At 42.1% G+C, this 110,129-nt stretch overlaps 11 protein-coding genes, 2 long non-coding RNA genes and 1 pseudogene across 25 annotated transcripts; 8 read left to right on the top strand and 6 right to left on the bottom strand.

Moving 5' to 3' along the window:
• The first annotated feature begins 10,644 nt into the window (after window positions 1–10,644).
• LOC4330568 (enhancer of mRNA-decapping protein 4) lies at window positions 10,645–20,377 on the top strand. The gene is made up of 13 exons (XM_015770682.3): window positions 10,645–11,449; window positions 11,995–12,044; window positions 12,290–12,446; window positions 12,524–12,742; window positions 13,511–13,639; window positions 14,655–15,228; window positions 15,332–16,218; window positions 18,094–18,453; window positions 18,525–18,644; window positions 18,955–19,125; window positions 19,265–19,423; window positions 19,647–19,772; window positions 19,855–20,377. The coding sequence occupies exons 1-13, from the start codon at window positions 10,691–10,693 to the stop codon at window positions 20,161–20,163; spliced, it is 4,020 nt and encodes a 1,339-aa protein (XP_015626168.1). The 5' UTR covers window positions 10,645–10,690; the 3' UTR covers window positions 20,164–20,377.
• A 522-nt stretch (window positions 20,378–20,899) lies between these two features.
• LOC4330567 (KH domain-containing protein At5g56140) lies at window positions 20,900–25,646 on the bottom strand. 3 transcript variants are annotated; one of them, XM_015771137.2, is made up of 7 exons: window positions 25,209–25,646; window positions 24,634–24,719; window positions 23,207–23,355; window positions 22,333–22,437; window positions 22,123–22,239; window positions 21,624–21,767; window positions 20,900–21,499 (listed from the first exon to the last, which is right to left on the bottom strand). In XM_015771137.2, the coding sequence occupies exons 1-7, from the start codon at window positions 25,316–25,318 to the stop codon at window positions 21,350–21,352; spliced, it is 861 nt and encodes a 286-aa protein (XP_015626623.1). In that variant the 5' UTR covers window positions 25,319–25,646; the 3' UTR covers window positions 20,900–21,349. The 3 variants fall into 3 exon arrangements, with proteins under 3 accessions (XP_015626623.1, XP_015626622.1, XP_066163254.1); XM_015771136.3 differs by having other exon boundaries at window positions 24,882–25,440; XM_066307157.1 differs by having other exon boundaries at window positions 25,032–25,419.
• A 1,544-nt stretch (window positions 25,647–27,190) lies between these two features.
• LOC107278234 (uncharacterized) lies at window positions 27,191–32,471 on the bottom strand. 4 transcript variants are annotated; one of them, XR_010739100.1, is made up of 6 exons: window positions 30,698–32,471; window positions 30,053–30,228; window positions 29,524–29,980; window positions 29,270–29,442; window positions 27,734–28,078; window positions 27,191–27,625 (listed from the first exon to the last, which is right to left on the bottom strand). It is a non-coding gene; the product is annotated as an uncharacterized lncRNA (long non-coding RNA). The 4 variants fall into 4 exon arrangements; XR_010739101.1 differs by having other exon boundaries at window positions 30,053–30,198; XR_001543020.3 differs by having other exon boundaries at window positions 30,053–32,471.
• A 1,233-nt stretch (window positions 32,472–33,704) lies between these two features.
• Window positions 33,705–38,230, top strand: LOC4330565 (ADP-ribosylation factor GTPase-activating protein AGD12). Its single transcript, XM_015771363.3, has 9 exons — window positions 33,705–33,915; window positions 35,056–35,158; window positions 35,454–35,538; window positions 35,717–35,792; window positions 35,989–36,152; window positions 36,351–36,480; window positions 36,641–36,757; window positions 36,846–36,941; window positions 37,709–38,230. Exons 2-9 carry the CDS (start codon window positions 35,107–35,109, stop codon window positions 37,985–37,987), a joined length of 999 nt encoding a protein of 332 aa, XP_015626849.1. The 5' UTR covers window positions 33,705–33,915; window positions 35,056–35,106; the 3' UTR covers window positions 37,988–38,230.
• A 224-nt stretch (window positions 38,231–38,454) lies between these two features.
• On the bottom strand, window positions 38,455–44,745 carry LOC4330564 (probable amino acid permease 7). Its single transcript, XM_026022869.2, has 7 exons — window positions 44,533–44,745; window positions 42,869–43,105; window positions 42,165–42,258; window positions 40,369–40,586; window positions 39,715–39,848; window positions 39,367–39,594; window positions 38,455–39,009 (listed from the first exon to the last, which is right to left on the bottom strand). Exons 1-7 carry the CDS (start codon window positions 44,621–44,623, stop codon window positions 38,602–38,604), a joined length of 1,410 nt encoding a protein of 469 aa, XP_025878654.1. The 5' UTR covers window positions 44,624–44,745; the 3' UTR covers window positions 38,455–38,601.
• A 4,151-nt stretch (window positions 44,746–48,896) lies between these two features.
• On the bottom strand, window positions 48,897–51,966 carry LOC4330563 (transmembrane 9 superfamily member 12). Its single transcript, XM_015771270.3, has 2 exons — window positions 51,818–51,966; window positions 48,897–51,234 (listed from the first exon to the last, which is right to left on the bottom strand). Exon 2 carries the CDS (start codon window positions 51,199–51,201, stop codon window positions 49,240–49,242), a length of 1,962 nt encoding a protein of 653 aa, XP_015626756.1. The 5' UTR covers window positions 51,202–51,234; window positions 51,818–51,966; the 3' UTR covers window positions 48,897–49,239.
• Window positions 51,967–53,220: 1,254 nt separating this feature from the next.
• On the bottom strand, window positions 53,221–57,162 carry LOC107276468 (uncharacterized). 2 transcript variants are annotated; one of them, XM_015769442.3, is made up of 9 exons: window positions 56,873–57,162; window positions 56,265–56,778; window positions 55,550–55,762; window positions 55,351–55,468; window positions 54,663–54,791; window positions 54,396–54,580; window positions 54,208–54,319; window positions 53,871–54,128; window positions 53,221–53,512 (listed from the first exon to the last, which is right to left on the bottom strand). In XM_015769442.3, the coding sequence occupies exons 1-7, from the start codon at window positions 56,972–56,974 to the stop codon at window positions 54,234–54,236; spliced, it is 1,347 nt and encodes a 448-aa protein (XP_015624928.1). In that variant the 5' UTR covers window positions 56,975–57,162; the 3' UTR covers window positions 53,221–53,512; window positions 53,871–54,128; window positions 54,208–54,233. The 2 variants fall into 2 exon arrangements, with proteins under 2 accessions (XP_015624928.1, XP_015624929.1); XM_015769443.3 differs by lacking the exon at window positions 56,873–57,162 and having other exon boundaries at window positions 56,265–56,867.
• Window positions 57,163–57,259: 97 nt separating this feature from the next.
• On the top strand, window positions 57,260–77,807 carry LOC4330562 (tyrosine--tRNA ligase 1, cytoplasmic). Of its 3 annotated transcripts, none has more exons than XM_015768471.3 (11): window positions 57,260–57,867; window positions 57,945–58,104; window positions 58,268–58,551; window positions 58,679–58,775; window positions 74,034–74,139; window positions 74,277–74,359; window positions 75,432–75,577; window positions 75,818–75,923; window positions 76,400–76,459; window positions 77,388–77,447; window positions 77,528–77,807. In XM_015768471.3, exons 1-11 carry the CDS (start codon window positions 57,830–57,832, stop codon window positions 77,528–77,530), a joined length of 1,143 nt encoding a protein of 380 aa, XP_015623957.1. In that variant the 5' UTR covers window positions 57,260–57,829; the 3' UTR covers window positions 77,531–77,807. The 3 variants fall into 3 exon arrangements, with proteins under 3 accessions (XP_015623957.1, XP_015623955.1, XP_015623958.1); XM_015768469.3 differs by having other exon boundaries at window positions 77,382–77,447; XM_015768472.3 differs by having other exon boundaries at window positions 57,305–57,496; window positions 77,382–77,447.
• LOC107279932 (uncharacterized) lies at window positions 62,033–63,494 on the top strand. The gene is made up of 4 exons (XR_010739757.1): window positions 62,033–62,361; window positions 62,438–62,497; window positions 62,561–62,677; window positions 62,756–63,494. It is a non-coding gene; the product is annotated as an uncharacterized lncRNA (long non-coding RNA).
• Window positions 77,808–79,785: 1,978 nt separating the features above from the next.
• On the top strand, window positions 79,786–85,884 carry LOC4330561 (phosphatidylinositol/phosphatidylcholine transfer protein SFH9). Of its 5 annotated transcripts, none has more exons than XM_066307307.1 (15): window positions 79,786–80,036; window positions 80,340–80,445; window positions 80,539–80,854; window positions 80,946–81,045; window positions 81,200–81,466; window positions 82,186–82,263; window positions 82,337–82,438; window positions 82,519–82,568; window positions 82,661–82,760; window positions 82,907–82,972; window positions 83,065–83,184; window positions 83,377–83,518; window positions 83,649–84,007; window positions 84,726–84,800; window positions 85,296–85,884. In XM_066307307.1, exons 2-15 carry the CDS (start codon window positions 80,439–80,441, stop codon window positions 85,314–85,316), a joined length of 1,803 nt encoding a protein of 600 aa, XP_066163404.1. In that variant the 5' UTR covers window positions 79,786–80,036; window positions 80,340–80,438; the 3' UTR covers window positions 85,317–85,884. The 5 variants fall into 5 exon arrangements, with proteins under 5 accessions (XP_066163404.1, XP_015627263.1, XP_015627262.1 ...); XM_015771777.3 differs by having other exon boundaries at window positions 83,646–84,007; XM_015771776.3 differs by having other exon boundaries at window positions 82,874–82,972.
• A 1,143-nt stretch (window positions 85,885–87,027) lies between these two features.
• On the top strand, window positions 87,028–89,379 carry LOC4330560 (GPI-anchored protein LLG1). The gene is made up of 3 exons (XM_015767435.2): window positions 87,028–87,399; window positions 87,498–87,557; window positions 88,764–89,379. Exons 1-3 carry the CDS (start codon window positions 87,315–87,317, stop codon window positions 89,120–89,122), a joined length of 504 nt encoding a protein of 167 aa, XP_015622921.1. The 5' UTR covers window positions 87,028–87,314; the 3' UTR covers window positions 89,123–89,379.
• A 5,569-nt stretch (window positions 89,380–94,948) lies between these two features.
• Window positions 94,949–102,111, top strand: LOC4330559 (uncharacterized WD repeat-containing protein C2A9.03). The gene is made up of 10 exons (XM_015771324.2): window positions 94,949–95,229; window positions 95,788–95,959; window positions 96,553–96,720; window positions 96,792–96,878; window positions 97,613–97,747; window positions 97,846–97,956; window positions 100,531–100,622; window positions 100,705–100,810; window positions 101,152–101,238; window positions 101,368–102,111. The coding sequence occupies exons 2-10, from the start codon at window positions 95,819–95,821 to the stop codon at window positions 101,779–101,781; spliced, it is 1,341 nt and encodes a 446-aa protein (XP_015626810.1). The 5' UTR covers window positions 94,949–95,229; window positions 95,788–95,818; the 3' UTR covers window positions 101,782–102,111.
• Window positions 102,112–102,531: 420 nt separating this feature from the next.
• On the top strand, window positions 102,532–104,175 carry LOC112937918 (uncharacterized). The gene is made up of 2 exons (XM_066307678.1): window positions 102,532–103,023; window positions 103,511–104,175. Exons 1-2 carry the CDS (start codon window positions 102,583–102,585, stop codon window positions 103,949–103,951), a joined length of 882 nt encoding a protein of 293 aa, XP_066163775.1. The 5' UTR covers window positions 102,532–102,582; the 3' UTR covers window positions 103,952–104,175.
• A 1,689-nt stretch (window positions 104,176–105,864) lies between these two features.
• On the bottom strand, window positions 105,865–109,111 carry LOC112937897 (uncharacterized; annotated as a pseudogene).
• Window positions 109,112–110,129: the final 1,018 nt, after the last annotated feature.

Raw genomic sequence — 110,129 nt, 5'->3', positions numbered from 1 at the left:
ATTGGCTCTTGGGGACGTACGTCATAGGGAGCCACAACAAGGAGCCTCTTCCTCAACACAAGTGGAGCCACCTGCATCAACCCAAGCCGACGATCCCTCTACCTCAAGCTTGGATCAAGGTGAAGAAGGCGAGCAAGTGCCACCCTCACCGATCAACTTAGCTCGCCCAAGAATCCACCAAAGCATCCAAAGAGATCATCTCACCGACAACATCTTAGGAGACATCAACAAGGGAGTATCCACTCGTTCTCGTATCGCAAATTTTTGTGAGCATTACTCGTTTGTGTCTTCTCTTGAACCTCTAAGGGTGGAAGAAGCTCTTAAATGATCTAGATTGGGTGATGGCGATGCAAGAGGAGTTGAACAATTTCACCTGGAATGAAGTGTGGATTTTGGTGGAGCGACCTCGGCAAAATGTAATTGGCACAAAGTGGATCTTCCGCAACAAGCAAGACGAGGCCGGGGTCGTAATAAGGAACAAGGCGAGGTTAGTGGCGCAATGGTTCACCCAAATTGAAGGATTAGATTTCGGTGAAACTTTTGCGCCGGTAGCTAGACTTGAGTCGATTCGCATATTGCTTGCTTTTGCTACTAACCTCAATTTTAAGCTGTATCAAATGGATGTCAAAAGCGCCTTCCTCAGCGGGCCGATCAACGAGTTGGTATTCGTGGAGCAACCACCGGGCTTCGAGGATCCGAAGTATCCCAACCACGTGTACAAGCTCCACAAGGCACTCTACAGGCTTAAGCAAGCCCTTAGAGCTTGGTATGAGTGCCTTCGCAATTTTCTTGTGAAAAACGGCTTTGAAATCGGGAAAGCCGATTCAACTCTTTTTACTAAAAGACATGATAATGATATTTTTGTGTGCTAAGTATATGTCGATGACATTATATTTGGTTTTACTAACAAGTCTTTTAGTGAAGAGTTTAGTAGGATGATGACCAAACGTTTTGAGATGTCCATGATGGGTGAATTGAAGTTCTTCCTCGGCCTTCAAATCAAGCAACTCAAGGAAGGAACTTTCATTTGCCAAACAAAGTATTTGAAGGACATGCTCAAGAAGTTTGGGATGGAGAACGCCAAGCCAATCCACACTCCCATGCCATCAAATGGCCACCTCGACCTCAACGAGCAAGGTAAAGACGTCGATCAAAAGGTATACCGTTCCATCGTTGGCTCACTTCTTTACCTTTGTGCATCTAGGCCCGATATTATGCTTAGTGTGTGCATGTGTGCAAGATTTCAAGCCGCTCCGAAGGAGTGTCACCTTATGGCCGTGAAGAGAATTCTTAGATATTTAGTGCACACACCTAACCTTGGTCTTTGGTATCCTAAGGGAGCGAGGTTTGATCTCATTGGCTATGCCGATGCGGATTATGCCGGGTGCAAAGTGGATAGGAAAAGCACATCGGGTACTTGCCAATTCTTGGGTAGGTCCCTTATTTCTTGGTCTTCCAAGAAGCAAAACTCCGTCGCCCTATCCACCGCCGAAGCGGAATATGTTTTGGCGGGGAGTTGTTGTGCTCAACTTCTTTGGATGAAACAAACCTTGAGAGACTATGGCCTCAATGTATCCAAAATCCCACTCCTATGTGACAATGAGAGCGCCATTAAGATAGCCAACAACCCAGTCCAACACTCCCGAACCAAACATATTAATATTCGCCACCATTTCTTGAGAGATTATTCCACAAGAGGCGACATAGACATCCAACATGTGAGAACCAACAAACAATTGGTGGATATCTTCACCAAGCCTTTAGATGAAGCTAGGTTTTGTGAGTTGAGAAGTGAACTAAATATCTTGGATTCTCGGAATGTGGCTTGATCTATTGCATGCATGTTTGCTTGGTAGAATAGGTTTGCATATCACTTTGTGACAAAATGGTCATTGAACTCATGGATGGACACTAGTCACTTTTGTGGAGATCTTGAATCTATGTGTATGAGGATCTCATTTTTCAATGAATTTTGGTCCTAGCACAACTTGAAATAGATTCACACATTCCCTCTCTCGAGGGTGAATTATCTTGTCTCATGGTAATTCCCTCTCTTTTGATCCCTCGGATCGTCCATTTGACTTGTGGATATTGTTTTGTGTGATTGATTGTGTGCTAGTCACAAGTTCAAATGGAGCCTCTAGTGCTCGACCATCCCTTCCTTCCTAAATCCTATCAAAAATCCTTGTGAAAATTGCTTTTGTCAAAATTTCTGGTGCTTGTCCCTTGCAAAATTCCTTTAAAATGTTTGAAAAGTAGTTTCATCAAAATTCCCGGCGAAATCTCATTGCAAAACTGTGTTTTCCAGGAATTTTCAGACTTTCCGAAAAATTTTCGGACATTCCGAAAATCTCTGTCCTGTCGCTCTTTCAATTGTTGCAATCCCAGGATTTTTCGGACTTTCCGAAAAATTTTCGGACATATCCGAAAAACATCAGAACCGTGCGCAACCCTTCTGGATCCTTTCGGACATATCCGAAAATTTTCGGAAATATCAGAAAATCTCGGAGTCCTTATATATCACCCCGTGGACTCCCTTCTCTCTCCTTTCCACTCTTTTTCCCCACGGATTGACTCCCTCCTCCCTCCCCACCGGCGACCCCCCGGCGACCACCTCTTCTCCGGCGACCTCCCGCGGCTCCCCTCCTCTCCAACCTCGTGGGAGCACGTTTGGGGCCCTCCTTGGGACCTACATTGTCGATCTTCACCGCGTTCTTCTAGTGTTCTTCACGTTCTTGAGGTATTCGCCCTAAAATCAAATCATTTGATTCCTCAAGTTTTATCTTGCGATTTCCCTTGGTGGAGATGTTCCCCTAGTGCCATAGGACCTGTAGATTCATTTTCACAAGTTTTTGTTGGCGGATTTGTGCGGCATCTGAGTTATAGGGTTCGACCGGAATTTTTCGGACTTGTCCGGAAATTTTCTGATATGTCCGAAAATCCCTGGCCGACCCCTATCACTTCGGATTTGCACGATTCTTGCCCTCACTCACTTGTTTCTTACTTCTTTGGCTTCCATACACTGATTCCTTGTATCTTTTTTGTTTAAAGGATGCCTCCCCGCAAGCAAACCTCCCACATGTCCAGGAGCCCGAGGGACCGCTCTCCCACTCCATCCTCTCATGATGATTCGGACAGTGATTGGACCGGTGGAGAGGATGCGATTCCTCAGGGTGCGCGGGTGGCTCGGGGCGGCAACCTCCCTCCTCGGCGATCCTCTCATGGTGGTGGTGGTGATGGTGAGGGCTCCTCTCGTCAACCGCAAACGCCGCCGCACCAACCCAATGTCCTCATTGGGCCTCTCCGCCTTCATACCCCCGAGAGGGATCCGGCGGTGATTCGCCAAGTGTATGATTGGAGGCGCAAGTCTGAGGTTGTTGCTCCTCGCCGGGATGAGGATCCGCGCTCCCTTCGCCGCAATGGATCAATGTTGTACTCTCTTTCAACAAGACTTTTATGAGTCTGTGATCAAGTCCACAGCTCATCCCACTGTTCCCATGCAATGGATCAATTGGGAGGAGCTGCAGGCGCACAATGATCCCGTGATAGACTCTGTGATTGCAAATTGTGATCTCATGGGTATTCGCTCCTTCATGACCTTGCAGCAAAATTGGTGCAACGAGATCATTGCTCAGTTTTATGCCACCGTCTACTTTGATCGTTATCGTGCCATGCACTGGATGACTCAGGGGTCCTGGTTTTCTGTTTCTTATCAACAGTTGGCTGAGATTTGGGGCTTTCGTCTTCGTTCTTTGCTCAACCTTGATAACCTTCATAATCTTCAAATTCCTGCCAACACAGAATTGCTCCCTCTTTACACTCCAAATGATCCTAATGTGGTGTTGGGCAAGGTCGACGGCCTCAAGCTGTACTTTGCCTACTTGAACTGGATGTTTCGCCGGTCCTTTGTGCTTAAGGATGGTGATGCTAGCAGCATTAACCACATCTCTAGGACCGTGCTTCTTAGGTTTGATCCCCCTCCTCATCGCTTTCATGTTTATCACTTTGTGTGGGAGGAGATCCGCATGGCTTCCATCCAGTACAAGAAGGGGTTGGTCTATGCCCCTCACATTATGCGGATGATCGAGACTGTGACTCAGCTCCAGTTTCGCCATGATGTGACTCATTCTCAGCTTCACTTGCGCCTTATTAAGGCCCCCCGCTCCTCAGCTGCTCGGGACATCCCCTCCTCTTCCACTCAGCCGCCTCCTGCTCCTGAGCGCCCTGCCTCTGTGGCTCGTCGTGAGCCATCTCCCTTATTCCGTATTTTGCGGAGTCTTTTTGGTCTTTGCTCTACGGAGGCCAAAAAGAACCGCCGATTGCGGAATTCGGTGAAGAAAACGGCTCGTGATGTCAAGTTCCTCAAGGCAAGGTATTATGAGGACCACCACATTGATATCCCTCCTTCTCCTCCGGGTTTCGAGGCCGAGCCCGATGAGCCAGAGGATGAAGAGATTGAGGATCCCTTTGCTGGGTTGCCTCCTGACTTTGACTTCTTTGGTTATGGCCCTGGCTATGGCTATCCTCCTCCACCACCTCCAGAGGATCCTCCTCAGGCGCCCTTCGCTTGAGTCGTCTCTTCGTCCTCTCTTTTTGGTGTCTTGATGCCAAAGGGGGAGACTATCTATCATGTTTTTAGATTATCTTTCATGTCCTTAGGGTCGAGCACATTTGCCTTTTATCTGTATGAGACTATGTGTGGTTTTTATGTTAAGTTTAATGCTTTGTAAGACTATTGTTTAATTATGAATGCTTGAGATGTAATGGATCTTATTATGTTTAATGTGGTGCAATGCCTTATCCTCTTTATATGGTGCTTGTGATGAGATGTAATTATTCTTTTGCATGTGATGTGTTGGATGTGATGAGCATATGTGATATATTTGTTCTCTTGTGAGCTTAAATGTGGATGCAAAGATTTAGGGGGAGCTTTCCACTTGCTTTTATGCACACTCTTAGGAGGAGCTTTCACTAAACCTTTGCACCAAAAACCTTAAATTATATTCTTTTTCTCTTGTGTTCTAAACGTATTGTCATCAATCACCAAAAATGGGGAGATTGAAAGTGCATCTAGGCCCCTAATGATATTGGTGATTAATTACAATGCAATTAGAGAGGACTAACATTTTTATTTAAACAAATGTGAAGGTTGTTATGTCCTCAATGAGTTAGCGTAATGCATATCCCGCCGAATACGTTGATGTGTGTGATGCGGCAAATGAGCAAATGGTATATTGTACCTTTTTCTTTTGTTTGAGTCAATAGGAATGCCGCACTATTAAGAGGGATGATGCATTGACATATGAGGAGTGATCAAAGTGCTCAAAATCAATTTTTTTTTAAAAAAAAGTGTTTCTCCTCAGTTTGGTGTGTTCTGGAAATTTTCGGAGTTTTCCGAAAGCCATTTTCGGACATTCCGAAAATGCACAGAACCAATTTTCGCTTCTGGGAATTTTTGAATGTGTCCGAAAAACATTTTTGGACTTTCCGAAAATGACTGTGAAGGCAAATGTGGTTCTGTTTATTTTCGGACTTTTTCGAAATTGATTTTCGGAGTTTCCGAAAAACTTTAGCAAAGTCAAAAATCACTTATGTATATTTTTGGACTTGTCCGAAAGCAATTTTCGGACTTTTCCGAAAACATCCAGAACTATGTTTTGTAGTACTGGAAATTCCGAAAAGTTTTCGGAATGTCCGAAAAATCTTTCGTTGACTTTGCTATTGGTGCTGAGCTGGAATTTTCGGACATGTCCGAAAATCTTTCGGAATATCCGAAAATCTCAATTATTGTGCCTAACGGGCAGAATCTGGGCTGTGGCTATAAATAGCCCCCTCCCCTCACTTGTGAGGGCTGCTGTTTCCATTCCAATCATTTGTGCCCTTGGCTTGCTCTCTCTCTCTAGCACTTTTGAGCCTTGCTTTCTTGTTTCCCCTCTCACCCGTGTTCGATTTGGTTTTGGTGTGTGTGTGAGAGTTGTGGATTCGAGTTTGTGTGAGTGCTTGTTGTTGACTTCGTGAAGATTTGTGAGCACTTGCATCATCTCCGGGAGTTCTTTGCTTCATTTGTTACTCTTGGAGGTTGAGGACTCCTAGGCGGCTAGGTGTCGCTCCCGAGCCACCGATCTACTTGTGGTTGGCCGAGAGAAGTTTGTGAAGGTCGGATCTCACCTCCGAAAGGGAAGAGATACCCTTAGTGGAAGGAGGAGTGCTTAGTGCAACCTCTTGAGGAAAGGGTTAGCTAAGACCCGGCTCTTAGTGAGCTCCTCAACGGAGAGTAGAATCCCCTCAAGGATTCGAACTTCGGGAACAACTTTGTGAGCTTCATTTTTGGTGACTTTACTTCCTCCCTCTCCACTAGCTTTGCTTGTTTGAGCCGCTATAGGTCTAGTTGCTGTTTGTGCTAGCATATTCTTGTTGTAGGCAACTAGATCTAGGTTTTACTTTGCTATTTGTGCTGACTCCGAAAATTTTCGAATATATCCGAAAATTTTGGAAATATCCGAAAATTACTGCTAATTTTTGAATTAGCCTATTCACCCCCCCTCTAGGCCTAATTGACACTTTCAATTGGTATTAGAGCCTAATCTCCTAATTAGGCTTAACCGCTTGGAGAGATCATGTCGGGCCAAGTGGGGGATGGGAACGATGGTGATAAGGGAGCTAAGATCCCTTATGACTATCCCCCTACATCTAGATCTTATGTGAGTACCTATAGCGGCAAAGCTCCGTACCTATAGCAGAAAAGATTGAAAGATCTTAGATTAAACAATTTGTGTAATTGTTGCTTTGATGATAGATGATAAACCGATGTTTATGGGATTAACCTCTCTTTTTCATAAGTTGTTAACTAGGTTATTTCCCGATGATGAGATGTGGTAGATATGCATTCTTTGGTGATTGACCTTAATCATGATAAGGATGAAATGCATGGAGATAAAACGATATGTACCACTTCTTATCTCCTACTTTTTGATAGGTTCATATATATGATTTCCATGTTATTGTTATATAAGTGTGAGACTAATGTTTACTCGAGTCGTATCTTATTTAGTCTCATTTATATTAAGAACATGGAGATCATGAATGTATATGTTTTATGTTGGTCTACATCATTACTACATATGCCTTCTCTATGTGTATAGGATAAACCCCCATTGGTCATTCTCTAATTATGCATACACTTGCATCTCTTGTATATTTATTTGTATGCATATATTTAGGGGGGGCAAATCCTATACATTTATTATGCATGTTCTAGATCCATGTTGTTCACCTATTATTTATATCGGATCTTTGCACTTAAGGTTGCATACGAGTATATGACACTTGTGATGTTAATGAATACTCAACAAACATATCCATATCTTTCATATGCAACCGGTTGGTCATCAAGTGAAGGATGACAACCGATTTGTTGAGACTAATGTTCTCCTTTGAGATGTGAAAAGGAATAGGTCCCACTATGATGAGGCTAATGGATGACACCATGGGTTAATGGTCACCAAGCCAAGGACATCGCCATGTTGGCAAGAATGAAATCAAGCTTGTGATGAGAAGAATGTCTTGGCAAATGATGGTAAATATCTTGGTATAAACATGGTTGAATCAAATGGTCACAAGTGTTGATCTCGACTCAAGCTTGACCCCAAGATGGATGGTGCAAGGCAAAGGTATAATGTAGCTAAGAATGTTTTCTTAGTCTTTTCCCGGTCTTAGTGTTTGGTGTAGACCGGATTTGCTAGATAGGCGTCGTACTATCAAGAGGGGTCTATGAAGCAAGCTTGTGGATGATCTTGTGCCATATTAGTTCATATGCATGTAGGTGTATTTGGTGGGCTTGTCTAGCCAAGTGTGGTGAGTTTTCTCAAGTCCTAAACAAAGAGAGATGTGGGCAAATCCTATAGATTTGGGTAGCCTCATGTGGTTATGTCCGGTGGAGTATCCTTTGGAGTGTGAGCCCTTTCTCCTTGAGAAAAGTTGTGTTTCTTGGATGGATTGTTCATGGGTTGGATAGCCCTTTGAATAAGCTTTCCATAAAGTCCAAGAACGCCAAATTCCGAGACCCGAGTCAAGAGATATCGTCGTTTTACTAACGGTCGGTTGAGCTGAAAAGTGACCTGCGGTCTGACCGTGGGCCTTACGCCGGTTTGACCGAGCCTGTTAGTTGGTCTGACCGGCGTGGTAAAGCCGGTTTGACCGGCCCCATTGGTCTGTTACACTGGTCTGGTTTTTGGTGGCGATACAGAGCCGCCAGAGCCACAACCGGTCAGACCGAGCCGACGGCGGTCTGACCGAGCCGTGGACGGTCTGACCGGCCACTACACTGCGGTCAGACCGACCAGGTTGAGTGGGCTCAATGATTGCCCTGTAACGGCTGTTACAAAGTAGTCCGGTCTGACCAGCCTCACAACAGCGGTCTGATCGGCAGAGCACAGAGTTGGGGATTTCGGTTCCAACGGCTAGTTTTGGTGGTTGGGGGTATATATACCCACTCCCCAGCAGCAAGGTTAAGGTTTTGGCACTCCATTGCATTATCTTGAACCCTTGCAAGAGCTCTCACACCCTTGTGCACTTAGTTTATCTAGTGAGGTGTTAGAGAGTGAGTTAAGCCAATCCAAGTGCATTGCTTCATTGTTATAGCTAGTGTAGCACTTGATCATTCTCGGCAAGCATCCTAGACTTGTTACTCTTGGAGGTTGCCGTCTCCTAGATGGCTTGTGTAGGTGTTGCCCGGTGACCTCTCCGAGGAGATTGTGGAGGAGGCCCGGCGCCGTTTGTGAGTGGTTTGGAGTTCACCACCTTCGGAGTGAAGGAAGAATTACCCCGAGTGATCGAGGCTTGGGTAGTCCTCTCCGTGGGCCAGCTCCCGCCTTGTCCACCCCTTGACGAAGGGGGCGTGCTGTGGCTTCGTGGTTGAGCGGTGGAGTTGGGCTCGCCTCAACGGGGATTAGGAAATCGGCGAATTTCCGAACCTCGGTGAAAAATTCCTCGTCTCTTGTCTCATTTATTTGTTGCATTTATATTTGTGCTATTTACATTCATAGTGACATATTTGAGCCCATATCACCTAGGTTTGCAAAACTTAACTTAGTTGCTTAGTTAACCTTCCACCTTACCTTGCCTAGCAACATAGGTTAGTTTTGTTTAAGTGCCATTAAGTTTTAAAACCGCCTATTCACCCCCCCTCTAGTCGGCCTCCTTGATCCTACACCTCTCCACTAGATTTGCTTGTTTGAGCCGCTATAGGTCTAGTTGCTGTTTGTGCTAGCATATTCTTGTTGTAGGCAACTAGATCTAGGTTTTACTTTGCTATTTGTGCTGACTCCGAAAATTACTGCTTCTGCTTTTAATTGATATTTTGAATTAGCCTATTTACCCTCCCTCTAGGCCTAATTGACACTTTCATGGGGAACAAATTAGATTTTGGGAAGATAGATGGATTGGTAACTTGGCTTTTAAGGGTAAATATCCATCTTTGTACGCAATTGTTCGGAGGAAAACATCTTCTATTGCCACTATTATGGGATCTGTTCCGCTTAATGTTTCTTTCAGAAGAGTTTTAGTTGGTCAGAATCTTGTTTGTTGGCATGAGTTGTGTGCCTCTATAGTACATATTCAGTTGAATGATTCGTCTGATAGTTTTAGATGGAATTTCCATCAGAATGGCTTGTTCTCGGTGAGGTCTATGTACCTAGCTTTAATTAATAATGGCTATATCGAGAGAAACAAGTGTATTTGGAAGCTTAAGTTGCCACTTAAGATTAAAATTTTCATGTGGTACCTGTTTAAAGGGGTTGTGTTAACTAAGGATAATTTGGCAAGGCGTAACTGGAATGGCAGTTTTAGATGTTCTTTTTGTTTGAAGAATGAGTCTATTCAACATCTCTTTATGGATTGTCATTTTGCGAAGTTTCTATAGAGAGCAGTTCAGTTCTCTTTTGGTTTTAATCTTCCAGTTATCATATCTCATATTTTTAATGGGTGGCTGTTGGGAGTTGATAAGAAAATGAGTAAACTGATACTTGTTGGAGCTTCTGCCATTTGTTGGGCAATATGGCTGAGCAGGAACGATATGGTTTTTGACAAATCACCATCATTTTCCTATATGCAGGTCATTTTCAGGGCAACTCATTGGGTCCGGTTTTGGGCACAACTACAAAGGTGTGATGAAGATGAAGAGTTTCTAAAAGTTGCATGCCGAAAGTTGGAGACCACGGTTATGCAACTATTTGCCAATTATGGTTGGAGATTTACAAATAGACTTCAATAATTGTGATCTCCTTACGTTAGTTTGGTTTCTTTGTTTTTCTCTTCGGTGTGTTCTATTCATTTAAATTTACACTATATTCATGAAAACTACTATGTAATAATTGGCTGTAGCTCTTTTAAATAAAGGCCAGGATATTATATTACATTATCTTAAAAAAAAACTAAACCCGGCCTCACTCAAACAATTTCAGCACAGTCCCTTGCAAGATGATATCATAGCAGCAATAAACATGCAAACCAATTAAAGGCTTAATTAACGCAAATGACGCGGCCTTAAAAAGTGAAAAAAAAAAACTAACACCACGTCCACGGTCCACCTCGACTTTCCACTTCGTCTCGCCTCCAACTCCGCCCCTCTCCTCCTCCATCAGATCTGCCACTCCACTCTCCTCCTCCCCCTCCCTCCCGAGCCGCGCCTCCCATGGCGACCCCGACCGGAAACCCTAATCCTAACCCCAACCCTAGCACTCCCTTCGAGGTCAGCATGCTGTTCAAGCCGCCCTCCAACGCCCCCGCGGCCGCCCCCATCTTCCCCGGCGGCCCCGCCGCGGGCCCGCCGCCGCCGTCCGCCGCGTACTCCTACCCGCCTGCGACTCCCCCCTTCCACCGCGCCCCGTTCCTCCACTATCCGCAGGACCCCATGGCGGCGCCGCACATGCCCCGCCCCGTCATCTCCTTCCCGATGCCGACCCCGAACCCGGCCGCTATCCCCAGCGCCGCCGCCGCCGCCGCCGCAGCCGCGGGGCCCAGCCAGAACCACGGCGCGCGCCTCATGCAGCTCCTGGGGAGCTCCGGGCCGGCCCACCTCGATTCCTCCGCCTCCATGCCCCCGCCGGCGTCGGAGTTCGCCGCCGCGCAGCCGCCGCAGCCGATCCCCGCGATGCCGTCGGCGCCGCCGGCGAGGATGCTGAGCAGCACGAGCAGCAAGATGCCGCGGGGGCGCCTTCTCGGCGGCGGGGACAGAGCGGTGCACGACGTTGACTCGAGGCTGCCGGGGGAGGCGCAGCCGCCGCAGCTGGAGGTGACGCCGATCACCAAGTACACATCGGATCCCGGGCTCGTGTTGGGCAGGCAGATCGCCGTGAACAGGACGTACATCGTGTATGGGCTTAAGCTCGGGAACATCCGCGTGCTAAACATCAACACCGCGCTCCGTTCGCTCCTTCGTGGCCACACACAGGTATTCACTGCATACTCCTTCACTGGTTAATGGACACTTGATGATGATGTGTATGATCCCGGTAATGTGGAAGGTATAGGTTGGTAAAATTCAAAGTGGGGCATATTGCTTTATGTATGAGGTGATCTGGTTGTTTCTACATTTATACAGTATGATTTGAATGTGGTATTTTTTAATGTACCCGTACTCAGATGGTCCTGTTGTATGCTACTTCTAAACATCTTGATTTTGGGTTCTTATACACTATTATTCGCTTCTGATAACATGGCGTTGATTGTTAAGTCTGTAGAATGATTGTAAAATGGCTTAGTTTAGTTATAATATGTTCGTCCAATGTGAATTCACATTTTATGGAGCAATGATCAAATAATATTTGTCTAGCTGGTGTAAAATGCCTATTGTAATTTAAGTGGTTAAGGAATTCATTGGGGATTTCAAGATGGTTATATACTCATTTCCATGTGGATTTGTGAATTTTGGTCAGTACATTAAAAAGTGCATTAGTATTTGATTTCTTGTGTTGGATATTTTTTATTTTGCTGCAGAGGGTGACAGATATGGCTTTCTTTGCTGAGGATGTTCATCGTTTAGCAAGGTACTGAGTACGTAGTGATAAAATATTACCTTGTTCATAAGGACCTTTAATTAGTACTGCAAAAGCTATGTGCATTCTAACCCTGAAGAACTCATATTCATTATTTTTTGAGTTTATGGCCTTTGTATAAAATAAATGTCAGATGGGTCTTAAGTCTTAAGTGTTAACTTGATTTCTTAAGGATGGTTCTTTTTTTTTGGATTTTTTGGGGGTCTTAAGTGTTAACTTGATTTCTTATTGTGCAGTGCAAGTGTAGATGGTCGGATATATGTTTGGAAGATTGATGAGGGTCCTGATGAGGACAGCAAACCACAAATTACAGGAAAGATTGAAATTGCCATCCAGATTGTTGGCGATGCTGAATCTTACCATCCAAGGATCTGTTGGCACTCTCATAAGCAGGTAAAGCATTATTTGTATCACATTTGCCGACTTTAAGCTCCTCAACTTATGAATGTACTTACACCTTTATCCTACAGGAGATTCTGTTTGTTGGCATTGGAAACTGTGTCTTAAGAATAGACACAACTAAAGTGCGACGGGGAAGGGACGTAAGTGCAGAGGAACCTATCAAGTGTCATCTTGACAAGCTCATTGATGGTGTGCGCTTAGTTGGTAAGCATGATGATGACGTTACAGATTTGTCCTTATCTCAATGGATGACTACCCGACTGGCTTCAGGATCAAAAGATGGCACGGTTTGTATCAAATACCCTTCCTGCTCATTTTGTACTTGCCCTGGCAACTTTGGCCAGAATGTTACTTTCAAAATTGTGTTTGATTGTCATTAAGCCTTCCCTTTTCTCTTTCAACGAATAAACAATAAGATCATTCATTGATTATAAGATATGCTATAAGTTCTAACTTAAAATTAAATAATAGGATTAAAGATATATATATATATATATATATATAATTTTAATTTTAATTTTTACATGCTGGGTTTGTCGTGGTGAAACTGCATCACTTCCTCTAGACAAAAGATTTCAAAATATGTCTTTTGGTTTTGGCAGAGGCTGACTGGTAAATCCGCACGAGGTACACTGGGTAAACGGATATAGTTTATCCAATAATAATCCCGATTTTGTCTGTGCCCTTCCTGATTTCATGGCTCTGACTGAATTTATTTAATTTCTTGTACATGATTGCAATATTTACTTTGCAAAACTACTCCGTGCCAAATAACAATGTAAACTATCCTTTGCCGTAGTACAAATAGTCAAATAGTGGAACTGCAAGTACTTTTCTGCCATGTGAAACCTAACGCTAGTGAGTTGTTGCTAGTTGCTCTCTGCCCAAGATTCTTCCATGCTGTAAAATAAAAAACAGCCTGGTGCAGTGCATAAGAAAGATAAACCCCTATTTCAGCCCCTATCCCACCTCCACCATCCCTAAATCCACAAACTCAATGTGATATAGAGAAATAATCGTTCTTTGTTAGCCCATTTTTAATGTATGTTTTGCAGGTAAAAATTTGGGATGATCGCAAGCCAGTGCCTCTATCGATTCTGAAGCCACATGATGGTCAAGCTGTTTATTCTGTTGCTTTTCTCACGGCACCTGAGCATCCAGACCATATAAACCTCGTTACAGCAGTATGTATTTTTTTAAAATGATACAGCAGTATACATTCTTTTGTTTTAGCCAATATTTTATTCAGTGTGCATAGCCTTTTTATGCATACTTTTTCTTGGGGGTATCTTGTTCTGTAAACTTCCGTAGACAAGCTATGCTAGCCAAAAGATTTGTCCAGTAGCTTGAATCCATTATGCTAACTGATGGATAAGTACACGTATCTCATTGTTGCGTACACTCCATATACTGGAATCACTTGATTGTACACTTTCTTTTTTTCTATTAATGAATTAACAAGATGTCTCATAGTGGTGCGTGCACAACTTGCATTTAATTGATAGTGAAACCAGTAACCATCATGACTGGGTGGAGGAACAGTGTTGTGGGTCACTGCAAATGTGGGTTTAAGAGGGTGGTATTTGATACTCTAGTCTTGGACATGGAGCGATTCCAATCAAGTCAGGTAGATGACTCGGATTAAAGTGATGTTTTCCCTTCAAAGTCTGACATAAGTATTAAGTCTAATCCAAGTCTAACTTTTCTTAGAGGAATCCAATCTAATTTAAGTGTTGCTGCAAAATAATATGAAGAAGGGAGTAGTCTGACCCCACCTCACCAAAAGCTATATTTGTCCATCTCACCTTGCTCTTGCTGTGCGTGGCTAAGACCAACCCTAGCACCACTTCCTCGTGCTGCTGCTTCTCCTCTCTTGCTCCCCCTTCCTCTCCCTCACTCTCTTTTGTCAAGTTACGAGTGACGGACTACCAATTAGGCTGTGAGCCAGAATTGTAGCCTAAGGTTGTCCTAGGTTGGATAAACTGTGAGATGCTAGATATATTTAGTGTTTCCGGATCTTTTGAATTCTATGTGTTCCATTTTCGTTTAGAACAATTAATTAACGTGAATGTTTTTGCACCTGCTGTGAAATTAAGCAATTCACTGTGCATAGCAGCTATTGTTTTTTTTTTTTTTGAGGAACATAGCAGCTATTGTTAGAGTTTACACATTACATTATTATGCTGTTAAATGATGTAGGGTCCTCTAAACCGAGAAGTTAAAATTTGGGCTTCTGCCAATGAAGGAGGTGTGTTGTTGCCAAGTGATTCCGAGACTTGGAATTGCACACAGACATTGGAACTTGTCAGCTCACTGGAACCCAGGGTAGAGGAGGCATTTTTCAACCAAGTTACCGTGCTGCCTCAAGCAAGTATTATTTTACTTGCAAATGCTAAGAAAAATGCTATTTATGCTGTGCATGTTGAGTATGGCACAGATCCTGCTTCAACTCGCTTGGATTATATAGCAGATTTTACAGTTGCAATGCCTATTTTAAGTCTCACTGGCACACATGAAAGCCAACCTGGCAATGACCAAGTTGTACAAGTTTATTGTGTTCAAACAATGGCTATCCAGCAGTATGGGCTGGATTTATCACTCTGTTCACCTCCTACAAGTGAAACTACTGGACTTGGAAGGGATCCATCTATTTCTCGTGTTCACGAGACACCTCTGGAAGTGGTAGGAGCAGAGTCATCCATGCCAACTAGCTTCACCGATTCTTATTCCGTCGGTTCTCCAAGTAAATCATCAACCGTTGATCAACAGTCTGGTTAGTTCAGTTAATTCAGAAATTGTTATTTTTTGTATCGGAAATTGTTATTTTTGTGTTGTAGTTAATTCAGGCTTTGTTATTTTTTTGTGGTTATCTGCAGAACTTGATCCTAAACCATCAGCTCCACCACTTACATACACAGAAGGTGATGGTTCTGTTCATCTTCCATCAGCCTCTCTTGCATCAAACATGGACCCTTCTGGATCAGGATCGTCACTAGGTAACCTTGAAATGGACCAACCAGCTTTTGATTATGCGATGAACAGAAATGTGGAGCCTAAAATTTTGACTAGGCAAGATACACCCATGCCTAAGGACAACTTTGGAAAGGATGATCCAAGAGATGGTCGCAATGATGTTACAATGCTTCCAAATCCTCATTTGATGTTTAAGGTAGGAGGGAACACTACACACTTGGTAACTCCATCTGAAATCATATCTGGCGCTCTATCTTCAGCTGAGAGCAACCATGTCCCTAAGTCTGATGGAGTGAAAATCCAGGACGGCACAAGTAGTGGTCATCAGATGGCAGAAGTAGAACCAAAACATACCAATGAGCACACATTTGATCAAAATTTGGACCTTGAAGTAGCACAGGTTGTTTGTGAGAATACAAAGCAAGCTGGTTCATCGGAGCAAACTGTTAAAATGATTAGTGAGCGCTCGGTAACAACTGATAAGTACAGTGTGGAAGAATCACAGACATCATGTGATCGATCCATTTCTGAGCATACTGGTGCTGCTGACGAAAGTGTTACAAAAAAACCTGTTGAAGTGCCTGAGAAAAGTGATTATTCCTCTGCTTCTGTGGAGCAATCATCTTCATATACCAAGAAGGAGAAAATTATGCATCCTCAAGCATCTGGGCAGTCATCTCCTTCTACAAGCGCATTCAACTCAACTGAGTCTTCACATGAACCTCCGAGTAGTGCATACCCTCCTATCAATTCATTTCCAGAAGTTACTACGCAAGGGATGCTTCAACAGGTGACCATATTCAACTAATTTATGTTGTGTGCACTGTGGCTACCTTGACTAGATGCTTCTGGCACTTACAGTTATATTTGTTTTGTTGAATGCATAGCAACAATTTAGTGAAGCATTTTCCCCATTCCAAGTCATTATCTGTTTGCATGTTTTTTATGTTACAATTATTGTGTACTGCTACTACTGCACTTCCAAATTTTAATGTTAGCTATATGTTGCTTAGCTATTTTGTTGTGAGATGATGTCCTTTACAAGTAGTGTGTCTGGCATGTTAACCAGAATCCTGATTTTATCAGTGTTATTAGTTTTTTTTGAGTAAAGTCCATCACTGGTCCCTAAACTCGCAAATCGACCGTTCAGGTCCTCAAACTTGTTCGACTGTCATCCCGGTCCCTAAACTTGCAGATCACTCGTTTAGGTCCTCCAACTTGTTCAGTTGTGTCACTCCGGTCCCTAAACAGGACGGTCTAAAAACTTTATATTAGAAAATAATTCATAACTTTTTCATGTAGCCCTCGACGCGACCTACAACTTTGTAGTTGAAAAGTTTTTGAATTAAAACTGTTTAGGGTCCCAAAATATTGTTGCATGTTTATAGATTTTGAAATTTTAATTTTAAAATTACATTTTGGGACAAAAAGTGACTTAAAATAAAAAAAGTTCAACTACAAAGTTGTAGATCGCGTCGAGGGCTACAAGTTTGATATAAAGTTTGTCTTCATTAGAGTTCACATGAAAAAGTTATGAATTATTTTTAAATATAAAGTCTTTAGACCGTCCTATTTGACCCAGATGATATTCAAATCCAAGTTTAGGGACCGGGGTGATACAACTGAACAAGTTGGAGGACCTAAACGAGTGATCTGCAAGTTTAGGGACCGGGATGACACAGTCGAACAAGTTTGAGGACATGAACGGTCGATTTGTAAGTTTAGGGACTGGGATGACACAACGGTACAAGTTTAGGGACCGGTGATGGACTTTACTCTTTTTTTTTTTTGTTTTACTACAAGGTGTGGATAGGCATTATATAGTTTTCTTAGGAAGACCAGTGAATCCTGGTTGGGTCTAGTTTGGTTATTAGCCTAGGCCAAATAGGTCCTACATGTTCTATACCATCTATTTGGGTAGGTGAGATCTAGCCTAGCTTTTAATGCCCACAACATTTTTCTGGTACTAATCTATGAGAGAGTTTTCCCAGTTGGATCTGTTTCCATTGTTTGAACCAGAAATCAAGTACCCTGAATAGGCTTTTAGAATCCAGAGGAATCCTCATTCTTATTAGCACTAAAAGTATTTCAGGGCTGCCTTTTGGAAAGCAAGCTGCTCAACTCCACTTGGATTGGATGGGCTGGAATCTGTTGATTCATTTAGAGGCCAAGTTTCACCTTCCATCTGGATGAGCTGAAATCATACCTGATTTTTGCTCTATCTGAATTGGGCCTTAGAGATCACAAACTATATCTCATTGCCCCCAATTTATCAGCATGTAAAACATATTTCAGAAGAATAGAGGAACCATAAAAAATCACATTTTTTTTCTTGGTTTCATATAAAACAAGCAACAATGCTTGCTTAATTGAATTCAGCTCTATGGAATTACAATAGTGTAATTCCATCTAGTATTACGCCATCCTGCGCAGTTCCATGATCTTGACATTACTGTCTATTGTTCATGTAAATTAAGTTTCCTTTTCGAGAATAAGCAAAAAAACATCACTTGTTATTTCACTTAGTTAATTTTGACTTGTTTATTGCATGATCAATGCTACTGAAGGACAATATTGTAGGTTAACTATATGCCTTTCAGCTGCAAGTTAGAAGGTATAATTGCAAGTTCTCAGATTATTTACTGTGCACGTTTGTGTCTTGCAGCTCATAGCAATGCATAAGGACTTGCAAAAGCAGCTGGGTACTATTGTTGTTGCACCTCTTGCAAAGGAAGGCAAAAGAATTGAGGCATCATTAGGGCGCACCATGGAGAAATCTATCAAGGCTAACCTTGATGCCTTGTGGGTTCGTATCCAGGAGGAGAATGCAAAACGAGAAAAGGCTGAAAGAGAGCGAATGCAGCAAATGATTACTCTTATCACTAATTCAATAAGCAAGGACCTTCCTGCTACTTTGGAGAAGTCACTGAAGAAAGAAATTTCTTCACTTGGACCTGTTATTGCACGGGCAATAACACCTATTATCGAGAAGTGTTCAGCCTCTGCAGTTGCTGATTCAATTCAGGTTCTGGCTAATTTCTTGTTGTGAATCTTGTTCTGCATGTTGTCATCACTCATCTGACGTTTTGCTTTCAGAAAGTGGTTGGTGACAGAGTGGTGAATCAGCTGGACAAGTCTGTTAGTGCAAAACTTGAAGCTACTGTTGCTAGACAAATCCAAATGCAGTTCCACACATCTGTAAAACAGACCCTTCAGGTATTTACTCTTTGTTCATTTATTTTTATAGATGGCTGTCAAGCAGCAGTTGAACATAATATAACATTGCCACTTGGTGGATTTCTCTGTCTTGATTGATTGTTTCATCTATTACTGTTGCCACTTGGTGGACTTTTGTGTTTTGGTATATATTTTCATCCATTCCGGAGATATAGTGCTTGCTGTTAAGGCCTGTTTCTTCATCTTCTCACTGTCTCACCGACAAATGCCTTGCTGCCTTCTGAAAAGGCGCTCAAATTGGTTTTAGCTTTCCTGCACGAATTGATTAGCCTTAAATGGTTTCTTGCAGGATGCTTTACGTGCTAGCCTGGAAGCTTTCCTTGTTCCAGCGTTTGAACAATCTTGCAAGACAATGTTTGAGCAAGTCGATAGCGCATTCCAGAAAGGAATGTCTGAACACACTGTTGCTATTCAGCAGCAAGTTGAGGCAACACATACCCCATTGGCGCAAACTTTAAAGGTAAAATTTCCCAACTATTAGTTGTACACTTGTATGTAAGATGTCAGGGCACAGGTAGGTTTAAGGTGCTAATGTCCTTTCCAGTTATGGTAATACCATAACAAACGACTAATATTCGTCTACTTGAGTTAATTTCCAGGATACCATCTCTTCTGCGTCTTCGATCACCCAGAATCTTACAGCAGAGTTGCTTGATGGCCATCGCAAACTATTGGCGCTGCTTGCATCGGGCAATGCAAAAGCACATAGTACAAACGTTTTGCAGCCCAACAATGTCCCTGTGACTGGTCCACCGGAGGTGCGAAATACTTGAAATATTTTTAATGCTCCAGATAATGAATTTTTGTTTTTTATTAAAAAAATCTGATGACTTGTCTAGTTTAATTTACTATTCATCTCTGACATGTCTATTTGGGTATGAGAATGATAGTTCTTCCTGACTCTAGTATAACCTGACGTATGAAAGAACAAGCTTATTTATATAATTCACATGTGCATTGCTTTTTTTGTTTTGTAAAAAGGTTGAGGCTCCATTAGATCCAATGAAGGAGTTGGGCAGACTGATATCTGAACGCAAATTTGACGAGGCATTTACAATGGCTCTTCAAAGAAGTGACGTGTCGATAGTGTCTTGGTTGTGCTCTCAGGTATCTTCCTCTTCCCTGAATTGTTCACCTTATGTGGAGCTACCAGCTATGTTTATTTTCTGATAATTATACTACTCAACAGGTTGATTTGCGCGCATTGTGCTCAATGGTCCCCGTCCCCCTTAACCAGGGGGTCCTCCTAGCCCTATTGCAGCAGCTAGCAGTTGACATTGCTACTGATACGCCGCGGAAGATTCAGTGGATGACAGATGTCGCTATGGCGATAAATCCAACCGATCCGGTGATCGCCATGCACGTGAAGCCTATTTTCGAGCAAGTCTACAATGCATTGCTCCACCTACGCTCGCTCCCCACCACCAGCCCATCAGACAGCACCAGCATCCGCTTATTCATGCATGTAATTAATTCTGTTCTGCTTAGCTACAAGTGATTCTAGGCATCTATTGAGGTTCTGGAACTGAGATGCATGGTCTACTACCGTTGTATAGAGAAATTTTGGTAAGCGAAGGAAACCCAATAGGGCATTCCATTGCCTATGAGGCTGTGACCGAGAACACTAGCAGGAGGGTGGAAGTGCCCCTTGCTGTAAACTAGGCTTGTAACAGTCTTAATTTGGAGTATTTCAATATCCAGTTTAGTGTCTACTAGTTCGCCCTCTTGAGCCAGTAATGCTCAATCAGGCACACAACTGTAGCCCCTGCAGCTTAAGATGGTAATTTGTAGCGGCCGCTTTACCGTGAGTGACAATTTCCACTCAAAATTTTGTAGTTCAAAAAGATAAATGTTTCCTTGGCAAGTTGTTTTGTCGCTCCGGCTTACAGTGTTCTTGTCCCATTTCCTGCAGCATTTGCGTTGCAGCTCTAGTGTACTCGTTAATTTTCCTGTTTGCAGAAAGTCACGGGCAGTCTGCATCAGATGCTTAGACTCGAGAAGGCCTCGAAGTATATGCATCAGATGAAGCATCCGGACTGCGATTGCACAAAAGGCAAAGTCTGCATCAGATGACCGAAAGCAAAAGGCCCGTGCAAACATTGATGCTGCTGCTGTGCACTATCCTGTTTTAAACTGTTCAATGCCCAGTGAAAATGGTTACCTGTAGGGTTCACCATACTTCAGACTAACAACTGAGGTGCCGCAAAATGCAATACATTTGTATGACAACGGAATACCGACATCAATTTTGCTCAACGATTAGTGTGCGATAAACAGTACAACCACAAAAATGTTACAAGTTACAAAGTCTCTTCAATCCGAGTTATCCCAATTATCATCCTTAGATCGAAGTCTTAAAAAAGTTCAAAAATACAAGCTCAGGGCCTTTATATCAAAACCCCAGATATCAGTTCATAGCAATACACAAACCACATAGCTACCACCAAACCATGCACAACCCAATATATAGCCCAACACCCTACGTTGCCATAACCAGACCCCTCGGTAGGCGGTAGCAGGAATACACAACTCCAGATATATGGTATTATCAAGTACGGGCCGCTCCGATGCTGGCGGTGCGAGACCGTTTTTGGGCCATCAGCCAGCAAGGCAACCCCATAGGCATACTTCAGCATCGGTCTCAGAATAGACGATTGGTCCTCCCATCATGAACACTTGCTCACTTACCCCCTTGTCTTCGCCCTCTTCATTCCAAGGCTGTTGTGGAAAGGGGAAGCTGAGCCAGATCTTTGCATCCCTTCTTCACGGAGGGTGCCATTGAGCATGGCGAGTTCCCGGAGCTGCTGCTTCTTGAAGAAGTCCTGAGACTCGTCCTGCAAAAGAAGGAAGTTACTTCTAAGGCATTCGTTCTGTAAAATGATTCGTGGGTTCTCAGATCGTATACAAGGTGGATCATTTTAAGAGTTCAAAGAACAGAAATGTTCAAAAGCACAATACCACAGGCTTCAGCAGATCTTCAAGGATATCACGGGCTTGGATCAGACGGGTATCAATAATTTCAACAGGCAGTTCTGCCTCAACCAATATGTGCAGGGGTTCATTCAGATGTTCATAACCTGGTTTCCCTCGCATCATGTCCTCCTACAAAACATTAGCATAAGTGCACTAGCAAAAGTGAACACCGAGCAGGTAAACTCTAATGAAAATACAAGAGATGCATCAGAAAGGAAAATAAGACCAACCAAAGTAATAGATGGTACCAGTTGGAAACATACAGGTTTTGGGGAAGCTGGAACAGGTTTTCTATGACATTAAATCAAGGAACTATTTGCTATGTTTCAAGAGAATATATATATATTTGTGATAATTCAATCTTTAGTCCACCATTCAACAAAAAAAACTTGCTTAAAATGCAATAATCAATACATAATTCTCCAAATTGTCCACTTTATCTAACGAGATAAAAAGCACGGTATATTAGTATCAGGAGTTGTACCCGAGCTGGATCTTTAATGCTTCCCCGACCTCTTATAAGCACACGGCAGTCGGTGGTTGCTTCCACTCGCTTCAAAGAATTTCCTCTAGGACCAAGGATGCGGCCAACGAAATTGAACTGAGAAAAATAAACACAGGTGCACATGAGGATGAAGCCATAAATGATATAGCTATTCACGACTATACCAACTACAAAAAATAGCACACTTACTGTGGGATATTTGTCTACTGGGATATCAACCTTCATGGTTTTCTTAACAATTAGTCCAGAGGAACTGCCTTGAGAACCTCCACGCCAGCTATAAGCTGGTGAACCCTGCAATGGTCACAGTTTGATTATTTAAAACTTGTTCAAATAGGAGCATTCGATACAGAGCAATGGAGTAGCTTTGCATTCAATGATAGAAAATGCAGAAATTTAAATCCAAATGTAAAAATAGATTAAACTACAGATGATTTAGGAGCATTCTGAAGAGTTATAGGACTAAACTTAAAAAGTGCAATATTGTGCCCAACTACTTCTGGGCGTATATATGGGTTCCATTGACAAGCTAGTTACCCCAAAAGATGACAAGATATTTATGATCTATAAGACAATAAGGATAGTTTTATGACAACTCATTTTATATCTATATTATAAAGATTGGTAAGGGAATCACTATTTTGCCAAATCAGATACTTACAAGCCTCATGAATAATTATCTGAAACTGATCTGAATTCTGAAGTGCAGCACAAAATATAAAATAACAAATAACATTGTTAGAGCAATTAGTTGACTCTGATGTTAGCATGGCAACTAACTAATTGGTTAGAATTTCTTCCTATGGACCAAATTAGTGGATTAGTGTCAGCATGTTATCCAAACTCCACTAGTTGCAATAAAGAGAAGGATTTAATGCCATCTTTTGAACCCACTGCCTGGAAGGGATAACAAAGTTAGCAAATTAGCACAAGGAAGAAGCAGTACCAAGCATGTAACCGGCTTCAGTAGTGTTAAAATCAGTTAGAAAAAACCTAACCTAAGCTTTAAAAATGGTAAATTAGGCATGAAGAGTAAGTTATGTTAAATGGTCAGTATCCATACTTCTGATTGAAATGCTGATGTCCACCCATTCATATCAGCTGCTGCTCCATTTGAATATAATCCTCCAGTTGTTAGTGGACTACCATGTTCAAGGCCACTTTGATTTAAAAGGGACGCGTTCTCCAATAGTGTGGAAACACGTAAAATTTCTGCTCCAACATTGCAATTTCAAGCACAAGATATAGAAAGTTAGCAGTTAGAATTAGTGATTAGTAAATGCATACATATACCTGATGGGTTAGTTTAATCATTTAACTCTCTCTCCTTTACACTAAAAAATTAACAGTTATAACAGTGTCAAACTGAATCCATGTATAGTTAGTTGTATAGCTACAAAAATTTTATCCTGAGAAGTTATGCCAATCAAACAAATGATTATCACGCACAATGTAAAAAAAAAAGAGTAGCAGAAGAGATACTAGAACAGATAAAATTTATGAAAACAAAACAAAAGATGTGTGTTCAAGCAGACAAATGGAAAAAATACCAAAAGGTATGTTCAACATATTATTTAAGAATTACGAATATGATTTGTAATTATTTGTCCGTTCACAGGTATAAATGCAAGAAAACTGGCTTTCATCCCACTAAGTTGGAGTTTGTCTAGTGGACATATCAAATTTATAATATACTCAAACCACAGATGGTACCCATCAGGAGAGATATGCCACTACAATTTTTAGTATTCCCACACCAAGCTCCAGCTTAGGGGTGTTTGGATAAGGTTAAAAGATAATAGACACAAAAATTACTATCATAGCATCCTAAATTCAACCAAAACAGGTCAGAATTTGAACCCTGCATTCAAAAATCACAAACTATACTCCATTCTAACCTCACATTGAACAATCCAGATCTAGATCTCTGAAACAGCATTTGGCATTATCTTCAAATGAGGCAGAATTCAGTTCTGTGAAACAGCATGCTCCTTGAACTATTCTGAATGAGCTCAAAAGGAACCATAATAGTCCAGAAAACCCTGGGCAAAGTTAGAGAAGGTATCTAGGGCCAAGCTAAAACAAGTAGGTTGTGTACAAGGTAAGCTTAAAGAATTGAGGCCAATGTGTGGCATGGTAGAGAGGAAGATTGATAAGAATCAAAATTTACAACAGAGAGGAAGAAAACATAAGTTAATTGTTGATTACCAAGTAGGGATTGCTTGGCAGTCTCAAAACCGATAGCTACTCATTTTTTACACAATATGAATTCATGGTAAATCTATTCTTAGGCAGTCTGGTAGAGTAAAGAAAATATTAACACAAACTACAGCATGAAGCAAACACAGATGTGCACAAGCCACAGGAGTCAAAGATTCCCACATCGCAACAGAATATTCCGCGTGTGGAAGAAATAGCAATCAACCAGTATTATCACTCATTAGTTCAGTTGTATCATGGCACAGATGGCATGGGTATATGAGGGCTCACCTTGATTCAGCAGCCGTACACTATTAGGGAGCACTGGGATGAACGGGCTCAGCTTGTGCCGCTCCGCTAGCAGCTCCGCGAGGTACCTACAAATGACCAGCACAAACTCATCATTCGTCATCCTTGTGATACAATACACGCCTACAACTAACTCAGCTTTGATCTCTGTAATACTAAGCAAAAACACTGAGACCTCCCCCCAAAAACAAACGAGATAAGCACCAAAAGTCAGTGCGATGATCACCGACCTCAGCAAACGCTGAATCGAGCATCCCACTTGTTCGACACAGTCAAAATGAAGTGGAGCTACCACAAACGGGAGATCTCGCCGCGGGGGAATCAGATCCGATGCTAAAAATTCCTTAAACCCGACATCAGATTCACGCCACAAAAAAAACCTTGGGGGGAATCTCACAGCACGTAGAATCCACGCTGGAACCGGCCGAATCTGCCACGATCGCAGCCGAGCCGCACGCCTTCCGAAGGCCGCCACGGCGGCGGCGGCGGAGGCTCGTCCCCCCATCCCCCGACAAGCGAAACGAAGCAGTGGAGGAAGGTGGCGTTGCTGAGCTTACTTCTCCTGGTCGGCGACGGCGGAGGAGGCGGCGCGGAGGCCGGGGATGCGCGGGGAGTGCGGGGTGGTGGAGGGCGAAGGCGAGTACGCCATGTACCGTCCCGACGCCATCCTCTTCCTCTTCCTCTTGCTACTCACTCACTCCCTCCTCCTCCGTCAACGGCGGGATCTCGCGGGGCAGCTCGACGCGATGGCGGCGGCGGCGGCGGGAGAGGAGGAGGAGGAAGAGGGGGGGGGGGGGGGGGGATGAACTGGAGGATGGGGGGGGGGGGGGGAGGCTTATATGGGGAGGAGGGGAGGAGCGCTTGGGTTGCCCTGCCCTGCCGCGCGTGATGGGCGTGCGGCGCGGCGGGTAAAAGGGAAGGGGGCAGTAGCGGCGCGCGGTAACAAACAAGTCAAGTGAATAGTAGCGGGGAGGGGGAGGCGACTCGGCGACTGTACAAGAGGGAGAGTGGCGGCGCTCGGTCTCCTGCTGCGGGTTGGTTCGGTGGCGGTAGGTAACTTTTTTTTCCTTTTTTTCCCGGGAGAAGGGGCGCTGGGTGGGGTGGGAAGGTGAGAAATTTAGGATGGGGGTTTGGGCTGAGAGACTGACAGTGGGGCCATGGTGTACCCTCAATCCAAATCTACACATTGTGGACCAGGGTTCACAAAACCGATTAACCCTTGATAGAAACCGGTGATACTTGATTTGTGAAAGCCGTCCGGTATTAGCCGATCTCCATACACATTAACACAAAGTTGTCGGTTTTTATATTTTTGGTTGTTTTTTTAAATTGGTGAGGAGCAGTTTTTACTTTGAAAAAAAAATAAACCCTGGTGTGGACATATTTTAAGGGTTTGGTAGTTTCTATCTTCAGCCTTCTCATGGTAGCCTTGTGAGTGTGCGAGTTTTTTTTTGTGTAGCTATATTTATGGCGCCATATTTTTCACCAAAAAATAGTCGGCATATATTTACATTGTAAGTTCCTAAATTACATATGTAATTTTAGTGCATTTACAATATAAATCTCAAAATTACATATGTAAGTCCTAAAATTACATATGTAAATTCGAAAATTACATACTAATTACATATGTAAGTGGGGTGTAACTACTATGTAAGTGGCTAAGAAAAATCATCTATAGCATATGCCATGAAGAGAAGTGAATCGGAGGGACGATATGGGCGTGGGAGAGATCTAGCTCAGCCGGCCGGCTATGCACGCGGACCACCATGGCACCATTGCGCGGCGAGGAGACAGCCAGCTCGATCATCTGGCGGTTGGTTTCAACCGACTGAAATCCATCATATTTTATGGCGACATATTTTTAGCAATCCCTTTTTTTTTGTCCTCGCAAAAAGAAGTTTCTAATTTCTTTATTTTTACTTTGCAAGCATGCAGTAACTACAGTCCATAGAAGCTACTAAATATTCAGATTTGTATTTTGATTTATTAGTGTAAGTCTGTACAACCAAATAAAAAATAGTTTCTTCTATTTTGAGTGTGTGTTATAGCTTAAAAACTACAAATAAAACATAGTTTTTTTTCTAAGTATAGTTTTTTCTTCTTATATATTTTTTTAGAAACACTACTAATGCATACGTTCACAACAAGTGTATACCTACTCCCATGAATACAGACACATACATCCTACTCCTATGAGCACAGCCAAAAGACTGAGCCGATATATCTTGAGAAGTTGAGATTGCTGAATTCATCAAGACGTCTCGTTTGTATTTTTCAGGGTTTGATTTTAAAATAGGTAAAAGCGTGATATTTTTATTAGTCTCGTCTCTCATGGTACTCTAAAGATAATTGCCTAATAATCACACTATTTTTACTTCTAATTATAGCTAAAGTTTAGTTTGAAAAACCATACCACCAAGTTAGGCTTTCCTAGCAGGATAAACTCACTATTATAGTCACTTGAATGTTAAAAAAATAATAATCTGAGTAGCTAATATATCAAACAAGCACGCAGTACGTGAATCCTTGTTCTTAAAGCACGTTGTATGAGATAGCTTATGCTTCATGTTTTCAAACCTTGAGCTTGAGAAGACACATATTTACTTCAGATGTGTTTAGATCTAAAGTTTGGATCCAAACTTCAATCATTTTCCATCACATCAACCTATCATACATACGTAACTTTACATAACTTTTCAGTTACATCATCTTCAATTTTAACTAAAATTCAAACTTTGCGCTGAACTAAACACAGCCTTCACCAGATGGGACAGGACCGTGGCAGCAGATTGAATTGACGAAAGTTCATTTTGCATTTCGCAGCTACTTCTGAGTTCTGAGTTCTGACCAGGTAAATAATAAGGGGAACGATTGCGACATATTATACTTAGGCATGCACAGTCTGCACAACATTCTTAATCTCCGTCTCTAGAATTGTACGCAGGGCTGTCAAATGCATCAACCTCCATCGCTACATAATAGCACGGTCTGATTATTCTTCAAATCAAAATAAATTTCTCCCTGTAATTAAGGAGAGAACAGAGAAAATCCACGTCACATCAGCAATTCAGCACAGTACCATTGCAGCGTATAAAATACATGTGGTGATTAGGTGTCTGATTGCCTCCTCTCCTAATCTCCTTGCATTTGCATAGGTGTTTCCAGTAATCACAGAAAGAAAATATATTAATATTTTTACAACAGACAGGGCACGCAGTACACACGTTTTCAACTGCTCAACATAATGGAAACACAAATGAACGAACCACCAGTATAGAACAATATATAAAATGTAACATCGACAAGAGACTTCAACGGATTACCGTAGAAAAAAAGAAAGCCTAAATACAGGGACAGCGCCGACGACTTCCATGCCTCATTGAACCATTCACGATTTCCAGTACATTAAGCAACTTCAAGATAACTATAGAAAAAAAAAACCCATTATATTGCAAAGAAACAATCACACGAAAAAGAATATAAACTTATCTTCTCTTAAGAAAAAAAAATGTAAAGTAATCCCGAATCACTGGCCACCCGTAGACGTCTGCCATTTGCCAAGAAATGTACCACACAAGCATGTAGGTTATGTGAGCTTGGAGTGACATCGATGGAGGGAGATGAGCAGATAACCACTACAGGCAAAGACAGGTTCAGAGGGATTACTCGACAAGGCAAGATGAATGGCGATAACCAAGCGGTCCGTCCCAATCAGCCAGGCTGTTCTTGGAAAAGGAAAAGGAGAGGGAGAGGAAAAAAAAAAAGATGAGAAAACGAAAGCGCTGTGATTTGATTGCTTCGCGAGAAAAGCGGGCAGAGAATCCGTCCCCCACAACATCTACTGATGGAAACGCCTGTGCTTAGTGTCCAGTACTCCAGTGCCAAGTTGGTCCTGGTTTCCAGAATCTGAATTTCTGAAGTTCATCAACCCTCAACTCTTTTTTCTTTTTACCATTTTATCTTCCCTCGACTCCTATTAAATATTGGTGCGATCAAGTTTAATCTGATTGATTTAAGGGTATTTTACTCACATATGATAAAAAACAAATCAGAAATTATTTGTTTTTTTATCATATTTCTGAATCTGATTCTGAATCAGAAATTATTTGATTGTTGGTCAAACAAGTCAGAATCTGAATTTCTGAAGTTCATCAACCCCAACTCTTTTTCTTTTTACCATTTTATCTTCCCTCGACTCCTATTAAATATTGGTGCGATCAAGTTTAATATGATTGATTTAAGGGTATTTTAGGATGCAAGTGGCTGTAGACGGAGGAAGAGCCAGTTTGCAGTTGTTGTTATGTGCTGCATTTTGTTTAATTTTTAGGGTCATCTAGAATCATGGTTATGAAAAATTAAAGTACAGTAATTTGTTTGATAGTTTCTGTTATCCAACTGTTTCTTCTGTGACATTTGTCCAATTTCTCAAAACACAACAATTTCTCTGTTTGCAACTTCGACTATTAAAACGGTTAGGCCAAAACACAACAAAAACATATATATAGAAACATTTGCACAAAATGGTATTATCATAATTCACTTCAATACAAACTTAACCAAAGTATTATGGAGCACCCCAACCTTAAGCTAGCAGAAAGTGAAGTTTAAACTTTACCTGTCTTCGCTCTGGCTGGCATGACAATGAAACTATATGTGCCTTATTTCCTCGCTGGTCTCATGACACAGCAAATGAAACTTCTCCCCATATGACAAGATGTCTCAGGTTAGTAGATCACGATAGAGCACCTTTCACTTCAGGGAGGTTCAGGCATCACAGATTGATCAGACCTGCATTAGTAAATCATTAGTTATATAGTTCAGTAGTTTCCACAACATGGGTAAAATTCAATCGTAGGGACTGAAAACGACCTGAATAAATGAGATCGATAGCTGCCCCAAAGGTTCAAGCAGAGGACACAAGTGGACATAATCATTCCTAAAGGTGTCCAGAAAAGTGCCAACTCAAAACAAAATGTTAGTTGCAACACTGGAATGCAGTGCAGGTATCCAATGCTACCAATTCTGGTTGGTAGTTATTATAGGTTTCAGCAAGGGCCCCTCCACATTGTAGGCTGTCACTTGCCTACCTGTACCTGAGTTTAGTGATTTGTTAAGAAACCCAGCATAAGAGCTGATACGGCGCAGATGCTGGAGAAATATATTATTGGTAGGTTGCTCTTGAAGAAAACAAATGTACATAAAATGGGGCCAGAGATGGATATAAATCATATATGCAGTAAGTGTACGTTTCACCAGATGATCCTGAAAATTAGTCTGCTGCAGTACTAATTACTCTTAGCCATGACACCTCCAATGGTGGCCTAACCTGACAAATTTCCACGTTAAATGAATGAGAGTTTTCGTTTTTCTAAAAAAAGAATGAGAGCAAACTACCAACAATGTATGTGCCTGTGAACATGCTTATGGTTTGTAGCCTTCTGGAGCAAGTTGATCGTCCCCTATGCATAGCTTCAGTTAATTTCTGGGTGTCACTGTCAGCTACTCTTGATGTAGTAATAGCACTGTATTTCTTCGGTTGGAAGCCTGAAGTATTCGGAACTGAACTTGTAAAATCTGGAAAAATGCATATTCTTTAGCTGCAAAATCACTCTGAAGATAAACAAGTGAGAGTTGCTTGGATCAATAGCAGAAGTTGGCAGGTTGCCTTCCCCATACTCCTTTCACGGTGATGCAAGTACATGTTGCAAAGGTACTTCCATAGTAAAATGTTGTAAAATGAATGACATAAAATAAGAGAATTATTTACAGATTGATTCAATAGATTTATATTATAACAATAGTGCGCAGAGAATCAGTAAGGAAACCATGCAATAAGATTTCTTTTGACAGAAAACCAGGTGCAAAGACCTCAACTTTTAACAGAAACCAGGAGTGGCGCTGAGAACTAGAGTACATAATGACAAAGTCACTTCCTAATGAACTCAAAGAGATGAATGGTATGCATTTTCTTAACATACCACTCAACTGATTTGGACTACTGAAGTTGGAACACGAAAAATAAAGGCAATGAAAGTAATCTTACCAAGTTCTGTAATGACGCCATAAACATGTGAATTACTAGAGAATAATTGAAGCTATGCATGTGGGGCAAGTGCTTTGTCCATCTAGCAGTCCAGCCATGACATCAAACAGTGCACATGGGACAAATGTCCACAGAGCAAACTAGTTTATCTGCGTATTTCCTCTCAACAGATAATGCAACTTGCATCAGTTATGCAAAAAAGAGGTTAGCAAAGCAAAACAACGAGCAATTTTATCATGAAACCAACAAACCAGTGCAATATTATGACAGCACTCTGGAATAGCATTAATCTGCTGTGGCATCTGGGAAAACTCTATAGCCATTCATTAACATCTATATGAATGTGGGCAAAGCTAGAAAGACTTACATTGTGAAACGGAGGAAGTACTATACTACTTTCTCTCCCATCAACCTTCCATGAACTTATCATTGACACCGAATATATATTTCATGAAAATTCATATTGCAGATTTTGCTAATATTGTCCAAACTCCAAAATGAGTATTGTTCAAAATTAAACCAAGTGAAAGGCTGTAAACAATATGAACTTAACTTGTTTGAGTTTCTATCAACATCAACTAAATAATGCAAACCAAAGCAATTAACTGAAGTGGGTCCGTGAGACTAGGAAAACTAAAAACTCATATGCGACAACAGAATTCAATGGATGAATGTGTCCTAGACTCATCGCATAACTTAGCCAATCTTATCATGATAGATTCCCAAGGTATGACTTCACATACCACTCATGTTCTTAAATTGGGGTCTATATGAAGCTTGGGCTCAGTAGCATGACAGATATCATAAAACTTCATCAGAAAGTGACCCATAAATATTTGAATATGGAAAAGAACATATCAACTAGTTAATGGAGGACATTAATTAAAATAAATTACAGCTAGTTTTTCTAGTAGGATATGATGGCAGCTGCAAAAGGATACGAGAACTTGAGCTAAACAAAATTCTACCTATCATGCATCTGAGCAGGTGCAGAATGGCACAATTCTTGACAAGGAGCCTCGAAAAAAAAAACTGAAAATATGATGCAATCGATGGCAAACATGAAGGCCATATCAATTCAGCAAACAGTGACATCTCAATAAATTTGCCCCTCTTCTAGACCAACCATTAACCAATGCAATGCCTCGATCAGACTTTCGAAGCGTCTCCTCCACCACGGCAAGCAACATGACTGAACAGTCCTGACGGAACCAATCAGAACTGAAGCCCAAATAGCCAATGCTAATCAAAAGAAACCACACCAAAGCTGATTGAACCATAGTAATCATCGACATGCTTAAAGGGTCGCACATTGTAGGTCGCATATTGGAGAATAATTTCTACTAGTACGAAATAGGTCGGAGAGCCGGGCCATCAATCCGAATATTGGCAAATTCCAAACACTAGCATCCCAAACACGAACCCTAGCTGCAAATTTCCTCCACTCTCTCCTCCATTCCAGATTCGAGAACACCAACACGGATGTACGCGAACGCGCCCCAACTGAGTGAGGAGACTACAAATCCACGCGCTCCAAGCCTAGAAAAAACGATTCGATCGAAGCGATTATACCACTTTAGTATGTGAACGCCGTATCCTGTCCACGTGTAGGCGAAGAAGATCGGCTCTTCCCTCGCCCAGTACCCGCCGCCGCCGCGCCTCGCCTCTCCCGCGCGGCCGCGCCATTGCCGCCGTCGGCTTGGGAGTTGGAGGCGGCTCCTCGTGTGCCACGCATGTGTTAAGAAAGAGAAAGTTTAGAACAAGGGATGTTAAGATAATATCTGACGTTAGATCGTAATGGGATGCTTCAGATTAAGACGAAATGAGTTCCAGGTTATGCAGCCCAAAGATTATTCTTTTCTTTTCTTTTTCATCGATGAATCACGAATACATGAAGTTTGAATACATGAATCATGAATACTCTCCATCTTGAAATATAACGAATTAGCACTAGTTGTGTCGAATCTATATACTCCATATTTTGAAATGAAAAAAAGTACTATATAGCAATCTAGTACTACTATGGTTGATATACTCCTTTCGTTTCATATTATAAATTGTTTTTCGTTTCATATTATAAATTATGTTGATGTTTTCAGGTCAAATTTAAACCAAATTTGTAAAAAAATATATTAGCATTTTCAACACAAAATAAACATATTATTAAATATATTCAATACTATACCAATAAAACTAATTTAGTGTTTTAAATGTTGCTAAATATTCCTAAAAATATTATTAAAATTAAAAGAGTTTGACTAAAAAAAGTCAAAATGACTTATAGCAGCTTGGCTATAGTTGTTTATGGCTTGAAAATTGGAGAAAGCTAGAGTTTTGAATTGCTGATAAAAAGAACTCATAGCTTCAAAAAAACAATCATTGCGTAATTGCATTGCTAAGGGAAACACCAATGATGTGATGGTGGAGTCGTGGGTGTATGACTCTACCTACCAGAGTTTAAATTCTAGTGTCAATGTATATTACATACATGTAGATAAACTTTTAATATAGTTTTTACTCCCTCCGTTTCGAAATGTTTGACGTCGTTGACTTTTTATCACATGTTTGACCGTTCGTATTATTAAAAAAATTAAGTAATTATTAATTTTTTTCCTATTATTTGATTCATTGGTAAATATATTTTTATGTAGGCATATAATTTTACATATCTCACAAAAGTTTTTGAATAAGACGAACGGTCAAACATGCGCTAAAAAATCAACGGTGTCAAACATTTCAAAATGGAGGGAGTATCTTTTAAAGTATGTATCAGGGGACATATTTGTGGGGGTGTATGTGCGTGCTCATATGCATTGCCAGAGTTGCGAGGGCTGTTTCCACCGAACGAAGCCGGAGAAGGAAGAAAAGAAACAGCAACGACGTCGTCAGGTCAAGCTGAAGCACCCAACGCGCCAATCCGCCATGGTGGCCCATGGGAAATTGGGCTTACAGAAATAGGAATAGGAGAATATCGTTACCATCCACCCCCCCCCCCCCCCCCCCCCCCAAAATACTAATTCCGCTCCGTCCTCACGTCGTCGTGCACTCGTGCTCCATTTCCGCGTCTCTCCGCGACCAGGCTCTGCCCCCCCAGCGCGACGAACTGCCCGGTGGGCGATCGCTCCACCGCCGCCGGCGACCTCACTCCCCCCCACCACCACCGCGAAGCCGCCGGCGGCACCCCTCCCCCCGCCCTCCCGCCCGCCGCGATCCATCCGGTTGGTCCTCCCCCTCACTCATTTCCTCCCCCCGCTTTGCTGTTCTTGATTTTGCTGATTTTGGAATCCCGGATGCGGTTAGCCTCCTATTGTCTTGATGTTGATTCGCGCGGGAAAAGGAATGTCGTATGCGTGGTTGATCCGGTTTGATTTGATGGCTTGACGCGTGATTGGTCCCCAACGAACACGGACACAACCCACCTCGGTGCTAGGGGGGGCCTTGATGTCTGAATTCTCAATTTGTTCTTCGACCATTTCGTTCCATTTCGGAGCTGGAATGCGACCATGGTGTCATTGCCTCGGAGATCGGGAGGTTGACACGATTGATGAAGATCTTAGCTTTGGATATGCGTGTGGAAACCTGGGAGGAATCTTGGGTAATGCCCATTTATTAGAGTTATATGCTGGAAGCGTACAATTTATGGACATCAACCAACCAGCTATTGAAATCCCCTGGCCTTTTGTATTCAAGCCTGTCATTCTGCCTGATCTAGGCCGATCTACATGCTGGCCTGAGAGATTGTGAGATACTGAGATCAGACAACGTCTGGATCCACATGGGACGTTGGGTTGGGCTGTTAGGGTGGTCGAGTGGAGACTACTGCAGCAGTGATTCTTGTTTTTCCCTTGTCGAACACGTCCTTGCAACTGTGACAACGATGTAGCATTGAAGAAATAGGACCGGAACAAACAATTGGTGATCACATTTACCCCCACAAGTGGCATATGCCGTTTGGTTCGGCATCTGGTCAAAATATTCCAGCCATCTCTGCTGGAGTGTTTCTTTTTCCTGAATTACATAAATGTATAAATCCCGACCAAATGTGATCAACTCTTTTGGGTATCCATGATTTCCAATTCTGTTCAAGCCCCAAAACCAGGCTGCTTATATGCTTCGAGACCAACAAAATGTTGATAACCAGACCCATGTACTGGACTGTGCCTCCTAAATTTGGCATCCATTGGTCCTTATTTGTGGTGAGGCGTGTCAGCTGAACACTTGTTTTTGTGCATTGTGAAATGTGGATTTGTGATGTTTCTTTTTTTAATTTAAGTTATATATCCTTGGAGAAATTCACATTAGCCTTCTTATTTTGTAAAGAACCTGGTCCTTGACTCTTTCTTTTATGCTTTCTGCAGGTACAAAGAGTTTATTTGCTGTTGTGAGCTATCCGAGGTTCCAAATCCAAAATGAGTACCACTAATCACTATCAACACATCAAGTCAAACAAGCCTGTTCTAGGTGCGGATATCTTACTAAATTATATACAGTATGTCATTATCTGCGAACCGTAGAATGTATGTATTTGTATTGATATACAACACATGGATAGTGAGGATAAACCTGCAAAATAGCAAAACTTCTGTGGTGGATTTCACTTTATTCATGACTAGGATAGGAAACGATGTATTTGCTGTAGCATGACACACCAAATTTAGTTTATTCAGTGCCCTAAATGATGCCAATGATGTTTATGTTCTTCTTGTTTTCCCTAACGTCTACAAGTTTTTAGCTATTTTTTTTTACTATATGGCAGGCAAAGCAAGAAAATTGAAGGATCTAATGTTAAAAAGTGACAACCGGATATGTGCTGATTGTGGTGCACCTGATCCCAAATGGGCGTAAGTGCCTCTGTTACAGTGATTAGGGCATCTTTTTTTGTATGAATACCTATTATGTTCTAATGTTTCCATACTAATGGAAAGACATTTGCATGTTATGCTGAAGACCTTTGTTTTGGACTTCCCATGTCGTCTATCTGAAATTTAGAGTGTAAACAATGTTTACTTTGCATTTCAGGTCTGCTAATATCGGAGTATTTCTTTGCTTAAAGTGTGGAGATGTACATAGAGCACTTGGACCAGACGTTTCAAAGGTTATTTGGACCACAGGAACTTTTCTTTGTCAGTTTTAGTTCTTACAAAATAAGAAAAAAAATCCTCCTGTTGTGCAACTGTATCTTCAAACTTTTCTCCCATTATTTCTTCTTAGAATTACTTACACAATCAGTATTCATGTTTGCAGCTTTCACTACTGATTTCATTCTTCCACCTGTTCTTTTTTTTTGTCAGGTTTTGTCAGTAACTCTGGATGATTGGTCTGATAGTGATATAGATTCCATGCTTGAGATTGGTGGAAACTCATATGCAAATTCCATTTATGAGTCTTTTCTTCCAAAAGATCACCCAAAACCCAAGATGGATTCAACTATGGAATATAGGACTAAATTTATAAGGTTTGATAGTTATCTATCCAATTATATGTAATTTCATCAGAGTTATTCATAATATTACTCCCTCAATTCCAAAATATAAACATTTCTGTGTGTTTCCCAAAATGTATCTGGATGGAGGATGTCTTGATACATTTTGAAGAACAAGCAGAAATGCTTATATTTAGAATGGAGAGTGATATATTATTTTTTGATACACAGAGCCAAGTATGAGACACAAGATTTTTTGAAGCCAAGTTTGCGCATTACATCAAAGGGTTCTTTTGATGCGACCAATGCTGTGAAGAGTGTAACTAGCAGTATCTCTAGCGCTTCAGGGAAGCATGTCGCTGTAAGCTGTTCTGCTGAAACATATATGATACAGCTGTGAAGATTTGTCTAACCATTTTATTTGTGGGTTCAAGTTAGCCATTGAAATGGAGCATATTTAATGATTGTTGCATGATTTTAGTGATCCAGACAATCAGCCTTAACCTTGCAAATGGTCACAGGACGATACAAGAGAATTTGTTGGAGAGCTGAACATTACAGTGGTAAGAGGTATTCAGTTGGCCGTCAGAGACATGCTAACGAGCGATCCATATGTTGTTCTAACACTTGGGGAGCAGGTATGCTTTTTCTTTTGAAATTCATAAACCATTTTGATTGCTATGCTAATTTGTTCCTTTAAACATTCAATTGTTGGCCTAATTGCAGAAAGCTCAAACCACTGTTAAACCGAGTGACTTGAACCCAGTATGGAATGAGGTGCTTAAGATATCAATTCCTCGAAATTATGGACCTCTTAAACTTGTAAGTTTGATCAAAGTTATTTCACTGAGTTCCATAAGCTGCTAATGGAAGAGTGTAGTACACTAATAAGTAGCAATATCATCACACAGTTTTCTTTCCTGAAATTAGTTGCAATAAGAAACATGATTAATCAACTACAAAGTCGGTTAAACACAACATGCATAATGCTAGAACCTAAAATAACGCTATACATAGTTGGCTAGATTACATTGATTATTACCATCTTGCAAGTGATGAATGTAGTTCTAACTAAGTGATGAAGATATTTCAATTTGAGTGTAGTAAAAGTTCTAGCTCACCAGTTCATAGGGAAATACTTATTTGCACCAATGGGCTGGTATGGAAATATACATAAATTATTCTACATAAAAATGCATGAGTTATATAATAAATAAAGATAATACTAATAAATTGAGCTTTGGTATTTCCTAATATCATACATCTCACTCCAATTTAGAATCACATTAATCGGTACAGGTTGCAAGGAAATTAAAAAAATGATGCTTGAAATTTGTAGGAGGGAATTAACAAGAAAAATCAGGTCTCCATGGCTCCATATCCGATTTTTTTTTAATCATAAGGTGTATATAAAATCCTATAAAATGAGGTGATATCGTGATACCATCCGTGGCATTCTTTTTGAATAAAAATAAATGACGGAGAGAGGGGAAGCATTTATGGAATGAAGTACCCTTATATAAAGCAGCCAATATGAAAAGCTGTCTTTTCACTGAATCCAAATAACATAATAATCTCTCTATTTTCAGGAAGTATACGACCATGATACGTTCTCTGCTGATGATATCATGGGGGAAGCGGAGATAGATCTTCAACCAATGATCACAGCCGTCATGGCCTTTGGAGATCCCTCGCGTGTTGGTGACATGCAAATTGGAAGGTGGTTCATGACCAAAGACAATGCCCTGGTGAAAGATAGCACTGTCAATGTTGTGTCGGGCAAGGTAAAACAGGAAGTGCACCTAAAGTTGCAGAATGTAGAATCAGGTGAGATGGAGTTAGAACTGGAATGGGTTCCAATACCCTAGATTAATAAAGCTCGATTGGTTCTCTGCCAAAAAAAATTACTCAAGAAGCGTCAGTTTTGTAATTTAAATGAATGGCTTCAAATCCCGTGTACTTACTGAATCTCTGTCTTCAACATTTTGGCCACCCGAACGAAATTCGTAAAAATGCCATTGTAAAATATCATGTTGTAATCCGTCGGCTGCACTCACGACCAATTATATTATTCTTTAGTGAAGTGTGCTTTCAACCCGTTGTCATAAAAATGGCTAATTCATTGTGGTGATATCAAGTACTAAATCATGTTGCAAATGCCATACCGGTGCTTCAACAGCTCCCTGTTTTTTTTGTTCCATTTTTCGAGTCAAAAGTCCTCTTTGGCTAAAGCCTGAAGATGCTGCTGCACTTCAGTTACAGGTATGTGTATCCTGTATGGCTGTATCCAGACCATTGAATTTTTTTAGAGGCAGATCAACATCACTATTGACCATTGATTTAAGTGCCATTTTGCGCATTTAATTTTACCGATCTGTACATAAATGCTCTCTCCATACAAGAACAAATTAACACTTCCTTTGATATTTACAGACCATCTTTCTTCGATTCATTTGCTGATCGAGCTGATGCATTTCAATTATTAGCTGGTCTTGGAGGAGAACACACCGACGGCGGAGCCGACGGAGGCGAAGGCGCCGGTGGCGAGGCAGGCGGCGCTGAAGGCGCGGACGGCGAGCCACCGCGGCGTCCACGGCGCCACCTTCTTCTGCACGAGGTACATCTCGACGGGGAAGTGGATGGACAGCGGCCAGAAGGTGAAGGCGCCGAGCAGCCCGACCACCTGGTTGAAGTAGGGGAACCACACGGCCAGCGCCGTCGTCGCCGCCACGTACGCCGTCCGGAAGCACAGCCTGTACACGTTCACGCGGCAGCCGCGCCGCCACCGCGACGGCCACGCCACCGCCGCCGGCACCGCCACCTCCACCACGCCCGCCCCCGCGCCGCCCATCCGCCGCTCCACCGCCGCGAACACTGGCTGCGAGTACACCTGCATGCGTACGTGTGAATTGTTCGTCTTTTCTCATCGGTTTAAGTTTTTGAATTGAATTGATCGGTGCATACAACTCAATATGGTATCAGAGTCAGGGGTCTCGAGGAGAGGACATGTGGAGTGGCACTTCTTGCCCAGGGTTTCAAATTTTGAAACTAGGGTTTCTGCTGGATGGGGGGGGGGGTCGGTTCTTCCGTACGGAATTTTTTGAATTTTTGACTGATTTTAAATGGATTTAAATAAAATTTGACTAAATTCATAAAAATTTGCAAAAAAATCAAAAGTTTCGGGTGAGATATGAGCATTTCGGTGGGGAGCGAAATTTCGAACCGAAATTTCAAACCCTGTTCTTGCCTGATAGCCGCCGAGGAGGTGGACGGCGACGCAGAGGTTGGCGAAGTCGATGAGCCAGTAGGGCTCGTAGAAGCCGAAGCCGGTGAGGAGGTTACCGGGCGTGGCGTCGCCGAAGGCCGCGTAGCCGAAGCACCCGCAGCAGAGGTAGAAGAAGGTGGTCACCGCGATGCTCGCCCTCGACGCCGTCCTCATCGTCTCGCTCTCCGGCGGCGGCGACCTCAGCGTGTCCTTTCACCACAAACACCCGCCATTGCTAGCTGCTCAGCTCATGCAATGCATGGCTCATCGCCGTTCGATCGCCTAGCTTGTCGCGCATTGCACATACGCATCATAGCATGCACGAATTACCTCGATTTCCAGCAGAACCGACGCGAAGGGGTAGGCGAACGCGATGTCCCCGATCGCCTGCGAGACTCGCCACACCTTCTGCGTCGCGGACACCATGGCGATCCCCCCGATTCCTCCCTTGATCACTCCATTAGCTGAACAAAAAAACGAATTAAGCCACATTCGATCGCGTTGTTAGCTGTACTGTACGTACGTTGGAGTAGTGCATTATCCGATATTTATCCCTTGAGGGGATATCTTTTCTTTTCGTGCATGCAACCTAAATAGTCACTAATTTTTTTTTTAAAAATGGTAACATAGATATTACTCCACAAATATATAAGTTTAAATTCAACTTCTACAAGTTATAACAAAAATATTAAATATAGCTGCGAATGTACGATAACTATTTTCAGTTTAATTTGTTCTTTTTGTTGCAACATGTACAAAGTTGAATTTGATCTTGTATGTTTGTGGGGTGATATATTTCATATTAATCTATATTATCAAATTTTTTAAAATTTTTTTAATAACTATTTAGATGACATGCAAACAATAAAGGGATATCCTGCCGAAGGATGAAAATCCACATTCCCAATATCGTACCATTTCGCATCAGTTGTAATGAAAGTGAGAGCTACTAGCATTAATGAATACTGTTAAATGCGTGTGTACTTATGACTTTGGCGACGCCGAGGCCGAAGCCGATGAGGGAGTAGGTGAAGGACATGGCCGCCGACAGGACGGAGAGCCACGCCATGTCATGGAAGCCCGGTATCTGCGAGAGCACCACCTGCGCGAGCCCGAACATGAGCATGTAGTAGCCGTCTCCGCCGACGGAGCACGGCGCGTCGTGCCCTTCCCGGTGGTAGCAGTTTGCCTTCTGAATCGCCCTGCAAAACCCATAGAAAATGTCCGAGTTCATTGCTAACTAGAATAGCGCATGTAGCCTAGTGGTTGCAGTGACCTGATTAGTACCTAAGGTTCTGAGTTCAAATCTCCATAGGAACAAATTTCAGATTGGGTTGTTTGCGGGGGTAAGTTCCCTATTTCAATGGCTGTATATATCCAGTTGGATGCAGAGGCCGGGTAAAAATACCCTTCTCTAAACAAAGATATCTATAGGAAAAAAAATCCTATAAAATTTTTATGTTTTTTCTTCAAATTAAAGGAGACCTTAGTTGTGTGTTCTGATTAAGAAAAGAAGGAAAAAAAAACTACAAATGCAACATTGCCCGTACTACAAATGCAACAAATGCGACGCGAGGTCCATTTGAAAAGGACCTTTATCTATGTTAGGTATCAGCACACTCCCTCACCATCAATTAAATAATCATTGATTGCGACTGTATATTACCACTGAACAGTGATCTAGCTACTATACCTTCTACCGAGATTATTAAAGGACAACGACAGCATCACCATTCAGTGCCTACTCCGTCTCAAACGTATTTGGACAGCTCCTTGTCCACATTCATTAAATTGAGATATATTTCATTCAGTTTTATATTGCTATATTTTAAAACGGCAGAAGGTAGTAGATAAAATAAACTTTATCTAATCATGTTAGTTAAAATCTTTTCCTCATCTTACGACTGCATTACAACTAATAAAGCCGTGGTTAGATGTTTGCCACGCAAGGCACAGAATGACAGAAAGCGAGAGAGATCATATGTACATTAGTGAAAAGGGGATATCAACATCCCACTAGAATGAGCCACATCAACAAATAAATATGAACCGTTGGATGCACGATTTAAATGAAGAGAACCGTTGGATCAAAATAGAGAAAAATCAGTCAAAAAAGCAAATAGTGTCAGGGGATGTTCTAGACCCTTCAAGCACATCCGATAAAATATGTGGTAACAAAGATATGAGAGTGAAAAATACCTTCAAAATTATCCTTTTAAAAAATCACCTATGAGTATTCAACAGTAATTCTATTATATCAACAATAACAAGTATCTGTGAAAATATGAATAGCTAAATAATCTAATACTATCAATTACTTCACCACATCTTAAATTAAAAAATCATGTGACATGGAGGACATAATATTTTTTTAAAGTTGATTTAAACCATATGATTATAAGATTTATGATAAAAACATGTATAGATACTTATCAACTGGTGATGATAGAATTGCAACACGTAACAGATGTGGCTATTTACATTATTACTACAAATGGCGCATTTAGATATTGTAGGAGGTAATGGCGGTGGTAATATATGATAAATTATTCGTTGTTACGATAATATTCTTAATGACAAATTAAGATATATAAATCCATTAATGTTATAATTAATGTTATAGTTGCACTACTTAAAAAATGTGTTAAAAACATATTTATTATTAATTGTTATTAAACATTTACGTCTATTAACATAAATAGCATATAAATATATTTAGTAGATAGAGAGGTAACAGTCGCGTGTTCAAGATGCTAGTTTCACATGAAAAATGAACTTGCCTCATGCTGGTGGCCGAGGTGAGTGTGTACACCACCCCACTCCCGAAAAAGTTGATGTTGAGGAAAAAGCCACAGAACCACTGGCTCTTCTCACCTGCAGCCACCGTTCGTGCCATCCACCGTCAGTAGTGACATTAATTAAGTCATTAGCATAAAATGGCACAATTTGATAATTTTAACTATTAATAAAGTACAGATCGGTCGATGAACCGTGTATCATCGATCAATTTCTTTTTCTGTTCGTCCTATCTACCCGTACGCACTTGTACATCGACTTCCCCTTGTGAGGCAAAGAGACAGCATTAATTTTATTGACAATAATCGCAACTTCTGACGATTGCATTTCTATTATTTTTCTCTAATGTTCTTTACTAAACACAATTGTTGTCAGTGTGCCATATAGTATACCACCTACTGTACTGTATGATATCAACCGATTCTACTTCATGTGCGTGCAAACAGTAAAACCATGGTCCTTTTTGAGATAGCGGAAATCAACGGATAATATCATCTTTACGATAGCCATTTGAGTATAACTAAACGAATCAATTAATCATTCCAAAGTTGAAAACTTGTTTATAGAAAAGTATTTCATGAAAAAAATTATATAGAAAATTAAAACATATCGTTTAGTAGCTTGAAAAACGTGCAAACAAAAATCTAGAATCTAGAATTTGGAAAAAAAAATTTGGGGAGATGATCACCTAGGTAAAACCTCACAGCGTCCACGTAGGACCTGTTCCTGACGACGCCGTTGTCCGGGTCATGAAAAATGTAGCAGTCGGCGAGCAGGGAGGACTGGACTAGGGTCACTCCGGCGAAGAGCACCATGGCCGCCGGTCCTCCGACCCAGCCGAGCTGCGCCACGCTCCACGCCAGCGACAGCACGCCGGAGCCGATCACCGCCGTTATGATGTGCGCCGTCGCCGTCCATGCCGTTCCTGCAAGCACCCGCCCATCAATTATAGCCTCTCGCATATGCAATTCATGACTCATGATGACTGGAGCTGGACCTCTTGTTCATATAGCGTGACCTGCTATTATATTTGGCACATATGGGTATATCTCTGCTGGATATGACTCTTTTTTTCTAGCTAAAAGTTTTCACTTTGTATGTATTGTTCGAGTACTCATGGTCCCTCACAGAGCGCACGCATGATCCAAGACGTCTTTACCTTCCAATTGATCAGTTTCTCGTGTCCTATGTGCAAGCATATGAGGTGTTGGGCGGCTGCTCATAACTTGATATGCTTGTTCATATATACATGGACTGGATTAGTGTTTTCTAAGAACTCAGACATTAATATGTAACACGGTAAGATAATTTGTTCGTGCAAAGATGAATGATCGGCGTTAAAAAAGGCCCAACGCGCAACTCTGATTGTGTATCTATAAAGTTAGAGTTAACCATATCAAAGCACACGTTAAGAATCAATCCATGGGGGAGTCCTTGTGTGGGGGCTAAGGTTTCGTAGCTTTTCTCGGCCGTTTTGGTTAAGGTTTTCTCTTCTTAGTAAAAAGTCTTGGGGACAGACATGTCCTTGCCGGTTAAGTTATTTTCTTTTTAAAATTTTCATACCAATGTAACTATCTGATAAGGCTCACAATTGAATTGTTTTCTTCATGTCGTAATTTGCTTCCATTATATTGAAAAAAAAAGTCGTATTTTGCTTTGAGCTATTTCCCGTTGTCATTTCAGATGTTTATGATATCCTAAAAAAATATTAACTATTAGATGCTAGAGGTTTTCTTGTTGATCTTGCAAACTTTTAAACAAATCTATCCCACGCAATTGCAGTCCATCGTAGTGGTTAATTGTTACGAGACAGTGACCTGACGGGCAATCACAGCAATGTGACTATGCACCTTAATTAATTTGTACGAGCCACGTTGAAACATAATCAGAAATTAATGTGTACAGTGATATGCCGTCTCTGTTGTTATCACCACAGTAACTGGGCCTTGTTATTTTTTCCGAGGACTGGCCATGTTTTTCTCTTTTTTTATATATATTGTTTTAGACAAGGTTTTTTTTTAACGAAGCATCTACATCTAACCGGATATATGCGACCTTGGCCGTGTTTTTCTAATGTAGGGATATATGTAATCCAGCAATATAGATCGATCAAACGGGGAAAAATTTACTAGCTAGCTGTAGCTGGTGCTAATTAAGATCAGCTACACAGGAAGATCATCACAACGCAGACAATTCAGAAGTCAGGAAGATCATCACAGCACAAACAGTTCAGAAGTCAGAGCTGGAAGATTGGAAACCTTGTGACGGATGATCTCGATGCAGGTATTTAAGCAAACAAAAAAAAAATGAAAGAGCAATCTTGCGAAGGATTAGCTGATGATTAGGCCTGACCTGTTCTCTTGTCAATCTCCGACGACGAGGAATTCGAGAGCTTCTCGAGGAGCGGTTCCGTCTGGCCGTCGCCTTCCCCTGCTCCTCCCATGGCGGTAGCTTGATTCGATCTTCGATCTTGCTTGTCACTCTCTTCTTCTCTGGGCAGTTCAGCCTAGTGTTAAGAGAGCTAATACTTTGTAGCTACATGCCCGTCCTTTATATAAAGAAAGCTTTCCTGATGACAAAATCATCCTTGATAAACCAGCACTCACTCTGCAGTGCAATCTGATGGCTATTGGATTGGTTGGTGGTCCGACTGGTACGCATGACGTCAGGTGGTTGCTCTGCTCTGCTGGTGGGGGCCGGCAGCTGTGGCCATCACCAATTCACCATCAGGAATTCTCACATCAGCTCGGATGCCACTGTTGGTACAGTAGTGGTACGCGGAAGAGAGTGCACTATCTGAAACGGTCCGGGACTCCGGAGATTCAGCTAGCTTAAGTATACGTGTGCTTGCTTGCTGAAAAAAAGAGAGAGAATTACTGAAAAAACTGTCATAAGTTGTTTGGTTAATATACTTTCAAATGTATAATATAGTTACACTACATGTAATTACACTATCTATCTCATCGTTTCGCATATGTTTATAAGCTAAAATTTAAAATTTAATTTTGGTGTTGATTTTATGGTTTTTCATCGTAGTTTATTTTACCGTATTTGCTTATCGATTGGCACGTATATAAAATATTTACTTGCAAATTATTATTTAAGTTAGTAATAAGCGCTTCGGTTATGCATATGCATAAGCCAACAGATGAAGCCGTATAGTTGCATTGTAGCTATAATGTTAGTTATAATAAAATTATATTACAAGAGTATATAGTTTATGTTTGAAAGTTTTCAACTTACGACAGCTTTAGTTACTTGGCAGTTGCAGCTGCTGAAGCTGCTGTGCTCCGCCGTCACCGTCGTGCGCCCGCTGGTGCCATGCGCGCGTCTGCCCCCCGCAAAGTCAGCAAGTCATAGCGGCGGAGACGGAGGGCGTCCCCGTACAGCCGAGAGAAGGACGCCGTCGCGCGGCACGCCGGACAGCCGGAGCAATCGGAGAATTGAGCCACCCGCTCGCGATCTGGCTCCGGCCATACGTGACGGGCGGCCGGTGAGGCGGCGGCGCGGTCGCTCTCCCTCGGGGGTGCGTGGCGAGTCCCTTGATGGGATGACGATACTGCGGAATACGAGCATGTACATCGGGTTTCATCCTGTCGCGGCGGGGCGGCGGTGGTCGCCGGAGGACGTACGCCCGCCGCCGGCCGGCGGAGAAGGGGAACCGTTCGATTCGTTCGATCCCGTCCCAGTGGCCCATCCACTGGAAAGGCCAGGATATGGGCTTTGCACGGCGTCGTCCCCTTCCTCCTCTCTGTTCTCCACGGCCCCAATCCGTCCATCCATCTCTTTCCCCTGTATCATCGTGCCTCCACTTTTCAAGGTCCGGCAAAAAAAAAAAAAAGTCGTGGGTAGTTGCCTCACCACGCAAATATAAAACCGGAGCAGATTACGGCTGTGTTCGGAATCATCCGTGCGCACCGAAAACGGAGCGGCTTATTAGGGCGTGATTAATTAAGTACTCCCTCCGTCCCATAATATAAGAATGGGACATTTCCTACGTGTATAGATTCGTAGTACTAGGAACTGTCCCATCCAATCTTAGGTTCTTATATTATGGGACGGTGAGAGTATCAACTATAATTTTTTTAAAAATGAATCAATATGATTTTTTAAGCAACTTTTGTATAAAAACTTTTTGTAAAAAACACACCGTTTAGCAGTTTGAAAAGCGTGCGCATGGAATACGATGGAGAGGGGTTGAGAACCTAAGATTGCAAGCACTCACCAAATCACCAATGCAGTTTGTTACAATTCCAGTTAAACTATGTTGCTACCTGTCAAGTTGTCATATACTGTGTTTTTTCAGGTGTCCGCCACTGTATGCATCTGATTTTGCTGATCACAAATGAACTTATAGTTCTTCCTATGGAGTTAATTGATATGATGGGTAATTCTAAACACCTTTTGCGGTTACATTTCCTAAGCATTTTCTTGCAATAACTTTATATATATAAACTGCTTAGAAACTTTTCTAAAACAAAATTTTCAACTTTATATTACTCGTAATTAATTTATTCATTTATACGCTGAAATATTATCGCAAAACAAATAATCCATCAGCCACTCAGCTCTTTCAAACTGGGTGACATAAACTTCTGCTTTATTCATCTAGCAAGTTGGGAGATCCGTGTGTCAAGGCCAGAGGTAGCAGTTTGATGTTTTACTCTAATTGATCCAATAATAAACAGAAAATGCAAATGTAGCACCAGGGAAGAAGATGCGAGCACAACATGCTGTAGATGTACATATTTCTCACAAAAGAATGCAACAGAAAGAGTGCAAGTATATCATCCACAAAATGGAGTGCAGACATCATGATATCATAAGCATACCATGAACAGGGAACAAGAATACATGCAGCCATATCTGAACGCTGCATAATTTCTTCAAGGAATAGGGGTTTGAAGCAGCGTATGGCTCTACTTTTACAGCTCACCAGAAACAGCGAACTATGTCACAGACGTCAGAACATGTGGCGACTAACAGAAAAACTGTGACCTGGTTATAACCTTCAGAATACAGAAAACGAGTATGCAGTTATGCACAGCGGATAGGTTGACAGCAACTTTTGAACTCATGTAGACACATGTTTATCAAGAAAATTGCTCAATGGCATTAATTCGTTACGATTGCAAGCTTCAGAGTAACAGAAGCAGCATAACAAGTAGCAGCCACCTAGCATTCAACAGTATGATATCAGGGGATAAAACATAAGGACTGTAATCGAATAGCTCTATAATATTGAATATCCGTCAAGTGTTCCAACAAAGGCTGCTCACAAATGCCCAGAGAAAACAAAACATAATAGTATTAAAAAGTCAGAAAACATAGCTGAAACATTGCAAACATGCCTACAAAATATAAACATGGACTTAAGAAAAAAAAAATCAGATGGATTGCATGAGCATGGAAAGGGACACGTTTCTTCAAGAAAACACTACCTGCATGTGTATACTACCTTTCAGTTTTGAATTAGCGCATATCGCAATTGTCAGAAAAGGCTAATGGTGTGCATCAGGAGCAAGATACAAAGCACATGCCAGTTTGCCATACAAGAATACTGTTTTGATATATGATAAACCACTCAAAGGTACAAACACCACAAGCAGTATGCAGTTTCCTCTTAAGTAGTAATGTTCTGAAGCTGCAGAGATCAAGTCTGTGTAGGTAGAGTAGAGCTGTAGAACAGTAGAAGATTATGTGGATGGGGGAGGTAAAGGCTGAATACTTAAAGCAACCCACATCGACATCAGCCTTTGCTGGTACATTTTGTATGCCATGACTGTTGTGACTGAGAATAACAGCCGAACACCAAGGGGAAGAATAATGAACAAAACCACAACAGCAAAGAATGAGACTTGCTTCCGGACCCCCCAAAGAAAAACAATCGACATCTTGTTATGTCATTAACCCAAGAAGACAACTGAGCACTGAATAAAGCACCATCTAAACTGAAGTTCCAACTGCCATAAGAGGAGTGGTCAGAAGTTCCTAATGATGAAAATGCTCAAGTTGCCTAACAACGCATTTCACCAGAGAATAGATACGTCAACATGGAACCATCAACCATACATGGATACTGGGTTCTGTGTGAAGTATTGTTCAAAGCTACCAAACAATGTAGCATTTGAAGGACTTGTTCACCTTGCATGATGCAGGCTAACAAGCAGAGCTTGCACCCTGTAATTTTCACAGGTAAGCAGAAACACACTCGCAACTAATGCCTTACAGCAACAATCAGAAGGACATATTCTGGATTTATGTGCAGAAATAGCTGTGGTACTGGTAATGCCTGTATATCAGTATATATATACCTCATGTTGCAAGTGTAGCTACATGCGTAGTACATTACTACATTACGTGACAGTGTAGTTAAGAAACCTCAAAATAATGGTGGCACATGTGAAGTTATCCAATAAAGCACGGTTCAAAGTATATGAACTATCTGTTACAGAATTCAGAAATTACAGAAATCGGATAAGGCACTGAACAGATATAAATCTAAAGAAGACTGAAATAAAAGACTAGAAACACATGTGCATATGCCGAAATAAAATGATTACAGCTCACTTCTGGCAATAAATGGTTCAGGTAAAAAATGTGTATGAAGTGAACTATCATACATTATAATCAAAGTAAAACTAGTAGTAGTGCTGTATGGAATCTTGCCAAAAGGAGGTAAGTTACAAGAAAAAACAAGCCAGGACAAGATGTTATACCTCAAGATAATAACTGGTTGATTGCAAAGTCAACTTACATAACAAAGCAATCACTCCATAATGTACCACTGATATGCTAAGTAAAATTCATGGTCTTTTCAGAAAGCATTTGCACAATCAACAAAATTTTAACAAATAAAAGATGATGAATGCAAGCTTAAAAGCATATATGCTGGTACATTACTATCACCATATTCATCGTGGTACAATAGTCCCGGTAATTAGCTACATAAGGAAGACATCACAATTGTGTAAAGGGCCTTCATGCCATGATCAAATCATTGCCGCTTTAGAGTGATTCAGTGTACAGTCATCCTTGGAGATTTGTAAGGTATGGTCTTCAATCAATCTTAACTGATGAGAAAAGGTAGTGGACGAAAGAGAATGATGTCAGGAACCCAACAGTCCCAGTAGCCAGCATAATTGCAAGAGAGACAACGAAAGCATATCCAATGTAGAGCGTAGCAGAAACTGGGCCACTCAAGCTTCTGAGATCAAACACCAAGTAGTTGATAGAGTACAGGAACACATAAAGCGCTACTGCTCCAGAGGCAAAGAAAGCTTTCCACCACCAACGCCAATCTTCCGCACAAAGATGCATGTAGGTAAGAACAACAGATACCTCAGCACAGACCACAACCAGCAAGAGGAGGACAACAAGGAGGAACCCAAACACATAGTAGAACCTTCCGAGCCAAATACTTGAAAGAATAAAGAACAACTCAATGAATAGTGTTCCAAAAGGCAGAGTCCCAGCACCAAGCACAAGGAGCCAAGAGTAATTTTTTGCAGGGATTTCTCTTGGTATTTGATTGGTTCGAACTGGGAATTCTATTGGCTCAGCCCTTGTGCCAAAGAAACCACCGAGGAGGGTAAGTGGCACAGAGATGCAGAACCACAAGGACAGAAGTGTGAAGAAGAGTGAGATGGGAAGAGCTCCTGTACTATTCCTTGACCACAGCATGAAATTTAACACAGTGAGGACAACAAAGACAATACCAGGGAAGAAACAGGCTGTTGACCAGGAGACAGATCTCCATCCCTCAGAAGTTCCTTTTAAAGTCCTCCAGAGCCTAACGGCAGCATATCCAGCCACAATTCCAAGCAACATATAAAGAAATATCATCCCTGTGAGAAGCATTCCTCTTGATGCAGGAGACATGAACCCAAAGGCAGCAAAGAAGATGGTAACAATTGCCATACCCAGAATTTGAACCCCATCACCAATCATGACGCAGAGAAGCTTTGATGATGTTGGTTCTCTGAAGACATCACCAACAACAAGCTTCCACCCGGAGAGCTCCTCATTCATCTGAGCTTGGGCCTCCTTATCCAATTCCTCATATCTAGTCAAGTCTCTCCTCACCGTCCGCAAGAATATGACAAACACAATTCCAGCCAAAAATAGTATTACCATCAATGAGTTCATGATTGAGAACCAGTGAATTTTAGCACCCTCCATCTTCAGGTATGCATCCCACCGTGATGGCCATCTGATATCACTGTTTACAAATTCAACCTCATACGTAAAAGTAATCTGCTCTTTTTCCCTAATCAATTGAGATTTCTCCATCTCCACAGGGCAGCTTGTAGGATCAACTTTTTCATACATCTTAAGCTTTGACATAGCTTCAAGATCACGCTTCATGCTGCATGGGACAACCTCAAATCCCACAATCTCATAGCCAGACTTGGCATCTGTCTCTGTCTCTGAGATCACTTCCATTCCTTCCCCAGTTCCAACTACCTTGACTTTACCTCCTTCGTACCTATGGACCAAGACCTTAAATTTCAGGTGATTAATGATGTAGACCTCATTGCTTCCTTCCGGGGTATAACCAACTGGATAGCCTGTCCACTGAATGGTCACTCCATTCTGTTCAGTAAATCTCCTCACAGGAAGATTGTCGAGAATCATGTTCACCTGGTAGAGGTCTCGGCTTCGCTGCTTGAGGAGCTTCACATCAGCCTCGTCAAGTGGGTTTGTGGTACACAGATACAGTGATTCATTGACATTCACACGAAACCGGTATGGGGAATTGTCAATCTGGTCACCCATCAGGAGCTCCCCTAGATTCTCAGCACTCTTCTTTATCCCACCTTGGGGATGGCAGTATGGGAGACTGTAGTAGCTGAATGGCAGTTCAGTCTCAATGGAAGTGAGTGAGTTCACCTTTGCCCATATTTCCTCGCCTTGCCGGTACGTGTGCATGTAACTGCCTGGCAAATAGAACGCCTCGCAGTGGGGAGCCAAAACTAGAAACACCATTAACAAGGCAGAGAATATCCTGCCTTTGGCCATGACTAGCAAATCCTGGGAAAGTTGACCTAAAATCTGGAGGGGGGAAAAAGATCATTCACATTTAAAATATATATAAAAAAGCAATGTGGCTACTAGATGATACATTGATACTTCTCTTTAAGAAGAATACTATACACAGAACAAACATTGAAATCATGGACAGGTTTCTTAATTAATTCACCGATAAGCATCCATATCTGGGTGAATCCAATGTACCAAATAGCTCGACTCTTACTTGTTAGTTAGGATTTTAGCATGCATATAGGACACGAAATTAGCAAACAAGCATATGGGATGTAATCATCCATCAGCTCAACTTGGTGCTAGAAGAAAACGAAACGAAATGCACCAGTGCTCACTGAAACATCGTGAATCAGGAAGGGAGCTACCCTGAACGCAGGGCATGGAGGTAGATTCAGGACCGGACCTAGCGTTTGGGGCATGGGGATTCAGTTGAACACCCAATTTTTTTTCTAGGAACAAACTGTTAATAGCACGTACTAGGTTAAGGCAAAGTGAAAAGCTTCCAGATCTAGAAGAGACGATGAGATTGGGGCAAAGAGAAGAGGTGTGGATAGAGAGGGAGGAGGTGGAGGATGTGCGTGTGGGTGCTCACCGGCGAGGATGCGGCGGAAGCAGCACGACGTCGGCACCCACTGCTCGCGAGATCGGCGCAGACGACGGGAGAACTCGCGAGAGACGGGGTCGCTTCGAGGCCGAGGGGACGACGAGATCGAGCGCAAATGAGTCAGAGGGCAGGGCACTAGCCTGTTACGCTGGCTTGGGTGACTGTATAGGTTTTTTTTTCTTTTTTTATTAAGGCTTTCTCTATACATAATTTTTTTTAAAAAAACACAATACATACAAATCCGAAATTATGTACCGACATATCTTAATATTTTCCCCGCAAAAAAATATCTTAATATTGAAGTCAATTGAAGTCACTATAGACGTCTCATTGTCCGGCATATCTTGATATTAATGAAGACACTATGGACACATCATTGTCGAGGGATACTTTACCACTGAAATAATAATTAGCTATAAATATGAACACTCACGTTAAATCTATGATTTAAATTTGGGTAGATTGGTTCCGTTACAAGGAACCTAACCAGTTCGGTTACGCTCACTTCGCTCTAGTGACAAATACTTACGAAACGTTTTTAAAAACAAAATTGTAAAGCATTATAGAAATACATGAATATAATCAACATAGATCTTACATATTTTCTATTCCCGTGTTTTACATCCTTTATTCGTCCAGCTACTGTCCATTCTTCTCCAATCGACCACGAGCCAGCAGCGTGAGATGAAGCGATTTGTGATGGTCTATGCAGCTATGCTCCAGCGGCCTGCAGGGCTGCAGCCGCCATGAGCTCGAGCTGTCAAAGGTCAGTGTCTCAGTGGCCATCCACCGCGAGCTCCAGCAGCCAGCGTACTCGCGTTGAGCTCCTCCTTTCCCCTGGTCTCTTCATCTGATCTTTTTTTTCCCCTTTTGAGACTGTTGTTGCTCTGATGGTCGCGTGGTTCCTTGATTGCCTCGATGATCTTATGGGAAAGAAACGGAAAAGGAGCTCGAGGCAGCTGGATTTTTTCACGTGAACAAATCGTTATCAAGGAAACTTTGGTTTGGTTTTCGTACGACCGGTTTCCTCGGTCCAAACGGCAGAAAGGAAAGAAAAAACGGGGTGAACAGGGTATTCCTCCAAAAATCCCATAAGCCTTGTTGACTCCACTACGAAGAGCTTCCTTGAGAAGTACTCCCTCCGTTTCAAAATGTTTAACACCATTGACTTTTTAGTACGTGTTTGACCATTCATCTTATTCAAAATATTTAAGTAATTATTTATTCTTTTCATATCATTTGATTCATTGTTAAATATACTTTCATGTACACATATAGTTTTACATATTTCATAAATTTTTTTAAATAAGACGAACGGTCAAACATGTGCTAAAAAGCCAACGGTGTCAAACATTTTGAAACGGAGGGAGTAACAGTACTAGTAACCAACAAGAGGAAATGATGTACTGCAATTCTGCAAAACTGACCTTTATGTATACTTACATTTGTTCCTTACCCAAATGACCAAATGAAAAACGGGAAGGACAGTGTGTAGTGCTAGAAAATTCGTAGAGAGGTACAGACATAGCAATGCTCTTCCTATAATATCCAGAGACTTTCGACGGCACCACTTCCTTTACAGTATATATCCACATGGTTGTATGCTATAATATCTACCATATTTGGTTATTTCTTCTTTTGAGAAGCTCTTCGCTACCCTTCCTTGTGGCTCGAAAAATGTTCCTGAGAAGATATAACAAAATTAAATGCTATACTTCCTCCGTTTGCATACATACACTCGACACTTCCACAAATACTTGTCACCACACTATTTTCAATGCAAAATTTCTCATCTTGCCCTTTGGTTGTCCAGTGAAGTATAGCATCTTGAGTAATGTTGGCTGCAATCAAAATTTCAACTGCTGTCTAGACTCTAGAGAAGAACCTAATGATTCAGTGGCTGCCAAATGTTGCACCAAGAACTTCTTTTAACAATATGTTGTTCTAAGGGGGTGTTTTGGTCATTCTTTTGTCAAAAAATGATTGCCTAAATATGTCTGCATTGGTCAAAATTGACGAGTAAATGCAAAGAAGTGAGTACCTTAATTTCTACCGCTGAAAGTCGCTCCCATGCATTTGGACTTGTCATTTTCTTTAGCAGGTTGTAATCGCCCTTCCAGTCCGTAAGCACGTCAGTTCCCTCCAGAGCACTATCCAAATCAAATTCTATATCAAGCTGATCGTATTCCTGCTTTTTCCTCCTGATTGTCTCACTAAGCTTGTTCAATTTTCTCTTCCTCTCTCTTTTAGCAGGCATGAGTAATTCAAAATATACCATTCCAATGGAGAAAATATCAACCTACAAGATTGATGCAACTTTCAAAATTAAAAACAACTCCGCATCCAATTAATACAATAATACAGTAAGGCTACACTACCTTTTCATTGTGACGATCGTAAGAGTTTACAAGCTCTGGGGCCCGGTAGGGCAGACTGCCATACCAACCCCCATGGAAGTCAATGATATATGGTGGCTGTTTTTTTTTTTGGCTAAAAGAGAAAACAGAATTATCAGCATCGGTAGTAACTTGAATGATATTAAACATATGGAGGTGATGGTTCATACCTATTCCAAAATCAGCCAATTTTACTGTAAAGTTTTCTTCTAAGAGGATGTTTCCCGGCTTCACATCTCGATGCACGATGCCATGCCGGTGCATGAAGATAAGGGAATCAATTAACTGTGCAAACATATTATGCTCATTCTGCAACCCGAGCTCTTGTCGTTTATTAAGGTATTCTGAAAGGGACCTGGTCAACAATGTAAACTATTATACTAAAACAACATTCATGACACAATTTGAGGAATTCCTTTCCAATTTCAGAATAGTACCTGGCGCATTCCTTCATACAAATATATATCACATTGGTCACAGAGCCAAAGGACTTCTTTTTCTCAATCCATGCCGAATAGAGATCTACAATATTTACATGATCCAGAAGTGCAAGAGTGCTGACATCACTGCATGTCACATATAAAAAGCATAATTAAAATGGCATTCTTTTAAGAGCAAACATTACAACTTGAGAAAGGAAATATTTCACATATTTGGCCGCAACAGCATATAGGAATAAGGTCATTCGGCCTCCTCTTGCTAAGAGTCTAGAATTCAACCTTGATAGGCATTTATTTCCAGACGTATATAAAAAGGTTATATTCTAAACTTAAAATTCAACCTTGAACAAGCGATCAAATTTTGTCCCAAAAATATAGCACTATTTTGCCTACCCTCTTATTGAGCCAATCACAACCATCCATCATTTAATTCCTCTATCTATTTTTCTCATCTTACTCAATCACAACCATCCCCATAAAACCTTCAAAAGTGTTTACATTTTAGGACGGATGAAGTATTTTTTTTAAATGAGAATTGCGCAAAAGGATTGCGTCAAATAAAAGCAAGATCAGGGAATATCAATAAAGCCTCCATGGATTGATTCATTGATACAAAATCTGCCGATCTATGTTGCTTGTTACAAACTAAATGAAACATAAAAATGAAGCAAGAGAAAGAAGGTACGTTGGTTCACAGTGTGTAGATGCCATCGTTAGCTCACTTGACTCAACTTCTTTAATAGCAAAACAATGAGGACTAAAACGTGAAGTGCATTTGTAGACCCTTCCTTCCGATCCTTTTCCTAGAATGTAGAAGTATTTTAGACATAAACTTTAACTATTAAAACTCATATATCAATAAGATGTGAATGTAACGGCATTACCTATTTGCTTTTCACAGCGGTAGTCCTTTTGGAATTTCATCATCAAAGGTGGCATGTGTATCTCCATAGATATCTGACCATGTAATTCAATCGGGTCTTTCCCCAAAGCATCCTCGGGAGAATCCAATTCAATTGGGTCTTCTCCCAAATCATCCTCAAGTGAATTCAAGGCCAAATAATAGATGCTAGTAGATACCCACTGTTTCTCTGAACCTACATAGGTAAAATAAAATACATGTTACTGATGCCAGTCGCCATATGCCCATTGCAATAACCAAAATCCTGTTCAGTTTGAATGACCATTAAATTAAAAAACACTAGGCAAAAAGACGATAACAGTGATTTGTACTAAACCCCAATGGATCCACCACCTCTCATCCGGTAGGAAATGATTTTTCTGAACATTTAAGAATGGCATAACAGAAAAAGTATTTTTTGCTGACGCATAACAGAAAAAAAATCTCAATCATGCTTAGACTATCATACCTCGGTTCTAGTCGCCCAATTTTGCATATGCCCATCGCAATAATCAAATTCAGGTTCAAATTGAATGACCACTAAATTCAAATACTAAGCAACAAGACAACAAGTCGACAACAGTGATTTGTTCTAAACCCCTATGGATCCACCACCTCTCATCCGGTAGGAAATGAATTTTCTGAACATTTAAGAATGACATAACAGAAATATCTCAATCATGCTTAGAATATCATACCTCGGTTCTGATAGTGTTTGAGGACACAGCGCCCTTCAACAGGATGGATGCTTATAGAGAAGTAAGAATTGGCATCGGGCAATGCTGTTCCTGGATCACTCAGTGCGATCGGCACCATGGGCAAGAGAGAGTATACGCAGTCATCGGCGCTCACCATCGTGATTACCATCTCCTGTACACAAACACTTGCGGGCTGTTGGGGTTGAGAGGATTCACCTGCATCAACATCGGTGGACGATGCCAGCTTCTCCACCTCCAACGTAGGCCCTTCCCATCCAGTGGGCTCGCCTTCATCGGCCGGCGATGGCCGGGAGGTTGTTGAAGTGGATGCCGCCACCACGCGCTCGGAAGAGGAAAACTCCCATGCTGGAAGGAGACGGTAATCCGAGGTGGTGGTGCCGTCGGCGAGGACGCCATGGATGTAGAGCTTGAGGAATTCCTCGGACCCGCCGGACTCCGCCATTGCTCGATTGGGGAATTGCGAAAACCCGGCCTGTTTGGGTGTAGGGAGTTGCTGATGGGGAATGAAAGTTCATGATATCAGACTTGGGAATTCGAGGGGGTTTGAGATGAGGAATTAAGAGGTCCAATTCCCACCAATTTCTTACCTGGGGGAGGCATGTTAATTCGTGAGACTTAAAGATAATTCGATGTGAAATCAAACAATGGATAGGGATTAAAAATATAACTCCTATGACCAATCTCACCATCAACTCTCTCGTTGAAACTCCTAGTCCTCCTCCCTTCTCTTGCCAAACAGGCTGTCACTATCCTAGCAGGTTGGATTTGAGGGAGGCGCGCGATGAGGATGAGAAAGGAGGAAGCATGGGTTTGGATTTCTTCGGGAGAACGAAATGCTAACCGGGAACGGGGAAGAGGCCGGAATTTGATTTTTTTGGAGGACACCGACAGGAGGGCTCCGCATTTTTTTTCTTGGACACGTCAGATTTTTATCCAACGGCTCCAAGTCGAGAAGCAGGGGCGGAAGCAGATACATGAGTCTCTGACAGGTGAGGCCCACGAGGAGCCTCGTCGGGACGGCGGGTGGGGGAAACTGGGGAGGCGGCCGTAGCGGGCCACGGAGGCGGCGGCGGCGGAGCAGATGCAGGGGAGGGGGAAGGAGGCGAGGCGGAGAGCGGCGGCGAGTAGGACGTATGGGGGGGGGGGGTCCCCGTCCGGGTCGTCGTGGTGGTTGAGCGATTCCGCATGATGCCCCGCCGCCGCCGCCGCTGGTATGCCGTCTCGTCGCACCTCCGTGTGTCCATTCCTACCTGCGCCGTTGCCGCCGCATTGGAGTAATAGGATCTTTTAATCCAACTATCTCTTGCTTGTTGAACGGTTGGATGCCGATCCGGGTCCCTCTCTTATAGCTATATATAGGATCTTATATGTACCCTTACCCTATATATATTTGGTAGTCCTCAATACACCGCCGCCGCAGCAGTACCATTAGCCCACCCACCTACGGCCGCCGGCGCTGATATTTGCCGATCTCTTGCCGCCGACCCCGCCGCAATAACCACACCAGCTTTATCTTCCACTTCTACAGCACTGCATCAACCACAATGGATAACTTAGATGATGTTGCCTTCGACATCAACGAGTAATCATATGTTCATATGGAATTTGTAACTTTATATCCGAAGAGTTTGTAGTAATGGCACGTCAGTTTTCTTGTAGGGATAACGTGGTGATTAATTCTGATGAGAAGTTTGCAGTACTGAGGAGCATAGGAGATGAATGCATCTATGAGGATGAACTCCTCGGCCTGCTGAAGAATAAGCCCAGTCCTACATGCTGTGTTTGGTTTGAGCCATCCACCAATATGGACATAGAGCAGGTACAGCACACACAAACAGTAAATACATGAATAAAGGGAATCTTGGAATTACTTAGGCCATTCTCTACCTAATGCATCAGTATAAACAGTTAATTGCTGATAGTTCATACTTTTAATATATTGTTTGCAAATGAATTGGATGTATCGATCTGTCATCATACAGGGGATTATGAAGACAATCTATGTCAACAGGATGGTCAAAGCTGGTTGTGCAGTCAAAATTGTGACGGCAGATTGGTTTTTGCAGCGTCATTATAAGATTGGCAACAACCTAAGTAAAATACGGAACATTGGCTATCTCAATATTGAGATGTGGAAAGCAGCTGGCATGGACCTTGACAGGGTAGAGCTTGTGTGGTTGTCAGATGAATTGAATCTCCATGCAGTTGATTACTGGCCAGTTGCCATGGATGTCTCCAGAAGATATACCATGACAAGAATTGCAAGGTATTATTTCCTTCTTTTGCATTTTTAGGTTCTCTTCACTTGCAAACCTTGAACTTGTTCATTGCATAACCAAATCAGTCTTTGTTCTTGTAAGAAACAAATCACATCATTACTGTTTGCCAACCAGGATCTTTTGGAGTAATGCAGAACATGGGCCACAAATACTTCCTGCTGCTGAGATAATTTATCCTTGCATGCAGGTTGCTTCTATATTATGCGAGAAGGTTGGTTTTTAGAAATTAGTCAATTAGAGGAATACAAATTATTGTAAGTGATTGAAGATGAACATAATGATATATACCATTCACAACATTGCACAGGATACTATATCATACATTATGTGAAGAGAAAGCCCTGTGAACAGACACATTAGGATTTTCATTCAAAATAATAACAAAAAAGCTTAAGGCTGACAAGCTATTGTGGAGTAGATTGGTAGGTCTGTCTGTTTATTAAGTTCCTCAAATAAGTTACTCAGTTTTCAATAGGTAGTTAGGTACGTGAAACCTTGAAAAACAGCGCACCATATTTCCCATTCTGAATGCCTGCAAATGATGCCGGGATGAAGCTTCTGTTGACAGAAAACACGAGGCCTGGGAGATCTGCTTAACTCCAGTGCAGGTCCAAAGCTCGCCTTCGAATGTATGAGCGTGCCAGTTGATTTGATCCTGTAATCAACAAGAAATAGAGACAAAGAATTCGTGGTTAAATCTATAAATGATAGCCGATCGGCTAGGTGCTGATGACATATCATTTATCTTTGAGCCAATGTCATATATGAATCGATCGGCGGTTATAAATAGATAGTAAGGAACTAAATCTATTCGATCGGCTGTAGATATTAACGATATATAGTTCTTATATTAATATATACTTAAATCAAGTGATTGGGATAGATCGGTCACCATGCCGAGACAGTATAAATCACTTAGATCGAAATATATATTAATAACAGGATTATATATGTTTATAGCATAGCCGATCAGATAGATCTAGCATGTATCGGCTAATACTCCGATACTACTTTATATAAAGATATCAAAATAAATATAATATACCAAACAAAAGCTTAATATACTTAAATGCAATAAGATCCTGACATAAAGGGCGGATTTAACATGTCATTGAAGCATATAGATCGAATATGGTTAAATCAGATAAGATCGGCTGAAACTCCGATACTACCCTAATCGGCAACCAGAGGACAGGCTAGAGATTGATATTCTAAGCACGACTTAATAGATCAAACTCAACTGATGCAGCATTAAGTATGAAAAAAAGAACAATATCTAGACAATCAAGCCGCTGGGTGTTTCATAAAGTGGTAGATATCTTATATGATCTAGGACAACGTCGCTATTTAACCTAATCGGCTGCCTTCTATTAACAGATGTTAGCCGATTGTAGATTAGATTACGATATTGCCAAGGATTATGTAAGATATATGATAACTTGACGAATTATATAGACAAGATTAGAGTGTCATAAAGATGGAAGCGCTAATCTCGAGAACACAAGTCGTCATAACAAGTTTTACCTCTTGTTGAAGATCGAAACCGATGCAGCTCAACCCGAAAGCAAGAACTCGTCGAAACAAAACTAAAGCAAAAAGGTGGTGATGCGCCGAAATTGTATTGAACGTGTGTGTTAAAAATTACATAGGGCTCGGGGTCTATTTATACCCGAGAATTACAAGATATGTCCATACCGGACACGACCACTATCTCTAACAAACTCTAAGATACCTCTTTGCGGCAGACTTTTGCCCAAACATTTCTCTAAGGAAGTTACATAAAACATCGTAATTAATAGATACAATTGTCTTCTCAGGACTCTATCCACGTGCGGCAATCATCTTGAAGCACCTCAATTCAACCCAATGTCATACACCAAATTATACTGTCAGAATCGGCTGCATCGGCTCACCTAGTCTGACTCAGACCCAGCCGATCTTAATCGTAGCCGATCCTAACTTGGGTCACTGGAAGAATACTTTCAAGTCTTGGCCATCTCTCGAAAAGCCTACCCTTGATAAGAGCTGGACCACCTGGTACCAACGCATATCGGCTAGTAAGAAAGCCTAGTGGGATGAGATTGGGATCGGCCAAGTGCTTGCTCTCACCATAGCCAATTCTGCTAAAAGGATGAACCTCTGATGGCTGCCGCCACCTATTTCTGGTCCAACACCATCAATGCCTTCTTATTTAACTAAGGGCCGATGACTCTAACTTTGATCGACATCATCATGATTACTGGATTAGATGTAACTTTATCGGCTAACCCTATGAGTATGAACACCAAGAACCAATTTGACTTCAAGACCAAAAGCATAGAAGGGTGGTCTGGTTATGTAGCAACATACATGGGCAAAGGGCCTGTCACTCCTCGGGAGCACGTAGCTTTCTTGCTAATGTGGCTAGAAAAGTTTCTCTTCTGTGGATCCAGCTGTGGTCCCACAACCAATTGGCAATTTGTAGCCGAAGCCTTAGGATCAAAGAAACAATTTCCCTTGGGCAAAATCCTTCTCGGCTATCTATACCAAATGTTGAACAATGTATCGGCTAAGATAGCCATCGGCTCAATAGTTGGAGCAGGTGGACCGTGGTGGCTACTGCAGACCTGGCTAAACCTGGTAGTCATGAAAGTTGTCAATCGGCCATCTATAACAGAAGCTGAATTCCCAAGGTTGGAGCCAATTGTAGAAGACGATGGAGAAGAATGCACCCATCGCAGATGCATGTCATATGGAGAATATGCATCCACACCAACCGATGCTGGGGCAAAACTATCGGCTGAGCTGCTCAAAGATTGGTTCTGCAGTTTTTATGAAGGCTTCCAGAAAGATGTCCGGCTTTGGTTTCTTTATGAAGACTCAGCAGACCTTGAGCTCTGATTAGACTTCAGATTTGAAGACATCAATCATGAAAGATATCAAACGTCCATGGAAGTCTTTACAGCTGCAATCAGCCCATGCATCCTACCTGTCGGTATTCACCAAGGAAGAAATATCCAAGTCTCCTACGAATTCTATCACCCTATAAGTTCAGCTAGACAACTTGGATTAGGCCAACTCCCAATCGGCTTATTCTTTGCTGACAAGATCCAATGCCGAGGAGAAATTTATTCAACTCTAATGAAGGATCGACTGCTTAACCTCCAAGGACCTCCCTTAGGCAGTATCGACAATATTGAGTTAGCAGGATTCAGGAGCAGGAACTTTGACAGATGGTGGGGTGAATGGAAGTTGCATCTATTTCATCAATCGGCCACAATGTGCATGACAGATCTATTCCCTGACGTCATACCCCAGGTAAACTTTGTCATCACTAAATTTCATAACGGTTAGCCGATTCATTACTTGACTAATCTTTTGTTCCTGTTTTGCAAACAACAGAGTCCTCCCCTCCACATCAGAGCAATAGTGGTAGGAACATTGAATATGCCCCAGGTCTGATTCCTAATGGAGGCGGATTGTCTCCCCCTGTCATCGGCTATCATGCCCCCAAGGTCTAAACCCTCCTCCAAGGCGCCATCAGGGAACCAACCGATGTAACCAAGAAAAGGAAAATTAGATCATAGGCTGTGAGCACCTTGACTCTAGCTCCAAAGAAAAAGGCCAAGTCTAAGAAAACCAAGCCAACCGACGACCTGCCTGCTTTGGATTCATCCATTGAACAAGCTCTGGATGAAGAAGATATTGAGGATGATGTTGATCAGGCTGCAGCCGAAGTAAGTGATACTGAAAAAACACCATCGGCTTCGCCTAAGCAGATACCTTCAACTCCTTCTGCCCCCACTCACTTCTTCAGAGTAAAACATCTTTCGTTGCAAACCTTTTTATAATCATTATTTTTCAGCCAACTACTCATAGGTTTTGTAGTTGCAGAAGAAGAAAACTGCTATAAAGAAGAAATCGGCAGCACCAATTCTCAAACCAGCTCCACCAGTAAGACACTCAATTTTACTAGTTGATTTCAGCCGATTTTGTCTAACACTTGTCTTTTTACAGCCTCCTCCTCCTCCTCCTTCTTCTCCTGTACAACAATCATCGAGTGACCGAACTCCATCGGCCGTGGGGAGTCATCATATTGTGGAAGAAGAACAACCGGCTGCTCCTGCTATCCCAGTAAGTTTTCCTTTGATGCAAGAATTTAGATCGACTATATTAACTTAGCTCTCAAACTTTCTAAACTTATACCTGCAGGTTCTAGCCGATCTTTTTTCTTTTGATATCAAAGATTATCTTGATGAGGCAAAAGAAGATATTTCAAGTAAAGCTCTAGCTCCCTTATCTGACGATGCAAAGAAAACACTTGAAGATATCTCGCGTCGGCTAGAGGCCTCCTCTGGATAGCTTAGTGGTCGACTGTGGATCGATTAGGACACGATTGCACGAAGTTCAAGCTCTAATTCCTGAAGAACTGGCCGATGTCCTAACTCCAGCCGCTTATCTTGAGCAACATCAATTTAAACTAGAAAAAGCCAAGCTAAGATTAGCCGAACGCCGTGAGCGCAAGGAGATTGAAGCCACAATCCAAGTCAATCGGCAGCTTGTGCATGAAGAAAAAGTCAAATTCGATCAGCTATCCGAAGGTCCGATCAAATCCAATATCGATCGGCTTGAAGCCCGCAAGATCGATCTCTTGGCACAGCTTGAAGAATGCAATGCTGAATTGGATATGGAGCACAAAAAGCTAGCCGATCTCCCAAAATCTGTCGAAGAGCAAAAAGCAAGGCTCAAATCGGCTATCAAGAATGTTGCTGACCTAACCAAGTCCCTGAAGATCATTTCTGGAACTGATGCTCAGGATGCTCAAGCCATTGAAGAAGTCGAACAAATTAGGCAAAGAGATATTTCGGCTATCCAGCAGTACTTGTCTCAATAACTTTTGTGTAATAGGACTTGGAAATTCTTGTAATCGGTTAAGATACCTTAATACCCTATTGTTTTAACAATCCTTTGTGCCGATTAACATAACTTCTAATTTTCACTTTCATTTTTTGTATATATGTGCCCCCCCAATTTTATAATGTCAACAGCATTGATAAAATTAGAAAAACAACTAAGGGCGAACAATATCGGCCGTTATATATCGGCAAACCATAACCGATTACAATTGGAAAAACAACTAAGGGTGATATAACAATATCGGCCATCTCAAGACGATGTAAAACACATCGGCTGTCATGCATCAGCAACACTAGCCGATCATGCGTCAACCCAAACACTTGGGTAATACTTCTTCAAGTATTTGCCATTGAGCGCTCGTCCATAAACCTCACCATCAAGCCCTTGCAACATATATGCTCCTTTAGACACAAGCTTATAGATTTGAAACGGTCATTCCCAATTCGGTGACCACTTGCCGAACTTGTTATCCCGAGTTCCAATCGGCAAAATCAACTTCCATACAAGTTCACCTTCCAAAAAATCCTTAGGCACTACTTTCTTGTTATAATGCCTAGCAACTCGTTCCTTATCTTTGTTAACCTTAGCAAGGGCTTGTAAACGCGATTGAACCAAGTCCTCCCTCTCATCGGCCATAAGGTTATAATACTCATCGGCTGTCAAACCGTCTTGCAATTCTATCCTTCTAGAGCCGATTCTAACTTCCCATGGCAAAACAGCCTCATGTCCATAAACAAGCTTATAAGGAGGAACTTGAATTGATCCATGACAAGCCATCCGATAAGACCACAATGCTTCGGCCAACCGGGTATGCCATTGCCGAGGATAATCAGAAATCTTCCGCTTAATTAATTTGATCAAGCTCTTGTTAGATGCCTTGGCCTGCCCATTAGCTTGTGCATAATATGGTGAAGAATTCAACAATTTGATACCCACGCTATCGGCAAACTGAACAAACTCATCGGACACGAAGATTGAACCTTGATCAGTTGTAATAGTTTGCGGAATACCAAATTGGTAGATTATATGTTCTTGAACAAATTGAATTGCATCCCCAGAATCAACTTTCTTCAAAGGAATGGCCTCCACCCACTTGGTGAAATAATCAGTCGCCACCAATATAAACTTATGCCCTTTACTTGATGGTGGGTTTATCATACCGATCATATCAATTCCCCAACCTCTAAATGGCCGACGCCGGCGCCGGCGCTCGTTGAAGGATTCATAGCCAACGCCGGCGCTCGTTGAAGGATTCATAAAGGATTCATAGCCGACGCCGGCGCTCGTTGAATTGCCCCAAACTTCTGACAATCTTGACACCCCTTATAATATCTGAAGCAATCCTCCAGCATTGTCGACCAAAAATACCCTGCATGCCGAAGTAACCACTTCATCTTATGGGCCGATTGGTGAGTGCCACAAATTCCTTCATGAACTTCGCCGATTGCAACTTTAGCCTGATCGGCACTCAAACACTTAAGTAACACTCCATCAATCGTCCGATAATAAAGCTCATCATCCAATAGAGTGTACTTCAACGCCTTATATCTTAATTTCCTAGAAGCCGATTGAGATGGATTATGTAAATATTGATGCACATCATACCTCCAATCATCGGCTGTTATTGCTGCAATTTCAACCTTAACATCTTTGATCATCGGCTTATACCCCGATGCCCCTTGGGCCAAATCATTAGCTTCAATATTTTGTTCTCGAGATACATGCTTTAAAGTAACCAGCCGAAATTCCTTCATCAGTTCTTGACACTTCTCATTATAAACTATTAACGTATTCTTACATTCATACTCCCCTGCCAATTGACTGATTACCAGCAAAAAATCTCCCATGATTTCAATAGCATCGGCTTTAACTTCCTTGAGCAATCGCAACCCTTTAAGCACTGCTTCATACTCAGCTTGATTATTAGTCGCATAAGGTTTAATAGTATAAGCAAACTCGAAACATGCCCCCCTAGGGGAAATTATAACTAGGTCGATACCACAACCATGAGTACACACCGATCCATCAAAGAATAAAGTCCATGGCACCATTTCAACCGAGCCGATTGAATCATCATGATGTTCCACAATAAAATCGGCTATAGCTTGTCCCTTAATCGCCTTCGGTGACTCATACCGAAGATCAAACTCAGTTAAGGAAAATATCCACTTTCCAACCCTTCCTTTCAATATTGGAGCCGTTAACATGTATCTAACAACGTCGGCCTTGCATATAATAGTACATTCATTGGACAGTAAATAATGCCTTAACCTCGTGCATGAAAAATATAAACATAAGCATAACTTCTCCACAGGAGAATATCGAGTCTCTGCATCCAAGAGCCGACGACTGAGATAAAATACAACTCGTTCTTTTTCATCCAACTCCTGAATCAAGACTGAGCCGATTGACTTCTCACCGGCCGACAGATACAATCTAAAAGGTATCCCTTTCTGTGGAGGAATCAAAACAGGAGGGGAACTCAGGTATCCTTTAATATTATCCAAAGCCTTTTGCTGCTCTGCCCCCCAAGTAAACTGCTGATCGGCCTTCAATCTCAACAATGGTGTAAAAGGTTCTAATTTTCCGGACAAATTAGAAATAAACCTTCGTACAAAATTAATCTTGCCGATCATCTCCTGCAATTCGGTCTTGTTTTCCAGGGGCTTAATCTTTTTGATCGCATTGATACTTCTCTGAGTTATCTCAATTCCCCTCTCATGGACAAGAAATCCCAAGAACTGGCCAGCCGATACACCAAAGGCACACTTTGTCGGATTCATCTTCAAGCCATATTTCCTGGTCCTCTCGAAAACTTTTCTTAAATCGACTATGTGGTCTTTTATTTCCTTAGATTTAACAACCACATCATCAATATAGACCTCAACCAGCCAGCTGATTAGATCATGATAAATATAATTCATGTCCCGTTGAAATGTAGCTCCAGCACTCTTCAAGCCGAAAGTCATAACAACCCATTCAAATAAACCGATTGCACTAAGACATCTAAAAGCTGTCTCATGGATATCTTCTTCAGCCATAAAAATTTGATTATACCCTGCGTTTCCATCCATAAAACTCAAAATTTTGTTCCCTGACGCAGCATCAACCAGCTGATCGGCTACTGGCATTGGATATTCATCTTTCGGTGTAGCTTTATTCAGATCTCTAAAATCAATGCATACCCTCACCTTGCCGTTCTTCTTGATGACATGAACTATGCTAGAAACCCACTCAACATATCGGCAAGGACGAATAAAACCAGCATCATATAAACGCTTAATCTCAGCTTTGACAGGTTCAAGCATATCAGCTTTGCATCTCCTCGGAGGCTGCTGGTGCGGCCTAACCCCTGGCTTGATAGGTAGCCGATGTTCTACAATTGATCGGTTGAGTCCAGGCATCTCATAATACTCCCAAGCGAAGCAATCTCTAAACTCTTTTAAGAGCTCTATCAGCTTGGTTCTAAATTCTGGAGACAAATTCTTACTAATAAATGTCGGCCTTGGCCGATCGCCTGGACCTATATCTATTTCTTCCAAATCATCGGCCGATATAAAACCCTAACCTTGCTTGCTATCGAGATCATCTACCGTATCCTTAGTGTAAACACTTGAACTCTCCACGACGCCCTCAAAATAATAGCTTGGGTTCTCCATCTTCAACTGGCTGTATATCAGAATCGGACACTTTTAGAAAATCTCCATTCCAAACTTTTCCAGATAAACAATCAAGGCCATCCATCTCCCAAAGAGCTAAATCAGCACTGGCAACATTAACTGACCTGTCGGCTGGTACGATATCTATTTTGTCGCCTTGCCACTGAATCAAGCATTGATGCATAGTTGAAGGAATACAACAATTGGCATGAATCCAATCCCTTCCAAGCAACAAGCTGTAAGAACCCTTACCATCGATGACAAAAAACGTGGTAGGAATAGTCTTACTGCCGACTGTCAGCTCCACATTTAGAACACCTTTGGTTTCCGATGGATTGCCACCAAAGTCCTTGAGCACCATATTTGTCTTGATGAGATCATCGGCATTTCTACCCAACTTCCTGAACGTGGCATAAGGCATCAAATTCACCGCGGCCCCACCATCAACCATCATTTTAGACATCGGCTACCCATTGACATAGCCATTTATATACAATGGTTTAAGATGCCGATTCTCTGTCCCCTCAGGCTTTTTGAACACCGCCTGTTCTGGTGATAGAACCAACTTAGCTAATTCCTCTTCCACCTCGTCGACATCGGCTTGATCGATGCCGAATTCGGCTGGCAAGGTAAAAACCATGTTAACTGGTGTTGTCACAACACTCTTTCCTTTTGCCAACCACTTTGCCTCATCAGCTGCAACATCGTCGGCTACAGGAGCCTGATTTTTAACACGCCACTCCTGCCTCGGTTTTGCTTTCTTCAGCCGATGATTAATTTCTTGCTCGACCTCCTGGAAGCGTTCCCTACTCCTCAATCTTTGAACCCTTCTTTTCTGATTCTTCGTAAAAATATCAGGAGGACACCATTGAGTCTTCTTATTTTCGTCACCTTCCGAGTCACCACGTTGGTTTACCGGGCCCAATCTCTGATGAATAGGCACTCTTGTCTGTTTTAGCCAATTGCCTCCATCGTACAATCGGCTTGAACCCCCTGCAACATCACTGCATCCAGGACAATCCTCGATAGATGGTAACCTCATACCTTCATTCCAACAGAACCCGAAGAAATAACAACCCAATGAGGATCAAAGCCACCATTATCTTCTTCATGGTGCCTTTCCTGTTTCTTGTCGTATTTCCTTTGATATTTGTTTATAATTCTAGCCGAACTTACTAGATAACCCCTCATGCGCCCCGTATCAGCTGTTCGGCCAGCTGTGTGTACCATGTTAACGGGAAATGGGTTACCATCGACCCTCATCGGCTTTTTGGAATCATCAAACTTAATCTTGCCTCCTTCAATGGCCACCTGAATCTGTTGTCTAAACACCTTGCAATCGTTAGTAGAATGGGACCCAGAATTATGCCATTTGCAATATCTCTTTTTGCCTAATTCCTCAGCCGATGGAATCGTATGACCAGCAGGGAGTTGAATTTGCTTCTCTCGGAGTAGCAGATCAAAAATCTTGTCAGCTTTAGTAATATTAAAATCATACTTCTCTTCCTTTCCAGAACTCTTTACCCATTGGCACGGTATGACCTTTTTACTCCTCACCCATTCGGCTGCAGCTATCTCAAAGTCATCCTCATCGTCATCCGACCCATACATGTAAGGACAAACATGATTAACCTTCTTAGAGCTTTTCCTAGCCTCCGCAGACCTATGCTCGTGCAAGGTTACCTTTTGTATCAGATGTGACAAGCTATCAAAGTCTTCAGACGAGAATTTCTCCCTAATCGGAGCAATCATACCCTGAAAGGCCAGATCGGCTAACTGAGCGTCAGTTAAACTCAAGCTGAAGCACTTGTTCCTCATCTCCCTGAATCTCTGAATATTCTCGTGCACAGGTTCATCATGCCGCTGCTTAATCGCCGTCAAGTCAGATAACTTCATCTCATGAACCCCACTGTAGAAATAGCTGTGGAATTGCTTCTCCAAATCGGCCCAACTATTGATCGACCCATACGGCAAAGAAGAAAACCAAGTAAAAGCCGATCCAGACAAAGATAACCGGAACAACCTAACCCTCAGAGCGTCCACAGCCGATGCTTCACCGCACTGAGCTAAAAATCGGCTAATGTGCTCATAGGTTGACACACCATCTTGTCCCGAAAATTTGGAGAAGTTCGGAACTTTGAACCGATTGGGGAGAGGAACTCTCTCAAACCACTCAGGGTAAGGCTGCCGATACAAGCTTCCAGTCTCTTTTGGTTTAAGCCCAAACTGTTTCCTCATTACATCAGCAATCACGTCGGCCCACGGTCGTTGCTGAGCTGCTCCCTGTGACTGTTGTTGCATGGGCTCGAACTGACCGTACTGAGACGCAAACTGAGGTTGAGCCAGTCCCCCTGGTTGATATTGGTCTTGCGGGGAAGGAGGCTGATATTGATAATTCAAGTTGCCCCCCTGGTAATTATGAAGGTTTGGCTGAATATTACGTGCCAAATGCTCGGGAACCACTTGAGGCATTACTGTGCCATCCGGCTGTACGTGGTGAACCAAGTGTTCTGGGACGACTTGATTTAAAAATTGTTGTACAGGCTGTCCACCAAGCGTCACAAACCCGGCCGATGCGCTCATTGAGCCTTGGTGCTGAATCGGCTGAACGATTTGCTGTCTTAACGGTGTTTGCTGAATCGGCCGCGGAGGCTGTTGCCTTGGTGGCGTTTGCTGGACTGGTTGCACAACTTGTTGCTAGATTGGTTGTACAACCTGCTGAATCGGGAGTGTCTGTTGAATCGGCTGCTGCTGTATTGGATCAACAGCAGGTTGAGGTGGCAGAAACATGGCAGCAACCTGATCTTGCGTCGACCGATTCACAACCTTCCCACTATGCTGTGGCTGCTCTCTCATTAACAACTGAGGGTTCACCAGCTGGCCTGGTGCCAATGCTGACGGAGCAGGTAAGGGAGTTGATGCCGGCGCCGTCGGCTGAGCTGATGGTGCGACGGGGGGAACTGCCTGAATAGATGGCTAGGCATCAGTGATCAAAGGCCGATAATTTGGAAAGACACCTCCTTGCAAATAAACTGGGCCTGCAGCCTGATGCTCAGCTATTGATCCATCGGCTATTGACTTCATCATGTTTGATAAGGTATTGACTAACACCCCAGACTGATTGATCAAAGCATGGTGCACAACATAGTCGACTCGGTCTTGGAAATTATTGAAAAAATCTTGTGCCGCATCACTATTCTGATTAAGATTTCCCCCTTGCAACCCCTGAGCACCATCACCTTGAACTCCATGCACTCTATCACCTCGAACTCCACGGACCCCTTGAGAGTTGTCACCTTGACTTCCTAGAGAACCGTTGGTAGCACCTTTATCACTCAGTTGAGCCGAGTGTTAACAGTGAATTTTGGTAAGCCCGGAGTAGTCATCGGCTGAGAGTCGGCATCGGCTTCAAAGTCCTGAGATTAGCCGATGAGAATTGTCAAGTCGTCAGTTGTCGGATTCTTGCTATATTCGGTTAAGGAAATTGATGTACTAAAGGAAGCTTATCCAGAAGAGACCGAGTTCAAAGAGAATGCGGCATGGCAAGTTATCTATTAATCAGGAATAGTTTGTTAGTTTCCTTTTATCTTTAGGAAAGTGTGTTTAGTGTCCGATAAGGACTTTATATTTTCCTTTTATCTTTAGGTTAGTTTCTTTCTTGTCCGACAAGGACTTGTATCAACCCATGGGTATAAATATGTACACCCGAGGTCTATGTAATCTATCCTCACGATCAATACAATTCGGCGCATCGCCACCTTTTACCTTTTCTACTTTATTTTATCGTCCGGCGGGACTTGGCACCTGACGCGGGGCTGCATCGGTGTTCGATCTCCAGCGAAGGGGTAAGTCCAATGTTCCGTCGGCCCAGGCAATTGTATCGTTTACATCGGCGTCGTTCAAGGCTGCATCAGTACATTCGACCTTTTGGATTGCTCTGGTTTGGATGATATATTTGCCTACCTATTTATCATGTCTCTGTTAATCTAGTCTTAGCATATCAATTTAGCTCTATCGGCTGTCTCTTGCTTTAGGGTTTCTGCCGGTATCGGCTAAATCGCGTTGCTAGATTAGATTAGCCTAGGCATCTACCACCCTGAAAATCAGTCAACGGCTTGATTGTCTAGATATTGTGTTTCTTTTCATACTTAGTGCTGCATCATTTAAGTTTGATCTACTATGTCGTGCTTAGAACCATAATCTCTAGTCTGCTTATTGATTGCCAATAAGGGTTTCATCGGGGTTTCAGCCGGTGAGTTATCTGGACGTTGCATCGGCTCATAAGGATTGCATATACATATAAGTTGGATTTAGCCGATGGCAACAAAGGTTTCATTGTTTAATCTAATCTTGTGGATTTCATGACATCGGACCTCCAGCCGTTGGGTGCTTTAACCTTCGGATCGATGCTTATTTATCATATCATTGCTAGCCGATTGGTTTATATTGGATTATATTGTTATTTTATTACATCATCATCAGCCGATTGCCTTTATATCAATATCTACATTGGACATATAGCCGATTGCTTAAACCCTATCGCTATCGGCTGGTATCGGTATCGGCTATTATCGGCTATCGGCTGGAACTACTCCATCGGCTTGTCAGCCGATTGGCTGTTTTGATCTACTATTTGCATATCTTGTCAGTTGCAGGATCAAACTGACTGGCACGCCCACATCTCATCATATTTGGACCTGCACTGGAGCTAAGCAGATCTCCCAGGCCGGTGTGTTTGATTTTTTCGTCAACACCGAGCCATCTGGAGCTTGTTTCCCGTCTTCACTTTTGGAAGAACTGGTCCCAGGATCATCGGCAACTACCTTTACTTTATACTTCTGAACCAATGTTCCCTTGCGGGTCTGCATGAATGAGTTCAAGAACTGATCCCGAGCTTGCTGCAACATTGCTTCAAAATCCTTCTTCTGCTCAGGTGTGAATTTCTCTGGATCGATGGGCACAACGTTTCCTTCATTGACGTCAGTCAACCCCAACTTCTGGATCTTTTCTTTAACAGTGCTTGGGCTAGCCGAGGATGGCGACAGTGGTGGCTTCTCGGCCATCAGGAAGAATTGCTTGCTGACTTCTAATCGGTCCCACTGGGCGTGCCAAAAGCGTGTTAACAGAAAACACGAGGCCTGGGAGATCTGCTTAACTCCAGTGAAGGTCCAAAGCTCGTCTTCGAATGTATGAGCGTGCCAATTGATTTGATCCTGTAATCAACAAGAAATAGAGACAAAGAATTCATGGTTAAATCTATAAATGATAGCCGATCGGCTAGGTGCCGATGACATATCATTTATCTTTGAGCCAATGTCATATATGAATCGATCGGCGGTAAGGAACTAAATCTATTCGATCGGCTGTAGATATTAACGATATATAGCTCTTATATTAATATATACTTAAATCAAGTGATTGGGATAGATCGGTCACCATGCCGAGACAGTATAAATCACTTAGATCGAAATATATATTAATAACAGGATTATATATGTTTATAGCATAGCCGATCAGATAGATCTAGCATGTATCGGCTAATACTCCGATACTACTTTATATAAAGATATCAAAACAAATATAATATACCAAACAAAAGCTTAATATACTTAAATGCAATAAGATCCTGACATAAAGGGCGGATTTAACATGTCATTGAAGCATATAGATCGAATATGGTTAAATCAGATAAGATCGGCTGAAACTCCGATACTACCCTAATCGGCAACCAGAGGATAGGCTAGAGATTGATATTCTAAGCACGACTTAATAGATCAAACTCAACTGATGCAGCATTAAGTATGAAAAGAAGAACAATATCTAGACAATCAAGCCGCTGGGTGTTTCATAAAGTGGTAGATATCTTATATGATCTTGGACAACGTCGCTATTTAATCTAATCGGCTGCCTTCTATTAACAGATGTTAGCCGATTGTAGATTAGATGACGATATTGCCAAGGATTATGTAAGATATATGATAACTTGACGAATTATATAGACAAGATTAGAGTGTCATAAGGATGGAAACGCTAATCTCGAGAACACAAGTCGTCATAACAAGTTTTACCTCTTGTTGAAGATCGAAACCGATGCAGCTCAACCCGAAAGCAAGAACTCGTCGAAACAAAACTAAAGCAAAAAGGTGGCGATGCGCCGAAATTGTATTGAACGTGTGTGTTAAAAATTACATAGGGCTCGGGGTCTATTTATACCCGAGAATTACAAGATATGTTCATACCGGACACGACCATTATCTCTAACAAACTCTAAGATACCTCTTTGCGGCAGACTTTTGCCCAAACATATCTCTAAGGAAGTTACATAAAACATCCTAATTAATAGATACAATTGTCTTCTCGGGACTCTATCCATGTGCGGCAATCATCTTGAAGCACCTCAATTCAACCCAATGTCATACACCAAATTATACTGTCAGAATCGGCTGCATCGGCTCACCTAGTCCGACTCAGACCCAGCCGATCTTAATCGTAGCCGATCTGGACTTCAGCCGATTCTTGCTCTGTTCTCGGATCAATCTCCACCTTTGACTCCACCTTGATCTAATCTCCTTTTCCGATGCTGATATTGCCAAATTTGGTCGGTAACAGCTTCCTAGCATTTTTTTTATATTCTTACTCTAAGAAGATCTTTGATATGAAGTGCCCTTCCTGTAGAATTGCTATCAGATATCACAATGTTAGCTCTCAAGTAATAGCCTTCCAGTTCTAGTTTAGGTCAACTATTGTAATGAACAGTTTTCTATATATATATATATATATATATATATATATATATATATATATATATATATATATATATATATATATATATATATATATATATATATATATTACTTATAGATTATCTTGGCCCTGCACGAAAATACTCACAGCCTTCCATTGTTGAACTGCAGACGAACATATGGCTATTCAGCATGGATCAACGAGATATTATCATGCTCACTAGAGATTATTGTGAAAACATAAACTGGGTGAACAAACCAACTATTTTGCTGCATGGTATGATTATCAGACCTATTTTTCTGTTAACCCCAGTTTGCTAATGATGGATGCATATGTTTGTACTTTTTTGCTGTTTTAGCGTTGATGTTGGCATTCTTTGAAATGTATCCTTAACTTGAAGAGTTCAATTGCAGATGCTCTACCTAATTTACTAGAAGATCCTGAATATGTGGACTTGCGAGATCGTGGACGAACTATCTTCATGCATGATGAGGAGGTATTTTGTGTGATAAACTGATAATTTTGCAATGGCTATCTAGCCTTTATTGCTAAGGCCAATATATCGATCTCCCTTTTGCATATTTTTAAGCTAAATATATGCACAATCTGGTTGAATTCAAGAGTTTTGGAGGGCATACACTCACAATTGCTGTGGAAAAATGGTAACTGATAGCAATATATAGGAGTAGGTGTATTGCAATAGTAATTAAGAAAAATGACAATATGAACAAATTACGTGATAGCTACATCATGAAATTTGTTGCATGTAATATTTACGCGAATGTATGTTGTTTTGCAAGAAAAAAATTGTTGTTTTCCTTAAGCAAAAGCATCAATAAGTGAGATACGGAGATGGACCATCTTTTCTGATGATACTAGTGTGTTTTCTTGATTTGACATTCCGTATAGCATCATTGATGTAAATAAATTGTGGCATTTTAATGATCGGATGGTATTCTTGGTTAGAAGCTTGAGGCTGTGTCTCGTGGAAAATGTAGGATTTTATTAGGTTTTGAGCTGGCTGGGTTAGCTAAATGAATTAAACATCCGTCTGCACTACTTATTCATCTAAAGGTTGAGTAATAGGGACAGTATGGCTTGCCCAAGGAAAGATATGGAAATACTAATAACTACACTTGGGGGATCAACTGTATTGCCTGTACAAGTTAAATAGATTAAAATGATGCAGACAATAAAATAACTTTATTGCCTCCTGATGCCATATTAAGAATATGTTATCCACTTAGCCCTATAGTTTTCATAGTTGAATCTCTCTCAGCCTATGTGGTAAAACCCCTTTTACACCTGAAACTTTTTTTTCTGTACAAGAGATTTATCTCAAATTGTTGTATTTTTGCTTCACTACTCAAGTCCTTCTAAATGCTGATCAAGTAGTTAATTTTGAACACTTGCGCCATTCTTGTAATTCTCCATGAGATATACAGTGCGCTGTATTATTAGGGGACAATCAGGTTTGTATTATGATCTATGGGCAATATTTAGCTCTCTTGTTCACTGTTTTTTTTAATGAATATGGTTATCTGAAAATGCCATTTCGTTCATTGCAGCACACTTTAAATTCAAAAATACAGAGGGCATTCTGTCCTCCAAAAGTAGTGGTACACAACCCATGTCTGGAGTATATCAAATATATCATCCTACCTTGGTTTGGGAACTTGGAGGTAGTCCAGAATGAATGGAATGGTAGTACCAAGTAAGGTTCTTTGATCTTTCGCTTATCTACTAAAAGTTACAAAGGTCAATTTTGTTATTCACCTATAGAATGTACACTGATCCATTCTATATCATGACAATCTATATTCAATAATCAGTCGATGCAGCTTAGTAAATACTAATTCACGAAATAAACAAATTTGCTATGCTGTAAATGTAAGTGCTATAGATTGATATCATACTCCAAACCCCATGATATGAGATTTTTACTTTTCTACAGGACATTTGTAAGCATGGAAGAACTTAGTGTTGATTATGAAAGAGGTTATCTCAATTCTGCTGATGTTAAGATGGCTCTTGAGAAAGCAATAAACAACATTCTAGAGGTAACTTATATATATTGCTCTCTTAAGAGCTACGGTCCAAATGGCTAGTCATGTGTTGATAGCTTCTACTAGGATCACTAGGCTATTTAGGTTAAAAACACCTTTTAATAAAGCTGTACATGGAATTATTTGTATACAAATGAAAGTTGAGTGTTTTTAAGGGGGACTTTTTGCATTATTATGGGTGTAAGGCTGGTCCAAGTCCACATTTCGATAAGATACCTAGCGACAAACAAGATTTTCTTTAACATAATTTTAGTAAATAAAGTTACACAATGAGCAGTGGGATTGCGGGATGATGGTCTGGTTCCAATCAGTATGTGAACTACTACAGGATATTGGATATGCAGGAGTTCAACCAAATCTGAGGGATGCTTGTAGATATTTTATCTTGCCATTATGTTCTTCCCCTTAATTTAACTACTCGTTATTCTCTGCTCTTAATTTGTTCTTACTGTAATTTTTTGTTCTTTAAGCCTGTCCGTGACTACTTCAGTGGTAACACTAAAGCCCAAGCTCTAATTATGGCCTGCCAGGTACAATTATTTCCTAAGCTTTGATAATGCTGTGGCAATTGTTGTTGGTAGAACACCTATGATTGACTCTGTGCCTGAAAATGACCAATAGGGTTTCAAGTTGAGAACTTTGGCATGAAAAATGTTGCCACTTCATTCTGAATTAATGTTCTTCCATGCCAACATCACCAATAAACTAGCAATGTTGTTTTTGTGTGGCTGTACGCTTTATCTAGTTTAACAAGCATCTTAGTGTGTTCTATATTACGCATCTTTATGTGTTAACATTAGTTTCTGGTAGGTCATCCTTTTAGTGTGTTCTCATGGACTAATTACCTTGGTTAAGTGAGCATTTCAATGTGTGTATATTCGTCGTGTATTGGTAGGTTAACAAATGCATCAATCTTTTTTTATGTGACTGGTTAAGGATCTTGATTTTCATTCTGTCCATTGTTAAAAAAATTATGTGCTTTTGATGACAACACTCTTGTAAGTTATAATCATGGGTATACTCAACTCTCGTATACTATGTATGGGAGCAGATTAATATTAATAATAACATAGGGGACGGGATAAACTGTTCTTTGAAGTATCAAACTAGATAAACTATCAACGGAGAGTCATGTATAGCTAGCACTATGCTCAAAACAACTGGCGTTTCGTTAATGAAATTGGAGAAAAAAAAAAGCTAGCACTATGCATGATTCTCAGAATGTGTATACAAGGTGGAAACAAATCCTTACAAACATGTGAATCAAAACCACATAGCAATCGTGCTAGATCAGACGTAAACTAGTAACATCTACTATGTACTTGCTGCTATCATAGTTGTAAGATATTAACATTTTGTAAATATATGGTTTGGTTAATATACATTTTGTGAAGTGGGGTTAGCAAACTTCAGCCGTATAAAGTGTGTGATGTTTACCATCTTCAACTTCAGTTGCAGAATGAAATTACTGGAGATGTCCTGAAGATTCAAATGCAGAACAAAGAGATGCGCCATCATGTAAGTTTTCTCGGCCTGAACTGTTTGGTCCGCTGGATACTCTACCACGACTCATATCAAATAAAATCTTTCTTTTTCAGTGATATTCCAGTGCTATACGAGGACGAGGAGCAAAGTGTTGTATATATCATCATATCAGACATTTACTTGTGCGTGAAATTTGTCTATGGAATATGATGTTGACTGATTCTGCTTTCTCTGTGTTTCGGCGAGAAAGTAATGTGCAATATTTAGCTATTTAAGATGGCGAGGCTGTTCCTTGGTTTTACACCCTACTCTCTCCTTTCTAAAATAAAGCAATCAGTACTGTGTATGTGTATGTGACACATTCAAATAATACGAGTGTGTTACATTCAGTAATTGAATTGTTTTATTTTTAAACAGAGGCAGTACGTTCTAAACTTCTAAATTCTAATGGCACTTCGGTGTGGCTATACCGTCCCAATTACTATACTCTTTGTATAATTGGTCTATGTTACAAACTGTGCAAGGTTAAAAAGGCACGTCTTTTAGCTAAAGTGCTAAGCAAATCCACATTTCACACCATGTGTAGTATCTTCTCATGCAAATATCATGTATCATTAAAATCTAAGGTATAAGTTTACAAAGACATTGTAATTCTTCCTTCATTCCAAATTCCAAGATATAGTGTATATTTTTTATTACGGCTTTGATTATTATTTTATTTTATATTATAATATTAATGACTAAATTAAGGGAATTAATTAACTATGAATCTGAATCACATGCATAATACTAAACAGATATTTTTAGTTTATTTAATCATTAGTCAACTTATAAATACCCTTTACTCCAAAAATAAGGATGTCTTATATTTTTGAAACGGTGTTGTGCGTACTATCTAACGCGACAAAGGAACCCTCAATCAATACCAACAAGGAGATAACGCATCCTACTCCACGGCACTACCATATAATCCGTTCTCTATAAAATCCTCCAATTTATATAACGAATGTATGTTTGAAAATCATCATCGCAACCTGCTACAAGATCTCACTCGCAAAGCACGAGCTCGATGCAGCGGGAAGCCGCGGACGGTCACAACTCCAGCAGTGTCGACGTAGCGCCGTCGTGAGGGAGTGGCGGCCTCGAGCATATTGGTTGGTGGGGCATGGGAGTGGGGTGAGAGGGAGCACGATGGTGAACGAACAGAGCCCAATCGAGGCGATAGGGGTGGCGCCACAAAAACAAACTGCGAGTATAGGGGAGTTGGAACTTCCCTTTTGACTATGTTTGGATAATGGGACAAAGAATTCTTATTTCATCTTATTGAAGGATAACCTTTAGACCTAGCCGTTAATTTTTCATATTCCGTTTCATCTTAAGTCTTCACTCATATCCTTACCTCAATCCCACTCCTCTTAACCCATGATCCAAACAAAGGCTCTGTTTGTCTGTGAGGGGAAAGGGGGTGTTGGTGATTACCAATAATTATTGGGGATAGAGGAAGGTACTAGGGGACTGTTGGAGCACGCAAATCTCCAAAAGTGATAATTTGTTTGGGATGTAGGGATATTGGGAACTATTGTATATGCTCTAAGCATCACTATCTAAGAGCAAAGTTTTATGGTCGAGGTGAGTTCGGTTCACCTCCCAAACAAAAAGGAGCGATCCATTAGCGCATGATTAATTAAACAATAGCTACAATAACAAAATGATTAGTACAATTTTTTTAAAACAACTTTCAATATAAAAATATATTTTTTTTAGTAGGAGTGTGCGCACGAAAAAAGAGAGAGCAGAAGTTAGGAAGAGGTGATAAATAACATTGCCTAATATCTATGTCAATTCACTAGTGTTTTCGAGAAAAATCACCTATGTCATACTCACCATGTCAAAAAAGAACTAAATCTAGAATAGAATATGATTTATCATATTAACTAGTCTGAATATTTTATTCAGATTTATTATACAATGATAAATCACATCCTATTATGTTTATTTTTTTTAGAGGGAGTATACTTGGCTGATTTGTATAAATACTTTTGTGTGAAGCCAGGAGACTCAGGGACTCAGGAGCCACCTCCTACCTCCTGCCGGTGGCTCTGCAGGACCCCACTTCACAGCGGGCCCCACGTGTCCCGGATACCGCGCACGTGAGCGTCGGCGCTCCCCTCCCGGGGCTTCGTAACGCAGTCACGCAACGCGGGCGCCGGGCGGAGCGCGCGCGCCAGGTCAATCTCGACGCGCGCGCGTTCACCCCCACTGACGCGTGGGCCCCACATCAAAAGCCCCTCGAAAAAGGAAACCCCCGTTACAGAGAGCACTAGAAGCACAGCACTACTAGTAGTATAGGAGTAGGCGGAAAAGGAAGGCCATGGAAGCGTAAGCGCGAGGAGAGAGCGGATCAAACAAACGAAACAAAACAAACGCTCGCACCGAACTCGAATTTCCTCCGCGTTGCCCTCGCCCTCGCCCTCGCCGCCTCGAATCCTCCCTCGCCGCCGGGGGTATCCCCCGTTGGCCCGCCTCTCCGATCCGAGCCTGATCGGAGGAGTCCCGCGCCGCCGCAGCTGGTGGATGCGTGCGTGCCGCTAGCTGCAGATCTCCTCCTCTCCCGGCGACGAGGTACGGATCGATTCGGATAAGGGCGCAGTTCGCCCGCGGATCGGGGGCGGTTGGATCTAGCTAGCTGCTTGCGGTCGCGTGATTCCCGAGGCGGTTGGGGGGGTTGGGTGCGGCTCCCGCTGGATCTCGCGGCGGGAGCATTTATTGCAGATTGAACGGATCACTTTTTTTTTGGGGGCTTTCTGGGGGGATCGGGTTTTAGCTGTTTCCATGGCTTATCGTTGAATGAATGTGCGGCGAGTTCGTTATTGTTCTAGTACAACTCTCTGAATTGAATTTTAATCTGTATTAAGTCTCTGGCAGCGTCTAGGCCCGTGTGGTTGTGACTAAGTATCGGATCAGCGATCTTTGAGAAAAATACAGAGTGAGAAGTCTGATCGTCTGAGGGTGCATTTGTGGAGAATGTCAGGTATGAAGTTGTAGATTATCGTGCTGGTATGTAGGTTTAGTGGATAATGGCCAATGCAGCTCATGCTCTCTGGATTGCGTTGCGTTGTTGCAGAGAGCAATGTCGACGGCATCGAAATATCAGCTAGTAACGATGAGAGGAGGGACAGAGGGGACGCTGAGATTTCGGAGGATGAGCCAAGGCAGACGAGGATACGGTCGTTGAAGAAGAAGGCGCTGCATGCATCTACGAGGCTGACGCATTCGCTGAAGAAGAGAGGGAAGAGGAAAGTGGGCTGCAGAGTGCCGAAGATCACGATAGAGGATGTCAGGGACGCGGAGGAGGAGCAGGCTGTCAGCTCTTTTCGAGAGGTTTTGTTTGCCAGGGACATGCTGCCTGAGAGGCATGACGATTATCACACGATGCTTAGGTTAGCATCAGTTGAAACATTCTAATATAAGTATTTTCGGTTGTCGAATGCCCACTTACTGATTGTTCATTCTGATCTATATATCCTGCAGATTCTTGAAAGCTAGGAAATTTGATGTTGAAAAGGCAGCACATATGTGGGCTGACATGCTGCACTGGAGGAAGGATTTCGGGACTGACACAATTTTGGAAGTAAAGACACTGTCTATTCTTTGAGTTGATCTGAAAACTGTACTACACTTTGATGCATTTTTACTAGGACTCTATGGATATGAACAATTGCTTCCCACATAATTTCTTTACTACAACATGTATACTGATTGCATCTAACTCTTCTCTGTTAAAGGATTTTGAATTTCATGAGCTAGAGGAGGTGCTGCAGTATTATCCCCATGGTTATCATGGTGTTGACAAGGAAGGAAGGCCCGTCTATATCGAGTTGCTTGGGAAAGTTGAACCCAGTAAGCTTGTACAAATTACAACAGTGGAACGCTATATTAAATATCATGTACAGGAATTTGAGAGAGCATTCCGAGAGAAGTTTCCTGCATGCTCAATTGCTGCTAAAAAGCATATTGATACGACAACTACAATACTGGATGTCCACGGTGTGGTATGTTCAATTGTCCATCGCCACCTAACTATGTCTTCTTCTTGCTAGCAGTTGTCTAATAAAATTGACAAAGAATATCAGTCCTACATTAAGATACTTTCATGCTCACAATAAAGACATTTGCCTGAACTAACAATTTCTTAAGGTGTTGATACATTAAAGACATGAAGTTATGAAACCATCAATTTGGAAATTAGCTTTCATCATTGTTTATTAAACACCAAGAACATGTAAAAATAAATATCCTTCATGATATTGAGTTGAGAATCATGTTTTAAAAGGAAAGCATTGTCCTAGTCAAATTTGTATGATGTTTGGAGCAACTGAGAAAGAACACCAAAATATTTTGTTTTGAGAAAGAACACCAAAATATTTTGTTTTGCCAATTCCAAATTAATGATTGGGAATCTTATCTGATCCATGCAAACCAAATGTATAGTGGATTTTATTCTAACACTTGGGTGGAATTTCGGAAGGGTTTGGGATAAATCCACTCAATGCAAGATAAGAATGCCATGAGTAGATCTGTATACGTTCAGACAATTAGTTTCCTTAAACATATGCACATATGACCCAGGATAGTTTTCCTTTTGATAATAGACTATTTTCTTCAAGCAGTACCTTTCTTTACAAGTAATGTAGATCTCTATCCTGGTTGCATAATAGTGGAAAATGGTTCATAGCATTTTAGCTTGTTCCTTCTGTTTTATGTGTATTAGGGTTGGAAGAACTTTAGCAAGATCGCAAGGGATTTGGTGCGCTGTATGCAGAAAATAGATGGTGATTATTATCCTGAGGTAGGTGTTACTTATGAAATTTAGGCCTATTTTGTAATCATGCTGACTACCAAGCTTGCCCTAAATCATGCAGACACTACATCAAATGTTCATTGTAAATGCGGGGCCTGGTTTTAAACTGATCTGGAGTACTGTGAAGGGACTTCTTGACCCCAAAACCTCGTCTAAAATCCATGTACAAACTTTTGCAAGCTTTGAAAGTTCACTTTTCACCTTGTGATCTTTGTGTGTGCTCATACCTACTATTTGTTACAGGTTCTAGGAACAAAATACCAACACAGACTTCTTGAAGCTATTGACTCAAGGTTGGTGATTGTGATCTTATATGTTATTTTGATTTCAAATGTAAGATTTGTTGGTGTTCTGTGGTGCCTGGCTTACCAACATATATATGCAGCCAACTACCAGAGTTTCTTGGTGGTTCTTGCACGTGCTCTAGCCAGGGAGGATGCCTGCGATCCAACAAAGGCCCCTGGAGTGATCCTTTAATTATGAAGGTAAATCTCTAAATTTGCCATTTTTCTCTTAGCATATCATAGTCTGCACAGTGCAGCAGGAGTTAAATTTGTAACTCTGCTGCCACTGTTCATTAATTTAATTCCAATTGTAGCTTGTACATTGCATGGAATCATCTGCGTTGAAGGACATTGGCCAAGTATCTGATATAGAAGAAGCAATTACAGGCTCTGTAAGATTGCGTGCTCTCAAGGCAAGATTACCAATTGTTCAATCTATGAACTCTCATATGCTCAGTTGTCCCATCTTCTATTTTGACATTTTATTTGATGCTACTTCTTTCAGTTACCAGAAAGAATTAGTTATACATCAAATGCTGAATCTGGTTCAGATGTTGATGATCTTGGATCTCCTATAGGACAGGAAGATTTTGAGTATCATAGTTTGGCTCCAGTTCATGAGGAGGTCTGTTCTTGGTCCTTTTGTGCTACCACTATTTAAGAACATCTGTCTGCTCCATCTTAAACTACGCATTTACTACTTCGGTTGTCATGAAAAGTAGCTTAGATGTTCTTTGCAGTTACCATGTGCCTGCATATAGCATGCATCACCAATGGTGTTCCATAACAGACTTAATCTCCTGGTTTTATCATGCAGGCCAGGGAGTCAGGATCAACATGCAGTGGTTCTGATGATAAAGTTGTTGAGACGAATACAAGATACAACCCTCCTGGAAATGGATCGGGACAGTACAGCGCAAGACAAAATCCCTCAATAAACAGAGTTTCGCCTGAGCCAGGTATCCAGTCAAAATCTGCATGCACGAGTTATTTTCTAAAAAACAATTAATTCATTAATATTTTGATTCACTTGTCTAAGTAAGGAGATCAGCCCCTCTGATTCTTGAAACTATGAATTGAAACTAGCAGGTCACGTCCCAAATGATGGTGAAGGAAATGCAGATCATGGGATCTTGAAATATATTTCTAAAAAAGTTCTCGGTGTAATTCTTGAAGTACTCTCTTTTTTGCGTATTTTCATCCGTCATCGACAACAGTTGGAAAATGTCCCCCAGCATACTACAACAGTGCACAGTAATCAGGCAGATCTTCAGATAATTAAGGAAGATCGTGTAAATCCTTGTCTAGAGCGTCTTGAAAGACTTGAGACAATGTTTAATCAGCTCAGCAGAAAGCCTCCAGAGATTCCACAGGATAAGGATCGTGCTATACAGGATTCTTTTGACAGGATAAAGTGCATTGAATTTGATCTGGAGAAGACAAAGAAGGTAATGGTGTTTTACCACAGAAGGGTGTTCTGTAATTGAATTATGGTGCTGACTTTTTTTTTTGTAGGTTTAAGGTTAGCTCTCTGTCATGTGCTTACCACAGAAGGGTGTTCTGTAATTGATAGATGAATTTCTGTTAAATAGTTAAGAGAATTTTGAACCAACATAGTTGAAGTCAACTATGAAATTGTGGCTTTATTTATTTGAATATGCAGATTTAAGATACTTCCAATCCACTCCTGAGACTTTTGATCACACTATCCAATAGGAACTGCATGGGCTATGCTCGTCCAACCTTTACAAGTTAAACATTGGAGATAGAAGGAAAATGCAATGCAGCCTATTTAAATCCAAAATTTTAACAAGAGATCTCCCAAGGGCCATTCGTTTTTTGTACTTATTAAAAATGTGCTTTATAACATTTTCAAATCTTACATCGCTATCATTGGTTATGTTCATAGCAGTCTTAATATGCAGGCTTGCAATTATACTAACCTGCCATACGTAAATCCTTCTATGGGTCAGATCCTAGGAGTCTACTAGAGTGGGCATGTTAATATATAGTTGTTTGCTTGGGTGTAGTGCATACTGAAGTTATAATTCATTGGATATGTGTTCATTACCTTTTTGCAGTTTAGCTGATAATATTAGCTTCCTTTGTTGTTGTATTTCATTGTTCGTCTATTTATATGTGATGTTTTTGAATTTGTTTGTTCAGGTATTGCATGCAACAGTGATTAGACAAATGCAGATGGCTGAGACATTGGAAGCTGTAAAGGAGTCCGATCTTAGGGTGAGCATATCATATCTCTATCTCTACTATTATAAAAATTGAAGATGTTTTTGTTGGTATTTTAGTACGTCATCCGTGTTTGAATCGGTTTTTATGTTTGTTTGCTTTTGGAAATATAGATCCGTGTTTGAGTTGGATTTTAAGCTCGTTTTGCTTTTGAAAATACAAAATGAGTTGTATAAGGAATCTCTTTAAAAAAACTCTCATGCTAACTTGAGATGAAATACATACTCCTAATTGCAGCTCATGATTTTTTTAAAAAATATATCCAAGCGAATTCCCACAGTGAATTTTAGTTATGAAATAATTACAATATTTCCCACGTTGAATGCATTTGTTCTTCATATTGTATGATTTGATTGGCCTCTAGGTTCAAATACTACTGCGTGTATCTATGTAGCACAGACTATATTTGTATTTATTCTGCAGCTTTTATTTCTTGGTGTTCTTGTCAGACGCTAAATTCCTTTATTTTATTTTTCTTGTCTGTTGCAGAGAAGAAAATTTTGTACATAATAAACTTAGCAGCAATGTACAGGAACAAGAAAAGAAGAGTCGACGACTTACTAATGCCGGCATTCCAACATAAAACTAAACTTCATTGCTTTGTACATGGTTACCCTTTTCTCACTTTTTTTTTGGTCTATCAAAAAACCGAGCAAATCTTACTCTGAATAAGTACAGAGTGGTGACCCGAGGCAAACTGAGAAGATAGTCAAGAAAGACCGTGCTGGAAGTCACTTAACATAGTCCAGCTTATAATAGTCCAAAAGGGATATTCTAAAAGAGCCAATGCACAGCTTATTTATGTTCCATCGAGCCTCCTGATCTGCTGTATGCATCTCATCAATGCCTTGTGCATTTTTCATTTTCAGAACAGTTTGAGGCAATGGGCCGGAATTCATAGTTCTTCATACCCTTTTTTTGGTTGATATGGTCAATACATGATCAGGTTTTTCATTGCTTTGCCTCCCTTCAAATGTAAAGTGTAAATATATGACTGCACTGCTTGCTGCTGCAAGATACTTATACCAGATTGACATGGTGAAACGGCCAATAAATGCCAAAATTTACCGTTCTTTTATTTGTCGTATGCAAAGCAAAATCTGAACGAGGCAAAAGGAGGTGTTTTTCCAGGTTGGTGTTGCCACGTCCTTTCATTGACATCCGCTGATTGTGGATCGCATGTTGGGGAGTGGGTATTCTTCCGCCGCGCAGTGAGCTGTGTGGCACTACATGATGTAACCAACTTAGCTGGCAAACAGCAAACTCGTTCTCGCAGAAAAGTTTGTGATAGGAGTAGTATGTACTCCTGTCACAAATGCCAGATGGAATATGGCATTTTCGTCAAGAGAGAAGGTCACGTCCATCTCATGGACAAGGATGGACGCGGGCAACGCACATGCCTGCGAGGAAAGATTTGTTAGGGCTGACCCATTTTAACGTCTCTACAGCTGCGTGCGCTTGTCATGGGAACACACATAGATATTGACCATTTCACGTGAGAATGAGATACAATTTACAAAAGGAGAAAGTGATGTATAAGTCCTTTTACGATTATAGTAACATAATAATTCAATCAGAAAGAACAAGTGGCGCTGCAATTTACTACTCACAGCGTCATACAGTAACAATCGGAAGGAACAAACGTTAAAATTATCACATTGTTGGACTTGTTTTGTGTAATTTCTACCCGCTTCCCGCTGGGCCTCATCAACGCCCCCTGAAGATTCATTGTTTGCCTGTTAATTTCAATCTATTTTGTATACTCTCCTCGTTTTTCTGACTATGTTTGAGAAGTGAAGAAAAGAAAAAAAAAGAGATAGTTGAGCCATTATTTCAAACTTAAAAACTAGATTAATAATATTACTTTAACTCTCCTATAGATTTTTTTTTTCAAAAAACATGACGTCTTAAACTCGCATGTAGTGTATTCCTAAGAGTAACTGATCACAGCAACTTCTAAGCCCCGAATGAAAAAAAAGAGAGGGAGAGAGAGAGAAAACCAAGTGAAAACGCACGACGAGCGTGAAGTCCCCCTCCATCCACCGCTCCACTTCCCTCACGTCCAAACCAAACCAGCTCACAGAATCGCACCGTCGCGACACGGTCACAAATATAGCAACCAAAATAATAAAGAAAAAAAAAGAAAAGAAAAAACGGCAACCAAACCAAAGCGCGTCGTGCTCGTCTCTCTTTGCTTCTTCCAGCTCCAGACTCCAGCTCCGTCCCCGCGCATAATTAATTGCCTCACTAACCTCTGCTTCTTCTTAAGGTAGAGAGAGAAATAGAGAGAGAGAGAGAGAGAGAGAGAGAGAGAGCTCAGGATCGACGAGACACCAGCGAAGACGTTGAGGCGCGCACGTGGGCAGCCCGCGCGTCCCCTCCCCCATCGCCGCCGTGCTGCTTAGATCCGTCGAGCTCCGGTCCCGCCGTTTCTTGCGGCGGCGAGCGAGCGAGCGAGCACAAGGAGTTCTTGCTGCGCCTGGGAGGAGGAGGAGGAGGTGCAGCACGATGGCTGTGGACCGTGGGCTCCTCCTGCTCGTCGTCTCGGCCGCCGTCCTCGTCGGGCTCGCCTCCGCGTCCCCCTTCATTTCCGGTGCGCTCGTTTTCCGCCGCTTGCCTCGAACTCCGCTTTGCTTCGGTTCGTGAGGTTCTGACGGGTTTGGTTTCGTTTCGCCTCTTTTGTTTCTGCAGACAGCGTGTTCCTGGGGAGCGTCGGATCTACGGGGAGGAGCTTGCTGCAGGCCAAGAAGAGTACGTTTCCCTCCATTTCTTGTTCAGTTCCATCCTTTTGTAACTTCAATTGCTCGTGGTGGATTCGAGGTTGGGTTAAGGTAGGGGGGATTTGATCTGAAATTGGTGATTTGGGGGGAACATGTGACAAAGTGGAAGTGACCTTTGGATGCTGCCGCGTAGATTCATGGAGTAGATTCCCCGATCTGTCCATCGAAATCAAAGACATGCTTGCCACCCTGCGAGTAGTTAGAAATCGTGTCATTGGATCATGGTAGCTTCGAGGATTGCTGAAAAGTATTTGATTGACTCATCCATGTTGTCTTGAGGAAGAGAACTGGGACACTTTTTATGGATAAGCTACTCCGATGAGTCGGATGGATGATCTGGAGCGAAGTTTCAGGGTAGTGTTTATGTGAACATGATGTTGCTAATTTTGTTTACAGAGAGATGCTTGTTGCTACATTTATACCATTGTGAGGTGGGACTTTGACAACAGGGTTAAGTATAACATACCAATGGAAATTACAAACCACGCTTTGCTGCAACTGGTGTGCCAAAGTGTCAGGAGCTGAACCTTTGTGGTTATTTGATCACCACAGCTTTTCCAAGATTATGAACTGTTTTATGATGGGTGGTGTGAGGTGCTCAGAATCTATTGCACGCCAAAAGTGCAGGTACTAAGTATATGATAGTGAGAAAAACTGAAAATGTCATGCTTATAGGGTATGGCGATGAACAGGCAAACTGCTGTTCTCTTGATTTTAGATGGGCGGAGATGAAATGAGTTCTCTGAGCTAATTCTGTTGATCCTTGAATGGTGAAGCAGGAATGCGTTCTCTAGTTTGATGTGCAATATCCAGATAACACGACATGTACTTATTAATAAGTGGGCCTGTAACAGATAAGTTAATATGAATATAGAAAATTTCTGCAAAGGGACAAAATGCCAATTAGATAAATTGTCCCTGCAAACATCTGCACAAGAACTAAATTATTCAAGGCAACCTCTAATTACATATTTTCTGTATCCTTGGTCTAATGAACAATACACATATATTGCTGATGCAATGCACCAAATAACGTTAAGATAGATCACTGGTCATCTCTGATCATAGTGTAAGTTGTCTGTAATATAGGAGTACTCCTTACCTTCTCTGCATGCTACAAGACTTTCAAGTACATCGTTCTAATATACTGATGTACTTTTTTACATATTCTTGTCAGATTGCCCTGTGAATTTTGAGTTCCAAAACTACACAATAATCACAAGCAAGTGCAAAGGGCCACGGTTTCCTGCTAAACAGTGCTGCGATGCTTTCAAGGAATTCGCATGCCCATTTAATGAATATATCAACGACGAGAGCAATGACTGTGCATCAACAATGTTCAGCTACATCAACCTCTATGGCAAGTATCCACCTGGTCTGTTTGCAAACGAGTGCCGAGAAGGCAAGCTAGGTCTTTCTTGCGAAGGCGTTTCCCAAAAAGATAGTGTCGTTTCAAGTGCTGGCCAGCAAGCTCAGAGCAGCTTGCTTGCTTTCATCATGCTGACCTTTGGACTAGCTGCATTGTGGTTCCATTGAGTTATTATGTCTTCCATTTATCCAAAGTTGGTGTGCTGTTGTAACCAATGAGGATTGAGTTAGTTCACCCGGCTGGGCATTTTCCTTTTGCGTGTAAAATCCTTTGTAATTTATGGCAGAGGCTACGTATTATCTGGAATCTCACTTCTCGGTTGACTACTTAGAACTCACCTTCTGTCGCTGCATTGTAACTGCTACATTATGTTGCATCAAATTCATGTCATTCATGTGTATAATGGTATTTGTTGTTTTGTTAACATGAACGATTACAACAGAAGGCAAGAGCTGGACTTCTTCGGTCAGATATCTGGAATGTCTTTCAGCCCAGACACTGACATGCTTTTTGTCGGGGAATAAGTTCACTTTGTTACCCTTAAAAGTGATCGAAATCTAATCCATAACCCTAAACCACAAAACCGGATATCTTGAGCCTCAAAACTTTTAAAACCGGTGCAATTTGACTCCCTGGGCGGTTTTGTTGACGTGGCGCCTACGTGGTGGTATTGACCGGGTCTCCTTTACACGTGGCATTGACGTGGCGCTTAGGTGGCATTAGAATTTAAAAAAAATAATTAATTTTTCATTCACACGGAGGATGACATGCGGGGCCACTAACATGGGGACCCACTGACCTGTGGGGCCCACATGTCATCCAATCTCCTCCCCTTCTTCCTCCTCCCCCTTTCTCTCCCTTCTCTCATTCTCTCCCCCAGCCTCTTTTCACCACCGAAGCGGCAGTGGGGATGGCGGTGGCGTCTGGCGGTCGGGACTCGGGAGTAGCGGCGGCGGCGGGGACGGCGATGCGGCGGCCATCGACAGGCTCGTGCTGGACGGCGGCGACAACCATCAGCGGGCAGTGGGGACGGCGGCGGCGACCATCGGCGAGCGGGTGGGCGAGGGCCAACGAGGGCGGTAGATGTGGTGGCCATCTCCGGTCCTTCCCCCCTCTCTCTCTCTCTCTCCCCTTCCTCTCCCCCTTTGCTGCGCTGGAGCGGCGGGCGGGGCCGGAGCGGCGGCGGCGACGGCAGACAAGGGCTGGAGCGGCGGCGGTGGCGGGCGAGGGCCGGAGCAGCGACGGCGGCGCGCGAAGGCCGAGACGCGTGCGGCGGCGGCGGTGGGCGAGGGCCGGAAGGGAGGGAGGAGAGGTGGTGCCCCCGAGATTTCGCTCGCCCGCCGCCCCTCGTACGCCCGCCGCCGCCGCCGCTCTCGTCTCCAACCTCCTCGGTTGCTACCTCCATGGGCCATGTCCCTGGTGACACGACCGCGCTTGCAGAGGCAGCTGACGACGGCGGAGAAAGTGGCGACGGTGGGGCGGAAGCCGCGCGCCACCATCTCGTCGAGCGTCTCCTTGGCCTCGTCGGGGGCGCCCTTTCGGCAGAGGCACTGCACGGCGGTGGAGTAGGACTGCCGCAACGCCGACGGCGTTGTCACCAGGGTCATCACCATGGCGGTGGAGGCCTCGTCTACGACCCCGTCGCCGACGACTACCGCAACACCGACGGCGTCGTCACCAGGGTCCCCTCCTGCGCCTCCACCCGCCCTCGCCCGCCCGCCCTCCCGCCTCCGCCGGCGGTGGCTCCCGCGCGCCGCTGCTGCCGCCGCCACCAGCTCCCGCGCATCGCTGGCCCCTGTCAGCCGTCACACGGCCGCCGCTCGCCGAAGGGAAGAGAGAGAGAGGGGGAGGATGAAGAGAGGATGATTTATGTGGGCCCCACATGTCAGTGGGTCCCACCCACACTTTCGGTGGATGCCAAATGGGTCCCACACTTTTTTTTATTTCTAATGCCACCTAAGCGCCACATCAACGCCACGTGGAAAGAAGACCGAGTCAATACTACCACGTAGGCGCCACGTGAGCGAAACCGCCCTCTAAAACCACCGAGGGAGTCAAATTGCTCCGGTTTGAAGAGCTGGGGGGTCAAGATATCCGGTTTTGTGGTTTAGGGTTACGAATTTGATTTCGATCACTTTTAAGTGTCACTAAGTGAACTTATTCCTTTTGTCGGTGTGTGGGATAGAACATATGGCAGCCTCCTCCAGTTTGACCGTCTGTATAACCACTCCTATCTTTGGCTCGAAATCAAGGCATGCCTGCCACTCTGCCTAGTAGTTCAAATTCGTGTCATGGAATCAAGGTAGCTTCGAGGATTTGTCTCGAGTAAGAGTATTGGGACATGATAAAATTGTTAAGTCTGATGAGTACGAGGAAGCTTCCAGAACTATACTTTAGGATAGTGTTTATGTGAATATGGTGTTTCTAAGATATAAAACTGCTTGTAGTTACATTATGTCATTATGAGTTTGGAATGGAGCTTTGAACATAGAGTTCAAGTATAACTGTCCAATGGAAGTTGCAAACCATACTCTGCTGCCGGGGCGGATGTAGAATATGAGATGGGGGTGCCCAGGAACCCGGTCAAGAAATTTTTTTAGCTATAACTCACCGATTTTCACCATATGTGTACCCCCTAAATACAAACTTAGACACCCGTATCAGCTTTAACTTGATCTAAAGTAGAGTAAATTAAGCAAGAGGCACCCTCCATTTTGTTCTAGTTCCGCCCCAGCTCTGCTGCAACTAGTGTGCCAAAGTTTCGTGGAAATGAACATTTGTGGATACCTGATCACCACTACTTTTTCAAGCTTAGGCAAAAACACATTGCAAATCATAATCTTTCTACCTTGTAATCTGTTGCCATCGCTGGCATCCTCTTATCTGCCAAAAAAAAAACCCTACAATTACATCGTTTGGTAAGAAGATGGATGTGAAGAAATGCCATCGCTGCCAGTCATCCTCTTATCAGAAAGATACAACTATCTCAGTTTGGTGAGAAGATGGACGTGAAGAAATGCAGGCTGTTGGACCGACAGCCACAACAGTTGAGCACAATCCTTTGATAGCTTCCTCGTGACAGTTCAGATAAAGGGTGCCACAATTAAATTTAGGTCGGTCCCAACATATGCCTGGAATCCTTATCCTTTGACCTCTGCGTGTGTGAATGCTATTAGCCTGTGTTAACTTGTTAGAGCAGAAAAGAAAATGGATTTTTTTTTTCGCGTCACATACTCACATTGTGCATTTCGGCTATTAGTCCCAGCGATATGGCTGAGTTGTAAAGTGAGTTTGGAGTTGACTGCTCTCTCGTAAACCGTCATAAGTTTTTTAAACTGTTAAATGATATATTTTTAAAATATCTTTTATATGAAAGTTTTTTTAAAATAATTTTCAAGTTTATAAAATTTAATATTTAATGAATCATACGCTAATGGCTTGCTCGTTTTGCGTGTCATGAAAATTCACAATCCAACGGCACATTCAAACGCATCCTGAGCAGGTACAATAGCAGACTACTCCATTCCAAATTGATCTACATATTTCATAGGTACACCAAGACCAATAAAAGCTAATAACTCTCTCATACTATATTTACTCTAGCAACAAACTCGATGCATGCACCATCCCCACTATCTCCTAGCCAATAGCAAATCAAGATATTGCATGTGAGTTATAAATACTTGTGTGCATGGATGCATGCATCAATGTCCATTTACTCCAATGCACAAATAACGAATAGACTTAATTTATGAACACAAATATGTAGATCATTTAGGAATAACCTCAAAAAAACTATATGTAGATCAATTTGGAATGGAGGGAGTATAAGCCTACTATAAACATATTTTAAGGAGATAAAAGAGGAGAGAAGAGCAGTGAGCTATGGATTTGTAGCCAACTGCAGTACGAACTCCAAAACACAGTGTGTATATGACAGGTGAGACCATGTATCAATAGTGTAGTATATGTTTACAGGTAACTATTATATGAATTAGCTATTATAGTTACTATATTAACTATAGATGATTTAGAGTTAGTAGTCAGCTATACTATTAAACTTGCTCAAAAGAGAGCTTGAGAGGGTAAAAAACTTGGAATACCGAGCTGGCTGGAGTTACCTACACCGTAGATTTTATGATTGTATCATATATTTACTAAATTTGGTTTGTCACCGAAACAAACCAAGGCAACAAATCAAATACCTTTTTACCATCGCAACTTGTCATTCCTACCAAACTTTAATAGTTCCGAAACATTCCACTCATAAAACCACACAAAAAATTTGACAAGACATCAAACCGAACACCTCACCCATTTAACCCTTTCAAATTTCGGTAATTTGGTAAAGTTGATTTCAATGATAAACTAAACATGTCCTCGTAGTCAGAATTTAGTCGATTGGAGCAATTCTAGATTATTTCTTAATTGAAATCCAGATATTTCAATCCAATGAATGCCCCTTGGTCTCCGATGAACCAATAACCACAATAACCATTTGTATTTTTAAACCATGGACACACAAAAATCATCTCGTGACTTTGGGTTTATCGTAGCTGTAAAAACTTCTGCATGCTTATAGAAATTGTAACACTATACTTCTACGATATTGGACCTGATAATTAGCAGAGTGACCTGAATATTAACCGTCGATGCACGTGGTACTGCCGAAATGACTCATCAAAACCGAAGTGAACAAAATGCCATGTTCTACGATTAGAGGCAACCTCCGTCATTTTATACCATTTTGTCACTTTGGCATATATCACCATCTGCTCTTCTCATGCCGTGATATCCATGTCTAGGTCATATGGCTTGTCCCACTAAGGAACACAACAACAATGATACAAAAATTTTGAAGAAAACATACTTAAAATAACATAACACATTGTAATTGAGGACTAAAGACCTACATGTAGACAACACTGATTGAGTAACTCAAAATTATCCATGTGGCTCCACTATTATCCCCAACCATATTTTCTTATTAATTTTTACATTAATATATAAATTGTATAGAAGATGCATAATAGTGGCGACAATCTATATGTTAACAAGGAATAATTCATTTTTTTTTAGACTTTGGCTATATATATTATGATGTTAAAGTTAAGTTATATTAGTGTTAGAAATTTGGAATGATAACTCCAGTTTTTAATGTTATAGGTTGCAGCAATTTGTATATTTGCAAGTTCAGAAAATGTCACAAAATTGTTCGCTTTATCTCTATATCAAAGCTTCTCCATGGCTATCAAGGGTTCTTCTCCTTTTAGAATTTAAGACCAACAATACTGCTTATTTGACTGGTGTATTTCGTTTGGGCATTGAGACCAAAGAGAACAAAATCTCTCCCATTTACAATTTAACCCACATCAAATACAAATACAGTCCCAATGTCTTCTGTGGCATAGACGCACAATATATGGTGCAATGCCGTGAGTTAGTTACTCCAAATCGCCATCACCGCCCATCGCACCAAATCCTGTGTATCACCTCACGCCATCGTTGTGCATGCATGTAGTGAAGTCATTCAATGGGTGTCATCCCAAACAGACACATGCATCAAGTAGAGGATACGGGGATTACACGTGGATAAGAAAAACAAGTTATATGTACATCATTTCTTAGATAGAGAGAGTACCCTACTAAAATTAGATTAGCGAAACCCACGTACCCTCTATTTCAGTTTAACGAAACATATATATCCTCTATTTTTATATGTTCAGTCAACCCTTAACTATTGGATCAAAGCATCTATGATATATCGATCCAGTTAAAAAATTTTAAAGTCCCGCCACAACGCGTCAATATCTACTATGATCATTAAAAGCTAAGTTTACGATAATTTCAGTTACCACCGTATAATAAGTCGCAGTTTTTGAACAGAATTCTCGTTTTCAAGTGTGAGAAATATTCAATTTAATTTCAAATAAACTAAACTGGGAAAAATAATAGCCAATGACCAAGTTGCCCCCTTCCTCCATCTTCTCTCTGTTCCGTTCGTTCTCCCACGGCCACGGCCTCACCTTTACCCTCTGGGCCGATCTGCCATCGCCGCCCATCGATCTGCAGCTTCGCCCGCGCCGCCGGCGAGAGGGCGCCCCGAGGGCACGGTGGTGGGCGGCCTCCTCCTCCCCTTCCCCTCGCCTCCGCTCGAGCCTCCTCCCCCCTGTGAGGCGTCGTCGGCGTAGTCGCGCGCGCGGCCGGGCGAGAGGGGCGAGGCGGGCCGGCCTCCTTACACCCCGAATCCGTCGCCGTGCGGATCGAATTGAAGGTACCCTCGTTCCCCTCTCGTTGCCCGCCGCCTTCCTCCCCCGCGTCCCGCTTGATGTGGGCCGGCTAAATCCGTCCGGATTTCCTCCAATTAACCATCCATTTTGTTCTGGATTTCGCTGGTGCGTGGTTTAATACCGGTAGAAGGTTGTGTTGGACAAATTTTTGGGGGTTCGGGTGAATCCCCATGGCCATCGTTAGGTCTGCCTTGAGCAGTTGGTCTAATTTTTCTGTTGGATTTCATTTCTCCGTGGTAGGAACTACTAGTTCTTTGGGGCGTATTTGCAATACAGGCATGGGGATCAGTTGGATCTCTGATTGGGTAATTTTTTCTTTTTTGATTGACCTCCTGCAGACCATATAGGAAGTCAAATTGGAATTGTGGTCTGTCTTATTCAGTTATTCTCACTGCTTAGGAGAGCTTCTAGTATTTGGTGTGGTCATGGCAACCGCTGCAAATTGTTGATTGACCTAGGAGTGCCTAGAAATGCTTGGTTGCTTGATGTGCAATTGGTTTTGATTGAGACTCTGGTTTCTGATGGTTGTGCTCTGTTTGCAGGCGGGGGACGTTTATCTTCACGTGAGGATCAATGTCCAATTATCACGAAGACCACATTGAAGAGATGGAGGATGATTATGACATGGACGACACTGCTGATGACATGGGCGAAGAGAACTATGAGCGAGGGATGAGGGATTCGGATTCAGAGGATGAAGAGCATGGCCAGTCGGTATGTCCAATCTTCTCTCTTTGTTGATTCATTGCATGTGTAATCAAGTTTTCGCAACATTATTTTTTGTGAAGTTCTTTTTTTGTTTGTTGGAACACTATTCACTGATGATGACGAGGAGCGTAAGATGAGTGAACATTTGTGCAATTGGGCGAGATACTTATTACAGATCCTCCTGTTTAGAGAGCTATCCGAGTCCAATTAACGACAATACTAACTGCATGTGTGTACTGTTGTCTGTTGAGAATCATGAGCCTTATAAGCTGTCTGTTGTTTACGGATTGATTTGGTTCTCCTTTGTCTCGTGCAACAACAGTATGTGTTGATCAAAATTGGATGGAGGGAGTAGTATTACTCTGTAAGAATACATAAGAATTCCTGCCACATGTTTAGTTCTAGTTTCCTGCTATGCAAATGCTATGTCTTGATAAAGAACAAATTGTGTATTTTCTTAATAATAGTAATCTTCAACTTTACCAATACTAGAGTTTCTACATGTATGGTTTTCTTGATATAGTAGCAATTTGATCATTGTTCTTATTAAATATACCACACTGCAATGCTCTAAATTGTTGTTTTTCCTTCCTGTGTAGAATGATAAGATCCCAGATACCTCATCAGTTGATGCAAGAAAAGGAAAGGATATTCAAGGAATACCATGGGAGAAGCTAGCGATCACACGTGATAAATACAGACAGACCAGATTAGATCAGTACAAGAATTATGAGAACATGCCTAATTCTGGAGAAGCAGCCGCAAAGGTGCGTCCTTTTGAAAGCTCACTGTGTAGAACTGTCTGTGTTTGTGCTTGACAGTTGACACTTGTGTACAGGAATGCAAACCGACTGAAAAAGGCGGGATGTATTATGAATTTAGGCGAAATACTAGATCAGTAAAATCAACTATACTACATTTTCAGGTGGGCTCACTTTTACATCTTTTACTTCCCCTTCAAGATAATATTCCACCACTATTATCAGAAATAATTGATTAGATATCGCACTAGTTGGTAGTATTTAGATTCCGAGCGTTCCATCATAACTTCATAAGATAATGTTTTTACATTTCATTAACCAAATTAGCTTCAGGCTCGTTTAAGTGTCAAAATCATATCTATTTCCTTTATAATATTCCTGTACAATATCTTTTGAATATTAAAACAAAGTGCATCTTTATTGATTTGATAATCTTCCAAATAGAGGACTTTTTTTGTATCAATTCATTTGGCTGTATTAGTTTATCAACTTTGTACTTTGTATTAGTGTGTTACAATTAACTGCAGGGAACTATTTTGCTGCTTTCGAGTTAAAAAGACTTGTATACATGTTGAGATGCGTTTGCTGTAAAAAGAACCGATGTCATCTTCTTATTCAATTGTGAAAAATTTGGGGCCTGTTGATTTTTATTTCACTATGACTAATGTATCTATGCACTGCCTTTCTTGATAAACTATTCATCTTTCAATGGCTTAGCATATTCAGGGATTTCTGCTGGTCCTTGTTTTGTAGTTCTTAGAATCACTTGTAAATTGGTCGATGAAGATGTTTCTATGTCTCTGATGATTATTAGTTCTTGATTGATGCCCCTCTTTTTTATATGATATGATTCACAATTGCAGAGATTATGAAACAATTGACCTAACTTTTCCCGCAGCTGAGAAATTTAGTATGGGCGACATCCAAGCACGATGTCTATTTAATGTCACATTTCTCTGTTCTTCATTGGTCGGCACTGAGTGGTCTTGATACCGAGCTTATGAATGTCCAAGGACATGTGGCACCCAGGGAGGTATGGTACCTTCTTTTTCTTTGTTCCATCAATTTTTATTTACTCTGCTTCTAAGTTTTATGTATTAGTATTGATGTTTCATGTTTTTCTTATTACAGAAGCACCCTGGAAGTTTACTTGAGGGTTTTTCTGGGACCCAAGTTAGTACCTTGTCAGTCAAGGACAATTTGCTGGTAGCTGGTGGGTTTCAAGGAGAGCTAATCTGCAAGGTAAATTATTTGAATTGATTCTGGTTCCTTTGAATCAATCCATATAGCCATAGCTGTGTAGCTTCGAGCAACCGGCATATATTCTAGCTCTATGGCGATTAAACAGTTTATGTTATTTTGGAGTTTGGTGATGCTCGCTTGCATAAATATCATAGGTGAGCACCGCTGGAATTGGTCCTTATGAGATTTAGAATGCTGAAGTAACATGTGTATGGTGGATCAACATATCCACTAAGTGGCGGAGCCAGGATCTTGACACGCCTAGGGCTCAAATTGAAGGCTAACAACTATCCATGTCAATTCGTACAAGGAAGTACAGTACAATTATGAAAAAAAATGCAAGACTGGAATACAATTTCTAAATATGCACCGAAGTACAATAAAAGTGTAGAAAAAGTACAAGACTAGACTAAGATTTTGTTGAGTACCTAACACTAGGGGTGAAAACGGTACGGAAACAGACGGAAACCACCTTTATTGTTTTCGTCTTCATATTTTTTTGGGAATTGGAATCGGAATCGGAAACCTTGGATATGAAACGGAATCGAATATTATCGAAACCGAAAACAAAGCGAAAACGAACCGGCGCAAATACAGTAACGAAAATTTATCGGAATACAAAAACCCCTCAAATTGATAAATCCTATTCTCAAGTCTCAACGGTCAACAATTCATCATAAAACACAATCATATAACTCCAATTCTTAAGTCTCAACAGTACATCACAAAACACAATCTATGGAATAAATTAACTATGTTTAAGAGAGTAATGCTGTTGATAAATCTCAATGCAGGAAAAAATATTCTTATGTAACTTCAGATTTGCATAACAAATATTTTTTTAAAAAATAACAGCCAAACACCATGGTATTCACTATTCAGTGCTTAAAAAAAGAATCCAGGATATTTCAGTCACAATTTCTAGAAATTCCGAGGAAATCTTGAAAGTTTCCGACCGATTCCGAGTTCCGACGAAAATTGCCCTTATCATTTCCAATTCTGTTTCCGAGAAAATATTTTCGAATTTGTTTCTGTTTCCAAAAAATTCCGACCGACAGATTCCGTTTTCGAAAATAGGTCTGGAATCTGGAAAGTTTCCGTACCGTTTTCACCCCTACCTAACGCGACGTATCTATTCAACCCAAAAGCTTAAGCTGATGAGGAAAGGCGGGCAATTCACTTTATATTCCAACACTCCCCTTCACGCGAGGCCCCCTCAAGCCTCTAGCGTGGAATAGAAGTGGGTGCGCCAGCCAAGATTCGAACTCGAGACCTCTGGCTCTAATACCATATTGTGTTGCATGCACCGACCAGTTCAGCCCAAAAGCTTAAGCTAATGAGGAAAGGCGGGCAATTCACTTTATATTCCAACAGTATCTTCTGGTTGGGGTAAATTCATCAATTTCTTCTGTTTCTGGGGTTGGAGTGGACTCACTGGACTGGACTTGGTAGAATGATTTTAAAGTGCTGCTCCTCTTCATCTAGCAAATCAAACCAATTTCTAATTGACTAACTGCTACCAAATGCAAAATAAACTTGCAAAATCGATGAGTAGAGAGGACACTGATCTTGATTTGGGGAAACGGGAATCAAACTTTGTGGAGAAGTGGCTGAGAAAGGGGGCGCTCTTGCCTCAAAGGCTCTGACCCGCCGTCACCACCTTGCCGCCGATGCGTATGCGACTGCGCCGGAGCCATGGCCGATCCCCTCCCTGGCTCGCTGCTGCTGCTGCCCCCCTGCGCACTGCCTGCTGCTGATATGCGCCTCCCGTCCGCGGATGCGCGCCGCTGCCCCGCCGACACTAGTGCTTGTCGCCGCCCGCCGCCGTGCCGCCGTGCGCAGTCGCCAGTCGCCGTCGGTGATGTGGCAGACAAGGAGAGGCGGAGAGCTGAGAGCGTGAGAAGAGAAAGAACGCGAACAGAAACAGATGCGGCGCTCGGTGATGCGGTGTGATGCGCGAGAGAGAGGAGGTGGGATTAGGGTTGGCTTCTATTGGGCTGTGATGGGCTGGTTGTTGGGCTGAGAGATGTGGGGGCTGAAACAGGCCATGTGTGGGGCTGGGCTATAGAATTTGGGAAAATCTGAAAAATATGTAGGTACTAGTCCACTAAATTTTTTTTCACAAGTAGGGCTTGGGTCCAAGCTGCCCTAGGCCCAGTTCCGCTCCTGTATCCACTGATTTTGCGACTCGGATACTATTTTATGCAGATTTTACTGGAAAATAACCAAACAATTCATGATGTGCATCTTATTACATTCTTAGGTTGTGTTCGGCAGTGCAGGATGGGAACCTATCCCTCTTGCACGCAAAACAGAGCGGTCTATTATCACGTAATTAATTAAATATTAGCTATTTTTTTTTGAAAAATGGATCAATATGATTTTTAAAGCAACTTTCGTATACAAAAATTTTGCGAAAAACACACTGTTAAGTAGTTTGAAAAGCGTGCGCGTGGAAAACGAGAGAGGTGGGTTGGGAAGATGAAGTGCCGAACTCAGCCTTAATCTGCATATGAACTGTCTGGGTTTATCCTTTTTAAAATTTTCTTAATTCTTTGTTGATGGGAAATGCAGCACCTTGATCGAGAAGGAATTAGCTTTTGCTGTCGAACTACATATGATGAAAACGCTATTACTAATGCTGTTGAGATATTCAATACTACCAGGTAATTGCCTTGTTCTGTTATAAAGTTCATTAGATGTGACCTTTTTGAACTTGCATCTGTATTAATACTGTTTTATCCCCAGTGGTGCTGTTCACTTCATGGCATCGAATAATGACTCTGGTGTAAGAGACTATGATATGGAGAGGTTTCAGCTCTACAAGCATTTTCAGTTTGAATGGCCAGTGAATGTAAGTCTTTTTTGTTTATTTGTGACACCTTGCTTTTGGTAAACCTACTATAATTAGGGTATGCATGTATGATTGTGTAGACATTCATAATTTCACATTGCCATAGTTTCGCTTTATGTGGTTCTGTACTTCTTTCTTCATGGTGTCGAATAATGACTCTTCAAGATAAAACCTTTTGATTTCCTTTTTCTCATGAAAACATAATTGTGCACTGCCTTTTAAATGTGTTGTTAACAAATAGATCCAACATCAGTATACGGAGATCAAAACCAATGGAATGCTTTGGATGTTTTAGTTTCTGTACTCTGGTCTCACAATTCATTGTTATTTTGGTGATGCAGCATACAGCATTGAGTCCTGACAGAAAGCTTGCTGTTATTGTGGGGGATGATCCTAATGGTTTACTAATTGACGCCAATTCAGGAAAGGTATGCCAGCACACACGCAAACCTGGGCATAAAACGTCACATATATATGATAACCAAGCTGTGATAGAAAATTATGTGACATTGAAGTATGGCATGCATGATAACTGGTTACTTTGTTTCCCTGTGCAGACTCTTCATTCCTTGAAAGGTCACTTTGATTACTCGTTTGCATCAGCTTGGAGCCCAGATGGCAGAACATTTGCTACTGGCAACCAAGATAAGACATGCCGGATTTGGGATGCGCGGAATCTCTCTAAATCCCTCCATGTTTTGAGGGGTAACCTTGGAGCCATAAGATCAATCCGCTTCACGTCAGATGGGCAGTTCATGTCGATGGCAGAACCAGCGGACTTTGTCCACGTCTTCGATGTCGGGAGTGATTACACCAGAAGGCAAGAGCTGGACTTCTTTGGTGAGATATCTGGCATGTCTTTCAGCCCGGACACCGACATGCTTTTTGTCGGTGTGTGGGATAGAACATACGGCAGCCTCCTCCAGTTTGGCCGTCTGTATAATCACTCGTATCTTGACTCGCTGTGTTGAGGTGAGGAACACAAAGCAGACGTTGGGCGCGCTGTGCCTCAGCTGTGCACCCTGTGCTGAATCTTGTCATCATACATTAGGTATCCCAAATCAGAATTTGAAGTCGTTTACCCGATAATTCAATTAATAAAACTTGTACCCTTCTGTATGTGTATATAAAGAATGTACAGAGATGCCTATAGCCTGTACCAGGGTAGTGCGCCAAATCATGTGTTAGGTTGCAGTGAGAAATGTGATGTGAACCTTAAGATCGATGATGCTGTAACCGGAACTGCATCATCTGTCTATCTATCAACCGAAGCCAAGTTTCTTGGTGTTTTCTGGGTGGAAGCTGTGCGCCTGTGCCTGTGCTTTGTGCTTGCCTTCGCTTCGGATGTGATCGTGCAAAGGTTCATTCCTTTTAGCTGGTTTGGCTAGAGTGGCGGTATCTTGTTTATGTTTTGACTATCTGCGTGCTATTCGTATTGCAGTCTTGTAGTCCATCAGGGAGATCTCTCCGGATGAGTAGGCCGGAATGAATTTTATTTTTTTTAAAGAAAATGTCGATACAATATGACAATTAGTCGTAAAATCGGTATGCGCCTTATCTTCGAATACTCCATTACCATTTTAAAAGATGACAATCCAATATGACGCCTTCTGTTCTCCGAATACGTAATTTTCCGTTGGAAAAGAGGTAAACCCAAACCAAAAACAGATTATCCGATTCGAAGTTTCGAACTCGCCACTACGTATCCGAATCCGAATACGATTAGAACGATCGTCATCTCTACTATATAACGATGTCTCCCCGTGGATCTCATGAACCCCCGATCTCTCTCTCTCAAGCCACACCGAGTAGCACGTACGACTGCACGAAGCGGCAGAGAGGCTAGGGCCGACGTGCATTACGCAAGTGCTCGCGAGGTGGCAACAATGACCAGCGAATCGCCGGCCATGGCGACGGCGCCGGTGCCGGAGCCGGAGCCGCAGCCGGAGCTGTCCACGGCGGCGGCCAGACGGCAGGATGAGGAGCGGAAGACAGCGCTCAGGATCATCCGCAACGAGCTGAGGCTGCTCTGGCGTGACCCGCCGCCGTACTTGCGGCCCGGGCCGGAGCCCGTGACGGACCCCTTCCACTGGGAGGTGGTCATCGACGGCCCCGCCGGCACCCCCTACGCCGGCGGCACGTTCCCCGTCGACATCCAGCTCCCCGCCGCCGGCTACCCCTTCGTCCACCCCAAGGTCACCTTCAAGACTCTGGTAAGCGCACGCTCGTCTGCATCTCTGCTTGTTCCTCCGATCCGTTTTGCGTGATGCAAATGTCTTAAAACCTCATCTGTTATATGGTTTAAATTGCATAAAATTATAAAGGTTTTGACGTAAGGCACGTAACCCCGTATATTATTATTCTGAAGTTTCACGAAACCACGGTATTGATCATTTTAACTTTGATCTACCACACTTTTTAATTCTACAATTACATCTCAAATTTATAAGGATTTTATCCATTGTATAATTGTTACACCTGGCTTTTTAAAATTTTAATATAGAAGTATGTCAAAATGGTTAACTATGTGATTTTATAAAACTTTAAAAACATAGTATTTTGGGTTTATGTGTCATGTGTCAAAATGTTTATGGTTTTGTGTAACTTGGACGATGATAATTGGGTTTTAGTTTTACGAAACTTGCTCTTTCAAAAAAAATTGCATGGATCGAATTTGAGTGCTTGTCTCTGCAACCGCAGGTATACCATCCCAACATCGACGAGGAAGGGAACATGGTGCTGGACGCCGAGAGCTGGAGCTGCGCCACCAAGCTCCGCGGCCTCCTCATCGGCTTCGTCTCCGTGCTCTACGACCCGCTGCTCGACTACCCGATCAACTACGACATCGCCGAGCAGTACGCGTACGACTACGAGCGGTACGAGGCGGAGGCCAGGGCGTGGACGCGGGAGTTTTCCTCGGCGCCCGTCGTCTCGCACTACCCGCCCAACGCCGTCGTCGGCAGGACGCCGCCGGCCGTTCCTCACTTCCCGGCGACGGCAGCCAGGAGAAGAGCGGAAGCGGAAGCTAGGAGAAGAGCTGCTGCCGCTGCTGCATCTTCAGGTTCAGGTGAGAGCCTGTGGAGGAGGGTAATTGGGTATATTCAGAGCTGGTCTCCTTACCGGCTACTTCATACAGACTAGCTGAACAAACTCGAGGAAAATTCTGTGTAGAATGGTTTATATGTTTACTGTATTGAGACTTGAGAGGTATATATATATACCTCTAATGTGGCTGTAAAGAATTTGTACGTGATTAGTACAGGAAGGCTGTGCTGACGAGAGTTTGTCTGAGCGACTGGTATTGTTCGATGAGTTGGCATCTTTAAGACTTTAGGTCTATATTGAGACTTCTAGAATTCACAAGTCAGAACATTATAGTGATAAGGAAATGTTGATTGTTTGGCTCCAAATTAGTCCGTGGGGAAATAAGCAAACCCTTCTCTCGAGAAAAGAAAACTGGTGTAACCCGTCTCCACATTTTTTTTCCTTCTCTCTTTGGCACACGGAAGGCCATGCTCCTCATGTTTTACAAATTACGTCCAAGACTTTGGCTATGTTTTAAAGTGATTCTCGGATTGGCTACTCCCTCATTTCTTGTTAGTTGCGAGCATGTTTCCTGAATGTTAAATGGTGTAATTTTTTTACACTTGAGGTATAGAACCATGCACAAATAGTTTGTCTTGGGGAGTACGCATTTTCCATTGAAGAGGCCTATGTGTTGGTCTGTTGGAGCCGACGATGTTTTCAATCACAACTAAACCGAGAATATAGAGGATATGGTAAGCCCAAAAAGAGGTCAGTTCTTGAATGGAGGAGGTACCATATGCTAGCCATCCATTCCACTTAATCTAATGGCCTGGGAAGGCTTGGTACTTGGCGCTGGCGGTACTGCATCTCTCGAAAAAGCAGGTTTCGAATGCTGTTGATGGTGGGATGACAAATTTGTACTTTCGCATTCAGGTACCAAGTCGGAGCAGAACACCGTCACCATTTCTTCGCTGCAGTCATCTACTCATCGCATCCTCAAATCGAACAAAAATTGTAGAGGCGAACATGGTGACGAGCCTGACGCAACTGATGTGGCGGTCTCCCGGGCAGCATTGACCTTGGGGGATGTGGGCCGATGGGGAACGCTGGCGATTTCGGGGTACCCCCGTTGACGCTCTCGTTTCCTCCCTCCTCCTGGTTCGATCATGACGACAGTTTTTTTCATTAATATCTAATTAGACTTATAAATGACTAATTAGGGATAGGGATTCGAGGTGGGGCTAACACCCAACGAGCCCCAACAGTGGATCCGCCAATGATAGTACGTGGAGAAGGGTAGTCAAGTATACTCAAAGCTGGTCTCCTACCGTTTGCTGCGTAGAGACTAGCATAACAACACATGGAAAAATTGTCTTTATATTTTCTTTTGGTATATATAGTGCCAATTATGGCATAAATACACCTCCAATGTACTGGTTTAGTGTTTTTTCTTATATTTTAATATAGGGCCATGTTTGGTGCGGCTCTATATATATCCCAAACCTATTGATAGATTTGAATTTTGTATGTTAAATTATAGTGGATTAAAAAAAGTTTGGGATGATATGTAAGCACCTCTAAGTTAGAAGAAGAGGACGGCGGGATCTGGCAGCTCGAGGCATATCTTTCTGCCCTCTTGCACCCCGCCGTATGTACGTTCACTGCAATCATCGGTCTTTGGTAGAACTCTACCGCAATCATCGGTCTTTGGTAGAACTCAAGCCCATCGGATCTGGGACGTCAGCATGAAGGAAGGCAAAGGGTGGCGAGGAGGACCACCAGCAATGGTGAGAAGAGGAAGACGGTAGCAACGACGACACCCCTCAACCTCGAGAGCACACTGCACACACACCTTGCCTCGACACCTCTAACTGGGTGTCGCTGCACCCGCTCGGCCCGCACCCGCACATGGGCCGGGCCTGGTGGAGTAGCTCCGACCTGGCTCGGAGGTGCAATTTGCACGCGCCGATCCTGGCTCGCTCGTCCACTGTCACGAACCAACACAATCACACCAAATCTCTCACACAAATGCCACCGATATATTGCAATCCACTAAGAATACAAGTGTTTAGGGATACAAAATTGAGGAGAAAGAGAGGTATAGTTTGGGAAGAGAGATCAGACAAGAGGAAGCAGGAGATTGGGACTAGAGAATAGGAATTGAGAGGGGAAGCAGCAGCAAGGAGGAAGAAGCTGTCGCCTGAGGCGTTCTGGTAATTGATTCATCGATGACCCTAGCTGCTGGCTGCTTTGCCTCTTTTCTAGTCTCCTTCTCCCTAGCTGAATGGGCCCAAAGCCAGCCCACTTGTCTAGCCTCCTGGAAGGACATCACAACAGCCCATGTACATGACATTCTTCCCCCGTTAAGAATCGGCTTGTCCCCAAGCCGATGCAACTGACTCGCCAGATTAATGCCCCCAAGATCCTAGGGTACCTGCAGGGAAATGTCTTGTTGGGCAGAATCCCAGAACAATTGTTTGATGACCTTCGAACCATCTGATGTAGACCCTGCCCACTGTTGAATCCACTTATCCAGCATACATAAAACCTGAGCATTACAACCACACTCTCTACCATGCTTTTGCTGCCTCAACCACCAAGCCTTCACGCCTTCTTCACCACTACTATCAGCATATACTCCATGAGAGCCTAGATGTAACATGCAAATATTGAGATCAGTGGACTGAGAAACATGCATATGCTTCTTTGTCTGAATGAGAGCTACTTCTTTGTTTGCAAACTCCCAGATTGCTAAAAATTGTATGGTTTTACCTTGATCACCAACCAATCTTGCAGCAACTAATTTAACCACTCGATAGGCCCATGTGTGCAAGACTATGTTGTCCTCACAAACTAAACAAATGAGGCATCTCTCTGAACATTTAACCAGTTCTATTCCACGAGAATTCTTACTGAAAGTGCTAGCTTCCAAACTGAGATGGACTGCACCAAGTTTTAGCTGCTCCCTTTGTAACAATAGCTCATGTGTCTGCCCATGTTGATTCCATTGAAGAATAAGCTCAGATGTACATAGCAACTGTTGTAGCACTGCCCATATTAAATCCCAAGAATTGGCAACTGACAGCCATAACACCTTGTTTGTATATTCTCTTCTAATAACTTTCACATTTGTCCATAACATTAGTTTCCCTTCAGATATACACTTCCAAGAAAAATTGAGCCCTTGCCCTCCTGCTGCACACAAACTGAATACCTCACTCCTCCATTGCGAAGGAGGAGGCCAAGGTTACAAGTTGACCAACTTTCTTGTTGAAACCCTAAATGCCTCACCATTGTTTGATCCGAATTGAGTCCAAGAAGTATCATCTAGTACATCATTGTTGTTACTCTGAACCTGAAATGAAATTGGAATAGTGTAGCACTGAGCATGGCGATGGGTACGTCTCTCATGTGACTTGCAAGTGCAATTACCATCAACATTAGCTCCACTGAACAAACAATCACACCATGCATCGGGTGATGGATGGGAAATCAGCATGAGCAGCAAGAACAATTCATGATCCCCATATGCCCAACCATAGGTTGAATGATGTGTGTGTTGATAGGCCTTCCTAAAGGCACCAGAGAGACATATCTCATACCAAATACACTATCCAACAATCAGATTTTGCAGCAAGCCCTCAGTGGAATTAATTGTTCTACTCATGAATTGGGCAACGCTGTAGTTCAAGGAGACTTGATGAGACTCACCATATAAATTCAGTGTTTCAATTTCAGTTTGAACACTTGTTTGAATAAGTGGCGGCCAGGGTTGTAAGAGCTTTACCACCATGCCTCCGCTGCCTTGACAAAGCTGTGGATCAGGCCATGGTAAAGGCCGAGAACCTGAGGTCATCTCAGCTTTGTTCCATGGAATTGCTGCTCTCCAAGGTGGTACTGGTGGAGGGCTAGCTGTGTATTCTGAGCTCCGGTCAAAGCAACCATAGAGTACTTGCAATTTCAATGAAACGAAAGAGAGGCAGACAACTCCAAAGTAGTCACGGCTCAAGCACCAACTCCAGTTCCTGGGAGGAATTGCATTGATGATTAACAATGGATCTCTGAAGCATAAATACATAGTGGTGAACTTGGTATCCACTTCCATGAGCTCCATCCACTCCTCCTTGGCCATGTCTTTGCCACCATCATCATCAGCCAACTGGTTCTCACACTTCATTGAACACTCGATGGTTGTTCCCATGCCAAGCTTGGCTGTGTCAACATGGTTAGTTGAGCCGGCCTCTGTACTGACCTCCAATGCGATGGAAGTTGGATCAGTGTTGGCACTCAACGCTGCCACATCTCTAGTGGAATCCTTGCTCAAGGATAAATCCACCTTGGTGTGGCGAAATGCCTCCAGCATCCGATCGATCTTGGTGCACAGGTCTTGTCTAAGTTCTCCACCGCCTTGTCCATGTCAGTCTCAGCCTTCTTGGTCTCGTTGAAAGGAACCGATGTCACCATGGCTGCTGATGTAATTGAGGGTACAGATGAAGCTGTTGTAGCAGGGAACACGCGTTCTAGTGCAGCAGCAATACTCTTGGCCGCTGGCCTGGCGGTGGCGCTACTTGGTACCATTGTCAAACAGGTGGTGTGCGTGGCGGTGGCGCCATCTCCAGGGAACATCTAGACGTGCTGCACATCCAGTAAGCAGCCCCCATCGTAGATGTCGCGACCGTGGGTGGCGGACCGAGCCCTCTCCGCGTCATGGCTGGACATAAATGACACAAGAGCCTTGACTTGCCATGTGCTCACTGCAAGAACCTGCACCGCCACTGCTCCATAGGTATCGTACACTTGATGCAACACCTCATATGTCACTGGATATATGATCTGGCTCACGGTGACGTGAAGGACAGCAGCTGAGTCGCCTCTTGGACAGGACGATATTTCATCGAACAGGTGGTGGGCATCTCCTCCAAAGACACCACCACCAAGTTGCTGGCAGTTCCTCTGACCACCAGCGCTCTCCCACTTCATCTCCACACCAGAAACCCCACGAATCGACTACTCTGATACCATATTGTCACGAACCAACACAATCACACCAAATCTCTCACACAAATGCCACCGATATATTGCAATCCACTCAAGAATATAAGTGTTTAGGGATACAAAATTGAGGAGAAAGAGAGGTATAGTCTGGGAAGAGAGATTAGACAAGAGGAAGCAGGAGATTGGGACTAGAGAATAGGAATTGAGAGGGGAAGCAGCAGCAAGGAGGAAGAAGCTATCGCCTGAGGCGTTCTGGTAATTGATTCATGGGGAAAATCCAAATACCCCCCTACAAGTCACTGCTCTTTCTACTCTCCCCCCACAACTCAATATTGTTCAAAACACTACACATAAATTAATTTCTCTTCCAATTTTCCACCCCTATTCGGTTTTCACGCTTTCTCGTGATGCGCTCAATTTCTCGTTATCGTGGGCCTACAGCGCAGCCCGCGGGTAGAGTTGCCTCGTGCCACATTGGCGGCAAAAGCGCGCGCACCTTCTTCCACTTTCCATCTTTCCCTGCTTTAATTTCGCGATCGCTACTGCAACACTAAGGCAGCGAAAGAACAGCGGTACAACGGCGAAGTACGACGATGATCGCATAGTACAGAGAGAAGGGATATCAAATCTCCTGCCCGGCAAGAGAAGTCGTAGAAGGAAGCACTGAAGCATCCTGTACTTCGATCACCTCGTCAATTCATTCTACAGGTTCCTTTTTTCTCCCTGGTTTTGGTCGGATCATGTTTTATGCATGTAATTGTTGTATTACTAGATTCAGATAATCGAATATTTGCTCTTTGATTTAGGTTGCAAACCAATAAATTGGTATAATCTCTGCAGATGGGTCGAACTAGTATTTCCTTCATTGTTCATACTGGTTGTACAACTGGTGGAAGCCCTAGGAAATCTGGTGGGGAAAGGAATTGTTCATCGATCTATCTTTTAGACAGGGATTCTCTGAAATTCATCGATTTGGAGGAGTCATTGCTTATACATGGATATCAAAAAGGAGATGGTGTATACTACTTGAAGCCTTCTTATGTCCCTCCACAAGGTCTTGTACTGATTCTAAATGATGAACAAATCAAGATGATGTTGGATGATCATAAGACGGAAACAGAGTGCTCACTGTACATTTTTGCGAGGCCGCAGGAATTAGTGACTGATAATGGAAGCACATCAAGGTTTTTAAGCCCAAGTAGTATCCCATTAATCGGACATCATAATAGTGTCCCAGGTGATTTTGATAAAGATGATTTGACATTGCATGAAGAGTATGTACAGCAACAGTTGAGGG

The sequence above is a fragment of the Oryza sativa genome, chromosome 2 (assembly GCF_034140825.1).
Source record: "Oryza sativa Japonica Group chromosome 2, ASM3414082v1".
NCBI classification, from domain to species: domain Eukaryota; kingdom Viridiplantae; phylum Streptophyta; class Magnoliopsida; order Poales; family Poaceae; genus Oryza; species Oryza sativa.
This window is presented reverse-complemented; position numbering and strand designations above follow the sequence as displayed.

Coding starts and splice junctions, on each gene's coding strand:
- LOC4330563 (XM_015771270.3), bottom strand. CDS start 51,201: ATGGCCAAAGGCAGGATATTCTCTGCCTTGTTAATGGTGTTTCTAGTT.
- LOC4330561 (XM_015771775.3), top strand. Junction 80,855..80,945: donor GATTATCACACGATGCTTAG/GTTAGCATCAGT, acceptor TATATCCTGCAG/ATTCTTGAAAGCTAGGAAAT. Junction 81,467..82,185: donor TACTGGATGTCCACGGTGTG/GTATGTTCAATT, acceptor TATGTGTATTAG/GGTTGGAAGAACTTTAGCAA.
- LOC4330560 (XM_015767435.2), top strand. CDS start 87,315: ATGGCTGTGGACCGTGGGCTCCTCCTGCTCGTCGTCTCGGCCGCCGTC. Junction 87,400..87,497: donor CGCGTCCCCCTTCATTTCCG/GTGCGCTCGTTT, acceptor TTGTTTCTGCAG/ACAGCGTGTTCCTGGGGAGC. Junction 87,558..88,763: donor CTTGCTGCAGGCCAAGAAGA/GTACGTTTCCCT, acceptor TATTCTTGTCAG/ATTGCCCTGTGAATTTTGAG.
- LOC4330564 (XM_026022869.2), bottom strand. CDS start 44,623: ATGGGAGGAGCAGGGGAAGGCGACGGCCAGACGGAACCGCTCCTCGAG. Junction 42,259..42,868: donor CGCTGTGAGGTTTTACCTAG/GTGATCATCTCC, acceptor CGGTGGCTGCAG/GTGAGAAGAGCCAGTGGTTC. Junction 39,595..39,714: donor CGGTTCTGCTGGAAATCGAG/GTAATTCGTGCA, acceptor TTGTGGTGAAAG/GACACGCTGAGGTCGCCGCC.
- LOC4330559 (XM_015771324.2), top strand. CDS start 95,819: ATGTCCAATTATCACGAAGACCACATTGAAGAGATGGAGGATGATTAT. Junction 95,960..96,552: donor ATGAAGAGCATGGCCAGTCG/GTATGTCCAATC, acceptor CTTCCTGTGTAG/AATGATAAGATCCCAGATAC. Junction 100,811..101,151: donor AGTTTGAATGGCCAGTGAAT/GTAAGTCTTTTT, acceptor TTGGTGATGCAG/CATACAGCATTGAGTCCTGA.
- LOC4330562 (XM_015768469.3), top strand. CDS start 57,830: ATGGATAACTTAGATGATGTTGCCTTCGACATCAACGA. Junction 57,868..57,944: donor GTTGCCTTCGACATCAACGA/GTAATCATATGT, acceptor GTTTTCTTGTAG/GGATAACGTGGTGATTAATT. Junction 58,105..58,267: donor CCAATATGGACATAGAGCAG/GTACAGCACACA, acceptor GTCATCATACAG/GGGATTATGAAGACAATCTA.
- LOC4330565 (XM_015771363.3), top strand. CDS start 35,107: ATGAGTACCACTAATCACTATCAACACATCAAGTCAAACAAGCCTGTT. Junction 35,539..35,716: donor GCACCTGATCCCAAATGGGC/GTAAGTGCCTCT, acceptor TTTGCATTTCAG/GTCTGCTAATATCGGAGTAT. Junction 36,481..36,640: donor CTTCAGGGAAGCATGTCGCT/GTAAGCTGTTCT, acceptor AAATGGTCACAG/GACGATACAAGAGAATTTGT.
- LOC107276468 (XM_015769442.3), bottom strand. CDS start 56,974: ATGGTGAGATTGGTCATAGGAGTTATATTTTTAATCCCTATCCATTGT. Junction 55,763..56,264: donor CAAACACTATCAGAACCGAG/GTATGATATTCT, acceptor TTACCTATGTAG/GTTCAGAGAAACAGTGGGTA. Junction 55,469..55,549: donor CCGCTGTGAAAAGCAAATAG/GTAATGCCGTTA, acceptor TCTACATTCTAG/GAAAAGGATCGGAAGGAAGG.
- LOC112937918 (XM_066307678.1), top strand. CDS start 102,583: ATGAACCCCCGATCTCTCTCTCTCAAGCCACACCGAGTAGCACGTACG. Junction 103,024..103,510: donor AGGTCACCTTCAAGACTCTG/GTAAGCGCACGC, acceptor CTGCAACCGCAG/GTATACCATCCCAACATCGA.
- LOC4330567 (XM_015771136.3), bottom strand. CDS start 25,156: ATGGGGGGACGAGCCTCCGCCGCCGCCGCCGTGGCGGCCTTCGGAAGG. Junction 22,438..23,206: donor CATCAGCATTTCAATCAGAA/GTATGGATACTG, acceptor TGACCATTGCAG/GGTTCACCAGCTTATAGCTG. Junction 22,240..22,332: donor CAGTAGACAAATATCCCACA/GTAAGTGTGCTA, acceptor TATTTTTCTCAG/TTCAATTTCGTTGGCCGCAT.
- LOC4330568 (XM_015770682.3), top strand. CDS start 10,691: ATGGCGACCCCGACCGGAAACCCTAATCCTAACCCCAACCCTAGCACT. Junction 13,640..14,654: donor ATATAAACCTCGTTACAGCA/GTATGTATTTTT, acceptor TAAATGATGTAG/GGTCCTCTAAACCGAGAAGT. Junction 18,454..18,524: donor CAGTTGCTGATTCAATTCAG/GTTCTGGCTAAT, acceptor TTTTGCTTTCAG/AAAGTGGTTGGTGACAGAGT.